Genomic DNA, 144,179 nt, shown 5'->3' on the forward strand with positions numbered 1-144,179 from the left:
TTTATTTTATACTGTCTCAATTCTCTTAAGAATTGTTGTTTTGTAGACTATGGATGACCTTAAGGCGCACTGGTGGACTATCCACTGGGAGTTGGAGAGAGCACATGGCACCACAACATGTGTCGTTAAACATTCTTCGTCTCCAGTATTCTGACACCAAGTGTCAACTGTGGTACTTCTTGGCCTAATATATGAATTCATAATTGTTTCTTTGTGTTGATGACTGGTACCCTTTCTGTTGATTTGATCTAAACGTAACGCATTGTTTTTACTCCACATGTGCAGTAATCATATATTCCAAAGCCACTGGACCACTTGAGTACATAAGTGCCACTGTTTATGAAATATGTATATTCAGGTCTTTAAACCAACAGTGTGACTTGGAGTGCTTCCTGCAAGATGATCCTGACTGTTGAGTATTTACATGGACCATGGTGATATCCAAAAGAAAAATGCTTTTATATTTATAGAATATTTCATTGAACTATATAAAATGGGTATCAATAAATGTATTTACTCCAAAATCAGTTTTTCATTTGCCTAAGATATGTAACAGTGGGATGATGGGACACTGGGCTGTCCCACTCTTATCATTTTGCCACTCATCGCCTTCTCTTTTGCTGGTTAACACACCAATGTGTGAGGCCTTCAGAGTCTGTTCGTATGTGTCTGTTTCCTCCCTTGTCTCCAGGTCCTCCCTTATCTCTTGTTTCACTCTGCCACATGCAGTGCTGGAGATCAAACTTGAAGAAACTTTATGTCTGGGAATCTAATACCTTATCTACAGCACACCACCTCCTGCATCACTTTTTTAAAATTACAAAGAGCTGAAGTCCAGAGGAGTAAAGAGCCTTGGTGATGGATAGAATGACGATATAAATCCCAAATCAGATTATAGTTGGGAGTGGAAAAGCCAGCCATCAGTGATGTCTGATCAAAAGGTGTAAACTGGCATTGTTAAAGCAAGGGTACCAGTCTACTCATATAACTGGTTAACTGTGAAGAAATAAAAGGCAGGAGCACACACTGCCAAGTGTTAAGGGGGTGGTCAGACAGGTTAATTAAATTTTGGAAACACTGATTTCTTCCCCCCCCCCCCCCTTGGAGATTTATTATGTAGAGTCAACTGTCAAAATCTCTGGAAAATCATTGAACCGAGAAACCTGTTTTCTTTGGTTTATACCCTTTATTCCTAAACTTATTTGATTCTTAAAGACATGTCTCTTCCACGTGGGGGTGGGCCACTGTATTCCAGAATTAGCCAGCCATTGGATAGAGTCTGTCCTGGAAAGAGTGTGCTCTTGAACAAAATGACACTTGTAAGATGAGAAAATGCCTAACAACCTTGCGGCTGCTGAGAAGTTCTGACAGATTGGGGCAGTGAGGCCCAGTCACACCGACAGACAGTATGTGTACACTCTCCTCCTCCCACTCCATCCCACTCAATAGTGCTGTCTTTTGTTTAAATTCCTCACTAGAGTCTTAAGTATTTTCCAAATTAAAAAAAAAGTGACATCCTACATTTAATAATTTTGTAAAAATTTACACCCAGTTTAAATACAGTAGAAAAATATATTTGCTTAAAAAGTCTATTCAAGCAGCAAATATTAAGTACACGGAAGAAAGAACTCTTTACTAAAACTTCATTAGGATTGGAGGTTTGATTTTTTTTTTTCTTTATATATCCAGAGGTTTACAGGACAGTTGTTGACACAGGTATAACCTCTCATCTTCCCATGATAGGTGTCTAGGTGGAAGATACTTACTTTCCCAACCTAGGTCCTTTTCCTCCATTTAAAAAAAATTATCTTTAATTTATTGAATAGAGACAGAAAGAAATTGAGAGGGAAGAGAGATATAGGGAGAGAGACAGAGAAACACCTGCAGCCCTGCTTCACTTGCAAAGCTTTCTCCCTGCACGTGGGACAGGGGGCTTGAACCTGGGTCCTTGTGCACTGTAACATGAGTGCTCAACCAGGTATAGCACCACTAGCAGGCTCCTCCATCATTTTTAATACCAGTTCCCCAGTGTCTTAATACACCTTTTTTTTTTATTTTAGAAAATGTGAATGGTACCTGCTTTGACAACATAAATCCTGTAAATCATCTCACCAATAAAGTGATACTGAAGTTGGAAAGAGTATTTCCTTTTCCTGCCTCTATCTTACCACCTCCACTTTGCTATAGGCAGGTCTGCTCTGTTTCTTGATAAAGTGCTTAGCATATCTTTCCCTTTTTTAAGTGATTGAACCAAGTTTTACAAAACGTAAGATTTCAGGGGTAATTTTTTTTTTTTTTTTTTTTTTTTGCCTCCAGGGTTATCACTGGGGCTTGGGGCCTGCACTGAATTTACTATGCCTGGTGGCCATCTTTTTCCCATTGTTATTGTTGGATAGGACAGAGAGAAATGAGAGAGGAGGGTAAGAAAGGGAGAAAGACATCTGCAGACCTGCTTCACCGCTTGTGAAGCGACCCCTCCCCCACAAGTGGGGAGTGGGGCCTCGAACAGGGACCCTTACTCCCGGCCCTTGTGCAACCCGCTGCGCTACCACCTGTCCCCCAGTATCTCATTTTTAAAAATAGAGGCAGAGAAGGAGTAAAAGACCACAGCACTGATGTTTCCTTCAATGTGATGGGGGCAGGGCTCTAACCTGAGTGGTGCACAGGACAATGCAGCACTTACTACCATCACGCTATCCAGATGAGCTGTTTCCTTAGTTTATCATCTTAATTTGCATTTCGTTAATAAGTGATGCAGAGCATTTTTTCTTTTTAAAATGAGTGATTTAACAGTGTTTTACAAAATCATAAGCCTTCAGGAGTATAATTTCACACCCACTCGTGTATGTGAGTCACCACACCCTCCATCAAAGTTGTGTGCCCTTCTTGTCTCCCTGACGCCTGTCAAACCATTAACTTTTAAATGGTCTCTCACTGGAGCCTTGATGTGAAAAGCCTGGCTTCCTTTATCAGGGCAGTGGCTAGTGCAGCTTTCCACTGACTTTTGGCTATGGGTGTCCAGTTACTGAATATTTGACCTCTAGGTGGCGGTGTTGTATTAAACATGACTTCAGCTTTTCTTCCAGCTCTTGAGCGTTTGCCTTATTCATAAAGTTTAAATTGCCTTGTATTATACAAGTGTATTCCTAGCTTAGAGATTCAAAGTATTGCTGAAGTTATGTCCCCTGAGATAATACTCAGGGCTGATTTGAGGTACTTTATTGCCAGTGGAGCAATTTGTGATTTTCACTTTGTTGTGGGTGTGTGTTTTATCAGCTTCTTAGCAATGATATTGGTCATGGTATTATTTGCTTCTTGGATTCTGGGTTACCTTAAGAAAACAGCTTTACCCCACCTGCAGGGGAGTTGCTTCACAGGCGGTGAAGCAGGTCTGCAGGTGTATATCTTTTTCTCCCCCTCTCTGTCTTCCCCTCCTCTCTCCATTTCTCTCTGTCCTATCTTACAACGACGATATCAGTAACAACAATAATAACTACAACAGTAATGCAAAACAACAAGGGCAACAAAAGGGAAAAAAATAAATAAATAAAAATAAGACAGCTTTATCTGTATTCCTTATCAGGCAGAACTGCTTGCTCCCTAAGCCATCTGTTGTAGATGTGTGTGTTCCTACAGACTCCCAAGGGAAGGAAATGCCACATATTTGAATGAAAATATCTGCTTTCATCATTTTCTTTTGCCTTTGTTGCAATTATTTCACACTTGAGAGCTAAAATACTGCAAAGAAAAGGACTGCAGCACATCATCCTCACCCTGGGCACTTGTTTTTCTTTCTTCTGAAGCCAATAGCATCTCTCTACAGTGTCTCCAGCTGTGACTTTGTTCTGCAAAGACACATTTTAATGTAAAAAGAACTAGTTACATCAATGCATCTTCAGAATTATTCAAAATATAATTGAGAAAATTGTAAAAGGACGATTATCACAAGGAAACTGAGTGGAAGGAAACTAGTTCCTCCACCCCCTAAAGTGCTGCTTCTATCAATGAGTTGCTTAAAAGTGCTGCAACTTTCACTTTAAGCTCAAAACTTGGGCTTGAAAAGCATATGTTGAGCTAACGTGATCCAGTGTGAGAAAGCATATGAAGGTCGATTACTTGGGCTTACTGCAACGTAACCTGCAGGACCAACAGAATTAGGTTATAAAATTGGGATATTAATTTTCTACAGTATTATTTTTTTAAGAGCTGTTGGTACACTCACTTTGTAGATTGTCAATATACCCTTTCCTTTACATATTGTCTCCTGTTTCTATTCAAATTGGCATGCAAGCTTCATGCTCCAGGTAATGAATCAGTTGAGAAGGGAATGTTAATGGATTTGAGCAGATTGAGCCCATCTTATTCTGAAAAGCAGTGTTGGAATTCTCTGTATTGGGGCAGAGACATTATAGCTTTGGAAAATGAACTGAGACAGGGGCCAGGTGGTGGCGCACCTGGTTTTGTGCACTCATTACAGTGCACAAGGACCTGGGTTCAAGCCCCTGTTCCCCCCATCCCTGGAGGGGGGAAGCTTTGTGAATGGTAAAACAGGGCTGCAGGTATCTCTCTGGTTCTCTCCTTCTCTCTCTTCCCTCATCCTCTCAATTTCTCTCTGTTTCTATCTCATAATAAATAAAATTTTTTAAAAAATGAAAAAATTAACTGAGAAATAAACTTGTAATATGACTAAACATTTCCTTAATACCTGCCTTACCTTTGGAAACAGCTGTTTGTTCTTTCCAAACTTGGAGGAGGATCTTTTGCTTCTCTTCCTGGTTAGATATCTAAGACTTAAGTTTCTTTGGACTGTTTCCTTATTTCACTCCCCCTCTGACAGTCTATTGATGGAAGTGAGGTCATTGAGAAAGATAGGCTATTAAAAAAATAGTAATAATTTAGGTGTCAGAGGTCACACGATCTCAGTGGAAATATTCTCTGAACACTAGAGGGATAAAACTGAGTAGGAAGAAGGCAGACTAAAGGTTGGACTATCATACAGTGGGGGTGGGAATTTGTGTAAAGTCAAATTCAGTCAGTTGAAGGAAGTGAAAGGAGACTGGGCTCAAACCTGGATTGTGTCAGTGACAAAGTAGGCATGTTCCCAAGTGAACTTCGTACTGGTCCAGATTCTTTTTTTCACTTTCAAAATCTGTACTAGCCTATGACAGTAATAAATATATTAACTTATATCTATATTTTACATTTACTACTAGCAGTAATATTGATAGAATGTCAGGGCAGTTCCAGTTTGTCAGTTTCATGCTAAGTGGATTGTTGTGCCTTCTCATGCAATCCACTGAGAATTTTGAGGTTGGAGCTATTATTGTGGTTAATTTTACAGAAGCTCAGGAATTTGCAAAAACACACTTCTGTGGCTAGGGAGATAGCATAATGGTTATTTAAAAGACTTTCATGCCTGAGGCTCCAAGGTCTCAGCTTCAATCTCAGAAGTCCCATAGCCAGAGTTCTGGAAAATGTTCTGGAAAACAAAACAACTGCTGGCCGTTGCAGAGCTCAGACCGTCCTTTGGAAAGCCAGAGCAGAAATCTGCCTCCTTGGCAGCAATGGAACTCTTTAGAGGCTGAGTCTAGAAGGAGAGCAAAGAAAGTGATCACATGGGAACTCTGCACAGCTTCCCCAGAACTCATTAAATTTAGTTACAGATACCCATTGTGGCAGAGGGAGGTTACTTGTTCACCAAACAAACTTTCTCTTCTTGGGCACAGTGCTACTGTTTTTAGCATCTCTTGCTATTAGGAATGACTATGTTTGAGTTCTAGCCCAGAAAGTCATCCCAAGCTTCCCAAGCCCCCATACTTTTTCTCTTGCCACAGATTTCTTCTTTAATAAGCATAGAAACACTGTTGAAAATGCAAAGTCCCGACATAGGAAGAAGCTGGTCTTTTACCACATCCTTTAAGGGGGTCCCCTCTCAAAAAGGAGAACCAATTATGAATATGAAAACAAACTACTTAGGCTTATTCAGAATAGACATAAAAATTCTGACTTGGCCGAAAATTTGGATTCCTGCCCACCCAAGGTTTCCAAGTCTCCCCTTTGTATATATAAAACCTATAAAGTCCCCTCACCCCAAGTCAAGGCCTTGTGCATTCACAAGTTTACTGCTCTCAGGTCAATTTTATATTTTCTTCAGTTAGTTAGACACACAGGGAAAGACCACAGTATTGGAGCTTCTGATACTCCCATGTGGTGCCAGGACTTGAACCTGGGCTGCGTGGGTGATAAGGCACACCGTTTATCTGGGGAGCTATCTCTCGAAGCCAGCACATTAGCATATAGTAAAAGTATCAGTGAGAAAGTAAAACCACCTGGGTGAGGAAAAAACATGATTATAAAATAGAATCATCAGGGAGTTGTGGTAGCACAGTGGGTTAAGTGCACGTGGCGCAAAGCGCAAGGACTTGGGTAAGGATCCCGGTTCAAGCACCCCGGCTCCCCACCTGCAGGGGAGTCGCTTCACAGGCAGTGAAGCAGGTCTGCAGGTGTCTATCTTTCTCTCCCCCTCTGTCTTCTCCTCCTCTCTCCTTTTCTCTCTGTCCTATCCAACAATGACGACATCAATAACAACAACAGTAACTATAACAATAAAACAAGGGCAACAAAAGGGAAAATAAAAACAAGACAAACAAAAAACTCCCAGAATCATCTTGTGGTCAAGTAGTGCTATAGGCCAATAGTCTCAGGAGTGAAAGGAGGCCTATGTGATAATGCGCCATCTGGCCTGCCAGCTTCCTCTTCTCTGAAGTTTCTTTCTCTTTCCAAACCCTTGGTAGGTGGCTCCTCTAACAAGATTTCCTACCCCTGCTTTTCCCATTTTCACCTCACTTCTCAGTAAGACTCCTGATTCACATTCTGGTGCTTTTTGTCTCCTGTTTTAATTTTTCTCTCTGTGCAATGAAGCCCTGTGAGGGCTTTTCATGGGATAAAGGCAGTGTCTGCCTGTGCGCTAGTCTTCATTTGTATCCACCAGAGTTGCTCAGAACAGGACTGGCTTATCCTGTACATCCAGGGCACACTTTACTGCAGACGAGCAGGAAAAATGTAAACAGCAGATTTGGGACAGATGATTTCTGACCTATTGAAAATATCTTAGCAACAGGGATGTTTGGGCTTGCTAAGAATGTTTGGACAGTATTTTATGGGCTGTCTGTTTTGGGCTAGGGTCTAAGCCAGATGCCTGTTTTATTCATTCAGTAAATATTTCCTATTGTGCCTATTTTGTTCAAGGCTCTGTTCTAGGTTCTGGAGATGGGTACGTGAGTGACTAAGATAGTGAAGGCTTGCTATTATAGTGGTGACTGAATTTTATCCTGATAAAAGCTAGGATGCAGACAAGGAAACATGCTACAGAGAAGCCAAGTGGTTCCCTTTAAATGACACAGCTGGCAAGTTGAGTGTTGTTCTTCTGGCTCTAAGTCCCAGGAACTTGTCAGTTCAAAAAAAGAAGATAGGGAAGAGGCATAGGAAATATATTAAAGACAAATTTAACATTTTTTACATAAGAATGACAAGCTTCCTTATGTCAGTGTGTGCTATGATCAAACAAGAAAAGCTAGGAAAAAATTCACTAATATGTAACAGACAAAATTAACATTCTTAATACCACTTAACAAATGAATAAGAAATACATTTCAAAGTGAAATGACACCAGAGAAATAGAATAATGGTTTATGCCTGACATAACAGAGGTCCCAACTTTGATGCCCAGCACCAACATAAGTCAGAGCTGAGCAGTGAACTTATCAAAAGAATAATAAAAACAATAAATAAACAAGGAAAAGACATGGTCATGTGACTTGTATAAAGTAGAAGAGACCAAAAAACCATGAAAACTGTACAGTTCCACTAGTAGTAAGAGAAATGTGAATTAAAATAACTATGAGATTCCCTTTCTCTTTAGCAGATGGGCATTTTTTCTTTCAAAGATCAATTCCAAGTGATAAGAGCACAAGAATAGGATATTTATTTGTTTTTTTTAATTGGGAGGTTAATGCTTTTCAGTATAGTTGTTGGCACATGGGTACAATTTTCACCATGATAGGTGTCTGCAAAGCATTTCCACCCCCAGTTGGTCCTTTCCATCGCCATGTACCAGGACCTGAAAGCCCCCTTTCCCCTCACCTGTCTCTCTCTTCTCCTTCCAGAGTCCTTTGCTTTGATACACCAAACCAGTCCAAGCTTTATTTTATGTTTCCCCTTTCTGTTCTTGTTTCTTAAGTTCTGCCCATGAGTAGTGAGATCATCCCCTATTCATCCTTCTCTTTAAGAACAGGATCTTTTATACATCTTAGCAACTGACTTTAGCGTATTTTAAAATTGATTGATTCTTGTACCTCTTTAATAGATCTGACAAGTGTCTTACTTTTTAAAACCTTATTTAAAATGCTTTTTTTTTTTTTTGGTAAAGAATATGTATTTTTCCCCACTCTCCCCCCTATTTTACATAGTGCCAGGAAATGAACCTAGGACTTCAAGCATGTGTGATACTGCTGAGCAGTCTCCTTGGCCTGCTTTAAAAATTCTATGTTGAGAGAGAGAGAGAGAGAGAGGAGGAGGAGGAGGAGGAGGAGAAAAGGATGCTAGAATACCTCTTTACCATACATGATATTTCTGTGTGTTTCCCCGGTTTCCAGGGTCTAAGGCCCTGTGAGGTAAGGCTATCTTACCCACTGAGCTATCTGCCAACCTCAGTATGTATCAATTTGACTAACCAACAATAATCATATGCACATGAAAATCCTATAAAGGTTGAAAGGAAGACAAGAATTTTTCTTTTTTTTTTTTGTCACCTGGAGCTCAGTGCCTGCGTGATCCCCCCCCCCTCCTGGCAGCCATTTCATTTTTGTTCTGATAGAGGGTAAGAAACAGCAAGAAAGGAGGAGAGGGAGAGGAGAGTCACCTGCAGCATTGAAACAGAGTTCGTGAGCCTCCTCCTTTCATGTGAGGACTGTGTGTTTGAACTCAGTTCCTTGTGCATAGTATGCGTGTACTCTACCAAGTGTTGCCACCACCTGACTCCATATATCAGTTTTTTTATGATAAAGTTATTTATTTATTTATTTATTTTCATTCGTGTGTGGAGTCCTGCATCGAGGAAACCACAAGTTCTCTGTCCTTGAGGGAGGAGGAGCATTGAAACAAAAGTATTCTGCTATGAAAATATTACGCTGTGCTGACAAACAGCTCAGATAGATCATGCACTGGCTTTGTCATGTCACAGCCCAAGTTTGAGTCTTACCTTACTGAGCTGGTGGAAACTTTGGTGCTATGATCCCCCCTTTTTATGCATGCATGTATGTATGCATGCATGTATGTATGCATGCATGTATGTATTGTCATGTAGTAGAGCATAGTCCTAGACTCTGAGCAGGGCACCACATTTTTGTCTACAGTTTCCACAGTGTTAAAGTTCTCTCAGTGTCCTCTTGCCTGACCAGCCCATGGCTCTCTCCCTTGCAACTTCTGGTCACAGCCTGATCATCAAGTCTTCCAATTCTCCGAGCATGGCTGCTGCAGTTTCTACAACTGCTGTATAGGATTCTCAAATTAGATACACTCAAGAGTCCCATGGGGTGATTTTTAAAAATAGTGACACTGGGTCTAATTCAAGCCAATTAACTAAAACTGTTCCCACATGACATAAAGCCAATACTGTTGAAAATCACTGGTCTGTATGTTGGCTCCAACTACAAAAAATTTACTTTATAGATTATTTTTGTGTGCCTGGGTTTAGGCCATGTGACATAATACAGGCCTATAGAACTTAGTTAAATAGGTTTGGTTTCCTAGTTCAATGAATCTGATTTTGGCCCCAAGACCTCTAATCCTTTGCTTTACTGCATAAAACTGCGTGCATGCATTGGAGTGTGAGAACACCAGCTATCCTGAGGGAAACTTTTGAGGGAAACAGCTACTATGATAATTCAGTTAGTCTTTTGCCCCTAAACCCAGGGCAGATCACCAATTTGCACGTCAGGACCGCTACAGAGTTTCTTCTGGCTTCGCCCTGCCCAGGCAGATTTCACCATCTTTTGGGTCCGTGATTTTGCTGCCTCCCTATTTTTTTTTTTAGGTGAATCCAAGGTGTTAAAGTATACAAAAGATGCTTGTTGTGTGTCTGTCTATTCATTAGCAAACCATTCTTTTTTCTTCTAAGTTCCTGGATTGTGATAGCTTAAAATATTTGCAGTTAGTATGAGGTTCATTGTGAAAAATTTAAAGCGAGATGAATTGTGACTCACTTGATTAAACAGAGCAGTGTGTTGCACTGCACTGTCTGACAGATGCAAGTAGCTACCACGGACTGCACTTAGCCACCTCTAGCACTTGGTATGTGTCCATGAATATCAGGTGAGTGAAGAGCTATGCCAATGGTAAAACCAGGGTGGGACAGTGTCTCTAACTTTACACTTCACTGTTAGAGGAGTGTGTGATCCCTTCAGCCACTACCTATCTACCTCTACACCTGTACTTGAAACTCCAGTTGAATGTCACTGTTTTGATGATATTTTACTCCAAACAGGTTGTGAGCACTAAATTATCCTCACGGTAATCAGCTTTGGCTCTAGGCCAATGTTCAGGAACATTTGCTCTTGAACTTGGTCACCTGCAGGCTGTCTGTCATCTTCTTCAGTGCAAACACTTGTTCTCATGCCACCACTCCCCCCCCCCTTCCTCTTTCCTCTGACTAAATGCTCTACAACACAGGTATGGGCCTCCCCAAACTTCTCTCATCGCATCTGCTCTGTCGGCAGGCATGATACTGTGAAAGCAAATGTCACTGCAGCAGCCATAATTTAAGACGTCCTTTTAAAAAATTCCAATTTCATCATTTCACAGAAGAATAGATCAATATTTCTACAGTTAAGAGTTTAGTTAAAACCCTGCTGTGCAATGAAATAATGCATCTGCTATTGGCGCAGAGCGACTGGGATGTTAATTCCCTGGTTTTGTGTCAGTTAAGGGCAAATTAGCCTTCCAGTACCAGTCATGACTCATTATGTCATTATGTAGAAGGCACTTACTGTACCTCCACTACTATGCAATTTAGATCCAATAAAAATTGTGACAGCGTTTTTATCCACTTCATTAAGCTACTAATTTCTTGTAAAAAAATGTACATTAATCTTTTTATAGCTTCATGCAGAGTGGCATATTTTTAGACTCTAACATTGATTAGGTCCTGGTTAAGAATAATTTTCACAGTACTTTTAAGAAATGTAAATAAAGTTACAATAATTTAATTTTTCAACATAGTTATGACAGTATTGATCTTAAAATGAACATGTTGGCTGAATTAAATGTGTAGCCCCAATGAAATACAGACTGAATATTTAAACATGCAACAAATTACAAAGCAGGGCTTAACAATACCCCGCAAACAGAATGAAGAGAGAGAGCATGAACCTCCATGGGAAATATTAATTGCTTGTATTTTAAAAGATGTAAATGGGGATTTTTTTTTCTTGACATCTGACTTTTCATACCAGAATTTTTTTAATACAGTAAAAAAAATTGTCTTCCTCCTTTGATTTTTCACTCCTTGTGAAGTATTAATGACTCTTCTGCTTGAGTGCATTAGGGAACAGTAGAAAGGTAAAACTTTCCTCTGCCAGGGTTGTGTTATTTGCAGACTGGTGTCAGAGAAGATATGTCTGAGGTCTGCAGAAGACCCTGCAGGTGGTGGAGGGCAGGGTGGTGGCAGGGTGATGCCTGGTGGAAGGAACTCTTCTACTCCAAACACTCACTCTCCCTAGGTCCTTTCTGAGCAGGGCTGACCTGGTCATAAAGGATGCTCTGGTTATAAAGTGAGTTCTGAATGCTGGCTAGTATTTGCAATAACCATGCAATGGCTTCCCATTCACTCCTGACCCGGGGTGGCTTTCTTTGCTCTGATTCTGAGCCTGCATTTTGGTTTTGTCCCCTGCAGGCAGGTGTGTCTTTTGCTTTTCCAGGCCAGGGAGCTCCAGCTGCTCCTGGTCTCGAAACCAACTCCATGCTAACCTCATGGTCAGTGTCCAACAGCTCAGTGTCAAGGACAAGCAGGTGGACAGATGCAGGATGACTGACTTTATCACACTAAAATCACAGTGTCGGGAGTTGAGCGGTAGCATAGCAGGTTAAGCGCAGGTGGTACAAAGCATGAGGACTGACTTAAGGATTCTGGTTCAAGCCCCCGACTCCCCCCCTGTAGGGGAGTCACTTCACAGGTGGTGAAACAGGTCTGCAGGTGTCTATCTTTCTCTCACCCTGTCTTCCCCTCCTCTCTCCATTTCTCTCTGTCCTATCCAACAACAATGATGGCAATAACAAAAATAATAACAATGATAAACAAGGACAACAAAGGGGAAAAAAATAGCCTCCAGGAGTACTGCATATCTTTTTTTTAAAAATATTTATTTATTCCCTTTTGTTGCCCTTGTTTTTTTATTGTTGTTGGACAGGACAGAGAAATGGAGAGAGGAGGGGAAGACAGAGAAGGGCAACAAAAGGGAATAAATAAATAAATAAATATTTTTTAAAACTCACAGAGTGTGAATAGTAGTGAGTTGAAGTTAAAGCTTCGACTGTTCCCCAGGGTAGCTGTGTCCCCTCTCTAAACCTGCATCTTCTGTCTCCTTTTAAGGTTTGTGTTGGGTGATCACAGGAGGCTGCTATAGGCTTCAGTATTCTAGGACTGAAGAGCTCTTTTGTAATGTAGGAATTCCTCTTTGGGAATCTCTTTGATGGGTTGTGTGTGAATACTTCCAATCTTAGCAACTAGTGCTATTTTACTGCCCCAGCCACCAGCCACCTATGTCTTCCACCTGAGTAGAGAGACAAAGAGGAGAGACACCCCAGCACCGGAGTTTCCTCTTGTGCACCAGCACCACCTTTGTTGTGGTGGTATTCAAGTCTGGGTCACATTCAGGATAAGGCATGCACCCTACCCACTGAACTATCTCTCTGGCTATTACTTATGTGTTTATTGTAGTTGAATCCTATGTTATTGTCCCCTCCCCCCACCAAAGAATTTGAAGTGGGAATAGAGAAAAATGTTCAGTGCTAAAACATTTTCTTTGCTTACTTAGGGTTAGGACAATTTCTACGCATGCTGCTACCAGCCAGCTCAGAATGAAATATGCTGCAAAAACTGTAGTTATGATTTTGCTACCACTGTCTAGTGTCCTGGATCCTGGAAGGGTGGTTGTCTCCAAGCAGGCTTGTGTAGGCCCCAAATTTTGTTCATAGCCCACGGCCTAAGCAATATCTCTCTAGCTCTTTGCTGTTCTCTGAAGAGCCCATAGATCCTGGAGATGACATCTGCTTTTTTGGCTGCCTCACATTCTGAGCTTGAACAGAATCTTCATCCCTGACATTTCCCTGAAGCCACTCCTGTTTGTAGTTGCTGCTGCCAATTAAAAAAAGATTTTTTTTTTTTATTGTCATCAGGGTTATCGCTGGAGTTTTGTGCTGGCACTATGAATCCTACCACTCCTGGAAGCCATGTTTTTCTTTAAAAAGACAGAGAGAACCTGCTAAGACAGAGAGAACATTTTTTTCTTTTATATTAGATAGGACAGAGAAACTGGGGGGGAGTAAGAGAAGGAGAGAAAGAGAGAGACTTGTAGACCTGCTTCACTGTGAAAAGGTGGGGAGCGGGAGCTTATACTTTATGACATGTGCGCTCAGCCAAATGTATCACGGACGGGCCTGCAGAACCTGATCTTTTTTATATTTTTTTAAAATTTCTTTATTGGGGAATTAAAGTTTTACATTCGACAGTGAATACAATAGTTTGTACATGGATAACATTTCCATGTCCAAGTTTTCCATGTAACAGTACAATCCCCACTAGGTCCTCTGCCATCCTTCTTGGACCTGTATTCTCCCCCCCCACCACCACCCACCCCAGAGTCTTTTTGGTGCAATATGCCAATTCCATTTCAAGAACCTGATATTTTAGCTTACGGCCCTGAGATCATTCTAGCAGAGCTTACACATTACTTGTGGCAGTCGGGCAGCATGATGGTCAAGAGCTGGAGTAGATTTGGACTCAAACTCCAGCTTATCCATTTACTATTTATTTAGCTTGGGTGCGCTACCTAACTCCTCTGAAACTTAAGTTTCATCTTGTATAAACTGGTGGGACTTTCTAAATTTTGGTCAGCAGAATTGTCTTCCTTAAGACAATATTCAAACAAAATATTCATCAATAACAACAACAACTACAACAATAAAACAAGGACAACAAAAGGGAATAAATTAATAAATAAATATTAAATATATATATTCAGATGGGGCCAGGAGATAGCTCCCCATGAACATGAGCACACACTTTACATACAAGAAGACTTGGTTCATGTTTCTGGCCACCTCATGGGGAGACAATGTAAAAGGGGAAAGTTCACTAATGGTGTAACAGTGCTGTGTATCTCTTCTCTCCCCCCCACTCTTTCTCTGCTTGTTATCCTCAATATAAGAAAGGGAGTCCACCAGGAGCAATGGAATTGTGCAGATGTGAAGCCCCAGCAAAAACCCAGGTGTCAAAAAAAGAGACACTATTCATGGAACTCCTGGTGTTGTTTATGGTGTTCCCATGTGGTGCCAGGGCTTGAACCTAATTATCGTAAAGTTTGTGCTTCATGGGGCAGGCTGTCTTCTGACCCCAACACACACGTTTAACTGCACATGGTCGCGGTGAGAGCTAAACGAGATGAAATATGAAACAGTCTAGTACCTGGCATGTATGAAGCTCAGCAAAATGGCAACATTTACTATTGTCATCATTATTGTCATTACTACTGCTTCATTCGAATCTCAGGATAACCCCATGTGGCATATTCATTTACACAACTATAGATATTTATAAGCATAATAGCAGAGATTGGCAGACGACAAAGGAGGCTCGGCATAGATTCTGAGGATCTCCTTCAAGCCCATTCCCGCATTCCTTTCTGCCTCTGCCAGCACCACTATGTCAGCCCCAGACCCACAGGCTCTGGCCTTCATACTTCCTTTCACATGTCTGGCTCAGGGCTGTGAGACCTCATCGCTGGTAGACCTCTGGCTCTCAGGCGGCCAGATGAGTGACATGGATGCAGTGGCTGGGGAAGCAGGATCCAGCCCAGAGGTGGAGCTGGGCTGTACCCCATGCACCCAGCATCCCTCTCCAGGAAGAACTAGTGTTCAGGGTCACATAATTACTCCCTGCAGAAAGCTCTTGCAACTTAAATATAGGGTTCTGAGTGTGATGCTGTCTGCAAGGGAACCTCGGGGACTGGCAGGAGGTTAAGTTCTGTTTCTCTTCAAAACAGTGATTCCTCTGAGGTTTATATAAATACTCAATCAGTTTCCTATTATGACAATGTGAAGGGGCAGTTGGTTGCATCTCCATAATTAAGACCTGGAAAAAAGTCAATGACAGTGAATAAATTAAACTTGGGTGTTTTTCGCCCTCTCTGTCCTTTCCCCTGTAAGTACACCATCACACCCTCTGGAGAGATCAGCCTGTGTGCCTGGCCCCAGGTTCCCAAGCAAGCCTGGCCCCTCATGTCCTGAGCATCAGGCTGAGGCAGGCAGAGGGGCCATCTACTCTCCTCCAGGTTGCAGAAGTCCCAGAGCAGGAGGGGCTTCGGTTTGCAGACTCCTTTGCCAGATGGCATTTGATACGGATATTGATGTTAATGGCGTTTGGATAATGACGCTGTCTGTGGCAGGGGCTTTATTACTATTATGAACAGTGCGGTCCTGGAGGGAACCATTCTGTTTCTTTACCTTTGTGTGTGTGTGTGTTGCAAATGTTTAACAGACAAATGTCAGGAGACAGTCTTCTAGTAGGTTTGGGTTTTTCCTGGATTCCTAGGCAGGTTCTGGAATCAGATGGGCTGCGGAGTTCAAGAGCCTTGGAAGAGTTGGTGGGGGCTGTGTGAGATCATTCACTTATCTGTACTGATTGGTCACCCCAAAATTTCCAGTTTGTCCTCTGACCAGGCTTTCCCACTCTCAGGGGTGAGGGGGGTGGCGGTGTTGGGGAAGGGGGTGTTTGCTTTGTTGCAACCTCTTCACACCAGATACATAAAAATCCTACCTTTTACACTTCCTGGGGGAGTTTGAGCTTCTTCCTATTAAAAAATGAATAATAAAATCCTCCGCTTTCATCCTAATGGGGTTAGTGGGAGGTGTTTAGCTTTTTATAGCTACCTAGATGATCGAAAGAGGCAGATGAAGCCATCACAAAATTAAGGGAGAGGTCATCCTTGCAAGGCCAGGGAGCGAAGTCTTTTAAAAGCATTTCTGGTCTTAATTCAAAGCACCTCTCTGGAGAGCTTCTGCAAGCAGAGGCAGAGTGGGTTGTCTCTGTTGGAACTGAATCTTTGGCAAGGTGGAGATGGGACAGCAGGCTTCTCTGCAAGTCATGTGAAAGGACAAGTCTCTTCAGAACAAATATGACACTTTCAAGATGGGCTGTATGGCAGATAGTTAGGCCTGTTTCCCTACATTAGGAAAAAAGCGTCCGATCCTCAGATCATCATGCACATGAATGAACACATGAGCTCAGGTGTTTTTTGACTTCTGGGAAATGGCTCCAGGTTGCTACAGACCAAATGCTCCTGGGACCTTAGGTCTTAGGCAAAATGGGAAATCAGGAGTCTGAGCTGAACTTCTGGAACCAGCGTCAGAATGGATTGTTGTGTGTGCTCCTAGTGTAGCTCTGAATCTGAATACAAAATAGAGAAGATGCTCTTTTGCTCCTTTCAGACTAATGATTTTGTCCTTTTTCCCTCTCCTCTTCATTTTATTTCTTCATCTATAACATCTGCAAGAGGGCAGCCAGACTAATAAAACTGCGCAGAGCTCGCCTAATGCCGGCCATTGATCCAAGGGTGGGACCTAATTAATCAATGGGATTTGAGCGGTGTCCACATCCCTGAGGGAGATGAGGCCCTAAGACAGCTCTTGCCTATGCAGAGAGGAGGAGTCTGAGAACTGATGGAGCTGTGAGTCTGTATGTGCATTCTGGGGGGTGATGAGAGGTGGGGTGTCCGTTCCCAGGATCAGTTTTTGTGGCAGTTTCAGACAGCCACCTTGGTGGTTGCTGGCATTGCTGCTGGGATGCTCACTTGCTTTGAATTCGGACATTCCTGCAGGATTTGCTGGGCTCAGGGTGGATTATGCAGAGACCTCTATACAGCCGGATGGGAAAGGAAGTCTGTGGGCCCCTAACCTTGCTAAAGAGGCCGCTGACTGACTGGGAACCTCCTGGTGGCAGGGACTGTTTCATCTGCTTTCTAATCTCTAGGCCTCGACTAGAATCAGTTTACAGCAGAACAATAAATACTTGTCCATAGAAAGAGAGAGTAAAGGATATTCGGCACAGTGCTCTGTGGAGCTACCAAATTTCCTGAATAACACCATTCTTCATTTACCAGTGAGAGAAGACTATTTCACTAGTGGTCTAATGGAGGTCCCACATAGGCAAAAAGACAGCTGATTGGTGAAATCTTACATTCAAAATGATTTTTTTTTCAATTTTTTTTTTTTTTTTTTTTTTTTTTTTTACCAGAGCACTGCTCAGCTCTGATTTATGGTGGTGCAGGGGATTGAACCTGGGACTTTGGAGCCTCAGGCATGAGAGTCTCTTTGCATAAGCATTATGCTGTCTACCCCTGCCCCAAAATGATTTTAGAAGGGTATTTATTTATTATTTTAGATAGAGGCAGAAGAACAAGGAGGAGGAGCAGGAGCAAGAGGAAGGGGAAAAGATGCAGAAGGAGAAGGAGAGTGAGAGAGTGAGAGAGCACACGGCACCAAAGCTCCCTTCCTTGCCGTGAGGGTCTGAACTCCAGCCTGGGTTACACATATGACAACACATCATACTATCCAAGTTAGCTATTTCACTGGCTCATATTTATTTATTTACCAGAGCATTGCTCAACTCTAATTTGAAGGCTGGGGATTGAACTTGGAAACTTGGAGCCTTAGGCATGTAAGTCTTTTTTTGCACAACCATTACACGATCGATCAAACCCCACCCCTCCTTTCCCATTCCGGAAAGGCCATTATTTACCAATGACTCAAAAGAATGTGTGAGGAAAAAGAAGTTCCTATTCCAAAATCTGTAACCTTCATTTGCAAGGAGCTGCTGGGGAGATGGGAGGGGCTGCTTCAGGTATTCTGCTTTCAGAGGCAGAGATGTGGCCAATTGAAGCCTTTTCAGGTGGCTCTGAGTCTGGGTCTTGGGCATTCCCTGCTTAGTGAGGGGAGGATGCTGAATGTGAGGACACCTCTGCTGCTCAGACAGATGGACAATGTCACCTCCACTTGCCAGGACTCTCACCCTCACCTTATTCAGCTAGTTCAGCCATCAGCATAGCTACCGTGGCCTCTACAGATGCAAATGACTACTGCTTGAATTATTAAAAAAAAAGATTAAAGCTCAGCCTTTGCAGAAATACCTTAATACACTTAGGACATTCCTATCCTGTTGCAAAAAGGAGGGCCAACCACCTTTGAGAGTCACTGCAGGCTCTCAGCACTGAAATTAAAAATCTATATATTTTAAAAAATATTTATTCCCTTTTGTTGCCCTTGTTTTATTGTTGTAGTTATTGATGTTGTTGTTGGATAGGACAGAGAGAAATGGATAGAGGAGGGGAAGACAGAGAGGGGGGAGAGAAAGACACCTGCAGACCTGCTTCACCGCTTGTGAAGCGACTCCCCTGCAGGTGGGGAGCGGGCTCGAACCGGGATCCTTACTCAGGTCCTTGGACTTTGCGCCACGTGCGCTTAACACGTTATGCTACCGCTCAACTCCCTATACTTTTTTTTTTTTTTAATTTAGGCACTCACTTTAATTTGTAAGTCTATTTACTTGTGGGGTTGTTCGTTAAATCAACCTCCCCCCCACAGAAGTGACCCCCACTTTTTGATCGCTAGGATTGGGCCAAAAGTTTAGTACGTGCTTGGCTAATGGTAAACATTAGTCGAATGACTAATGGGTGGAATGCTGACTTGACTGTTGGATTGAAGCTGCCCAGGTCGCCCCAACACCACCCAGGTGTCAGAGCAGGGAGCAGCTCAGAGCTCTCCACTTGGAATCTCCGCCTGGAAGCCCCCCAGAAGCCTTGGAAGGCGCCGCGGGAGGCCCGCCTTCCTGGAAAGTCATGTTTAGAATTATCTTAAAAAGCTGCGATGCAGCCCCCGGAGTTTGAGCACGAATAAATCATTAGCATTTTATTTACAATTCTGGGTTTACAATTCCTAGAAAAGGATCCTGCTGTTCAGTGCGGATTCGTGCTTTGCTGGCTTTCCTCAATGTCTCTCTCTCTCTTTTTGGGGGGACCCAGCTGGTTTAAGATCTGATTGGCCAAGAATGGGGTGTGGCGAGGACGAGCGAAGGTGTGACCTGGAGAAGGGTGCGCGCCACTCCCTGGGGCTTGCGGTCACCACCTGAGCAGATAAGTCGCGTCCTCTCGGGTTTTACCAGGTTTGATGCAGTGAGGGCCCGGGATTTGCCTCACAGCTCCGGCTGAAATTCGTACTTCCAAACCCAGCTGAGTTGTTTCAGATTCCGGAGCCCTGCCGGCCAGGCTCGGGTCACCAGCGACACTTGCTCGCCGTGCCCGCTAGATGGCAGCCTTGGTCTCCGCCGCGCAGCGCGGACAGCTCCAGCAGGACAGGGATTCAAGTGACCAAAGGAAGAGAGTTGCTGGAAGCAGCCCGTACGGCCCTGTGTGGAATGGGACGCGGGCCTACTCCAGGCTTCCTGGCACTGGGTCCGAGGACTTTAGGGGGTGGCGCCACCTTCTGCCCAGAGCAGTCCCGGGACCCGTGCACAGGGTTGGTGGCGGTGGTTTCGGCTGCCTGACTTGATCCAACCCCTTTGCACGTGACGTGTGGTTCAGTCCTCTTCCTCGTCCCCAGGCTGGGTCGCACTGACCCTCACACGTGGTGAGCCGGGTGAGTCTCGACCTGCCTCTGCCACTCAGGACCCACCTTGGCGGGCGGAGTCCTTTCCCCTGCCTACACTCATCATGGAGGTGAGCGGTGCCTCTTGAGATGGAGGACCTGGGTTAAGGGAAAGGTGTCTGTGGACAGAGGGAGTGAGCAATGGTGGGTGATGGACCCTGCCACTCCTTAAGTAGAAGGGTGCTGCTGCCAGTCCTGTTGTCTTTGGATGTGTGTATGCTGTGAATCCATGTCTTTCTTGGCCCTTTCTTTTGAGTGGTAAGGTCTACAAACACCTTCCTTCACCATCAAGTTCCTTTTCAGTTCTGGCTGCTATTACTTCTATGAGAAGAAGGGCTCAGAGGACCCTAGGGGGCCAAGGGATAGATTTGAATTGTTCAAGTTCTGAAAAACTGGACCTAGTGTGGTCCCTGCCTTGGTGGTGCAGATTGTAAAGGCTCAGAGGGAAAACACCTTTGCCACTCAGAGTCACTCAGGTCTCACAGTCTACCAAACCAGTACTCTTGCTTCTTCAGGGTCTGCTCAAAAGACGTTTCTGCTTCACATTTTAAAGTCTTTGCAAAGCTCTTGCAGTTCACATTGCTTTTGCGGTTGTCTGAGGCTTTCTCCTAGAGGCCCTGAACCATCAGCCCCACTGGGGCCAGGCATTGAGGGGCACTGTCCCTCCCTCACAGTGAGGCCCCAGGCCATGTCTCCCTTACCCCTTCCTGCAGGTAAGTCCATGAAGGCAGGTCTATGGATTTTCATGTTGGGGTGTGAACATTCACACACCTATCAATGCCCCCCATCCACCTGCCAGGATGTTGCAAGATGTGCTTAATTGGTACCCACCTCATGCCCCTCTGTTAAGATCACAATTTCCATGACAGAGCTGATCTCTAATGGAGCCTGTCAACTGGGCTTAGGCCGCAATGGCTCAGAGCACACTCGCCTTGGGAATGTGGGATCCCAGGCATTAACCGTGTCTCACGGAGGGCGACGGAATTCGATTTCCAAGAGGACTTGGACCTGGCACCTATCAGACCGGCCATCAGATTACCTGGTAATTATTTCGCACAGCGGTGCACCTGGTCGGCCACCAGGGAGCCAGCCCGCAGACCGAGGGAGTAGGTGAGTGTCCCGGGAGGCTCCAGGATAAGCCTCTCTGCAAGGGCGGGGAGCAGCCTTTATTGACAGGCCGAGGCTGTTTGGGGAAACGGGAAAACTTGTGTTGGCGGTGTCAGTCTTGCAAAGGGGTAGCCAAGCAGTTTGCAGCTTGCTCCGTTCCTAGCGCTGCCTCCCCCCCCCCCCCCCCCCCCCGCTCCTCTGAGCCTGCTGTGGAGGGGAGAGGGGGAGGAGGTGACTGAGTTCACGTCCCCACCGCTGCCTCTCCTGGAGTGATGGATGCCTGTCTACTCAGGCGGGGGAGCGCCAGCACAGCTCCCTCTGCAGGGAGCAGAGCTCAGCCTCCCACACCCGGAGCTTTGGCTTCAGCGAATTCTTTCCCCTAAGGCTCTGGTGATAAGAGCTCTAGGTCAATTAACCTGACCAGTTGTTTTGCGTTAATGAGACCCTCGCTTTTGGAGGTTCATCCAGATCTATGGCAGTCTTGCACACTGACCCGGTCTTTGCAACAAATCCAAGTGGTTAAGGAGGTGCAGAGGCGCACTTGCCTTTTCTTTGTGTGGTGCACTTGGCCTTTGGCTTAGGAACCAATTTACCCTGAGGAAGACAGATCAGTCAGAGCATGGAAATTTACTCATCTCTTCTTTAAAAGACAGTACACTAACAATCTAAAAAATATCGTAACCCACTATTAATTACACATTAAAAAAAGACAGTATACTAAAAAATTCTGTAAATCCAAGACTTGAGTTAATCAGTTAATTACAAGAATCAGATTCTGTTTTGTGTTTCTTCTCTCCCTGCTTCCCAAATATTCTTAGTAGATTTTCTGCAGATGGGAGTTAAGAAATCAAAACTAAAGTTGAGAGGTTTGGGGAAGGAGAATAAGGGCTAGGAAGGGGGCAACTTTGAGAGGAGACCCTCCGTTTGGGAGGGGCATTTATTTTGCAGTTTGCCTCTTATTAAGGAGGGGATCCTTGGGTCTAATTCACCAGGCAAAACTAAGTCCCAGCTGCCATTCAGAGAAGCCTGGGTGGATGCTATTATAACGTTGTCACGTTACTTTAAAATGACCCCCCCCCCCCCCGCCACGCACACACAGCCTGGGAGGAGGTGGTGTAATGGATAAAGCATTAGACTTTAAAGTATTGGGTCCTGAGTTCAATCCCACATATTGCATGTGCTGTGATGCTCTGGTTCTCTCTCTCTCTTTTACGTTTTTTTTCATGTTTTTATTTATTTATTGGATAGAGACAGAGAAAAATTAAAAGGGGAAAGGAAATAGAGAGGGAGAGAGACAGAGACACCCACAGCTCTGCTTCACCACCTGTGAAGCTTTTTTCCTGTAGGTGGGGATCAGGGTATTGAACCTGGGTCCTTGTGAACTGTAATGTGTGTGCTTAACCAGGTGCACCACTGCCTGGGCCCTGTTCCCTCTCTTTCATTAACAAATAAGTAAATTAAAAACAAACAAACAAAAAAACAACCCTTTCCCAATAATATCAATGAAAATAATAATATACTCACTGCTAATTCCCAAGCACCTAATATGTGTCAAGTACTGCACAGTTAATTTTCATGATTTTATTTAATCTTCAAAACAGTTCTATAAAGTGTGTGCTGTTGTTAATCCCATTTTTGCTGAGGAAGGAACTGAGACTCAGAGAGGTTAATTAAGATGACACAGCTGGAAAGGGGCAGAGGCAGAACTCAGCCTAAGTCCTTCTGATTTCCAAACCCTGGAAATAAATAAATAAACAAAACTCTGATTTATTGTTATAGAAATTTGTAGATATCTTATTGCAAAGCACATTTGTGTATTGGGAAATGCTCTTTAACACTGTTTTACAGTTTTCCAATAACTAGATGTTTGGTTTTACTTCTCTGTAAAACAGAACAAAAACAGACAAATGAACAACAACAAAAAAACCTTCTAAAAAGTCCAGTCTGCTGCCAAATGTTATTACTTTCTACTATGCCAGTCAGACTAGTGGAAGAAGAAGCTGATGAGTCTCATTGTTTGCTTATTATAAAAGAAATTTTGCCTTAGAAATGTTTTTTAAAGAACCATCAATGTAACATATTTTATTATTATTTTTTTTTATTAATGAGAAAGATAGGAGGAGAGAGAGAAAGAACCAGACGTCACTCTGGTACATGTGCTGACAGGCATTGAACTCAGGATCCCATGTGAAAGTCCAATGCTTTATCCACTGTGCCACCTGCCATTCACTGATAGCACAGAAGTATCTCCTTGTGCTAATGTGCTCACATGTCCCACTATGCCCCAGAGTCTAGTTGAAGCTGGACACTGTCCTTTGGTACCTCACTGCACTTGCCTCTTCCCATCAGGGAGAGTAGAAAGGTGCTCTCCAAACAGACTGCACACAGGCTGTGAGCTGGCTCACAGCCACTTAGAGTGAGAAACTTCCAAATTTCAGAACTGCCCTGGGCCAATTTAATAAACTTCTGCCATCTCCATTCTCTCCACAGTTTTGAATTCTCAAAAAATTCACTCCCATCTAAGATGCATACAATAGTGGAAGGATTTTGGAATGTTAATAATGCAGAGTTGTACAGCACAGCAAGGTGAATTCTCAAGGGGTAATGGTTAACATCTGCTTTCTCTTTTCCCAGGGTAACAATGGGGGAAGCCTGTGCCCTGCATACAGGCACACACACTCAGATAGGCTTGTGAGAGTTGAGTTCTTTACACTCTTTCTCTCTTTTCCTCTCTCTCAGCAAAGAGGCTATTTGTTCCCACATCCGGCACTGAGAACAATAACCCAGAAGGCTTGGATAAAGCAAGAGTGACAGTGATAGGAGGGAAAAAAATCAGTCTCTCAGGGGGTACTTTTTGGGCTGTGAACAAGACTCTTTATTCCAGAGGTCTGGAAGACACCAAGAAGCTCTTTGCTTGCTCCCAGCAGGGCAATTCTTAGCAATCAGCATCAGAGCTATGGTCCTGACATGTCCTCTGGGAAGTGGTTGGGTGCTTTGTACAGAAGGAGACAAACTGAGAGACCTCAGTCTCTGGTTCTAGACACAGGAGCATCTAGGGAGGTCTTGTGTCTCTCCCTTTAAGGACCTTTATGCTTCTGCCATCAGACTTGCCCTCCATAGTAATGGGTGATGGCTGCCAGTGACTTCTGGAAACAGAGAGAGACCTGTGTCTCAGACTCAGATCTGCCTGTGTGAACCCAAGCAACTGACTTCTCTAGGGGCCTCATGGGTTTTAGTCTACTTAGACCAAATAATAATAACATACTGACATTTGTGTGTGTGTGTGTGTGTGTGTGTGTGTGTGTGTGTGTGTGTGTGTGTAGCTGTGGTCTCACATGTGTGATTTTACTGCTCCTGAGTCAGTTTTCATTCTGACACCACAGGAGCTTCCCTTTGTACTGGGCCTCAAACTTGGACTATGTGTATGACAAGGCACATGCCTTAACTGTGCCTTACCTGTGAGCTATCTTTCTGGCTCTGAATATGTGGTAACTATTTAAACCAAGGGTGGAGAACTTCTGGCCAGATGTCTAAAAACTCATTTGGTCTGGCCCTGCCAAAGCAACCACAAATGGGACTTGAAATTGAGTAAGTGCTAATTTTTAAGTTGTTAATTTTGTATGGCTTTTGCATGATGTTGCAAATATCCAGATTGTCCTTGGCAGGAGAAAGGTTCCCCACTCCTATTTACACACACACACACACACACACACACACACACACACACACACACACACACACACACAGTAGCTATACTCCACACTTGTTTTCTAAGGTTCATTTCATAGTCATAGAGCTGTTTATTAAAGGGAATACGAGGTTCTGTAACTTGGAACCTATAGAGTCAGTTAAATAGTTCCAGGGAAATATCCGGTTTAAAATCCAGGAGCAGTGTAAACATCCTTTTAAAAGGAAAACTGTTTAGTTTTATTGGCTTAAAATGGGTCCATACTCCCAGAGGGATAAGGAATAGAAAAGCTGTCAAGGGAGGGAATGGGATACGACATTCTGGTGGTGGGAATTGTGTGGAAATGTACCCCTCTTATCCTATGGTCTTGTCAATATTTCCATTTTATAAATACAGATTCTATAAATAAAAAATGACCCAAAAGTTATTTTTAAAAAGCAAAAAAAAAAAAAAAACAACTTTGTGCTTGCAGCTACCTAGAGATTTTTATCATGGGATCTTTGGGCTGAAAGAAATGCTTTTATATATTATAGCAATATCTTGCAGCCCAGAGAAATGTGAAGAAATGTCTGGGCACTATTGTGTAGACGCCATCCTCACCGAAGAGCGGAAGCCCTGAACTGGTGCACTGGCTTCTCTTTTTCTTTTGCATAATGCAATTTAAATCCCTTGTTAATTTCCAGGTCGAGTTTCATTCATGAGGATAATCTTTAATTGATGTTAAATATAGGGATCAAGTTAAGTGCATTATTTCTTTTTTACAAAGTGCTAATTGTTCATGTTCTCATAAATTATTTTCTCTTCTCATGTAGCAGGTTTTATGAAAGAACTTTTCAGCCAGTGCTTTTAACCTCATTGTATGAATATTATCCTGTAATCAGCAGGTCGTTCAGATCCTTCCTGTGCTGATGATCTCTATGTCACCCTTCAGAACAGAAGGAAGAAAAATGAGCTCCTTTGGAGCATATGTACATATGGGTAGGCTCATACACATTAGAAATATATGTGTCTATTGAAACATTTCAGGCTTTAAGGGCATCTTTTCAGCCACTTTGTTCCTACTGAGATTCTTGATGCATTCAGCTTGAAACTCCGCCTCCCCCCATAAGATCCTGACAAAGTAATTATTTTATTAAACATTTTACCATTGTGGTAACATGTACATAACATAAAATGTACTATATTTTAGAAATGTGTCTTTGATTTTATGAGAGGGAGAGAGAAACAGAACAGAGTACTGATGAGATAAGCTTTGGCTTATCATGGTATCTGGCTTATCATGGGATTAAACCTGGAACCTCTAGGGCCTCAGACATGCAAGTTTAGTATTCTAATATACACTGAGCTAGCTCCCTAGCAAAATGTGTCCTCTTAATCATTTTTAAGTGCATAAACTTCAGTGGTGGTGAGCACATTCACAATGGCATGTGCTCAATCCCCTGTAATGATTTTCCTCTTGTAAAAATGAAACTCTATATTCCCATTAAATAATAGCTCCCCATCTCCCCCTCCCCACATTCCTTGGAAACCACAATTCTACTTTATCTCTTCAAAAAGATTTAAATCTTTTTTTATTTTTTGAGACAGACCCTCTATTAAGATGAGAAGCCAGAACTCTGCTTTAAGCATGTCACAAGTGATGCTGGGGATTAAACTTGGGACAGTATGCATGTGGGTTCATTGCTTCACCACTGAGCTATCTCCCTGACCCTCCACTTTCTATTTCTGTGAATTAGACTACTCTAGGTATTTCATATAAGTGGAATTACATAGTATTATTTTGTGACTGGCTTATTTCACTCAGCATGATTCCTCTAGGTTCATTCATCCTTACATTGGAATTTTTACTTTTTGAAGGCTGAATAATATTCTCCTTATGTATATGACACTTTTTTTTTTCTTTCATTTGCCCATGGACACTTGGGATGTTTTCACCTTTTGATTGGTGCAAATAATGCTCCTTTGGACATAGGTGTGCAACCTAAAGCTATTTATGATTTATTAATGTCTCATTTATTCTAAACATGTTTAGCCATATACATATGTGGTGCTCCTATAAAGAGATGAAAAAAAAAAAACATGTTTTCCCCCAGGAAGCACTGCTCAGCTCTGGCTTATGGGTGGTGCTGGAGATTGAACCTAGAACTTTAGAGATTCAAGCTTGAAAGTCTTTTGTATAGCTAATACGTTATCTTCCCATCCTCCAGTAAAAAGATTTATTAAACTTTGTGGTCTGGGAGGTGGCACAGTGGATAAAGTACTGGACTCTCAAGTATGAGGTCCCAAGTTCAATCCCTGACAGCACATGTAGCAGAGAGATGTCTGGTTCTTTCTTTCTTTCCTCCTATCTTTCTCATTAATGAATGAATAAAATCTTTAAGAAATTATTTACTGAGCTCTTATATTGTTTTATTTAATTGTCACCTCTGAATCTCTGAAGGTGATGTTATTTTATATGTGAGGAAAGTGAAGCTCTGAACTGTTAAATAACTTGCCCAAGACCATCACAGTCAAGGGGACTAGATTTTGCACCTTGATCTGTTTGTCTCAAAACTCATGTCCTTAACTCAAACAATATTATATCTCTTGCAAGGGCAAAAGACCCCCGAAGAAGAAGGTGCAGGTGATGTGTTCATTGGGAGAGCCACCGATACTGTGGTAAGAGAGTTTGATGGATGGTGGTTGGGGGTGGGAGTCGAGATGGGACAACTTTCAGGATGAGAATGGAGGGAAGAGGTGATGTTGGCTGGAACTGGGATTGTGAGAAGGATCTGGGTGGACAGACATGCAATGGAAGCTTTCACTGGAAGGGACCTTGTAAAAAGATCCAAGGAAAAGAAGTCATGCATGAGAAGAGACCAAGACAAGGAACATAGTGGGAGAGGAGGCAACAGAGGTAGTCAGAGTCAAGACCTCTGATCTGGAAGGACTGAGAGATGCAGACTCTAGTTATACAGAAAAGGAAACCAAGACACCAGGAGGAGAACAAAATCCAGATCTCTGGTCTCCAGGCGATAGCTTGTTTCACAGAAGGCTGTAAAGCAAGGGGGTTCAGGTGTGATGGGAAGGCACTAAAGAAGCTAGAGTGGAGGCATGGTGAGGTTTGGAAATCCTGGGCATTCTGACCTTTAATTCTCTGGGGGGGATGTTTCACAAGTGATGGAGTAATGTTGCACGTGTCTCTTCTTTCTGTCTCTCTTTATCACCCCATACCCTGTTTCTCAACCTCTATGAACAATTATTGGTAGAAATTACTAAAGTCATGGGCCCCTAGGAACATACCTAAAATAGACTTCCTAGCTTCTTACCACCCTAAGATCCCTAATCTCATTTACTTTATTTCTACATTTTTATTCCTGTTAATTAAAAATTATGTTTTGCTTGAAATCTTACTGCATTTCATCCACCAAGTTACAGATGCTATTATGATTCCATCCTGATTTCCCTGGGCAGATGACCTCACCAATGTGCCCCAGACCCTCACCTCTTCAGAGCCCTACCCTACCAGAGAAAGATAGAAACAGGCTAGGGTATGTCAACATCCATGTCCAGTTCTTCTTCTTCTAGCGTTTGCCCTTCTTCCATAGCCAGTCAACAGCGTCAGGTTGAGCCTGATGTCTGCTTGTTGCTGGCTTTGAAAGTGACTGGGATCCATGTGGATTCAGTCAGCTAGGAAGGATCATCAGTTTCCCCAATAAATGGGTACTCACGGGATGCACCACGAGAAGGTCCAGTAAGAAGTAATTACAGAAGCCAAAACTCCCACCTTCTGCATACCCAAAATAATTTTGGTCCATACTCCCAGAGAGGGAGAAATGATAGGGGAAGATGACTAGAGGGCTCTGAACCCCAATTCCATGAAGGCTCTGAGAGAGAAGAGGGAAAAAGGAAGGACACTTGGAAGTAGTAATAGGTGTAGGTGTGACTTAGAAAGGAAGAGTAGGCAGGCCCATAGACAAAAATGTGTGTATATATAATTATATATAATATATATAACTATCATATATATATGATAGTTAATTAATATTAATCCATATTTGTGATCTTGGGAGAACTACTGCAGTTTCCAGTGGAGGGAAATGGGAACACAGAATTATGGTGGTGGGAATAGTGTGGAATTGTATTCCTGTTATCTTATAACTTTGTAAATCAGGGCTGAGTGGTGGTGTACCTGGTTGAGTGCACATATGACAAAGAGCAAGAACCCACCTTCAGGCCCCTAGTTCCCACCCACAGGGGGGAACTTTGTGAGTGGTGAAGCAGTGTTGCAGGTGTCTCTTGGTCTCTCTTCCTCTCTATCACCTACTTCCTTCTGGCTGTCTCCATTCAATAAATAAAATAACAAAAAGAAAAATTATTTTAAAATAATTTTGTAAATTACTAATAAAAAATGATTACTAGGAATGATGGCATTGTAGTGCAGGTACTAGGTGCCAGCAATAACCCTGGTGGGAAAAATAAAAATAAATAAAGTAAGAATAAATTAAAAAGAATATAAATGTTCAACTCTGAAGATCTAGCCTGATAACTCATGGGAAATTCAACCAGTCTTTATTGGACCTCTTCCTGTCTCAGGGTTGCTCCAGGATCCAGGGGTCTTAGGCAGCACCAAGTGTCAAGATCTCTGGTCAGCAATGATCATCTGCCCTTGTGGTTTCTGAAGACTTGCCCAGGAATTCCAGCTTCATGGCCCTTCTGATAACATTTCAAGCTCCAGCCCATGTAGCCAACTTTCTGAGGCATGCTATGACTTATGAAAATGAGATTCTTTCCTTAGAGAAAGCCACTGCCTCACCCATTCAAGATCATCATCATCATCTCCTTCTCCTTCTCCTTCTCCTTCTCCTTCTTCTTCTTCTTCTTCTTCTTCTTCTTCTTCTTCTTCTTCTTCTTCTTCTTCTTCTTCTCCTTCTTCTCCTTCTTCTCCTTCTCCTCTGCCTCTTCCTCCTCCTTTTCAATCTGTTAGTTAGTTGGTTATAGAGAGAGAAAGAGAGAGAGAGAGAGAGCAGAGCATCATTCTAGTACATGTGATAACAGAGGTTGAACTTGGGGACTCACGCTTAAGAGTTCAATGTTTAATTTACTGCCCTACCTCCCAGGTTCCATCTTTCCAGATTCCTGAAGGATATCTCTCTCTCTCCCTCTCTCTCTCTGTATATATATATATATATATATATATATATATATATATATGGCAATGTCCATCCTCTGAGATACACATTATCATTTATTCAAGGCACTTTGGATTTCACAAAGCAAAAGAATATTTCCTCAATCAGCTCCTGCTTTGCTCCCTGCAAGAGTCACCAAGGCAGAGGTATTTGAAGAATCAGGCTATTGGCTTGGAGCATAGAGCCTGGGGAATAGAAAAAAGGAAGCATGCCAAAAATAGATCCTGTCAGAAGCTTGTATCAAAGAGGACTAATAAAACATGAAGTATTTTGCCTTGGGTAGGAGTTACAGTGTCAAGACCAGTCTGTACAGTGCTCCAGTTACCTCCATGTGTGGATATGAAAATGTCTTGTTGTTGTGGCGGTCTGGTGTCGGGCTGCACCCCGGAGAAGAGAGTGGACGTCCAGAGCAAAGGGGTACACAAATCATTATTATAGGATGGGGGGGTTTGGTTCAGACCACGTGGGGCCAGCCGGCAATGGCTGTCCCCACTACCTGAGGGGGGGGGGGGAGAGCAGGGGGCGAGATCTCAGAGAGGGAGCGCTGAGAGCCCAGAGAGGGGGGGAGGTGTGAGGGGGCTTTTTATTGGGCGACAACCAGGGGTGACGTGTAGGGCCAGGATTGGTTGAAGGGGGCACTGCTAGGATTTCGCGGGGCTTAGCAAAACCTGGGGGCGAAGACTGCATCAGAATAACTCCTCAGCAACAATGTCTGACATTGTGGGCTATTAATGAACAATCATTCATGGAATGGGTGAAAGGACAGAAAGGCCTGACTTCTTCAGGTACCTGACCTCTACTATTGATCTTTAGACCCTCTTTGATTTCCTTGTTGCTCTGGCTCAAGGGAAAAATCTGCAGCTGGGGTTCAAGTGCTAACTGCCCAGAAGGGCTGTTGCTTATGAGAAGCATCTTGGGTAGGAGTTGTGACAATTTATGACTGACTTCTTTTATTTAGCAAAATGCTTTCAAAGTTCATTCATGTTGTAACTTGGATCAACAACTCCCTTTTAATGACTGAGTAATGCTCCACTGCACAGTTGTCTACAGTTTATTTATTTGTGAGAGAGAATATCAGCGTATCACTCTGGCACTTATGATGTTAGGGATTGAATTTAAGATTAAAAAAAATTTTTATTCCCTTTTGTTGCCCTTGTAGTTTATTGTCGTAGTGGTTGTTGGATAGGACAGAGAGAAATGGAGAGAGGAGGGGAAGACCGAGCGTGGGAGAGAAAGATAGACACTTGCAGGCCTGTTTCACCCTTGTGAAGCAACTCCCCTGCAGATGGGGCCAGCTGGGGGCTCGAACCAGGATCCTTACGCTGGTCCTTGCGCTTTGCGCCACATGTGCTTAACCCGCTGCGCTACTGTGCCACCTCCTGGGCCACCAGTAGTCCACATTTTATTTAACCAGTCACCAGTTGATGAGATCTTGGCTGTTATGAATAATGCTGCCTTGAACGTTTACTTGAAAAAAAATTTTTTTTTGGGAGTTGGGCGGTAGCGCAGCGGGCTAAGCACACGTAGCACAAAGCACAAGGACCGGCATAAGGAGCCCGGTTTGAGCCCTGGCTCCCCACCTGCAGGGGAGTCGCTTCACAGGCGGTGAAGCAGGTCTGCAGGTGTCTTGTCTTTTCTCTCCCCCTCTCTGTCTTCCCCTCCTCTCTCCATTTCTCTCTGTCCTATCCAATGACAATGACATCAAGAATAATAACTACAACAACAATAAAAACAACAAGGGCAACAAAAAGGAAATAAATATTTAAATTTTGTTTGTGAGGACAGATATATATTTTTAGTTTCTCTTTTTAAAAATGTTTTTTTTTTTGTATTTTATGATAAACACAGAGAGAAGAGGGAAAGGAGAATTATAGCAGGAGGTATATATATGTGTATACATATCTTTCTATCTATCTATATATATAGAGAGAGAGAAAGGGAGAGAGAGACCTGCAGCATGACTTTACTGCTTGTGAAGGTTCCCCTCTGCAGGTGGGATCCAGTGGCTTGAACTGGGTCCTTGCACACTGTAATGTGTATACTTAACCAGGTGTGCCAGTGCGAGTCCAGACCTCCTCCGACTCCTCCCTTTCTAGGAGGAAAATTTCTGTCATTTCTAGGGCTTCACCATGCTGAGCTTTCTCAGTCAGAGGCAGGAACAAACACAGAGAGGAGGAAAGATAAAACAGCACCAAGTTTCCTTCAGTGCAGTGGGGAACAGGCTTGAAATGCATATGAAAAAGATGAGGCCCACTATTCAGGCTAGCTATTAAAATTAAACAATTTTAATGAGATAGATAGATAGATAGATAGAATGATCAAGTGAGTAAGCTACCAGAGCACTGCTCAGCTCTGGTTTATGGTGTTGCTGGGGAGTAGACCTGGGACCTCAGAGTCTCAGGCATGAAATTCTTTTGCATAACCACTCTGTTCTGTCTTAGGTGAGCTATCCTGATGACCTAATTTCATTTTTTTTTTCCTACCTGGGGTATCTGTTGAGCCCACTGGGGCTCATGATTGAGTTCACTATTGCTGGTAGCCATCTCCCCCTTTTCCTTTATTTTTAAATTTCTTTTATTTAATTTTTTATTTATAAAAAGAAAACTGACTAAACCATAGTATAAGAGGGGTATAACTCCACACAAATCCCGCCACCAGAACTCTGTATCCCATCCCCTCCCCTGATAGCTTTCCTGTTCTTTATCTCTCTGGGAGTATGGACCCAAGGTCATTGTGGGATACAGAAGGTGGAAGGTCTGGCTTCTATAATTGCTTCCCAGCTGAACATGGGCGTTGACAGGTCAATCCATACTCTCAGCCTGTCTTTCTCTTTTCCTAGTGGGGAAGGGCTCTGGGGAAGTGGAGCTCCAAGACATATTGGTGGGGTTGTCTGTCCAGGGAAGTCTGGTCGGCATCATGCTAGCATCTGGAACTTTGTACTCTGCGGCCCACGCACTGGGCGCCACCAGCAACAACAGAATGAGGGGCAGGGGCTGCGACCCCCACAGGTCCTGCAAGTGAGCCCATGGCTCCCTTCCTTTATTTTTCTAAGAGACACACAGAGAGAGATGCGGTGGGGGAAGAAGGGGAGAGAAAGACATCTGCAGCACTGCTTCACTGCCCCCCCCCAAAGGTGGGGATGAGGGGCTTGAACCCAGGGTTCTCACACATGGTAATGTTCTTGCTCTACATGACCACTGTCCAATCCCATATCTTGGCTATACACTTAGGAATAGGATTACTAATCCTATGGTAACTCTCTTCCCAACTTTCTGAGGGAATAAAATAGTTTTCCAATGGCTGCAGGATTGTATGTTCCCACCATCATTGGATAAAGGTTCTGATTTCTGTTTGGTTATAGCTATCTGGTGTGTATGCATTCTCTCTCTCAGGAGGGAGGGAAGGAAAGAAAGAGAACAGAACCAAAGCTTCCTTCAGTGCAGTGGAGTCTAGGCTGGAACCTGGTCATGTGCATGACAAAACAGCTCACTATCTGGAATGAGCTATTTTGTCAGCCACGAAGTGTCTCATTGTGGTCTAATTTTTATTTCCAAAATGACTAGTAATAATGGATATGTCATGTGCTTACTGGCCATTTACAGATCTCTTTTGATGAAATGTCATGTTTATTTCCAATTTTAAAATTTAGGCTTTTGTCTTTTTATTGCTGAGTTGTAAGAGTTCTTTATATAATCTAGATACAAGTCTCTTCCTAAGTATATGGTTTTGCAAATACTTTATCTCAGGGATTTCGTCTTTTTTTTTTTTTCTTTTTCTTTTTCCTCCTCCAGGGTTATTGCTGGGCTCGGTGCCTGCACCATGAATCCACCGCTCCTGGAGGCCATTTTTTTCCCCCCTTTTGTTGCCCTTGTTGTAGCTTTGTTGTGGTTATTATTATTGCCCTTGTTGACGCAATTCGTTGTTGGATAGGACAGAGAGAAATGGAGAGAGGAGGGGAAGACAGAGAAGGGGAGAGAAAGATAGACACCTGCAGACCTGCTTCAACGCCTGTGAAGCGACTCCCCTGCAGGTGGGGAGCCGGGGGCTCGAACCGGGATCCTTACGCCAGTCCCCGCGCTTTGCGCCACATGCGCTTAACCCACTGTGCCACCGCCCGACCCCCTTGGATTTCGTCTTTTTACTCTTGTCTAGCAGCGCACACATTTAAAATGTTGATGCAGTTAATCACTATTTTATCTGTTCCTGCTTTTGATATTCCGTCTAAGAAACTATTGTCTAACCCAAGCTACTTCTATGTTTACTTCTAAGAATTTTATTTTAAATTTTATTTATTTATTTATTATTGGAGACAAAGAAATTGAGAGGGGAGGGGAGCTAGAGAGGGAGAGAGACAGAGAGACACCAGCAGCCCTGCTTTAACTCTCCTGAAGCTTTCTTCCTTCAGGTGGGGGACCAGGGGCTTGAACTTGGATCTGTGCACACTATAATGTTAACGCTTAACCAGGTGCACCACTGCCCGGCCCCCTCTTCTAATAGTTTTATAGTTGTAGCTCTTTCTAACATCTAGGCCTATGATCCATTTTCAGTTACTTTTGGGGTATGATTTGGGCATTATTTGTTGAAGTCTAGACCACTGATCTGTGTACCTGAGTTTATCCTTATGGCCATATGGCCACATTGTCTTGATTACAGTAGGTTTGCATCTTTCACTCTGAGCCCCTACTGGCAGTCACAAGTATTCCGTATAGAACTTGGTGCTATGATGGTGGCAGTAAATGCCTTTGACTGATGCTGCAATAGAAGGTGCATACTCACAGACAACCGAACTTTCGGGCTTCTTAGCATCTCCTTAAAAGTTGCTACTCCGGGGAGTAGGGCTGTAGCTCAGCGGGTTAAGCGCAGGTGGCGCAAAGCACAAAGACCGGCATTAGGATCTCGGTTCGAACCCCGGCTCCCCATCTGCAGGGGAGTCGCTTCACAGGCGGTGAAGCAGGTATGCAGGTGTCTATCTTTCTCTCCTCCTCTCTGTCTTCCCCTCCTCTCTCCATTTCTCTCTGTCCTATCCAACAACGATGACAACAACAATAAAACAACAAGGGCAACAAAAGGGAAAAAAAAAAGTTGCTACTCCAAGCAAGCATAGGTTTCTTTTCCACATTCACGCAAAACATACGCTTTACCATTGAGTTCCATACCTGGCCCCTCCAACCTCCTCATTTGTTCCCGAGATCCTTCCAAGGGCAGAAAACTTTAATCACATACTAATGAGGGGCGTGGTGTGGTAGCATACATGGGGAAGATATGTGAATTTGTACCCATGAAACATACAGCCTTGTTAATCAGTTACAAACAAAACAAGCGGAAGAAACCTTAACCAAAACCAAGAAGACACCTCAGCCAACCCAAGAGACAAATCTTTCTGCTCCACCTCAGCAGCGCAGTAGCTTCTTAGCTGTCAAGACCTCTGTCACTCCTCACTCTAAGGTCCATTTCCTTTGACAATCATAATGCCCACCTCTCAGGATCGCTGAAGAATAAACGCAATTATGTGTCAGGCACCACGGTAAGTGCTTACTTTAAAGAGCACTTGCTCCTTGAGGTTAAATACTCGGCCTCATTTACAAAGGCTGGGAAACTGAGGCACACAGTAAACTACTGGACCCTACATTATCCTGTAGCAGAGCAGGGACTGAAGTGCAGACCCGAGGCTGGGGTAGTGGTGGTGGGGTGACTAGTGCCTGTGCGGTTTCAGACACAGGTGTCAGGGAGCCATTTGGGGGGAAGATCCCGCTCGGGACAAAATCCGCTGGGGGGGTGGGGGTGGGAGTCGGGTGCAGCCCCACTGTACCCTCCCAGCCTCTTCCCTAGCCAGCCGGTTCTACAGAAGGCTTGGATGGGCAGGACAGGGAGCAAGGGTACCCCCCACGCCACCCCACCCCACCCCACCCGAGGCAGCTGGGCAGCGGCCCCGCACGACTTCTAAAACCTGGGCAGCCGTGTTCTGCCTCGGTGGCCCCGCTGCTAAGGACGCCACGGCTCGGGATGCACCGAACATTCGGGCTGGAAAATGAGCACAAAAGAACAAACAGGAAGGCCTTGAAAATGCTAATGCAGCGCCCGCGCGGCTGGCGCGGCGCAGCCCCGGGCCGCGGTCACGGCGCTGTGCCTCATTATTGCTGCCGGGGGCCCGCGGCCGGGAGCAGCGGGGCGCGGGGCCGCACGCGGCGCGGCTGATGGCGGCGCTGATGGCGCGGCGGTGCGGCCCGCAGGCTCAGCGGGCGACCGGCCTGCCGGGCTGCGCACCCCGGGGCCCGCGCCCCGCCCCGGAGCGGGAGGGCCGGGGTCACCGAGCAGAGCCGGGAGAGGGCGCCTCGCCGGGCCGCTACGGAGGCCTGCAGCTACTGCTTCCTAGTCTCCCTTAATTTTCTAATTGCAAAGTACTTATTTTAAAATTTAAAAAAGTCATCAACGCCGGTGGTGAAAAGCTCAGGCACTACAGCAACGCAGAAAGTAAAACAACAAACCAAAACGGCCCACAAAGAAACAAAAAATCCTCAAAGTCCCTCCATCCGTGTCTTCCCCCAGACAATCTTTTCAGAAAGAACGACCCTTTCCAGATAGGTACGTAAGCTCGCGGTTTAATTTATAAACACGTTCAGAAACGATACATAAAATTGCTCTCCCTTTGGCCCCCTCTATTGCAAGCCTGTTCTACATTCTGGTGCATTTCTTTTCTTTTTTTTTTTTTCCTCCCATGTAAGAATTTGTCTCAAGATCTTTGTAGTTATAGCCCTGTCTAATTCTTTCCAAAAGCCATACAGTCATATTTCATAATACTAGGGTACAACACTTAATTTAACCTTTCTCCTGCTCCTACTAATTAAATGCTTGTTAAATGCAGACCTTTAACTAAGCACCTTACGCGTACTTTGTCATTTAATCATTGTAAAAGAAGGGAAGTATAACCATTCCTTTTTTTTTTTTTCTTCTTTTTAAATTAACAGACACCAGAGAGGTGAGGAAATTTGCCTGAGGACACACAGCTACTAAGAGGTGAAGGCAGGATCCAAGCCCAGGTGGACCTGACTCAGAAGTCTTGCTGTTCTCTCAGTGCTCACTGTGGTGAAGTCAATGTATCATTAAGATTACAGAGGATTCTCTCCGTACCCAACACAATCCTGGTCCCAGAAACAAGCTCTACATATGTGTCTCTGTGAGATTCTGTTGAGTTCATTCTGATGATCTTAACACACAGTGATTTTTGACTTAGGGATTCAAGAACTAAATTGTATTTACTTGGTTAAAACAAAATAAAGCAATACAAATACTAGTCGATATGAAATGAAAAGTGATTCTTCCACCCCAGACTACCTCATCTCTCTTCAGAGGAGCATCTGCTCTTACTTTCTTATGTGTCTTTTTAGACATTTCCAGTGCACACACCTCCCCATATTAACAGTAGCATATTACACAGGCTTCTGCACTTTGCTTTTTCCGATTAACATTATATTTGGAGATCATTTTGTGCTGGCATATACAGAGCAATTTTTATTCCTTTCTTGTTTTTTAAATTCAATTTTGTTTTTGGAATAGGTAATACATTCAACAGATTCAAAATCAAAATAGAAGAAGCAGGAATATATTGAGAACTCTTGCTCTTATTCCTATTTCTCACATTGATCTTTCATTCCTACCATGGAAGTCTACTTTTATTAGTGTCTTTTATTTTTTCAAGATCTGTCTATACAACATTCATTTGATTTCTTGTGTACTTAACTATTCTATTGATGAATGCTTAGGTTTCTCCAAAAGGTCTGTGTGTGTGTGTTCACATAAAAACATGTGGCAAACATTGTAATATATACTTTCTGTATGCATTTGAATACATTTCAAGGAAAAATTGTTGGAAGTAAAATTGCTGGGTCATAGAACATGCTGGTTGAAAATTTGCAACTGGTTGCCAGTTGTCATTCAAAGAAGTTCTGCCTGTTTTACTGCTACTGCAAGTATATGAGCATGCTGGTATTTCGCTATCTTCATCTATTCTAGGTATTAGCACATTTAATCTCTGCCCACCTAGTGGATTAAAAATAACAATTCATCATTAATGATGCTCATGACTGAATATCTTTTCAAATGTTCAAAGTTATTTGTATTCCTTTCTTTGGTCTGTCACCATTTTAAATTTTTTTTGTGGGTTGATGAATTTTTTCTTCTTGATTTCTCAAAATTCTTACACTTATGGAAATTAGCCTTTCCCCAGTTTACCATTGTCTTTTGATTTTGTTTTTGTTTTGTCTGGCAGAAATGTTCTAGCCTTTGGGTAGTTAAATTTGTTAATTTAAAAATAACTCCTGGGTTATGTATCTTAGAAAGATTTTAAAAATGTCAAAATTTCCAAAATTTGTTTTCATATAGTCTTTGTGTTTTTACAGTTTAATTTCTAAATGTTTAAATCATTCCTCTTTTCTGACTTTATTTTAGATAAGATGTCAGAAAAGATTTAGTTTTTCTTCCTGGATGCCTAGTCAGTTGGTTGTCCTGACACTGTTTAATAATAAAAAAAAATTCCTTTTTGTTTTGAAATGCCGTTTATATTACATACCAAATTCCAAATTAAGTTTGTGTTTATTTCTAGACCCTGTATTCTTTCCACTGATTGGTCTGTCTATTCATGTTTCAGAATCAAAACATTTGTCAATGTTTGATTCAGCTTTATGTTTTTTTTTTAAATTGTGTGTTTCTGAGAGAGGCCAGAGCACCACTCTATCATTTATAATGCTTTTTTTTTTTTTTTTTGTCTTTCCTTATTATGTGATGTCAAGTGGTCAAACTGAGGACCTGACATGCTGACATGCGCCATGCATTCACTCTACCACGGAGATACTTCCCTGGCTGCCAAACTATTTTAATTACTGGTGTTGAGGTGTTTCACTATGTACTAGGACTAGTCCCTCCGTTCTCCCTGAAATTTTTTTTACCGTACTTACATGTTTATTTTCACATAAAAACTTAAGTTTTGCTTATCTTAAAACAAGAGTTCCTCTGTTAGTACTTTAACTGGGATAATATTGCATTTCTAGCATGTTTTGGAAGGAGGAATTGATATCTTTCCTAAGTCCAATTAATCAAGACCACAAGATGACTTTCATTTCCTCTGGGACAGAAGCAGTGAATTTTCACTGTTTTATCTGTTCCCCTATGTTTTGTTGCTTCTTGCAGGTGGAAAGGTTTCCTAACTGGTTCTAGCCAGTGAAGGATGAATAGAAGTGACATGTGACACCTTGAGGAAAATGTATACCTGCTTCTTTAGATTCTCTTCCATTTAGTGATCATAGGAGGAGGGGGGAATGGTAGGATCAAAGCAAGCCTATTGCTAGGTCACCCAGGAAGGACAGCTGTCTTGAACTTGCTGAGATACACAACTGATTTCAGGTGAGAAGAATAAGCTGGTATTATGTTAAACCATTGAGAGTCTGCAACCTCGTTTATGCTGCACTGCCTGAAACATCCTCAGGAGTGTCTTAAAGTCTTACTTTCATAGATCCTGTACATTTCGTGTTAGGTTCATTTCTTTCTTTCTTTTTTTTTTTTTTTTCTTTTCTTTTTTGTTGCTACTACAAGCAGGGTCTTCTCCTTTGTGTATATTTTTTTAATGGCATGTGATTTATACATAGGAAAACTGCCAACATTTACATATCTGTAATTAATTGTTTTACTGGAACTTGTACGTTTTCTAATAGATTTTCAGCTGATTCTTTTGGGTTTACGCTTCCTTCCCCCCTCCCCCCTTTTTTCTTTCTTCTTACCTTTTTACCAGTGTCAAAGTTTAAAAGTAACTACTCAAGGGCCAGGTGTATGTTTTGTTATTATTACAAAAACAGTCTTACAAAACAATGTTTTACACTCTTGTCAAAGCTGGAATTCTAGCTTCATTTTGGTGACTAGGCAAGACTAAACTAGTAGACCTGCAGGAGAAAATGCAATCAAGCCCATGAGCGTCTGTCCTGAGATAGGGCAGACGCCTTCATGTGTCATCCAGATACTGCTCTCTGTTATTATTATATTATTATTATCATTATTAACATTGTTAATCATTATTATTTATTTATGTATTTATTTTACAACAGGGTTATTTCTGAGGCTTGGTGCCCATACCATGACTCCACTACTCCGAGTCTATCTTTTTCTTTCTTTTTTTAATTTCAGTCTGTATTTTTATTTCTTTGTTTCTTATTCCCTTTTTTTTAAAAAAAAAAATTCTTTTTTTCTTTTTTAATTTTTTAAAAAAGTATCTTTATTTATTGGATAGAGATAGCCAGAAATTAATAGGGAAGGGCATGATAGAGAGGAGAGAGACAGAGAGACACCTGCAGCCCTGTTTCACTGCTTGTGAAGCTTTCTTTCCCCCTGCAGGTGGGGAACAGTGACTTGAACCTGGGTCCTTGAGCACTGTAATGTGTGCTCTTAACCAAGTGTGCTGCCACTTGGCCCCCTCCTCTTCCTTCTCTTACCTACCTATCTACCTGCTTTCCTTTCCTTCTTCCTTCCTACCTTCTTCTTCTCTTTCTTTTTTAATAAATACAGAAATAGGGAATAGATAGATAGATAGATAGGGCACTGCTCCACTGCTTGTTAAGTCCCCCCTGCAGGTGGGGACTGGGGACTTGAACCTGATTCTTGCATGCATGGTAACATGTGCTTTCTGCCAGACTCGCCACTGCCTGACCCCTGGTCTCCATTTTAAAAAATCAAATACTCTTTACTTTTTAAACATATTTTGCCACTGGAATTATAACTGGGGCTCATTGCTTGCATGACTGTTCTTGGTGGCTTTTTTTTTTTTCTTTCTTCTCGATAAAGGATAGGAGATAGAGAGATAGAAAGGGAAAGAGAAAGGGAGACACCATCGTATTGTCCACCACTCATGAATCATCCCTGCTGCAGGCACGACCATCTGGAACTTGTACCTGGGTGCTTGTGCTTAGTACCATGTGTGCTGTACAGGGTGACTCAGCTGCTGGTCTCCTTCTTTACATTTTGGCATTACTTGTACGATACATGAAGGCATTTATGTTTACCACCTTGCCAGAACTTGTAGAAAGACTTTAAATAGTATTTGTAACTGTAGGTATCCTTGACTTATTTCTGAATTTAACGGAAATGCTTCTGCTATTTTACTGTTAAATATGAAATTGTCTTCCTCTCTGACATTTTATTATGAAAATGTTCAAACATATAGATAAGCTGAAAGGATACCTAGGAAGAATACATGCCCAGCACTTAGTTGTAACTTTGTACTGTACTTGTTCAATGATATATCTGCTCATCTGTCCTTCCTTTCAGTCATCATCAATTCATCTTATTTTTTGATGCAAATTCAAAAGTGAATTGAGGACATGAGTACACTTGACCTCCAAAATTTTTAGTATGCATTTCAATATTTGTTTATGATTCTTTTTTTCTTTTGAGTTAAAATTTTCATACAGTTCAATGCACAAATAAAAGATTTATTTATGAGAGAGACAAAGTAGCAGGGACAGAGACCTAGAACACAGCTAAGGATTGAACCCAGGTTTTTTTTTTTTTTACTTTATGTATTTATTTTTTTAATTTAAAAATTATCTTTATTTGATAGAGACACCCAGAAGTCGAGAGGGAAGGGAGTCATAGAGGGAGAGAGACACCGACAACACTGTTTCACGACCTGCAAACTTTCCCTCCTGCAGGTGGGGACCAGGTGCTTGAACCTGGGTCCTTGTGTGTTGTAACACATGTGCTCAACCAGGTGTGCTACCACCCAAACCCTTACAATATAGTTCTTAAAAGCGAGTATTCTGGGAGTTGGGCGGTAGTACAGCGGGTTAAGCGCATGTAGTACAAAGCGCAAGGACCCGGTCTAGGATCCCTGAACCCAGGGTTTAATGCATGCGAAGAATGCATTTTACCCTGGCCACTAATGCACAAATCTTAAGCATAACATTCTACTGTTTTTTGACAAGTTCATACATTAGACCAACTTGAACTCTTATCAGGATTATAAAATGCTACTCTTATTCTAGAAAGTCTGTTGTACTCTTTCCCGTTTTGATTTCCTTAAAGGTGAGGAGAAGCAGAATGGTTATGCAAAAGACTTTCATACCCAGGGGGCTGGACAGTGGCACACCCAGTTAAGTGCACATATTAATTACCATGTGCAAAGACTTGTGTTTGAGCCCCTGACCCCACCTGAAGAGGGGATGCTTCAGGAGCGGTGAAGCAGGTCTGCAGGTGTCTATCTCTTCCTCTCTGTCTTATCCAATAAAATAGAAAGAAAGGGAGAAAAAAAGAAGGGGGGGAGGAGAGATTGGCTACTGGGAGTGGTGGGTTCATAGTGTTGGCACCCAGTCCTAGTGATAACCCTGTTGGGAAAACAAAAACAAAAAAGAGAATTTCATACCTGAGGTTCTGAGCACCACCATCACCCAGAACTGAGTAGTACTCTGGTCTCTGTCTCTCATTAAATAAAATAATAATAATAAAAAAGAAGAGACAACAGTTATCTTGTTCTCTTCTATATGTGAAGACGCATGAAAAGTAGCCATCTACAACCCAGTGAGAGAGCTCTTGCTAGAACCTAATCATGACAGTACTTTCACAGACTTCCCAGCTTCCAGAATTCTGAGATAATAAATTTTGATTATTTAAGTCTGTAGTCTGTGGTATGTTGTCATAGCAGCCTGAGCTGACTAAGACATTCATAATATGAATATATCCATTTGTTTTACTGTAGCCCTGTTGATGGATATATAGACCCTTTCCAGTTTGGAACCAATATAAATAAAGTGGATATGGACTTTTGTGTATAAGTATTTTAGGAACACCTACCTTCATTCTCTTGGGAAAAGTCCTAGGAATAGAATTGCTGGGTTGCAGAGCTGGTTTGCCTTAGTAGGAAAGAATTAGCCTTTCTTTCTTGAAGTATTTTGTATGCCCACCAACAATGCATGAAAGTTCTGAATCCTTGTCAACACTCACTGTTGTCTGGATTTTATTATTTTATTTATTTATTTTATTTATTTATTATATATATATATTTATTTATTTATTTATTCCCTTTTGTTGCCCTTGTTGTTTTATTTTTGTAGTTATTATTGTTGTCGTAGTTGTTGGATAGGACAGATTTATTTTTTTTAACCAGAGCATTGTTCAGCTCTGGCTTATGGTGGATCGAGGGTCTAAACCTGGGACTTTGGAGCCTCAGGCAAGAGAATCTTTTTGCATAACCATTGTGCTATTTACCCTCCACCCTGGTTTTGTTTTTTTTTTTGCCTCCAGGGTCATTGCTGGGGCTTGGAGCCTGCACTAATCCACTGCTCCTGGAGGCTTTTGTTGCTCTTTTGTTTATCATTGTTGTAGTTATTATTGTCGTTGTTGTTATTGCTGTCATTGTTGTTGGATAGGACAGAGAGAAATGGAGAGAGGAGGGGAAGACAGAGAGGGGAGGTGGAGAGCCAGGGGCTCGAACCGGAATTTTTATGCAGGTCATACATGGCTTCACGCCATGTATGCTTAACCTGCTGTGCTACTTACTGCCTGGCCCCAACCCAGGAGTTTTAAAATTTAATTTTCCCTCCCTCCCTTCTACCAGAGTACTGCTTAATTTTGGTTTATGGTGGTGCTGGGGACTAAATTTGGGACCTCTAGTTCCCAAAATCTGCTGTTTAAATGCTGTGCTCTTTCTCCAGCTCTTGTTGTCTGGGTTTTGTTTTGATGCTTACTTTGTATAAATAATTATTGAATCATGTTAATGAAACATTGATCTATTAAATCACGGAGATTTGGTTCTGAGAGTGATATTATCTCCATCACCCACCCCTACCATTTAAAGAGTTGAAGTTGATGGGTGTTTCAGAGAGGGTGAGATATGCTAGTCTTCTTCTTTGTATATATTCTTTTTAAAAATTCCTTTATATTTATTTATTTATTATTGGACAGAGTCAGAGAGAAATTGAGAGGAGAGGGAGAGATAGAGAGGGGAAGAGACAGGGAGACACCTGCTTCTCTGCTTTACTACTTGTGAAGTTTTTTCCCAGCAGGTGGGGACCAGGGGCTTGAACCTGAATCCTTGTGTGCTGTAATGTATGTGCTTAGCCAGGTGCACCACCACCTGGCCCCATATGCTAGTCTTCTAATATGTGTTAGGATTCTGGTGGCTAATAATCCATGCAAATTATTATTTACTATTTATGAATAAGATGAGACACATTGCATTTTGTTTTTTATGACTATATTTCATGAAATGTTGCTGTCTTATTATTTTTGGAGGGGTATTGTTTTGAATGATTCCACTTTTATTTTGTTAAAATGACTGCTTTTAAAAAATTAAGGCAGAGGAGGTAGTATACTGGTTATGCAATCATACTCTCATGCCTGAGGCTCTGAGATCCCAGCTTCAATTCCCTGCACCACTACACACCAAAACTAAGCAGTGCTCTGGTAAAATGATGATGATGATGATGATGATAAAAATAATAATTGAATAGGGACAAAGAAATCAAGGGAGGGCAAGAGACATTTGTAGCACTGTTTTTACCACTTGTTAGGCTTTCCCCTGTGAAGGCTTCAATCCAGGTTAATGTACATTCTTTTTTAAAAAGTATTTTATTATTTAATGAGAGAGGTACAAATAGACAGTGAGTGAAGAAGATGAGAGTCCTGCTCAGCTGTGGTTTATGGTGGTGTTGGGGACTGAACCTGGGACCTCAGAGCCATAGGAAACTTTTTTTGCATAACAATTGTGCTATCACCCCAACTCTGTGTACATTCTAACAGGTGCACTCAACTAGGTACACCACCACCCAGGCCCTCTTTTTTTTTTTTTTTTTTTCCAGAAGCTTGTTCTGAGGCTTTCAAACTCTTATCATCCTACCTCAGAAGAGGTGCAAGAATTCTTCACGATGGAAAGGCAAGCAGTGGTGGTGTGCTGATGAGGAAAGTGACAAAGGATGCTTCACAAGGGACTGATCCCCTATTCCTGTAGGTGTTTGAACAGAAGTTGATGGTCACTAGACATGGTTGCTGCACTGGGATTCAGGCAATGGATGATAGGGGTCAGGTGTGGGGAGTGGGGTAGTGGTAGGTTGGACTATGAATAACTGTTAGGAAGAATTTTACAGGTAGACAGGCTTGAGTGTGAGTCCTCACCTCTTCAACTTCCCAATAGTGTGAGCTTTGGCAAGTATTTGCTTTTCTGAACCTCAGTCTCCCCACCTATGAAAGGGAGCATGATAATATCTTCCTCAGGGTAAGTTGTCAAGAGCAGATGGGATAAATGGCATGAAATATTGCTTCTTTGTACCCAGAGATTCTGTGAGGCAGGGAGGATTTTCCCCAAGGTTCAGTAAGACAAACATTGTGTTTAGCATATGTCTTTCTTTATAGTTCACCCCCACCTTTCCCACAAAGCACAGGGTATGCTTGGGCTTGAGGTTTCCACATTAGAGAGTTTGGGTTATGAGGTGGCTGTGGCTCTAGGACCAGGCACAGATGTCACTATGAATGAATATTGCCATGAACTTGAGTGGTTTATATTATATTTGGCCTCACTGATGTACTGAATTTTGTAAATTATTGGGTTGTCAGAAAAGTCATGACACATTTTTGCATAGAAAGACAGAAAAATATGTCATGGCTTTTCCGACAACCTAATAGCTACGTGGTCTGTCCAATTTGGCAAAATGAACTTCCTTGGATTGGAAACACAGCTTCCTGGGGCCTGAGGAAGTCAGGGTTGATCTGTTGTTTGACTGTTCTGCTAAAAAAAAAAAAAAAAAGAATAGTGCTCTTGAATATTGGGCAAACCATTGCATTTCTGGGTGATCATCTAGTAATTTATAATGCATAAATTTCTAGGAGAGAAAATATGTGGAGCCTGAAGTACAAGCCTATCTTGAGGTCTGATTGTTAAGCATTACATTCTAGAACTACAAGATGTAATAATAAAAAAAAAATTGGGAAAATTTCCCTATAATAGCAGATGGAGATTAAAATGCATTTGGGGACATTTCCAACATACATGAACATAGTGGATGAAAGCAAGTCCTAAATGAGCTAACCTGCAGGAGCCAAGCTCTGCCCTCACACTTCCAACTGATGGAGGGGAGGATGTTCAAGAGAACAATGGATCTTTAGCTAATTGGATGTCAAGGGTAGGGGTCAGTGAAACAGCTACAGTAGCAGGCTGTTGAAATAAAGCATTCCTGAAACAAAAGTAGTTTTGATTGGGAATTTCAGATTATAAAAGTTGCTGGCACCAGTAAGAGTTAACGAGTGCCAATATGGACATAGAATCACGCCCATTCTTTAATGGGTATAAACTGAGACTTGGAACCACAGATATTTTTCTAGTGCCTACCCAAAGAGTACCCATAGTTAAGAGAATAATGCACATCTCTGTGTCCTGGCCCTCCACGTGGATTCTCTCCATTTGAATCTAAACGCCCTGTTGTTTAGGCTGAGCTGGCATGGACACCACTGTGATTATAGATTCCTTTTCTGCAGGTGTTAGTTAGCAGTGTGGAGAAGAGTGAGGTACAAATACCAGCCAAAGACTATCCCAGGAACTGAATATGAGGGAGATCTGATTGCATCATTTGCCATAATCTCTGCAGTTGGTCTTCGCAGGAGGGTGACTCAGAGGACTTTTTTTGCAGAAATAATTCAAATACATGGGTGCTGAGTAGAAAGAAGAAGTAGAGGAAGTGGGATGATGGACTGAAGGAGGGGACAGCAACAGGCTCTGTATCATCTGATATGGGCTTTTCCTCTTTCTTTTCTCTCCAGGTCACTCCAAAGCTTCATTAATTCTGCTAGAACTCATCAGATGTTCACTATGAGTGACTTTCCAGTTGGTATTGTTCAAGAGGCTGAACCTTGCACCTTGGGTGATGTAGGGGCAGAACAGTGGCATCTTGGAGGAACAGACTCTAGACCACAGGTCTATCAGTCTAGCTCTTCAATTCACATCTTAGAAATGCTTGAAAAGTCCCTATGTGGGGACTTAGGTGGGGTTACATCTGGGTTACAATGTTAAATAACCCATTTACAGTGGAGGAATCTAAACCATCAGAGGTTGTTGGTTCTCTTCCCATTTGATGTTTTTTAGATCCTAATGATCACAGTGTTAGCTGGCTTCTCCTGAAATCCTTCATTTTTGCAGAGTCTGCTAATGGGGCCAAGTGGAGACTCACTGAAAGATCATCAGTGAAAGCAGGGAACAAAGCAACCCAGGAAGTAGAACTTCACTATGGGCCAAATACTTTTAATCCATAGCCTATGAGGATTTTTGTCACTGCTTTCTAGAAGCTTGAAACACTCAGTCCATCACCTATTTATTCCTGGGTGACCAAAGACCAAACTATTTCTTCAGTAACTCTTGGCTTCTCTACTGGTTTGTAGTCTGGTTCCCTGGCCTGGGGTGGGTGTTCCATGCCAGCATTCTTGCCAACCTGCTGTGCATGCATTTCAAACAAAAGCAAGAGACAAAAGGTGATTCTTTCCTCCAGAGCATTTATTATTAGGGGCCAGTGGTACCTGGAGAGAAAAACTCCACTGAATTCCAAATTCAGCTCTGGAAACCAAACCTAATTTAGGGAAGTACAATGTGCTGAAGAAAGATTGCCTCTTAATTTTAGATTCATGCGGAATGCAGGCAGGAAGGCAGAATCCCTTAACATAACACAGGCTTTTTGGTGGTATAACAGAATAATAAATCCTTGAGGAATTCCCCAAGCAAGGTAAAGTAGGATAATATACATTTCTTAATATTGCAGAAGTTTCCTTAATCTTATTGTTTAAACTTTTCAATAAACTGTAATGTTTATTAGTAGTTTTTCATTTCCAACTGTCAGATAATTCCTTTTGCTAAGTTGGGATAAACAGTCCTCCCCCCAATGCCTCTGGTTTCAGTTCCATGTGATATATATCTGACCAGACACTTGATGTAATAGAGAAGTATTGTGTTTTCTCCTGTGTTGAACTTAGAGGTTCAAATGTGTTAATGCAATTGAATTGATGGTAATATTTTCTAAAAGTTTATCCAGTGGAGATATTGTTAGCAATTCGAGTTGTCAGAGGTTATGATAGCACATCTAGAGCTAGCCATGCTGGAAGCTTCTGGCTATGGAGTAAGGTAGGGATAGGTGGGAGGCTTGGTGTCAGAGAATTCATGTCCCTATTTTCTAGGAAGAAATTCATCAGAAGGAAGAAGATCCAGGCTTTTCCCAGAAAGGTCTGTATGAGGAACAAAATGCCTTTGTACTATATAAAGGGCATGTGCTGTCTCCAATGAACATGGCATAGATGGTTTCACTTATGACCTCCTTCACTCAACACCCCAAATTCGAGTCAACTGTGGAGCAGAGGAGGCCTCACCAAGCTAGAGACTGAAGAATTGCAGGAAAGGAGTTGGAGATGGCAGCCTTAATCACCATGGAGAGAGAACCATTTTCTTTTATCAAATGCCCTGGAAGTATTGTTAGTCTCTGCAGTATCCCCATAGGGGGGAAAAGTCTATCTTAAATGATCAGCACAAATGATGAAGAAATTCATTTGAACCTTCTCCCACTTTTTTTTTAAATTGATGTTTTCTCTTTCTCAGAAATGGCAAAAATAATTTAACATCGTTAAAAAAAAAAATCCCTTCTGTTCAATAGTAGAGAGGGGAAAAACCACAATCACTGGGAGGAAAAGGCTAAAATCCCGCCCGGCTAATGAGGTCTATAACTGAGCCATTAGTTCTGCTTGAAGTCCCTGTCAGCCCCAGATTAAGCTGATGGCCGTCAGGTGTTTGAGATTCCTTCTGTAGAAAACTCCCCCATCCCCCACTCACCCCTTTTACTGCCTGCAGGGTAACTCTGGCATTCAGGGCTCTCAGAATTAAACTGCAAACATTTGGCCCAGGATGTTTTGTGCTTTCTGAGCAGGTGCCAGGGTGATGAGAGGATGCTCAGGGCAGAAGCCTGTTAGTTTTGTGATGCTGGATTCCAGCTTCCTGCCTTCTAATATTTAGCAAAAGAAGCAGCCTGAATATAATTTTTCAGAAAAGACTGACTTGAATGGAGCAATCTGAGTTCTGAGCTCACCTTTTGCCATTTCTTCTTTCCTCTCCTTAAGGGATACCCCCAGCTAGTCAGGACCCATAGCGGCTGCAGGCACAGAAATGAGCCTGACTTCCAGAGGGCTGTCCTTGAACCTCTATTTGCTTTTCTACCTTAGGACTTAGAATCACTCTGAGGCCTGAGAATGGAATTTGTGCTGTCCAAGATGGTAGCAACTAAACCACATGTGGCTATTTAAATTTAAGTTCAAGTTAATTAAATAAAATTAAAATTTAGTCCCTTAGTTGTACTAATCATATTTTAATTGCTTGATAACCATGTGGGGCTAATAGCTACTCATCTGGATAGAGCATTCCCATCACCACAGAAAGTTCTACTGGATAGTTGCTGCATGTGGCCCTGGGTCTGGTTACCAGGACTGCAAGGTATTAATGTATTTGGGGCATAAAGCTGGAGTCTTCAGAACTTTAGGTTGTTTAGCTGCCAGATCTTCTTGTGTGTTGGCAGAGAGCAGGAAGGAACCTATCAAAAACCCAAAGAGGAAAGAATATATAAACCTGGGCTCTTCTAGAGCAAGGCTGCTGTCAGTCCCAGCCTGGCGTGAAGTGGAACCCTGCCACGTGATCATAACACAATGGTCCTGAGGACTCTTGAAACAGGGAATGGTATATGCCAAGGCCCAGAGACAGGAGGAGAATGGTATGCTCCTGGCATTCAAGGGCATCACTCATCCTAAGGAACTGGCAGAGTCAAGGTTAGATGAAGACAATGCCTATAATTGAGCCCACCGTGTGGAGGCTGAGCATGTTGTCAAGGTAAGAGCTGCAAGACCACTTCCCACTCAGTTTCAAAGTGATCTCTGTGTGACTTTCAGTGTGTGACCTCGAGACCCCATCTTGCTCATGCTTTCTCAGAGCTGGAGCTGTGAGTTTTCCCTGGAGATGGTGTCAGCCTGGTTCTGGACTCCAGGAGTATGTTGGTGGAGGGTGCTGGATGGTCATTCCCACAAATGAGCTCACTGATAAACCCTCTACTCACATTCTTTTTACAGGGCAAGTTTGCAACTGGATGAACCTTCCTAATGGCACTGACCTTTGTCAAAGCTGCATAACTTTGGTGGTTAGGTCATAGAAGGTGATGGGTGGCCCATTCCTTTGCCTCTCTACTTCTTTTTTGCTTGCCTCTCCCCTCCATCTCTACTCCATGTCCCTATCAGAGCCCTGGACTGGTAAATAAGCAACCTCACTACCTTGAGCTCCTGTGAAGAGACCACCTGGAAAAACAAAAGGGCAGGGATGCCTGAGGAACTCTAACAAGTCCAGAATCTTGGTGGGGATCCAACGATGATGAAAAACAAGAAGCCATCTCTGCAATATTCTCTGAATTTCTGACCCACAGAACCCAGTGAGCACAATAGATGAATGCTTTATGCCAGTCAGTTTTGGGATAGCTTGCTTTCCTTATAATTGGTACAGTGGGTTTGTAGGGATCTGTGGAGTTTGGGGAAAGTAACAGCATTTTATCTTGGTTGGTATCTCTGTAGTATCTCTGGCTGGTGCTGGAAGCAGTTGGGGGCCTTTGCAAATGCAGTCAGATCTTGTAATTTTAGAATTTTGAATCTGATTTTGTTTCTAATCAAGATCGGACTGGAACTCCCCAGAGCACCTCACATCAAGAAAGGGTTTGCAAGAAACAAACAGGAATGGCAACACACGTGACAGGGAATACTTTAGTTACCTAAGAGGACAGCTGGTTTTAAAGAGATCCAGCAAGTATATTACTATCTACACACAAACGATTGATATTGATATGCTTACCACAAGTCCTTGTTAATCCACCAAAGTGAGCCCCTAAGGACCTAGTTATGGGAGATAGAACTGAGTTTGTTAGACTCATATCTCGGCTAAAGCCAGTCTTATCACTTGCATTTAAAAAATAATAATTGATGAGAATTCCCAATGGTTGTTAAAACCCAGTTTTTTACTTTTTGAGATAAGACCAACCCCCCTGCACTGGTCTAGTATGGACGGTGGTTGCCATTGTTTTTATTGAGTGCTTCAAATGTTCCAGGTAGGTGTTGTGCTAGGTGTTTTATCGTGGAACATTCTCATTTCACTCTTGCAGCATGACTTTGAGGAAGGTGCAGAATTACCCTTGTTTTGCATTCGAGGAGATCATGGATCAAAGTGGTAAACTGATGTATGCAAGGTCACCAAACAGTGTCATTCCAGAGCACAAATCATGTGCACAGTCACCACCAAGCTGATTAGGATGGCAGTTGGCATAGCATCCAGGAGCTCCCAACCTCCTGTGAAAGATCTGGTGTGTGTGTGTGGGGGGGGGGGCGGGGGGGTGCCAGAGCAGTGGGCTATGTGACCTTGGGCATGTCATGTTCCACTTTGAGGGTAAGTTGGCCTTGAAGATTTCCAAGCCTGCTTGCCAGCCTTGTCAGGAAGAGGCTCTCTGAGCCCAGGGTAGCAAACATCCCCTTAGGTTGCAGCTCCTGTTTGCAAAACCTGCTACAAATGCCTTAATCACTTATTCAGGCTGACATCTCCAGTTCCAAAATCAGAGGGTTGAGAAAAGATCATAGAAATATAATCAATGTGAACTTGACTGATAATCGCTGGTCCCAAGGTGGTATGAAGAGTAGAAAACCCTCCAAATTGGTCTTCTCTTATACTTTGTCCCTGGTTCTGCCAACGGCCAAGATAAAACTGTCCTTCCTCAATAATTAATGAGGAGAGACTCCCCGACCTGAGCTCCTGGAGGAGACCCCTCTCGGTGGCTGCACCTTGGGAAGCAAGCTGGCCGCCGGCACACCCACGTGTACGAGGCAGCAAGTGTGAGTGTGTGTGGGGGGCGGTGGGGGTGGGCGGGGTGCGCCTACACTGAGTCACCGCAGCTGACCCAGCAAAGTGTTGGGAGTGTGACCAGAATGGAGGGCTGCTCTGTCTGTCTCCGAGGTGGCGTGGCAGATCAAATCACAACGGATCAGGCGCCGAGATGTTGCCTTGCTCTGAGTGACAGAAGTTAATAATTAGTGACAATGATTGACAGATACACTCCATCTGCTGCTCCGACGCCTAGGAGCAGTTATTCCACAACTGTCTGCGGGCACAATGAACTCCCCTGGGAGCGTGTGCTGGCCTGTGATTGACAGCTGCCTCCAAGAGAGACAGGCCACTGACGGGAAAGTCGCTGTCAGCAGAAGCGCTCAGGTCCCCCCATGTTCCCGGGGAGACTCACTCACTGTATACATTTATTCTGTTTCATTTATCATGTAAGCCGTGGTTTTAAATAGATTACTAGCTAGCCTGTTTTTTAACTGGAGAGTTTTCTTTCCGTAAATTAGAAATACCCACGTATGTCGACTACTTCCTGAGACTCGGGTCTTCGAGTTTCTTCTCTGGGCAGAGCAGGAAAGGAAGTAGGAGCTTGTCAGGGTTGTAGATTTAACTTATCTTTCCATTAAAATCAAAATGCAGTCTTTAACCAGAAGCCCTGTGAAATGGTGCCGAGAATTACTTGGTAAACTTGGACTCAAAAAAGTCCAAACTGAAGCACAATCACCCCCCTTTTTTCCCTAAAGAAATCAACATGTTCTTGAGACTGCCTTTAGATGACACTTAGAACAGGAGCTCCTTCAACCAAATTTGCATCTTTAGACCTTGAGAAGAATTCCTTGACAATACAGAATAGCAACTCTCAGGATGAACTGTTTGTTCCCTGGTGGTTTCCTGGTTAAAATTTCTAACTAGCTGCATAGTCTTAAGTGTGGGTTACAGTTCTATCTAGACCAAGGATTTACTCCTTTTTTTTTTTTTCTGAGTATTTTTATCCTAAATTAAAGTTCAGTTTCAAACCAGCCCACATGGAACCAGAGAACTCTGACAACTTGTAGCTCCAACATAAATAGGAAAACAGAGACCGTAAATAAACACACACACACACACACACACACACACACACACACGGCAGAGGAATTGTCATCACCTAATTGTTTCTACTTATAATTTATTTGGCTTTCTAAAAAAAAAAAAACATTAAGATTTGCCTCATTGAGGATCCTGCAGATAGGTTTTTGGGCCGTCACTTGCTCCTTTTCTTTTGTCCCCCTGATGCTTCTGCATAATGTAAAGGACTGTCCATCGCTGTTATGAATAAAAGCCTACTTAAATCTTGCTATTTAAAATACAATGAACCCTGTTTATATTGATCCTATTCAGAATGTTTTCCCGCATATGATGTCTATCTCTTAAAGTATTGGTCATGTTTCCTCTTAAGATGTTTTCTTATCTTATTCCCCTAAAATGATATAAACAGTTTCAGTATTCTTGATAATTAGGTATGTGGGCAAAGAGAAGACATCCTGTTCTTTTTCAAGGTTTTAAATGATCAGGCTACCAGAAAAATGAAGTCATAGGGTATACAAATGTCTGCTTTTCTACCAGGGACCTGTTTCCCTCCCTACTTCTACAAAATGGAAATTTAGCACAAGAGATAGTCGAGTGTGTGGCTTAGTCTACCCTCAGGGTGCATGAACTCTGTGCAGTGCTCCCCCAAATGGTCCCAGTCACCCTGCCCCAAAGGCACAGATGGAAGTCAGGTGGGTGGGGGCTTGATCTCAGAGAAGAAAACTGTTAATGGATAAATGTTCCTGAAACACTTCCCACCCTACTCCTGAGTTAAATATGTACTTGTGTCTCTTTTAGGACATAAGGGTACATGACATCTCTGTGAATTTGTGTGCTTGGTGTCTCTCATCATTTTTAGTGCTACTTAGAAACTGTGTAGAAGCTTGTTTACTGATTTTTAGTCCATTCACTGAAAGATAAGCACTCTCATTTTCCCTTCATAGAACCTGCCCTGGTTAGAGCTACCAAGGCTTAATTAAGCAGTCAGGCACCATGCCAGTTCCAGAATACAGTAGGGAGCAGAGAAACTTCCTTGATAACCTGCCATTCATTATTGTGGTTATCCCAGCAAACAGGAATGATACCATTTCATGAATGCTGCTGTGAGGAGATAGAACAAGAGCTGAGGCTGCTCATGGGACTGACTTGCCTGGATCTCTGGTGGTGAAAAGAATTCTTTCTAGGAAGAAGCTTGATGAAGAAGAAAGGGTATAGGTAAGGAGGATGGCATTTCAAATCACAAAGAATGGCATGAGGAGAAGAGTTAACATTTTTCTTCTTTTTTTTCTTCTTCCTCCTCCTCTTTTACTTTTTTTTTTTTTTTACTTATTATTTATTATTATTGAGGGGCTAAAGGCTTACAGTATAGTCTTTTTTTTTCTCATCTGTCTCATCACCAAATGTCTGTGTCCCCATCCCCACCCCCACCCCCATAGATAACCACTATAGTTCTCCCACAGTCTTAGATATAGGTTGACTTTTTGTTTTTCACATTTGTATTTTCAGTTCTCAATATTCTGCATATGAGTGAAACCATTCTGTAGTTGTCCTTCACCTCTTTACTTGCTTCACTAAGCATAATTTTCTCCAGTTCTATCCACTTTATCCCAAAGGACACACTATCACCTTTTTTATTGCTGAGTAATACTTCATTGAATACGTGTCCCATGCCTTTTTTTTTTTTTTTTTAATCTAGTCATTTGTCAAAGGGCATTTTGGTTGTTTCCAAGTTTTTGCTATTGTGAATAAAGCTGCCATGAACATTGGAGTGCATATATCCCTTCGAATCAGTGTTGTATCTTTTATTTTTATTTTTTATTTAAGAAAGGAGACATTAACAAAACCATAGGATAGTAAGGGTACAACTCCACACAATTCCTACCACCCAATCTCCATATCCCATCTCCTCCCCAATAGCTTTCCCATTCTCTGTCGCTCTGGGAGCATGGACCCAGGGTCGTTGTGGGTTGCAGGAGGTGGAAGGTCTGGCTTCTGTAATTGCTTCCCCGCTGAACATGGACGTTGACTGGTCAGTCCATACTCCCAGTCTGCCTCTCTCTTTCCCTAGTAGGGTGGGTCTCTGGGGAAGCTGAGATCCAGGACACATTGGTGGGGTCTTCAGTCCAGGGAAGCCTGGCCAGCATCCTGGTGGCATCTGGAACCTAGTGGCTGAAAAGAGAGTTAACATACAAAGCCAAACAAATTGTAGAACAATCATGGACCTAAAGGTTGGAATAGTGGAGAGGAAGTGTTGGGGGGGGTACTCACTGCAAACTGTGGTGTACTTCTGCTTTCAGGTATATATTTTGCACTAGTTTATGGATACGTGTGAACATATGTTCTATCTCACGGAACCTGGTCTATATCTAGGTTTTGGGACTTTGTTAGGAAGTGAACCACCTGGGATGGAATTAGAAAATACTATGAAAGGAAAGGTCTCACCTGAATAATGAAGCTGAAGGGTTGTCGTTCCACACCTGAAGTCTCTGGACACACTCTGAGCTGAAGCATGTTGAGGTGGCAGTCGTTGCATTGATCAGTGTTATATCTTTTGGGTAAATGCCTAGGAGTGGAATTGCTGGATCATCAGATATTTTCATTTGTATTTGCTTCAGCATTCTCCGTATTGTTCTCCATAATGGCTGCACCAACTTGCATTCCAATCAGCAGTGTAGTAGAGTTCCTCTCCCTCCACATTCTCTCTAACACTTACAGAGCAGAGTTAACATTTTGCAGGGGATTGCCATATAAGACTGGAGAAGAAAGCAGAAGCTGCATCACTGGGGCTTCATCTAACATACTAAAGAATTTGAACTTAATATTAAGAATAATCAATAGAATAACTTGGAGTGAGGTAGGTGGCTGAGTATGGTTAGGAGGCTGAAGCAGGAAGGACCTTCACCTGGGTTAGGCTAAAGGAAAAGATGCAGATAGGTAGCAAAGGCACCTGGGATGTAGAATTAATTGGCTTCTATGATGAAGATGGGATCAAGTGTTGCCCTCTAGTTTGAGTGACTTGGTGGACAAAGGAATGATAATTTGCAATAAACTTAGAAGGAGGGGCATGCTGTAATGGGAGAATGATGATCAGTTAAAACTTGGGTGTTCTGTGTCTGTAGTCAAGTCTGGCTTTGTGAGTGGGGGCCCTTGGCAGTTGCCTACTTTTACCTGAGTTCTTTGCTTGGCTTAATGCTCTTCTGTTAGTGACTTGAAATTCACGATGAAGTTTTGAACAAGGGACCCCATATTTTTGCTTTGCATTGTTCATCTGGCTCTACAAGTCAGAGTTAGAGAAATGAATCTGGGATATTTTTGCACAGAGAAAGGTACTAGGACCCTGGGGGAGGGTTCATAGAGGGAGATCATGAGGAATGAGAACAGAGTCAAGGATAGGAGCCTGCCAGGCTGTGTGACGGCAGAACCTCCAAATGCAAAGATCCTGCTCCCTGTGGCCATATTTTGCTTTTTAAAAAAATTATATTTGATTTCCCTTTTGTTGCCCTTGTTTTTATTGTTGTTATTGATGTCATTGTTGTTGGATAGGACAGAGAGAAATGGAGAGAGGAGGGGAAGACAGAGAGGGGAAGAGAAAGAGTGACACCTACAGACCTGCTTCACCGCTTGTGAAGCGACCCCCCTGCAGGTGGGGAGTCGAGGGCTCAAACCAAGATCCTTACACCGGTCCTTGTGCTTTGTGCCAAGTGTCCTTAACCGCTGTGCTACTGCCTGACTCCCCATGTTTTGCTTTTTAAACTCAGAAATGAAGATAAATTATTGTCCTGAAAACAAGGGAGTATTTGACTCTGTCTCAGGTTTAGCTGCATGGCAGATCCAATCAGCAAATTTAAAAAAGAAGAAGGAGAAGGAGAAGGAGAAGAAGAAGAATCTTATGAGTAATTATCTGTAGTTATTATTATAGACCTTTGATAATATTCTATAGATTTCAAAGTATTTCCAGTCATTCATTCAGCAGATATTTATTGAGTATCTACTATGTGCCAAGCTAATTGCAGGGAATATATCAGTGGACAAAAATGACAAAAATGTTACCTCATGGAGGCTACATTCTAGTGAGAGAGGAGAGATGATAAAGCAATAAGTGTAGTAAAAGGGTAGATCATATTTTAGGTAGTAAGTGCTTTGAGAAAAAAAAAAATCTCACTTATTATTTCTCCTTTAAACAAAAAATGGCATTTTGCCTCATAAAGAAACATCATGGGTGGGCATTGAGATCCCAGTACCAATGTCAGGGTCTATTTCTCTCATCTCTTCCTCGATGCTGACTTTACTAGCAAGTGGGCCAGTATTTTGGGTGGTTAGAGGTGTTGCCCAACAAATACTCAAGGAGAAAAAACCAGCAGAAAACAGTATCTGCTCCTACACTGCAGATAAGACCCCTCAGAGAGAAAGATGGAGGGAGAGAGCAGCGATATTTTTAGCATGAATTGCCGGGACCCTTTGCTGGGAGTTGTTGGGACTCTTTTCTCTCCTCCAAATCATCCCATACCCTCTTAAACTTTTTTTTAAAAAATATTTGTTTATTTTTTCAGAGCACTGCTCAGCTCTGGTTTATGGTGGTATAGGGGATTGAACCTGGAACCTGGGAGCTTCAGGCATGAGAGTCTGTTTGCATGACCATTATGCTTTCTATCTTGGCCACCCTTAACCTTTTCAGTGGTCTTTATTCTCATTTTATCACTGAAGGAAAGTCAGAACAAGGACCTTCCTGGGACCCCATACTCAGAAATTGGCACACTTGAGGGCTCTGGCCCTAAAGTTTTGTCCCAAGGTAGAATATAAATAAAATTGAAAACATCCTCTTCCTCCACATTTATTACAAGGCTCAAAGGTGGCAAAATTAAAGAACCATGAACAACTTAATTAGGGACATGATTAGACAACCAGATGAATGTGCAAATGACAATTGCTTAGCAATTCAGCACAATCCTTAGGTGATAGGGATTTAGACATTTAAAGACCCTCTAGTCTGGTCTTCACCTCTGGTAAGCAAGAAAGTTGACATCCAGAGAAAGGAAAAATCTTGCCTTGTCATCCAGTAAATAGAGAAAGGGCATGGCTGGTGGGTGGGTGGGTGAGGGAGAGGCTAGGCTCTATGTATCTGGACCACTGAAAATGACTGGGTAGCGCCTCTGAAGCATGTTTGAGTTTTCTATAGCTACTTAGCTTGTCTGTGCTTGACTAGTGTCAATCATATGTCTAATCTCCCTCACTGGTGTGCTTACCTGATGAGTATTCATAGTGTCTTAACTGTGTAGGTGCTCATTTAACTCCCTGTGAGAGTCTCTTGGTAGCAACAACAACACACTCTTATTTAGTACTTATGCATGCTAGTTATTATGCTAGGGGCTTCATCTGTATCATCATCCTTAATCCCACCAGCTACCTTGAGAGACAGGTACTAATTCTAATTCTGCTTTTATAGATGAGATACCTGAACCTTAGAGGGATGAAATAACTTGCTCTCGGCCATGGCCAGTGAGTGATAGAGTGCCCAGATTGAAATCCACGTCTATCTGATTCTCCAGTCCAGGTTTTTTTTGTTTTTTTTTTTAACCATAAGGCAGAGCAAAGGTTTTTCTTTTTCCTTTTCAAAAAGAGCTTTAAAAAGTAGTAATGCACATCAGACAAGAGGCTAATAACCAGAATATATAAAGAACTTGCAAATCTCAACAACAAGAAAACAAATAACCCCATCCAAAAACGGGGGGAGGACATGGACAGAATATTCACATAGAAGAGATCCAAAAGGCTAAGAAACACATGAAAAAATGCTCCAAATCTTTGATTGTCAGAGAAATGCAAATAAAGACAACAATGAGATACCACTTCACTTCTGTGAAAATGTCATACATCAGAAAAGGTAACAGCAGCAAATGCTGGAGAGGTTGTGGGGTCAAAGTAACCCTCCTGCACTGTTAGTGGAAATGTAAATTGGTCCAACCTCTGTGGAGAACAGTCTGGAGAACTCTCAAAAAGCTAGAAATGGACCTACCCTATGATCCTGCAATTCCTCTCCTGGGGTTATATCCTGAGGAACCCAACACACTCATCCAAAAAGATCTGTATATACATATGTTCTTAGCAGCACAATTTATAATAGCCAAAACCTGGAAGCAACCCAGGTGTCCAACAACAGATGAGTGGCTGAGCAAGTTGTGCTATATATACTCAATGGAATACTACTCAGCTATAAAAAATGGTGACTTCACCGTTTTCAGCCAATCTTGGATGGACCTTGAAAAATTCATGTTAAGTGAAATAAGTCAGAAACAGAAGGATGAATATGGGATGATCTCACTTTCAGGCAGAAGTTGAAAAACAAGATCAGAAGAGAAAACACAAGTAGAACCTGAACTGGAATTGGCATATTGCACCAAAGTAAGTCTGGGGTGTGTGTGTGGGGGAAATATAGATCCAAGAAGGATGACAGAGGACCTAGTGGGGGTTGTATTGTTATATGGAAAACTGGGAAGTGTTATGCATGTACAAACTATTGTATTTACTGTTGAATGTAAAACATTAATTCCCCAATAAAGAAATAAAAAAAAAAGTAGTAATGCAAGGCTGGGTGGTGGTGCACCTGATGGAGCGCACATATTACAGCTCTAGTCCCCTGCAAGGGGAAGGCTTTGCAAGTGGTGAAGCAGTGCTGCAGATGTCTCTCTGTTTCTTTCCCTCTTTCTTTTCTTTTTATTTATTTATTATTGAATAGAGACAGAGAAAAATTGAGTGGGGAAGGGGAAGTAGAGAGGGACAAAGACAGAGAGATACCTGCAGCCCTATTTCCCCGCTCACGAAGCTTTCCCCCTTTAGTAGGGGACCAGGGACTTGAGAGCCTGGGTCCTTGTGCACCATAATGTGTGTGTTCAACTAGGTGCATCACTGCCTGACCTCATTTCTCTCCCTCTCTATCTCTGTCTTCCCTCTCAATATCTGACTGTCTCTATCCAATAAATAAGTAAAGATAATTTTAAAAAATTAAAAAAGCATTTCTAAAAACTAGAGTATGTTTTATTAGTTTCCTCAACCTTACTTTTTTTTCTTCCCTTTTTTGAGGTGGAGTCTTTCCCTGCTGGGCTAGAAACCATCAGCTGAGCAGCAAAGTATGCCCAACCTCAATGTGACTGAAGCTCAGAGGCCAAGATAAGGTGTTTACTGGTTCAAAAGGACTTTGATCCTGAATAAAGCAGGGAGCTATAAAACCCTGGGACAAAGCTCTTCACTGTCCTCTGTACTGTGACATCCCCCCATCTCCACCCCCTTTTGGGGAGGGGATTATGCATCTCTGTTACATGCGTGGTCTGTGTGAGATTTCTCCAGGTTTCACTGTCATCAAAAGCACCACGAGAAGTACTGACTTGAAATCATCATGCTAGCTTTCACTTTTTGAGTGCTTGTGTGCCAGGGCTGATTAAGCTTGATATAATTGCCTCCTTTAATCCACATGAAAGCTGCTGAGAGAACAGAGTTAGATAGGTCCTGTGAAGTAGGTACTATGGTAATCCCCAATTCACTTAACACAAACTCAAGACTTGTTTATCACAGTTTGATGACCTGCTGAGGGCTATAGTTCCTAAGTGGCAGAACTGGAACTCAAACCTAGTAAAGCTTGCCATCCTAGCCACCATGTTGTAAGAACTGCCTCAGAACTCAGGGGCACTTTTGATGCCACTAAGGCTAATAGAGGATGGAGTAGGGAAGGGGTATGTTCAAAATTGGGAAGAAAGATGCTGGCAGAACTGGGACAAGACTTGAGCCAGGGAGAAGTGCAGCAGTAGTGTCCAGGATTTACATATACAAGATTTCAGATTCAGTCTCATGCACCAAGCCTCTGGTCAAAAATTCAAAACAATTAAAAAAAAAAGTCCCTAAAACCTAGATCCCAAAACCCACCAACCAGCCAATGAGCTAACCAACCAACCAACCAACGAACTCTAAACCAGAATTGGGATGAGAATCTAAGTGTTCCACCTTCTTGTCCAGCATCCTTTCTGATTTTCTGATGAGAAACTAAGTCTGTAGGCATTCCTAAAACTGTCCTAGAGGAAAAATTGATGAAAGTTCTACTCCTAAAACACTTCCCCAACTCAATATACAATTAGCCACTATTACTCAGAGAGCTTGGCTTCCACCCTGCCCACTACCCTGCATTTTTCAGTGACTGTCAATGACCTCATCTCCATCTTCATGAGTTTATCTTTGTTGAGAGGCAGTAGTGAGGCCTGGCCAATGAACCTCCCACCCTTAGCCCTTCATGCCACCCCCAACAGTGAGTTTCTCTGAGGCTGCAGAGACTAAGGCTAGAAACATGGTTATAAGTCACCATCTCTACACTGCTTTGTCACTGTGACACATCCAAGAGGAGTCAACATTCACAGGGAATTTAGTATGTGCCTTGCACTCTTTGTAACTTGTCTTACTTAATCTTTGCAACCACCTTTTGGAGAAAGTATTGCTTTTTTCTTTCTTTTAAATTTTTTTTTAATATTTATTTTCCCTTTTGTTGCCCTTGTTGTTTAATTGTTATAGTTATTATTGTTGTTGTAGTTACTGTTGTTGTCATTGTTAGATAGGACAGAGAGAAATGGAGAGAGGAGGGGAAGACAGAGGGGGAGAGAAAGACAGACACCTGCGGACTTGCTTCACCGTCTGTGAAGCGACTCCCCTGCAAGTGGGGAGCCGGCGGCTTGAACTGGAATCCTTCCACTGGTCCTTGTGCTTTGCGCCACATGCGCTTAACCCGCTGCGCTACCGCCTGATTCCCGAAAGTATTGCTTTTAACATCATTTTGGAGATGAGAAAACTAAGGCCTAGAGAGATGATGAGATTTACCCAAGAGAATGGGCAGAAAGTGGCAGTCATCACTGAGTCTTGGTTTGTGTGACTCAAGATTCTGCATTTTGCCCCATGACTCTTGACTGCATTTTACTCCACATGGTGGAGAACAACCCAAGGAGACAGATATTTTTCTTTTTCCTTCCTTCTCTTCTTCCTTCCTTCCCTCCTTTCTTCCTTTCCTCTAGGGTTATTGCTGGGGCTTGGTACTGGCACTACAAATCCGCTGTTCCTGGCAGCTATTTTTTTCCATTTTATTCGACAGGACAGAGAGACATTGAGAGAGGAGGTGAGATAGAGAGGGAGAGAGAAAGACATCTGCAGACCTGTTTCACTGCTTGTGAAGTTACTCCCCCTTGCAGGTGAGGAGCTGAGGTCTAGAACCCAGATCCTTGTGTAGATCTTTGCACTTTGTACTATGTGGACTTAACTGTGTGTGCCACCACCCTGTCCCTTAGGAGTTATTTTTCTTGAAGATGACTCATCATGTTCTTAGGACGTCGTTTCCCCCTCTCTACCTCCAGCATCATACAAAGACTTGCTGATATGCTTGAGCACACTGTTTAGTTCAAAGTCTGAAGATGAGGTAACTGAGCTGCCAACTGTCTGCTATACAATTGCAGTTAACTGACCTTCATCTTCTGTTTGAACATCTATCATATAGATGTATTTATTTATTATCTATCATATAGATGTATTTATTTATGTATGTATTTTTGGCAGATATATATATTTTAAATGTATTTAAGAAAGGAGACATTAACAAAATCATAGGATGGGGGGGGTACAACTCTACACAATTCCCGCCACCCAATCTCCATATCCCATCTCCTCCCCAATAGCTTTCCCATTCTCTATCCCTCTGGGAGCATGGACCCAGGGTTGTTGTGGGTTGCAGAAGGTGGGAGGTCTGGCTTCTGTAATTGCTTCCCCCCTGAACATGGACGTTGACTGGCCAGTCCATACTCCCAGTCTGCCTCTCTCTTTCCCTAGTAGGGTGGGTCTCTGGGGAAGCAGAGCTCCAGGACACATTGGTAGGGTCTTCAGTCCAGGGAAGCCTGGCCGGCATCCTGATGGCATCTGAAACCTGGTGGCCGAGTGATGAAGCTGAAGGGTTTTTGTTCCACACCTGAAGTCTCTGGACACAGACTGAAGTGAAGCATGCTGGAGTGGCACTTGTTGTGTTGATTAGGTTGCAATCAGCGGATGCAATATTATTTGATAAGAATTGGGAGAAGCATATGGGAAAGTGGGCCCTAACCTAGGGTTCCAGGACTGGGGGAAGTTTAGGCTCTATAGTGGAGATGTGAGGTTCCTGCTGTCTTAGAGTTCAAGAAGACAATGGATAGTTACTGTTATTATCACATTATTTGGTAATTGGGTTAACTTTGAAAAGTCCCTTTTTTAGACATACAATCAATTTTTCCCCCTCTCATATTAATTAGTGATTTATATGGCTACAATTTAATAGGTGTGTATCCGGCAGATATTTTAAGTCTCTTGTATATGTTGGGTACTGTAGAAATTACTGGGACAGTGATGGGATTCACACTTTCTATCTTCTCTTAGCTTACAGAGCAGTATGAAAGATGGATAATGAAGTAAGTAGTTACAGTATTGCAGGAGTGAGTACAACAGTGAAATTCAGAAGCACAAAACAAGGCAATGAACAGTGGGGAGGGGTGTCATGAGAGAGGGCTTCCTGGAAGAAATGAGGTTGAAGTTCATTCCTGAAGAAATAATAGGTGGGAGTCGGGCGGTAGCCCAGCAGGTTAAGCGCATGTAGTGCGAAGCACAAGGGCCAGCTTAAGGATCCCGGTTTGAGTCCCCGGCTACCCATCTGCAGGGGAGTCGCTTCACAAGCGGTAAAGCAGGTCTGCAGGTGTCTATCTTTCTCTCCTCCTCTTGCCTTCCCCTCCTCTCTCCATTTCTCTCTGTCCTATCCAACAATGATAACATCAACAATAATAATAACTACAACAATCTTCTAGCATTTGCCCTTCTTCCGTAGCCAGTCAACAATAAAAAAGGGCAACAAAAAAGGGAAAATAAATAAAAAATATTTTTAAAAAAGAAATAATAGGTATGGGTCCTGAGATGAGTGCAGCCTAGAATGTTCCCAGCTATCACTATGGAACATAAGCTCAGAATTATAGAGATGCAGAGGTTACATAGGCTTCTATGCTGAATATGGGCCCCAGATCAGATCACTGGGGTTTATAGTTGATGGTGTTTATATACTTTCCCCATATTTGGGGGCTACTCTCTGCCCAGATCTAGCTTTCTAGTCTTATTTCCAACTCTGACACCATCTCCCCAGACAATACCTTTAGCTCACCTGCATGCTAGCTGTCAGTCTCAGGCAAAGATTAGTAAAGTCATGGGCCCCTTGGAATATATCTCAAACAAACTTCCTAGCTTTTTCCAAAACAGAGAGCCCAATCTTATCTGCTATATCTTCCCTTTAGGTTCCTTATTTTTAAACAATTTGCTTTGCTTTATATTTTTATGCTTTTAAGCCACCAAGTTGCTGATGTTACCATGATGCCAACCTAATTTCCCTGGGCAGATGACCTCACCAATGTGTCCTGGAACCCCACATCTCTAGAGCCCTGCCCCATTAGGGAAAGACAGAAACAGGCTGGGGTCATGGATCAACCTGCCAACAACATGTCCTATAGAGAAGCAGCTACAGATGCCAGAACCTTCCACCTTCTGTACCCCATAATGATCCTGGGTCCATGCTCCCAGAGGGGTAAAGAATAGGAAAGATTCCAATGGAGAGGATGGGATACAGAATTCTGGTAGTGGGAATTATGTGGTACCCCTCTTATCCGATGTTCTTTTCAATCATTATTAAATCAATGAATAATTTATCAATTATCACAATAATTTATTAATCATAATAAATTTATATCAATATTTTATTAATTATAATAATTTATTATCAATAATATTATAATAAATAATAAATAATTTATTATACTAACAATAAAAAGGGAGGATTCTGAGGAAAAAAAAGAAACAATAGGTATGTGTTATGTAACGAAGAGGTGAAGGAATGTTGGAGATACAAATTCAAGGTGAGAGCTAGGGAGACAGCATAAAGGTTCTACCAAAAGACTTTCATTCTTGAGGCACCAAAGGTCCCAGATTCAATCCCAAGCACCAGCATAAACCAAAGCTGAATGGTGTTCTAGTTAAAAAAAAAAATTAAGGTGAGAGGCTGAAGTGATAGCTCCCAGGTAGATTATGTGTCTTGACATTTATGTGCTCAGAATTGAGTCTTGGCAGCATGTGGGACATGCAGTGCCACCAGAAGATGCTCTGTTCTGTGGCACCTCTCCCTCCTTGTTTCTCTCTCTCTGAATGGAAAAGTGACTTGGAAGAGTGAAATCTCACACGTGTGAGGCCTCATCAGTGTAAACACACACATACACACATACACACACACACACACACACACACACTCTTGCACACAAACACAATCTTAAAAAAATTCAAGGTGAGGGAGTCGGTAGGGCAGTCAGTTAAGCGCAGGTGGCGCAAAGCGCAATGACAATCTAGGTTTGAGCCCCCGACTCCCCACCTGCAGGGGGATCACTTCACAAGCTGTAAAGCAGGTCTGCAAGTGTCTCTTTCTCTCCCCTTATTTGTCTCCCCTCCTCTCTCCATTTCTCTGTCCTATCCAACAATGATGACATCAAGAACAACAACTACAACAATAAAACAACAAGGGCAACAAAAGGGAATAAATAAATAAATATTAAAAAAATAAAAAAAAAATCAAGGTGAAAGAGAAGATGGAGAGGGAACCTTTTTCAAGACAACTCATTCCTCTTTGTTATATCTTTGATTACTCCTAACTTATTTATGGTCAGACTGATGTCAAATCTGAGTTTCAGACTGCTTACTGTTCTGAGGCTAATAATTTCAAGACAAGGGTTGGTTTAAGGGAAGGACATTCATTCAGGTGCAAGCAACCTGAGAAAATGAAAGACTCATATAGAAAAAAAAAATCTTAATCTCAGGCTGGAATGTGTGGTTTAGAAAGGGCAGTGAATCAGTGGTGGAGAAGAGTTTTTATGTTGCTGTCCATATGACTGGCATTTATGATGTTCTATTGAATCTCGAGGGTCTGGAGATCTTTCCTTTGTGAAACTTTGAGCTTACTTCACTTTTTCCTGGAGATCTTCACCTTTTCCTCCTTTCAGATACCTGCTTATTTCCTCTTTTAATTGTCCTTAGTGTTAAGAGACAGGCAAAGGGGAGTGATGAAATATCAGATATGTGGAGAACACTATGGAGTCTCTAATGCTTGTTCACTTGTAATAGACATTGGAAGTGAAGTAATTTGCCTGTACAGATAGTGCTGTTAGCCTTCTGAACATGCTCCTTTTCTTCCTCTGGACACTGTTGCCTTTGAATGTGTTGCCTGGGATTGTTGCTGCTGTCTTGACACTAAGAGGGGAATTAGCCTAAAGACAGAACTGATTCACTGACGATGCACACACAGTGCAATGATAAAGAACCCAGTCCTTGATAACAGGGCACAGCTTCTGAATCAGCCAGCCCTGGAGTTGGGTTTAACTCTGCTGTTCCTAAGTGGGAAAATAGTTTTTGAGAGCATAAGGGTTGAATCTCTGTTCTGCTGCACATCAGCGATGTGATTTTGGGCAAGGCAACTTTCCCGAATCATTGCTTTTTCATCTATAAAATCCCAATTTTATAGATGGGCTAATAATAATTGATAATAATAGTACTTAGCCAGCAAGCTAGGGTGTGAGGAGTACATGTGTTAATGCATGTCACGAGCTTACAATAATGCCTGGCCTTAGGAAGTGCCAACAGATGGAAGCTATTAGTATTGCCAACACACATTTCCGGAGTCGGCTCACACTCCCAGCCTTTTGGAAGCTCTCAATTAATAACAGAGAGACTCAGGCTAATCTTAATGCAGGTCGAGCTGTACTATAATAGAGTCCAGAACAGGGAGCAGTTAACTTTTGCAGGAAAGAACAGATGAAGGTCCATAGAGGCCATGTGTATGAGCCAGGGCTCCAAATATGAATAGAAGATTGAAAGTGAGGAGGAGGACTAGCATTCCTTCCAGTGAGAGGAGCTGGGAAGGCAGGAAAGAGTTTTATGTTCTTTGCAAAGGAGTAGCTGGTGTGGATATAAGAAAAGATATGGGCAGGGAGAGAGATAAGATTGGAGATAAGGACTGTGGGTGGATTTGGAAAGCTTTGTGTGCTGGGCTAAGTGGTTGACTTTATGTCCTAAATGTGCCTCATGGAGCCATTGTCCTGAGGGATATGCTACCTAGAGCAAGGACTGCATGGTGGTTGAGTCAGTCGTGGGATTATGACACACATTACAGTCCAGGGGATTGATACTGAATGCACATTAACATAAAGGCTCTGACAAGTCCTGCAGGAGCAAGACCTGTTTAATTTGGTTAAATTAATTTGGTATTAATATTTTATTTATTTATTGGATAGAGACAAATAGAAATCTATAGAGGGGGAGATAGAGAGAAAGAGAGACACCTGTAGTACTGATTCACCACTCATGAAGCTTTCCTTCTGGAGGTGGGGACTGGGGGCTTGAACTCTGACCCTTGCACATTGTAATATGTGTGCTTTACCAGGTATGCTACTGCCCAGCCCCTAACCCAGTTTTACAAATCACTATAAGGAACCCTTCATTCAGCTAATATTGCATTCACATTTGTACTATACAGTTCCAGCCATTGGGGAAATGTCCAAAAGTTTGAAGAATGTGAGTGAGGGGTCAATTCTATGCTTTCAAAAGATATGCTTTCCTCCTCTTCCTTCTTTTTTTTTTTTTCTCTGTCAACTATTTATTTATTTATTTGCCTCCAGGGTTATTGCTGTGGCACAGTACCTGCACTATGAATCCACTGCTTCTGGAGGTCATTTCCCCCCCTTGTTGTTGTTATTGTTGTTGTTGTTGGATAGGACAGAGAGAAATAGAGAGTGGTGGGGAAGACAGAGAGGGAGGATAGAAAGACACCTGCAGACCTACTTTACTGCTTGTGAAGCGACCCACCTGGAGTTGGGGGCTCGAACCCAGATCCTAATGCCAGTCCTTGCGCTTTGCGACATGTGCGCTTAACCCGGTGGCTACTGCCCAGCCCCCAAGATTACTTCTAATTATCTAAAAATGATTAGGGATGCACACGTAAGCTGTTTCCAAGGCTTGACTTGCTCAGCTGAGGTTCCTTTATTTTATTTTTTTGCTTCTAGGGTTAACACTGGGGCTAATGCCTGCACTACGAATCCACTGTTCCTGGAGGCCATATTTTCTTTTGTTGTTGTTGTTGCTGTTGGATAGGACAGAAAGAAATTAAGAGGGCAGGGGAAGACAAAGATAGACACCTGCCGACCTCCTCCATTGCTTGTGAAGTGACACCCCCCCCCCCCCCCCCCCCCCGCGCAGGTGGGGAACTAGGGGCTGGAACAGGGATCCTTGCACTGGTCCCTAGGCTTCACACTATGTGCATTTAACCCAATGTGCCACCGCCTGGCCCCCAGGTTCTTTTATTTTATACGGTGACTTCTCTTAACTGTGCCCCTCTGTACATCTTCCACCCTTTAAGTATCCGAAGCAGAGAAATGTCCTATAAGCTACTGTAGTTTTCCTCTTGACCTTTTTGCTTTGGCTTTTTAAAGCTGAAGGTTAGATAATTCAGGCGCAGCACTTGGATTGACACTTGAAAGCTATGATAGGGCTTTTGGAGGGTTAAAGGCTATAGTTACTGGAGCTGCAGTTTAACTTGAAAAAAATTTTTTTTGAAGATTTTACTTTTCACTCCATCTCTTTCTCCCCCCTTCTTCCTTCTTTCTTCCCATTCTTCTTCTCCTCCTCCTCCTCCTCCTCCTCCTCCTCCTCCTTCTTCTTCTTCTTCTTCTTCTTCTTTTCATTTTGTTTTTAACAGATAGATCATTTAAAAATTAATGTGTTCCAACCTGGCATGCCCTGCTGAAAGTGGGATAGGTGATAAGCAAGGCTATTTGGAAGATTTTGGCAAAGGGTGGGAATTTTCTTATCATCGGGGAGGTGGATGAGACTTATGAAAACAGAAACTTCAGAGAATCTGCTGATTGGGTGATATGGATGAATTGTGGCGATGCACTCAGATTTTACACCTACAATGTAGATGTCCCTTGTAGAGGGGAACCCCTCCTCCTTGTCCATCTTCCCTCAGCTCCAGGGAGCTTCCCTGAGGATTCAGAGCAAGTCCTCTTCCTGACTAGCCCTTCCACCTGGCTCTCTACCTCCTTCCCCTGCTATGATTTCCCTGCTATAGCCAGTGTTGCTTACTGTGGGGGTCGTGAAGAATAGGGTATAGGTGAAGGGAGCAAGGACTTGGGGGCAACAGAGATGGTCACCTGGGCTGGACTGCCCGCCCTCTGCTATGATGTTCTCACATTATGAATTTCTTGCTTCTATATGGCTCCTGCTATAGATTTGGCTGGAGGGAAAGTCATTCTGGTTGGGATCTCAGGGGCTCTCTCTTTTCTCTTCCTTCTGGTTCAATGTCTTCATCACTGACACAGTGCCTTTGTTCTCCATACTATGACAGATCACCTCCTGGGGCTAAGTCACATTGGTGATAACAAATTCCACCACTTTTCTTTTCTTTTTTTTAAAAAATTTATTTATTTATTTTCCCTTTGTTTTTGCCCTTGTTGTTTTATTGTTGTAGTCATTATTGTTGTTGTTATTGATGCTTTGTTGTTGGATAGGACAGAGAGAAATGGAGAGAGGAGGGGGAGACAGGGAGAGAGAAAGATAGACACCTGCAGACCTGCTTCACCGCTTATGAAGCGACTCCCCTGCAGGTGGGGAGCTGGGGGCTTGAACCGAGACCCTTATGCCGGTCCTTGTGCTTTGCGCCACCTGCGCTTAACCGCTGCGCTACCGCCCGACTCCCACCACTTTTCTTTTCAACCCACCCCTAATTCTGCACCTAAAGCCTATATCCCATTTTTAAAAAAGAATAATTTATTTCCCCTTTTATTGCCCTTGTTGTTTTTTATTGTTGTTGTAGTTATTATTGTTGTTGTCGTTGTTAGATAGGGTAGAGAGAAATCGGGTGGTAGCACAGCGGGTTAAGCGCACATAGCGCAAAGTGCAAGGATGGGCAGAAGGATAGAGAAATGGAGAGATGAGGGGAAGACAGAGAGGGGGAAGAAAGATAGACACTTGCAGACCTGCTTCACCATTTGTGAAGCGACTCCTCTGCAGATGGGGAGCCGGGGACTCGAACCGGGATCCTTAAGCTAGTCCTTGCGCTTTGTGCCATGTGTGCTATAGCAGTTCTTTTAAGGTTGCAGATATAGGTTAACTATTATTTCTACAACCACCTGTCTATGTTTGTATAGGTCCCCCCCCCTTTCTTCCTGTGGTCCCATCTTTTCTTCCTTTCCAAGTCACACATACACTTATTACTACATCCAAATGTTTCTCTTTTTTCTCTTCTTTCTCTGTGTCCGGATAGAGTTGGAGTTCAGAGCCCTCTGGTCATCTTCTCCCTATCATTTCCCCCCCATTAGAGTATGGATAAAAATTAACTTTGGGGTACAGAAGGTGAGAGTTCTGGCTTCTTTAATTGCTTCTCTGCTGAACATGGGCATAACGGCTACCTTCTCATAAGATCTTTGACCACCCAGCCAAAGGTGCTCCCCAAGCACAGTCTGTATATCACTGTCTTACTGCCCTTGTAGCACATAGTGTGATCTGAAATGCTCTAATTTGTGGTTTACTTGGAATGGCTGGCTCTTGTTACAAGATCAAGGTTCACTGCTCTGTTCCCGCTGTCTAGGACACTGGTACACAATCATTCGAAAGCTACTGGCTCTTGGTGAATGATCACTAATGATATTGCTTGAGTGCCTTGCAAGCCCAAGGTCACACTTAAAGTCAAGCTTCTGTGTGTGTGTGTGGGGGGGGGGGGGCACGGTGGAGGTGGTGGTGGATGGCATCAGTTTACACACTTTAATTTTTAATTTTAAAATTTATTTAATCTTTAAAATTTTTATTTCCATCAGGGTTATCAGTGGGGCTCAGTGCCACCACTACGAATCCACTGTTCCTGGAGGCCATTTTTCCCCCGATTTTATTGGATAGAACAGAGAGAAATTGAGAGGGAGGTGGAGATAAAGAGGGAGAAAGATAGATAGATACCTGCAGGCCTGTTTTATCTGCTTGTGAAATGGAACCCCTGCAGGTGGGGAGCAGGGGCTGAAACCCAGGTCCTTGTTCATGGTACAGTGTGCACCTAGCTGGGTGTGCCATTGTCAGCCCACTCAGTTTACACACCTAAGCAACATATCCAACAATGTCATCTAGATTCTGTCCCCTCTGTTGCTCCCAAGGCAGCAAATGGCCCTGGGGTCTCCAAGTTTGTCCCAGCCTGAAGATTAGGTATAAATTTTATAACTTTTCTTTTGATTTTCAAATTCTCCTCACCCAGTCAATTATCAAGCCCTGTAAGTCAATAAGAAGAAAGACTAACAACCAGAAAATCAGATCAACTTTGTGAACAGGTAGCTCACAGAAGAGGAACACAAATGACTATTAACTTATGTGAACAGATGCTCAGTTTCACAAGAGAGTGGAAAAATGTATAGTAAAATGAGTTTTATTTCACCCTAAAGACTAATAGAAATGTATAAATATGGATAAAACATTGAGTGTTGGGAAGGATGAGGAAACGAGTGCTCTTATGCACTGTGTGTGGTAATGCAAGTTGGGAGAGCCTCTTTGGAGAACCACTTAGCAGCGTCCATCAAAAATCAAAATGCACAGACCCTATAGCCCACTCATGCCACTTGTCAGTAACTATCCTAGAGAAAAACTCATTGGAGTAATCAGAGAATAAGGATGATCATTATGATATGGCTTATAAAAGCAGAAAATCAGGAACAACCCAGCTTTTCACCAGTTGGGGATAGTTAAATGAGCTGGGTCTGCTTTCTTATGATTCAGTGCAGTAAGCCAGTGGTGCATGATTTCAAACAAGCAGGGCATGATTTTATGTAACTATAAGAACATACTTCCAAGAAATGCAAAGCACATTGTTAAATAAAACCAGAAGTTGCAGAATATTGACAATAGGATCTTATTTTTGTTAATGTCCTTCCCATTTTCCTCTACTGTCTCTGGGTCCTTATACAAATAGTAGCTAATATTCATTTAATAAATAATAAAATAAGGGGCCAGGCGGTAGCACAGTGGGTTACATGCATGTGGCACAAAAGCAAGGACCAACATAAGGATTCTGGTTCAAGTCCTCAGCTCCCCACATGCTGGGGTGTCACTTCACAAGCTGTGAAGCAGGTCTGTAGGTGTCTTTCTCTCTCCCTCTCTGTCTCCCCTCCTCTCTTGATTTCTCTCTGTCCTAGCCAACAACAATATCAATGGCAACAACAACAACAAGGACAACAAAATGGGAAAAAATGGCCTCCAGGAGCAGTGGATTCATAGTGCAGCCAAAGAGCCCCAGCAATGACCCTGGAGACAAATAAAATAAAATAAAATAAAATGAAATAAAATAAAATAGTTAATATCGTCTCAGTATCTGCCTATACTAGCACTATTCAAAGTGAAAATAATAACTCATTTAATTCCTGGTCTATCTCTATGAGGTAGATATAATTATGCTCATGAACCCCTTTGCCAGATGAGAAAATTGAGGTACAGAAATGTCTGACAGCTTACCTAAGCCTTCACTACTAATACATAGCGGGCCTGGGATTCAAAACCAGATTAGGAGCTAGGTGGTGGTACAACTGGTAAAGTGTACAAGTTACGTATGAGGACCTGGGATAGATCCCCTGGTCCCCACCAGCAGGGGAAGCTTTGGGAGCAATGGAGCAGGCTGCAGGCATCTCCCTCCCCCTTTCTTCTCTTTTCCAACGAGCCCTAGTGAAAACGCTGCTGACAAAAAATAAGAAGACAAAAACTAGATTAATAGTGTCTTTTAGTTACTGGACTGATATAATAATTAGAGATTGTGCTAAGCACTCATTGTACTTTTAATGCTAATGTACTATTTTTACAGATGAGAAGCCTGAACTGCAGAGGGATAAAAGAATCTTCTAGCGTCACTTGGTTTGTAAATAGTGGGGACAGATTGGAATCTTGATGTATTTTTTTATATTTTGCCTCCAGGGCTATCACTGGGGCTCAGTGCCTGCACTATGAATTCACTGCTCCTGGAGGCCATTTCCCCCATTTTGTTGCCCTTGTTGTTATTGCTGTTGGATAAGACAGAGAGAAATTGAGAGGGGGGGAAAGACAGAGGAGGCTTGAACCAATTCTTATGCCAGTCCTTGTACTTTGCACCATGTGTGCTTAGCCTGCTGCGCTGCCTCCCAGCCCTGGGAATCTTGATATCTTATGCTCAGTTCTACAGTGGGGCTGGGGATTGAATCTGGGAATTTGGAGCCTCAGGCATGAGTCTATTTGCATAACCATGATGTATCTACCCTCCTCTAAGTATCTGTGTTCTTAGCAACTATACTATTTCTCAGAATTTATAATTTTATGGTAAAGGTAACACACCCAGCATTTGAGACTAACATAGAGGAAGAGAAATGGTTTTCTTTTCTTCCACTCATTTCTCACTTGTTGTCTTAGAATTATGGGAGTTTCACCAGATAGGACAGCCCTCTGCTAGCTCAGCTTGGCAGAGCAATGAAGCAGTACTATAGGCATCTCTGTCTCTCTCTTTCTCTCTCTCTCTCCCTGCTTTCCTTCTCTATTTCTGCCTTTATCCAATCAGTCAATCATCTATTTAAAGAAATACCAAATGTATGTGAAGACACTTGATTGCTCAGCACAAGAACTCTGTGACCACATTACCTGCGACTGAATAAGTAACAGCACTGTGACTTATGTTGGGGAAGCCATTTTATCTGCAGAAACTCAGCTTCCTCATGCTTGGAATGCAGACAGTGATACCAACATTCACTTTCCACTGGGCTGTTGGGCAGGTGAAGAGACCAACAAACCCGTGTTATTTAAAGCCACTGAAGTTTGTGGTTACTTGTCTCAGCAGTCATATAAGATGAACATACCACCCTCTTTTAGGCATTTCTTCAATTTCTTCTCTTTTCTTCTCACCTTTGCTATCCTTTATCATCTCTTGTCTGCATCTCTTCCTAACTCTTACTATGTCCTGTAATAACCTAAAAACAACACAGGTAGATGGTATCTTACCTTACTTAGAACTAAACTCAGCCCCTGACGTGATGTTCTAGGGTCACTGTGGCCTGTCCTCCCACTCTATGGCTCCAGCTTCATTTGCTGCTTCTTCCATTAATCACTCTTTATGCTTCAAACAGCTGTTTGAAAAGTATTTAGTTTTTGTAGGACAGGGTTAGAGCCTGTAAATTATTTTCCTTTCCTTTTCCTTCCCCTTCCCTCCTTCTTCCCTTCCTTCCTTCCTTCCCTCCACCCCCATTTATTTCATTTTATTTTTCCAGAGTACTACTTAGCAGCTCTGGCTTGCAGTAATGTGTTAGACTGAACCTGGGACCTTTGGTGCCTCAAGGCACTAAAGTCTTTTTGTGGGGGCCAGATGGTGGCACAGTGGTTGAATATAGTGTACAAGGACGCAGCTTCAAGTCCCCAGTTCTCCCTGTAGGTGGAAAGCTTCACATGCAGTGAAGCCGTGCTGTAGGTGTCTCTCTGTCTCTCGCTCTCTATCTTCCCTTCTCTCCTGACTTCTCTCTGTCTCTACCCAATAAATAACAAGTAAAAAAAAATTTTACAAGAGAAAATGTGTGAAATGTTACTTTTTAAAAAAGAAAGTCTTTTGCCAAAACCCATGCCCAGTGGAGAAGTAATTACAGAAACCAGAACTCCCACCTTCTGCACTCCCAAAACAATTTTGACCCATACTCCCAGTGGGGGAGAAATGTTAGGGGGAAGATGACCAGGGGGCTCTGAACTCTAACTCCATCAGGAGCTGGAGAGAGAGGAGGGGAAAGGGAGGGACACTTGGATATAATAATAGGTGTATGTGTGACTTGGAAAGGAAGTGAGGATGGGACCCCCCCAAAAAAAATGAGGCCAAATATAGACAGATTGTTGTTGTAGAAATAATAGTTAATCCATATCTGCAACATTAAAAGAACTGCCGTAGCTTCCAATGGAGGGATTGGGGATCCAGAACTCTGGTGGTGGGAACGATGCAAAGTTGTACCCCTGTTATCTTGTATTATTATTATTTTTTATTTTTATTTTTGCCTGCAGGGTTATTGCTGGGGCTCAGTGCAGACACTAAGAATTCACTGCTCCTGGTGGCCATCTTTTTTCCATTTTACTGGATAGAACAGAGAGAAATTGAAAGGGGGGGGAGAGAAAGATAGATACCTGAAGACCTGTTTTACCATACAGGTGGGGAACTAGGGGCTTGAACCTGAATCCTTGTGAGGGTCCTTGCACTTTGTACTGTGTGCGTTTAACTAGGTGTGCACTACCCAGCCCCTTTATCTTGTAATTTTGTAAATCAACATTAAATCACTAATAAAATATGTAGTAAACAGAAACATCTTTTGGCATAGTCATTGCATATGATACCTCTCTAGTCTGAGCCTGTAGTTTAATTAATTAATGTATTAAGATTTTTTTTTTGTCCAAGGAAAAACAGAAAAGAAATTTAATGTATCTCAATATTTATTGTTGTTTGATCCCAAAATAATTAACATAGTTTCGGAAGCTGGAAGGCTGGAGCCAGTGCTGTGGAAGCTGTGCTTTTGCTACCTGCTGCTCCATCAGTGGACCGTGCCAGCCACTCTTCACCTCCAGCAAGAGAGAAATGCTGAGACTCTGTGGCGGCAGGATGGGAAAAGGGAGATCCTGAACACTCCCACTCACTGTGACCTCAATTCAATTTACCTTTCTCCCCTTTCTGAGGTTAGATTAGGTCACAGAAACCCATGTCTGTTGCTTGAGTATGAATTATTTCAATCCAGGTAGGTCCATGATGATCTTTGCCAGAATGAATTTTTCCATTGCTAAACCATTTACCAAAGAGCAGGAACATTGTTTTAGTGGTGTTTGGAGTTTCAAGAAAATTTAAGGGTGAGGCACCTTTTAAAATTTTTTTTAATTAAGAAAACTTATTGATATATATATGTATATTTGATATATGACTTATATATCAGGTGTATAACACAATGGTTTGATATGATTATCTATTAGGGAAATGATCACTGCAATAAGTTTGATAGTTTTCTTAACTGAGCAGAAACTTTTGAGCTTGATGTATTTATTTTATTTTATTATTCTTTTCTGCTGTGATTGTCTTTGCTTCTGATGTTAATACAATCATTCTCAATCTGGGGTTCATTCATTCTCAATCTGCTGTCTCCTTCCATGATTTTTATGGTTAGACTTTAGAATGTTTGAGAACTTTCTGAAAATCAAGGTAAGATTCGTGCACCCATGAACTCTGTGTCTTCCTGGAGACAGTAGCCACAGGTGGCCCTAAGCAACCCCCTAGGCCCTTGGGAAAATGACATGCTAGTGACTAGTTCTGTTTTTTTTGTTTTGTTTTGTTTTGTTTTTGGTACATGTCATGTTGTCTCAGCCCAGAGTACTCTCATTCCTGTGTTCTATCTGCCTGAAATATCCTCCTCCTACAATTCCCACATTCACAGTCTCTGTTGTGGTCCATCTCTTCAGAGAGAGTTCAAGAGAGAGATAGTACCTAGAAGATGAGAGCCCTTCTCTCCAGGAACCAGTGAACCCCCATGAAGGAACCTGGGATAGAGTTCAAGGTATTTTCCTAAAGGACAACATTCTCCTCCGAAAGAGGTCAGTGGTGCCAGTTGTTAGATCATAATTTCTCCACCTCATTACCTAGATCATGATCCTAGAAGAAATAGATGTTAGAATGCTGGTGTTAGAGCTATGCTTTGGACACCGAAGTGGGTGATTAATTCCAGTCTGGAGGATGATGACATCCTCACCAAAGAATCGTCATCTGAGCTGCCTCATGAAAGAGTGGGGAGGATTTTCATAAGGGGAAAGTGGAAGAAATGGGGAAGGAATGACCTGGAGGCAGGAGAGTGCTTGTTGCAGAGGATGGTGATTTGTTCTGTGCTATTTGCACTTTGGAGTCTTTTTTAAAATAATTTATTTGTTTTCCCTTTTGTTGCCCTTGTTTTTTATTGTTGTTGTAGTTATTGTTGTTATTGATGTTGTCGTTAGATAGGACACAGAGAAATGGAGAGAGGAGGGGAAGACAAGATGAGAGGGGGAGAGAAAGATAGACACCTGCAGACCTTATTCACCACCTGTGAAGCGACCCTCTTGCAGGTGGGGATCTGGGGGCTCGAACTGAGATCCTTACGCCTGTCCTTGGGCTTCGCGCCACATCTGCTTAACCCGCTGTGCTACCTCCCAACTCCCTGCACTTTGGAGTTTTTTACAGGGAGTTGTTGCCAAAGAGGTCAGTTGGAAACCTCATCACAGAAGGCCTCAGTGAGCAGCTAATAAGAATGGACTTTGTTGTGTAAGCAGTGGAGAACCGTAAACAGAAGAATGATAGAATCGGCCCAGTGTCTTTTTACTATTATTTTGTATTCATAAAGGATGTGACATGTAACGGCTGCTCAAAAGGTGTTTTCCTACAAAGAATGAATGTGTGCATGCAACAAGGGAGACTTGGGGGAAGGAGTTGAGCAGGGAAGAAGTGAAAGTGTGTGTGAGGGTGTGGGAGGTAGGTGTGCTGTGAGGCGCTTCAATAGTTCTTATTGGAATGACGAGGCTGATCCTGCACAGGCCATGGGGTCAGAGAGCAAAGAACATTTGGAAAGTTATTTACAAGGAAGCAAGCTATTTACATGGCTTTTTGCTCAGGAGATGATAAAGGGCCAGGTGAAAAAAAGAGGAGTGAGGGTAGGGGAAGTGGCTCAGCATTAGAGCTCAGAACTTCCAGGCATAAGGTCCTGAGTTCAAGTCTCCATCCCTGCGTGTGTCAGAGTGATGCTCTTCTTTTCTCACAAACAAATGTGTTTGTTTGTTTGTTTTTGATGCCACCAGGGTTTCACTGCTCTGAAATGACTTTTTGAGTGAGAGCAAGAGAGCATGACAGATAGATAGATAGATAGATAGATAGATAGATAGAGAAACCTTCTTTATAGCAGTGGGGCTCTGAGCTCAAACTTGAGTCTTGCAGATGGCAAAGCAGGCACTCTTTCAGGTGAGCTATCTTGCTAGCCCAATAAATACTTTTGTTTATTATTATTATTATTACTGATGACATGCCATTTTCATATGGTAAGAACATTAAATTTTTTTAAAAAAGTAATTAGGGTAGGAGAGAGAACTAGAAAATCACTGATTATGATGCTGGGGACTGAACTCAGGATTTCATGCTTGAGAGTTCAGTGCTTTGTCCACTTTGTCCTCAGTCACTAAATTATTATTTTTTAAAAGGAGGGGGTGGGGGACGATAGCATAATGGTTATGCAAAAAGACTCCCATGCTTGAGACTCTGAGGTCGCAGGTTCAATCACAGCACCACCATAAGCCACAGCCGAACAGTGCTCTGGTCAGGGGAAAAAAAGAAAAGACGGGGGAAAGAGGTTTGGAAGATGGATATTTGTGACCTATGAGGGGTGGTGGTGGCGGCGGCATCATTCCCCACATGGGGACCCCAGGAAGAGACTTGGGATAAAAGGGGAAAGGCTGCAGAGGAATATGGAGTAGTAAGGAGGTAGGTTTTATGAGATCTCTCAGGTGCCAGATTCACAGTGTAGGATGAGAGTAAGGAAACTGGGGGTTGGGGGTCACGGGAGGTTGTGTAAGTTTCACAGCTCATCCAGGTTATGTTCTGTCTTCCTTCTTTCCCCAGAGAGAAAACTGAATGGTGCTTCCCTCCAGGGCAGGAGCTTTAGTTGTTTTGTCTTAGAGCAAACCAGCCAGAAGCAGCCATTTTTCATCCCTGCCCTGAGCACCAGCTCCTCCCGAGAGCCCTCATCCTGTTATCTCTCAACTTGGCATGACCATCAGTTTGGGCTGGGACAAGGCTCAGTATCTCAGGGAGATTTCCCCGATATGTTATCAGCAATGGACCTTCACTTCTAGTCACAATACTTCTAATTGTTCACAAGAGGACCAGGTCAGCCTGATGGAATGCTAAGTATTTGGAAAACTTGAAGGGGCTTTTTGATTATAGTTCAACTATGGACTGCCCCCAACCCCTTCTCCTGAAGGTGCCCCAGGAGCCCTGGAGGAGGTGGTGCATAGGGATTCATCATGGTTGTCTTGGGGTACAGAAAAAATATCTTGGTAGTGGGGCCTAAACAGTGTCTCTAGGGTAAATCTGGGCTTAAACTACTTCTTTCTCTTTTTTTCTTTCTCTCTTTCCCACTTTCTTTTTCTTATTCTTTTTTTTCTTTCTCTTTCTCTCTTTCTGAGAGAGAGAGAGAGAGGAAAAGATGTCATCACCAAAGTCCGTTTCAATGTGGTGGGGCTGGGCTCTAACCTTGCTTGTGCCCATGGCTAAGCAGCACACTATCCAAGTGAGCTATTTTGCCGACCCTCGTGACTTGTTTGTATATCCATCCATCCATCCATGACCCTTCATTTCACACACAAAAAAATCATAACAGGACTATACAAGATACTGGAAATACTAAAGCAAGTAAAACAGACATGTCTATTTTATTGCTCAGGAAGTACACAACACTAATGTAAGTCTGAGGGTGGTCTTTGTATAAGATGAAGCGGTCCCACACCTATGGACATCTAATCTTTGATAAGGAGGCCCAAAGGATTAAATGGAAAAAGGAGGCTCTCTTCAATAAATGGTGCTGGGAAAACTGGGTTGTAACATGCAGAAGAATGAAATTGAACCATTTTATCTCACCAGAAACAAAAATCAACTCCAAATGGATCAAAGATGTCAGACCAGAAACAATCAAATACTTCGAGGAAAACATTGGTAAAACACTTTCCCACCTACACCTCAAGGACATCTTTGATGAATCAAACCCAATTGCAAGGAAGACTAAAGCAGAAACAAACCAATGGGACTACATCAAATTGAAAAGCTTTTGCACATCCAAAGAAACTATTAAACAAACAAAGAGACCCCTCACAGAATGGGAGAAGATCTTCACATGCCATACATCAGACAAGAAACTAATCACTAAAATATATAAAGAGCTCAGCAAACTTAGCACCAAAAAAGCAAATGACCCCATCCAAATATGGGCAGAGGATATGAACAAAACATTCACTACAGAGGAGATCCAAAAGGCTAACAAACATATGAAAAACTGCTCTAAGTCACTGATTGTCAGAGAAATGCAAATTAAGACAACACTAAGATACCACCTCACTCCTGTAAGAATGGCATACATCAAAAAGGACAACAGCAACAAATGCTGGAGAGGTTGTGGGGACAGAGGAACCCTTTTACATTGCTGGTGGGAATGTAAATTGGTACAGCCTCTGTGAGAGCAGTCTGAAAAACTCTCAGAAGGCTAGACATGGACCTTACATATGATCCAGTAATTCTTCTCCTGGGGATATACCCCAAGGACTCCATAACACCCAACCAAAAAGAGGTGTGTACTCCTATGTTCATAGCAGCACAATTCATAATAGCTAAAACCTGGAAGCAACCCAGGTGCCCAACAACAGATGAGTGGCTGAGAAAGCTGTGGTATATATACACAATGGAATACTAGGCAGCTAGTAAGAACAATGAACCCACCTTCTCTGACCCATCTTGGACAGAGCTAGAAGGAATTATGTTAAGTGAGCTAAGTCAGAAAGATAAAGATGAGTATGGGATGATCCCACTCATCAACAGAAGTTGACTAAGAAGATCTGAAAGGGAAACTAAAAGCAGACCTGACCAAATTGTAAGTAGGGCACCAAAGTAAAAACCCAGTGGTGAGGGGTAGACATGCAGCTTCCTGGGCCAGTGGGGGGTGGGAGTGGGTGGGAGGGATGGGTCACAGTCTTTGGGTGGTGGGAATGGTGTTTATGTACACTCCTAGCAAAATGTAGACATATAAATCACTAGTTAATTAATATGAGAGGGGGAAAATCAATTGTATGTCTCAAAGTTTTTCAAAACACAAACTGAATCTTTTTAATATATAGGCTGTGTATTTGATATGCGGACTCTCTCAAAAGCCTAGACCAAGTATATCAGAAGCATCCAATAGCACAGCTATATACAAGATACTGGGTACTGTACAGCAAACCCTAACAAAAGGACTTTTCAAAGTTAACCCAATTACCAAATAATGTGATGATAACATTAACTATCGATTGTCTTTTTGAACCCTAAGACAGCAGGAACCTCACATCTCCACTGTAGAGCCCCTACTTCCCCCAGTCCTGGAACCCTTGGATAGGGCCCACTTTCCCGTATGCCTCTCCCAATCCATATCAAATAATATTGCATCCGCCGATCACAACCTAACCAACGCAATGATTGCCACCTCAACATGCTTCACTTCAGACTGTGTCCAGAGACTTCACGTGTGGAATGACAACCCTTCAGCTTCATTACTCGGGTGAGACCTTTCCTTTCATAGTATACTCTAATTTCATCTCAGGTGGTTCACTTTCTAACAAAGTCCCAAAACCTAGATATACACCAGTTTCTGTGAGAGAGAGCATATGTTCACACGTATCCATAAACTACTGCAAATATATACCTGAAAGCAGAAGTACACTAGAGTTTGCAGTGAGTACCTCCCTAACACTTCCTCTCCACTATTCCAAGCTTTGGGTCCATGATTGCTCAACAATTTGTTTGGCTTTGTATGTTAACTCTCTTTTCAGTCACCAGGTTCCAGATGCCATCAGGATGCTGGCCAGGCTTCCCTGGATTGAAGACCCCACCAATGTGTCCTGGAGCTCAGCTTCCCCAGAGACCCACCCTACTAGGGAAAGAGAGAGGCAGACTGGGAGTATGGACCAACCAGTCAATGCCCATGTTCAGTGGTGAAGCAATTACAGAAGCCAGACCTTCTACCTTCTGCAACCCACAATGACCCTGGGTCCATGCTCCCAGAGGGATAGAGAATGGGAAAGCTATCAGGGGAGGGGGTGGGATATGGAGATTGGGTGGTGGGAATTGTGTGGAGTTGTACCCCTCCTACCCTACGGTTTTGTTAATTAATCCTTTCTTAAATAAAAAAAAAAGATGAAGTGGTAACTAGGTAAATAAAACAGGGTGAAGTAAAGTTTGTTTCAGAAAACGGATGAGGAGGTAAAAAGTCTTCAGTGTGAGAGGAGAGAGCACACAGATACTCACTCAAGCAGTGTAGTATGCCAGAGTGCACTGTGAAGTACATATGAGTACCTGTGTGTGCACAATGTTCACATGCACGGTCGTGTCACACAGCTCTGCACACTAGCATGGAATACGTACAAACGCACCTGTCTCTGTGTATGTAAGTGTGTGGCTGTCTGCATGTGCGGGGTGTGCATGTGCATACATCTGAGTGTGTCTGTGAAACACAAGAGGCTGGGTGATTATTTTTTGGGGGGGGGAGGATTATAGGCTCTCTGCCAAGAGCTCAGGGTTGAAAAACAAGCAACAACAATAAAAAAAACCAAAAATAGAGTCTAGTGTAGTAGACCACCTCTGCCTCGTCTCTGTCCTCCCTCCCCCAGGAAAGGGGGCTCTGAAGGGGGGTTGTGTACGGTATGAGTAGGATAGAAGCACAGAAAAATACCCACAACGTGACCTATTAGTCTGCAGAAGGAAAGGGTTAAAATTTCCCAAGTTGCTAATTTCTGCCCTTGCTCATGGGGCGTGTGAAGATGCACTGAAGTAGAGCTCAGTGTGCAAAGGTGTGTCAGGCCTCTGCCCTGGGCTAGTTCTCCCAACAGATGAAAGTGATGTTGCTAAATGGAAATTTTCCAGGCCAGTGGCTGACAACCTCATCATGCGTTTGGGCAAAAAACAAATGCTGTCTAAGCTACTCCAACTGCTGCTTCTGTGCACATAGGTTAATTGTTTGTGCTGAACATTTCTTCCAGAAGATTGGCATCTTAATGAGGAGCAGGAGCGGAGGTCACTCTGACTAGCCATCCCAACCCAAGCCATGAGTTGATAGTGGTTAATCTCAGATCACCAGCCAAGGCTGGACAGCGGCTCCCAATTTCCTCTGGGAGTCAGAGCCCTGGGATCCACCTCCAGCATTATGCCACTTCTCTGAGAGAGCTATGAGGCTGGCTCTTGCTCAGTCTTTCCTGGAACATTCCCTGGGAGTCCACTTTATGCCAGGCCATGTGTGAGACCCATATGACTCCGTTTTCTAGAGCTTCTTTTGAAGAGATGGAGGAAAAGACTTGTAAACAATGAAGTACAATGTAGTGTAACAAAGCCCATGCTAGAGAACTACTAAGGCGTAGTGATAAAACAGTAGCAATACAATGTAATTTTTTTTTAGGGGAGATAAAGAGAGTGTTAGAAAGAGAGGGAGAGAAAGAGAGAGAGAGAGAGGGAGAGAGAGAGAGGGAGAGAAGAAGAGGGCGGGGAAGAGGGAGGGGAAAAGGGAGAGAGAGGGAGAGAGGGAGAGAGATCTGCAACACTGCTTCACCACTAGAGAAGCCTCCCCTTTGCACTTGGGGACTGAGGGCTTGAGCTCAGGTCCCAGTGCACTGGGACGTGTGCTCAATCATGTGTACCACAGTCCAGCCCCTATGTATGTATTTATATAAAAGAGAATGAAAGAGACCAGTGCACTTTTCAACTGACACATGGAGACCTAAGGATCAAGTTTAAGAACCCATATAGAGGATCAACAACGGTAGAGAATGTTCCATCCTCTGAAGGGAGGATGGACAATATATACTCTATGCTACACCTGAGGGAGATGGGTCCTGATATTGGGGCAGTTTGGAATGTTCCTACTTATGACCACAGAATGTGAGCTCAGACCTACAGGGATGCAGAGGTCACAGAGGTTCCTAAGCGGAATATGGACCCCAGATCACATCAAATCTATGGGGTTTACAGTCAACAATATTTATACACCTTTCCCATATTAGGGAGCTACTCTCTGCCCTAATCCAGCTTTCTGTTCCTTTTTCCAGCCATGACATCATCTCCCCAGACAATAACTTGGATCCACCTGTATATTAGATTTCAGGCTCAGGGGAAAGAAAAACAAACAAACAACAACAACAACACAAACTAGTATAGCCACAAGCCCTTTGGAATGTAACCAAAATATGCTTATTAGCTATCTACAAAACAGAGGCTCACCCCCACCCCCAGCTCTTTATCTGTACTATTCCAGTCTTTAGTTTCATGATTAGCCAATAATTTGTTTGGCTTTATATGGTAAGTCTATTTTCAGCCACTAGGTTCCAGATACTAAGATAATACCAACCAGACTTCCCTGGACAGACAATCCCACTGTGTTCTAGAGCTCCACTTCCCCAGAGCCCTTCCCCACTAGGGAAAGAGAGAGACAGGCTGGGAGTATGGATCAACCTGTCAATGCCCATGTTCAGCAGGGAAGCAATTACAGAAGCCAGACCTTCCACCTTCTGCAACCCATGATGACCTTGGGTCTATACTCCCAGAGGGTTAAAGAATAGGAAAGCTATCAGGGGAGGGGATGGGATACAGAGTTCTGGTGGTGGGAATTGTGTGGAGTTATACCCCTCTTATCCTATGGTTTTGTCAGTGTTTTCTTTTTATTAAAAAAAAAAAAAAGGACCCATATAGGGGAGTCGGGTGGTAGCACAGCAGGTTAAGTGCACATGGCAAAAAGCAAGCACAAGGACCTGCGTAAGGATCCCGGTTGGAGCCCCTGGCTTCCACCTGCAGAGGGGCCGCTTCATAAGCAACGAAGCAGGTCTTCAGGTGTCTGTCTTTCTCTCCCCCTCTGTCTCTCCTCCTCTCTTTATTTCTCTCTGTCCTATCCAACAATAACAAAAACAGCAATGACAACAACAATAGTAATGACAACAACAAGTGCAACAAAATGGGAAAAATGAGCAGTGGATTTGTAGTGCAGGCACCGAGCTCCAGCAATAGAGGCAGAAAAAAAAAACAACCCATATACATATATTTTTGTCTCTATCTTTGAGCTGTCTCCCAGAAATCTTTACTGACTTTTTTTTTTTCTCTTTATGCTAGGTTCTGGGCTTAGGAAGTTAAGACATGTGCATCTAATACAAGATAGAATGGACTTAAGTGTTCAGGAGCTCGTTATCTTCTCAGACCATGGTGGAACTAAACTAGTAATCCACAAAAAGAGAGTTGGAAAACAACATGCATCTAAACAACTTTCAGGTCATGGGGGAAATAAAAAAGATTTTTTTTTAAGTTCTGGGGATATTGGTGATGGCAACTGTTGTAATTATAAATTAAAGCCGTGGCTTTTGTGTGGCTGAGAGTGGGTTTAAACAATCAAAGCTTTATTAGGGTGGTACATTAGTACAGGATATATATAATTGAAAGGACTTCATGGTAGGTTTAAATAGTCAAAGCTATACATAGGTTTAAATAGTCAAAGATTTATTACAGCAGCAAGATAAGCAATTATTGTCAGGGGTAAGAACTTAACCTAGGCCCATAAGTCCATGAGTTAGTTACCAAAAGTTCAGCCCTATGAGATAAGCAATTATTAGCAGGGTTATAGGTTACTCATTATGGCTGTTGAGGAGAGTCTTGAGAGTCTTAAGAGTCTACTGGCTAGCTGAGTTACACGTGTTCAGTTCCCAGGAGAGGCAGCCATGGCAGGCATCTTGAGCATGCAGGAAAGTTGGAAGCCGGGAGCAAGCAGTACCAAACCAAGAGCAGGCGGTTGCAGCAACACAGAGCTCTGCCTCTTCCTCCTGGAGCATGCTTCAGTTCCATCCTGACCTCAACCTGATGTCAGCCCCCGTATAAATTACGTCCGTTCGTCAGCTATATGCTAATTACATCACAACAGGCACCCAAGCTGAGGCACAAATTACTGTGTGCAAGGAGCCAAATTCAAGTCCCTAGTCCTCACCTACAGGGGGAAAGCTTCATGAATGGTGAAGCAGCACTGGAGGCATCCCTCTCTATCTCTCTTGAATACTATCTAATTTTTACTGAGTACTTATTTGCAGTAGGTACTATGGATGGGGAAGAGAATAGCTGTAATACCTAATGTTTATTGTGTACTTGGTAAAGCTGGGGTTAAGATTCATACCTTTTATCTAATCCTTAGACGCAATGCCATGAAGTTTCTGTAAGGTGTAGAATGGTGGCCCCTACAGATGTTACAGAACCTGTAACTATGTTACCTGACATGACAAAGGGGGTGGGTATATGTGTGACAGATTTTCTTGAAGAGATCAGTATGGATTATTTGAAGAACCCACTGTAATTATGAGTCTTTCTTTTTTTAAAAAAAAATATTTTATCTATTTTATTTTTGAGAGAAATGCAGAGAGAGAGACACACACATAGAAACACCAGAGCACTGCTCAGCTCTAGCTTATGGTGGTGTGGGGGATTGAACCTGGGATTTAGGAGCCTCAGGCATGGCAGTCTGTTTGCATAACCGTTATGCTGTCTCCCCCGCCCAATTATGAGTCCTTCTAAGTGGCATATGGAGACAGGGAATCCATGTGGCAAAGACATAGACATCATAACTGACTCAAGGAGGAGGAAAGGGCCATTGTTGGCCTCTGGACACTGGGAAAGGCAGAGAAACAAATCCTCCTCTTGACTGTTGTCCTGCCCATTCTTTGAATTTAGCCCAGTCAGATCCACTTCAGATGTCTGTAGTATAAAACATCTGTATTGTTTTTAGCCGCAAAGTCATTATGTCAGCTATATTAAATGAACACAGTAGGTATTTTTCTCCTCATTTACCAGTCAGGAAGCTTGTTGTTAATGTTCTGGGCTCCAGCAGGCCAGGCTAGCTTCACGAAGGTGAACAGAGACTCAGGGACACACGGCTGGGCAGTGAAGCTGTATTTCTTTATTCACGAACAACAATTCATAAACTAACCCAAACCAATCACCACACAGATCTGTCCTGCATCCTTCTCCTCTCATGGCTGCGGGGAGAACTCTGGCAGTACTTAGCATAGGGGGTGGGGAGAAAAAGAGGCGCGAAACTAGCAAGGGCCAAACCAATTCTCCTTGCGGGGGGGAGAGCGAGACCAAACCAATGTGAAGCATACAACAGAAGCTGAGAAGCACAGAAAGGCAAGAGAAGGCTGAAGATCACACATGGATATTAGGCAGTGACCTCAGAGAGCAGGCTCCACACCACTACATACCAATGGTGGGAGAGACCATGGAGGCTAGCACAGGGCAGGTGGCACTAGGGTGGCTGGGGAACATTGAGAGAAGAAGGAAATATATTGATTCAGAGTGTGGACACCAGGATCTCTGTTCACAGGCTCCTCCCTGAACTCCTCCACTCTCTGAGTCAGCTCATTGCTGGATTATCTAGATCTATGTAGGAATCTCATTCAGAGCCCAGAGTTCCACACCTAGTTTGCTTTTCTGAGCTCTGAATCTTGTTTTCCTTAATCTTGGAGGAAATTTGACTTGGCAAATAGTTTCATAATTAGTCTGCAGTGCTTGCTTGGGACACTATGTTGAGAAAGGCTGTGTTGGGAGGAAAGATGTGGTGCTCTATTAGTGACGTCACTGCTTATGAAGCTTGCCCCCTGTAGGTGGGCAGGAGGCTCGAACTGGTGTCCCTGTGCACTGTAAATGTGTGCTCAAGTGGGTGTGCCACTACCAGGTTCTGCAAGGATACTTCTAAGGAATCCACAAATGGCTTTTGAGAGAATACCTGATCAGGAGATGGGTACTTCTCAGACCCCAAATGTAGCAAGTCTAGTGAGAAATCTCCAGAGACAGAGAGGGACAGGAACCCAGCAATTCTCCATCTCCCTCCTGTTGTCTCTTGTGTTGTTCTCTTTGGGGGTAACTCTGTGTTTGCTCATCATTGCAGATTGCTTCAAAATGTCCCTCACTCATAGACTCAAGACCATCTAGTCTACTAATTACCCTTTGTATCACTAAATTCAAAGTGTCAAGAGTAATCTGATTGGCTAATGTTTAGCCAATAGACTGGTTTATCTGGATTCGATGCTCCCTTCCCTAGTGTCAATAAATTGGAACTTGGAGGAGGCTGCTCTGCTAAGGCATGATATTTGGGGCATTTCCTTTCTAGAGCTCTGTGTGGAGCAGATTAATCAAGGAGTGCAAGTTAAGTGTGGCAGAAAGATTAGCAATGGCAACCAAAGGGCTAGAGAGGCTGCAGCTTGCAAAACATGGAGGGTTATATCAAAAGATGAGATAGATCATGGAGTGTCTTAAATGTTCTGTTAAGGAGTTTGAACTTGTGTGACCAGGATCTGTGGAGTAACATTAATCAGTAGCCTCATCCCTTTAGGTCACTACCAAGTGGCTCATTTACTTGGCTAAGTAGTATGATTGTAAAGGTAACAGATAGCTGGAATGCTCTGAAGACTATGCCTTTTTTTTTTTTTTTTTTTTTTTGATGGACACTTGAAATGATGCTCAGTCTTTGGAATGATTCACTTCAAGGACTCTTGGCTTTTGTATGTCTCAACTCTCAATTGCAACACTACACTAATGTGGTTTTTTGCATTGAATTAAAATTAATCTAATACTTGACAACTCTGGCTGGATGCCTGCCAAATATGGAGACTGAAGATGTTTCCTGTAAATTCTGCCACAGAGGATTCTTACGATTCAGGGAACATCTCATTTATCTCACTGCTATACACTCCTGACCCTAGTTCTCCAGAGAGTCCTTCCATAAGATCCTCTTGCATAAACGTGAGATTCTTCCATGGCAGTTGCTTTTTCAAATCTGTTTAATCTCTGGGGACCAGGATCATCTGAGGTGCAGGGACAGGGTCATTTAGATCAACCAACTCTGCTCAAAGTCAGTCTTGGATTTTTTCCAGTAATAACCTCTTTCGTCATTAATGGCCTGCTGGGTGAATCTTATTATATCTCCTTAAAATAATTTAGATGCTAATATCTCCCAGTGACCATTATGTAGGGAACACAGGGCTGGAGGTGGTGGTGAGGACTGAAAGCTGTCTTAATTCTACTCTCCTTTTCACAGCTGGAGACCCTCATCTGATGGACTTGGAAAAGCTGCCCTGGCAATCAGAAGTTTTATGCTTTTGCCCTCAAAATGTCTTTGACTGATATTCCAAAAGTTCTGCTTTCTGAGATTTAGAGTCAGGACTAACAAACCACTGTGGATCCTTGGTGAATTTTCAAGAGAATTCTAGGTAAATCATGAAAGATATATATATAATTTGTCACCAGGGGGTTGTTACTGGGTTTGTGGTACCTGCACTATAATTTTACTGATCTCAGAAGTATTTCTTTTCTTTTCTTTTCTTTTCTCTTTTTGATATAGAAAATAGGAGGGAAGTAGGAGATAAGGAAAGAGGAAGATATCTGAAACACTACTCCACTGCTTGTGAAGCTTCCTCCCTGTAAGTGGGGACTGTGGGCTTGAACCTAGGTCCCTGGGCACTGTAATATGTATACTCTACTGGGTGAGCAACCACCTGCCTCATTTTTTATAGAGGGTGAGAGACAGAGGGAGATAGAGTGATAGATAGAGAGAGGGAGGGAGGGAGGGAGAGAGAGAGAGAGAGAGAGAGAGACATCTGCAGCATTGCTCCACCATTTTTGAAGCTTCCTTTCTGTGGGTGGGGACCTGGAGCTCGAATCTGGGTCTTTGCACATGTGTGTACTCTACTGGGTGAGCCACAAGCCAACACTGGAAATTGTATTTTTCATCAGAAGGAATCTTGAGGGTAGACTGGGGAAGACATAGGGGCAGGAGAAGGACCTGGCAGTCAGACAATTTGATGTCGAATTCTAAGTTTGTCATGGCTAACTAAATTCATCCAGCTCTTCATTCACTCGTTTGTACAACAGTTATCGATCCCTCCACTGTCTCAGATTCCCAACCTGTTCTCAGAAAATAGGTAAACGTGCCATCATCCCTATGTTAAGGAATTTGTAGCTTGTGTGTGCTTTTCTTTCATGTGTTTCCTTATCTCCATGGGGAGAAAGCTGGAGAGCTTCACTAGGAGCAGTTTCTAGGGCTATAAGGCCTTGATACCAAGCACCTTTTCTTTTATCTCATTCACTAATTTCTTACCAAACACTGACTTGAGTTCTAGGGATGCTGCCTTGCTGCGAGCATCTTGCTCTCAAGGAGCTCAGGGCTGGTTATATAAATCCATGTTATAGGTGAATGAGGTACCGTAATACTGCATGCTTGTCCAGAACCCTATGGAAAGGTGAGACTACCCAGGGATCCCAGCCTAAATCCAGCTGACTCTTTCACTCAGTTCTCTGGACAAAGGACTATATGGCTCTTTCCTAACTCTTGGTAACTCAGTTTATGATTCAATCTCTGGGAATTGTGTAATAAAATAGGTTAGATCTGTACTGAGCGTCTCAGTTTTGAATATGCCACCACTTAAAAACAAAGTGATAATGTTGTTGACATTTTAACAGAAATATTTCTTGTTGGATGCTAGAGAGTACGCCAATGTTGTTTTCTTAGAACAGGAGGAAGCGTGAGGTGTGAGTATAAAGCTGGATGTGTAGCATATGGACCTCACCAGCAAGGGGGGAGGGGTCAAGATGACATTCTAATTATTGCCCTAAGGATGCTGTCTGTGTCCTTAGCTCTGTCTCAGTTTACCTATGGGAACTCCAGTTCTAGTGGATTCATCTCAGTAAGTTCTAGTAATTCCTGCAAGGAGAAACTGAGACAACGTGTATTGGTGAGGACTCAGAGAAGTGCAAAAGCCACCAGGAAGAAACAAAATCAGAGTAGATAGACTGACCAATACACTTAGTCTTTGATTTTTCTTCTGGGAGGGTACATATCCACATTAAAGAGAATTATCACAAGGATTAGAATTTATGTGCTGTGCAATTTGTAATAGCCACAACCTGGAAGCATTCCAGGTGTCCAACAACAGATGAGTGGCTGAGCAAGACACAATGGAATACTACTCAGCTATTAAAAATAGTGATTTCACCATTTTCAAAACAAAAGAAAGAAAAACAAAAGTGGTGAGCGGGAATGGCCACTAGGAGTGATGAATTTGTCGTGTAGGCACCGAATAAAATAATAAATAAAAATAAAATAAATACATATAAATGACATATAAATACATATAAATGACAATAAAATAAATACATAAATCAATAAGCTCATGTATATAGAACTCTCAGCTTAATAATTATTCAGTAATAGTAGTGTTGATGGAGATAGCACTGCTGCTACTGCTGATGTCAGCCCTGTTTGCTTTCCACATAGAGAGATCATATCACACTACCTGTGTAAGTCTGTATAATTCAGGGGTTCAGTTTTAGGTAGTGCATTGTTGCTGCAAATCTAAATCCCCTTCTAACCCTTCTGTCTCAGTAATAACAGAGCTGCTTTGATCTCTGTCTTCCTCTTTTGTATTCTCTTCAGTTAGTGCTGAGCCTGGATGGGGAAAACAAGGATGTTTACTGAGGCTGCTCAAACTTTAACAATGCTCAATATGAATATTTGTGAAAATTCAGAGATGAATTTTATTTAATATTTGTGAAAATTCAGAGATGAATAAAAATTACCCAGTTATGTCACCCAGAAATAATCCATCTTAAGCTTTTTCAATATGAATATATGTTACTTTAAAAAATATATATTTATTTATTCCCTTTTGTTGCCCTTGTTCTTTTTTTTCCTCCAGGGTTATTGCTGGGCTCGGTGCCTGCACCATGAGTCTATCGCTCCTGGAGGCCATTTCCCCCCCTTTTGTTGCCCTTGTTGTTGTAGCCTCGTTGTGGTTATTATTATTACCATTGTTGATGTTGTTCGTTGTTGGAGAGGACAGAGAGAGATGGAGAGAGGAGGGGAAGACAGAAAGGGGGAGAGAAAGAGAGACACCTGCAGACCTGCTTCACCGCCTGTGAAGCGACTCCCCTGCAGGTGGGGAACCAGGGGCTCGAACCGGGATCCTTAAGCCAGTCCTTGCGCTTTGCGCCATGTGCGCTTAACCCACTGCGCCACCGTCGGACCCCTTTGTTGCCCTTGTTTTATTGTTGTAGTTATTATTGTTGTTGATGTCGGAAAGGACAGAGAGAAATGGAGAGAGGAGGGGAAGACAGAGAGGGGGAGAGAAAGATAGACACTTGTAGACCTGCTTCACTGCTTGTGAAGCGACTCCCTTGCAGGTGGGGAGCCAAGGTCCTTGTGCTTTGTGCCACGTGCACTTAACCTGCTCTGCTACTGCCCGACTCTCATCTATTACTTTTTTAACCAATGTGCTATGTCATATGCTTTATATATACTATTCCATTGAATGAATAAATGCCTTTTCTATTTTTCTCAGCAAGCTTTTTAATGGCTGAGTATCCTGTGATTTATTGAGCCCATCTCCTGCTGGTGCCATGCCAGATAGCTGGTTTGCCTCCAATCCACTCTTCACTTTGCACCCTTTCTTGCCTTCCCTGAGGGTTCCCATGCCCCAGAGCACTAAGAGTCCCCAGTGTGGCAGAGAGCAGAGCAGAACCTGTGTGCTGTGCTGGACCTGCAGCTACTCCTGAGGAAGGAAGGGACTGATTGGCCATGTAAGGCTGTTCCTCTCCTAAACTCAGCCATCAGGGCCAGGGGAGAAAAGGGCCTGGCAAAACAACAACAACATGCATTTAAACAAAGATCTTCCTAGTTGAATCAAAAGAAGTGAGGAGAGGGAAAAAAGTCACCCCCAAAAGTAAAAATATGAGAGTATTTATTTATTTATTGGAACTAGAACCTTGCATTTCTCAGTTTTACCACCTCTGAACCACCTACCCATTCAGATAGAGACAGAGAGGGATCGACACTGCAACACTGGAGCTTCCTTGATGCCATAATACCTTCCTGTGGTGTTGGGACTCGAACCTGGGCAGCACACATGGCAAGATACTTGCTCTCCCTAGTGAGGTATCTCTCCAGCCTTATACACCACATATTATTTATTCTTCACAGCTAACCTGTGAGATAGTTACTGCTATTAAAGTGCTCTTTTACAGGTAAGACTGAAGCTCAGACAAGCTAAGTCATCTGCCCTAAATCATGCCTAAGTCACAATGCCTGAGCCAGAAGTCATTGCTCTTGACGCCAAGTCTCTCTCTTCATAGAACAGGAAGGAATTTATTTTATTTTATTTTGTATTTTACTATTTGAAGTAATGTTGTTAGAGGACCAAGGGTCAGGCTGCCTAAGAAGCCCAGGTGAGAGGTGAGAGTGATGGCCACAAAAAGGACTTTTTTTCCCTTAGAATGCGTGCGGTTTCCTTTGGAGCTTCACTGTAGTCACTGGGCTCATGACAAGCCCCAGCACTTCCCCTCCCAGTTTCACACAGTCACGTGCCGTGTGGGCACCTGCTCTGTGCCTTTGCACATGCTGTCCCCTCTCTCAGAATGCTCTTGATGCCAGTTACCTTCCCTTGTGGAAACTGTTTTTATATTTCTTTATTTTTCCAAGCCATTTTTTCATTTGTGATTAAGAGTGGTTTACAAGATTGTTAAGATTCCAGGGTATAGTTCTACACTGCTCCTACCACCAAAGTTCTGTGTCCCCAACCTCTCAACAATAACCACCACCGTAGTTCTTGTAGAATCTTAAAGATAGTCGGTCTCTTTCCCCTCCACCTTCTCCTCCCCCTCTTTTCTCCCTCCCCCTCCTTCTCCTCTTTCTCTTTTTTCTTTTTGTTGTGTGTTTATGTGTTTCATTTCTCTAGATCCCACATTATAAGTGAAACCACTTGGTAGTTGTTCACCACTGATTTGATAAGCATAATCACCTCCAGGAACTGTTTTTAAAGGAACAATTAAAGTGCTCTACTCCCCTACAAAGCCTATCTTGACTCCTCTGGCTGAATGTACTCTCTTCTTTGCTGGAATGCCTTTTATTTCAATGTGGAACAGCACCATGACCTCTGCGAGAGCCTCCGGCAGAGCCCTTACCCCTGGCTGCCACAGCAGTTTACACTGAGAGGTGTGCAGCTGTTTGTCAGATCGCATCAGAAGCAAGGGATTTTGCCTTGAGACATGGTTCTTTGAAGGAAGGAGACAGAAGCTCAGGTTCTGCTCTGGGTTTGCAGGAATCACTCTAGACCCATTCCAAGAGTCGTTAGCTATAGGTCTGGCACTGTGAATACTGTTCTAATATTGATGGTGATTTTCCTTCTGACCCTTTGAATGTTCAGTCTCTTTTCTCCTCTAGCAGAACCTCCCTATCCCTCCAGGTATCAGCCAGCTCATTATTGTGAACAAAACACACTAAACCTAGGGTTTAAAATGACCAGGCTTTGGTCCTCCTGATTCTGTGTGTTGACTGAGTTTGGCTGAAAGGTTCTGCTCCTCATCCTGTCACACAAGTTACTCCTGCAGCTGCAGCCCAGTACCCAAGATGATCAGTGGTCTCACTGACCACTTCTTTCCATGGCAACTGGTTTCCAGAGGGGAAAAGAGAAGTTACCAGTTCTCTTAAAGCCTGAATTTTGTAATTAAAGCAAATCACAGGTCCATCCAGATTTGGGAAGGGGGCGGTGACTAGTGTCCATCTAGTGACAGGAAGAGCAGCATGTATACAGAAAGATAAAGGGATTGCTGGTGGCCATATTTGGAGATTGGCTACCCTCCTCTTCTTCCCTCAGGTCTAGCTGCACCATGCACCAGCATTTTAACAGTGAACATATACTAGGATTTTGAGATTGAACTTTCTCTCTTTCAATGGAATTCCCTTTGGAGAGGAAGTATCACTCTTACTGTAGTTAATAATAAACTTGGTTTTCCACACAAAGGATTCTGATGATCACTGTGGTCATTTTGCACCCCTCTGAGCATCAGTGTGTTGTATTGGTTAGAATTCTAGTCTCTGGACTCAAACTGGATTTAAATTTAGTGCCTTTCACTTGTTGTGTGACCTTGGACAAACTGTTTTAGCTCTCTGATCTTCAGGTTCCTCAAATGGGGCCAGTGATGGCCCTAACTTCTTAGAGGATGAGAAGCCTCACTTTAACGTGTCTGGCATGTGTAAGTGCTTTGGGATGCTCTTTCTTCTTAATGCCACTGAAGGTAGTTGGCTGCCTCCTTCACCAGCTGGTTCAACAGAGAGAGAGAAGGCAGCTCCCTCCCTTCTCACCTTCCTTTCCCTGTTTTAAATAAAATATTTATTGACTTCATATGAATAACCAACTGTTCTTGGGATTAGGACTACAATACAGTGAAGAATAAGACAGGCATAGTCTCTCTCCTCCTGGGGTTTACAGTCTAGCAAAGAGGACAGACAGGGTGGTAAGGGTACCACAAGGGAAATGTAGGCATTAAAGAAGGTAAAATGGGGGAGTTCATCTGGGACACAGGGAGGGTGAATAATGGTGAGGAAAGACCTCTTATAAATAGTTTAAGCTATGGAGCCTTGGAGGGTTACAGCAGTTATAGAACATTGACATCAGTGTTCTGGGCAAAGGGAACAGCATGTACAAAGGAAAGTCTTTGCGTTGAGCCTTTCTGTGTAGATATGACTGTGTTGTGCCAAAGACCACTGCTTGCAGGAAAGTAAGAATGTGGCCTCCACAGGAACCCTAGCAGATTTCAGGGTACTGCATCTCCATATCTCCCTCGGACTACAGGGCAGTGGCAGTGCAGTGGTGGTACCTTCCATCTGGATGGACCATGGAAGCTCTGGGGTTCAGTGCTTCAGGGGTGCTGCTCTAAGCTGCATACACTCTTATTCTTCACTGGCGACTTCTGTCTGTGCCCCCTCAAGATTATACCCTCATTCTGCTGCAAAGTCTGTGTGGCATTCTGTCCCTTTTGTTGTATCATGCTTTTTGAAAGGGACTTGGATGCGGGGCTGCTTTGCTACAACCTGTTTAGTGTTTTGTTTTGTTTGTTTTTGCCACCAGGGCTATTGCTGAGGCTTGGTGCCTGCTGGCTGAATCCACAACTCTAGCAGCTATGCTTTCCTCTTTATTTATTTGATAGGCCAGAGAGACATTGAGAGGGGAGAGGGAGAGAGAAAGAGAGATACCTGCAGCCCTGCTTCACCTCTCTGCAGGCATGGGCAGGGAATTGGGCTTGAGTCCTTGCATATGGTAACTGGGTGCACCACTGCTGAGTCCCTAACCCTATCTTGTCTTATGTTACACAGTGTTTTCCTTTACTCAGGAAGGCTGGATGGGAAGACTGGAGACGCAGCCTGCAGAAACATCACTCTTCCTATCCTCAGGCCCTGGGGTCAGACTCTTCCTTTGATGGATCACCTCCCAGGGCCCACAGGCCCTCTTTGGTTTTTGACTTCTGCAGGACTGCAGGCTCCTGACATGCTTGCACACAGCCTGCAAATAGTAGGTCCAGGTGCTGACCTTCTTTGAGCTCTTTTTCCAGAAATCCTTAGCTGTCATGTAAATCAGTTGATTGAAAGGTGTGTGTGTGTGTGTGTGTGTGTGTGTGTGTGTGTGTGTGTTAGGGAGAGAGAGAGAGAGAGAGGAGGAGAGAGAGAGAGAGAGAGAGAGAGAGAGAGAGAGATCCCTGGAACATACCCCCAAGCTCTGCTTAGGATCTGCTGAAATATTCTGTTATTGTTGAGTGAATGAACACATCAGTTCCTGTCCTGGCTTCTGAGTGAACAGCTGATCTGAGAGTGTGCGGCTTGAGACCTGGGGAGGGGAGGTGATGGGGATAGTTTTAACTGACTTTTAAGGCAGGCTCCCCCTCTGCCCTCCCGCCCCCCACCCCCACACATTCTTTCTGGCATTTGTTATCTGGGCAAACTTGAGCCAGCTGCACAACTTCTCTGAATCTTGGTTTCCTCCTGCATCAAGAAAATTAACAAATAGCATGGTGGGTGCAGTTTCTGTGCAATGTATGATAGCCTGTCTAGTTTGTAGGGTGGGGTGGGAGACCTTGTAGGTGGAGACTTCCCCAATAAAATACACATCTTACATAGAAAGGACTAACTTTGGGACAATGTCAGGAATGTGGCAGTAGGAAAAGAGAGGGTGATATCAGCATGAAGGACCCAAGGGGAGAGGTGTTGGGAGGATAGCCTGGACAGTCTAGGGGTGACCTCACCCACTCCCACTCACTAGCCCTGCAGTCCAAGCAGATGGAGGTAGAAGCACTCAAACAAGGTGTGACAACTCCTTGATGAAGGGGGGGAGGGGCAGGAAGTCCCAGGCTGTTCCAGGAACCTCCACTTCTCTCTCCAGAGGCATCCGGGGCTCCTGCCTCTCCTCACCTCTTTCGCCTCCTCCTATTCTGCAGTCCTCAGCTGACCCTCCAGTTCTGCAGAAGGAACGGCAGGATTTGCAAAGAGTTGGGGGGAACAGCACAGGTTATTTTTAGGAGTTTGGTCTAACTCTGCTCATTGATCAAAACTAATTTTTCCTAATTTAGTCAGATGATTTCCTTAAGAACATTCGGATTTCTACAAATGAATATATTTGCATAATCTATTCCATTGTGACATCCCGCCTCCCCACACCTGCCCCACCCGCACCCACCCCTCTCCGCCTCCAGGAAGCCACACAGCTTCCGGGCTAATTTGATCTAGATGAGTAAAAAGCAAAACCATCTGGTTTATTTCGACAGCTGATTCCAGAATGCTATTGTGAAAGACCTGTCTTCCAGGTGAGGGTGCTGGGGGTTGGATGGGGGAGGTTTGGGCTCGGGGAGTGCCTTCCTTTGCTGAGATGAAAGGGCTCAGCCTGCTACAGAATGCCTCCATGCCAGCATCAAGCTTCCAGTGAATCACATCAAAGGCCTCCCTGCCATTGCTGGCCTCTTCTAACTGGGGGGAAATGGGCTCATTAGAAGCAGAAAGAGTTTATTGTTTACATTAGGCACCACTGATTTACAAGCTTGGAGCTGCCATTTTCCCCTCAACTTGAGCTCCTGGCTCTGGAGAGCCCTCCACTTGCTCGGAATGGCTCCTTTGAAGGTATGCGCAGCCTCCTGAAAAGGAGCTCTGTGACTGCCTTGCTTCCTCCCTGCCTCCTTCATCCTCTAATTAGGTTGTTACCAATTGAGCAATATCTGGGGTTTGGGTAGAGACTAGCTGGGGGACTGTCGGCAAAGGCCTCTGCATAATTGTGTTGATTAAGAGGTACAAGACTAGAAATGCTGTCTTCCTTCAAGATCAAGTCCCAGCTCTTGTGGGAGCCCTGATTTTCTGGGCCAATTTGTTTGTGTTGGCCTAATTGCTTAGGAAGGGCATTTTTCACTGCCTGGGTGATTTGGTGGGGAGCTGCAGCACCACCTCCAGGACTCCAGGAAGCGCTGTGGGAGGAGGCTACAGACCAGGCTGTCTCTTCTGGGGCAGTGGCCGTGCAGCCTTGGCCTGGGTCTCAGTGTGGGACAATTTTGGGGAATAGCTATAGTTTGAATGGATATAGGCCCTTTGGGGGGGATATTTCCTTAGGGCTGGATGATCAAAATGCCAGTCTTATGGGTTCTCCCCTCTAAAAACCATTGCACTTTGGTGTTTGTGTGTGTGTGTGTGGGGGGGGGGGGGTGGCTAGAGAAGAGTCAAAGAAAGGAAGAGCTCAAACAATATTTGGAAATTAAAAAAAATCATTCATTCATTTATGATGAGAGAAAACGGGGAGGGAGAGGGAGAGAAATACCAGAGCACTGCTTAGCTCTGGTTTATGGTGGTGCTAGGGGTTAAACTAGGAACCTTTGGGACTGCAGGAACGCAAACCCTATGCTCTAATATGTTGAGTTACATCCCCTTCCCTGGATAATTTCAAATTTCATGTGGATAAAGCAGTTAGTGCTAGGGTACCGAGTGATGCACACCCTGTTGAGTGAACATGTTAAAATATACAAGGACTTAGCTCAAGTCCTGATAGTACCTACCTGACGGGGGTGGGGGGTGTTAGACAGGTACAACCTCTTCTAGGAGCTGGAATCAAGTTAGGGTTCCCAGCCCTGGTGCTAGTGGCTCATCCATGAGCACTAGACTCTATTGCATTTCAGAACTCCAGGAGCATGGGGTCCTGGATCCCAGACCACCTTCCAGCTCACCCACACTCCTATATGGCCCAATCCTGAGAGACCTAATTACTGCCTGACCTAGAAATTCAGAGTTCCCTACCACCAACACGGTGACTCCTTCCCTAATAATCCGAGCCTCGTCCCTGTTTAAATCCTTTCTGATTGGGGCCAAGTGGTGGCACACCTAGTAGAGCACATGCTTCAACAAGAGCAAGGATCTGGGTTCAAGCCCCTCTATCCCACCTATGGGAGGAAACTTATTAAGTGGTGAATCAGTGCTCTCTCTCTCTCTCTCTTTCCATCAACAGAAACTGAAAATGACCACGTAGAGCTGTGGATTCTTGGTGCTGACACTAAACCCCAATGATAATAATAATAATAATCCTGTTGGCAAAAAAAGAAGTTAAAATGAAAATGAATCCTTTTGTATTGAGGGAAGGAAAGGCCGGCATTTGTTCCCCCAATATTAAAGTTTCGTCACACATTATCTCAACAAAGAATTGAGGAGAGAACATGATTTTCAGGTACTTTAAACTTTTATTCAGGAAAAGAGAGAGAGACTGAGACAGATAAACAGAGCTGATACTCACATAATGATAGCTGGACAGAGAGAGTGCCTGAGCTCCCACAGATTCTAGGTTTTAAAGCCCAAGCCCCATCTCCACCATTCCAAGCCACACCTGTAACTACTCCTATTTTGGGGGTGGTACCTTGTCCCTCAACACTTTCTGACTGCCTCCTTCCCTGGGAAGACAGACTTGCCAATGGACAGACTGAAGCTCCCATGAATTTGAAAGGACCTCAGCAGGCAGTATACAAAGACACATGTGAACAGAAACTAGGTTGTAGAAAAAGAGAAAGAAAATATGCAGAGATGAGAGGGCATGAGATCCCCCTCCCTGAATAAGCTAGACAGAACAGATGTATTACCCCATTACAAAAGCATTAGGGAATGCCCCATACTCATCCCCATTCCCAGAATCCACAGAGACCATGGCCATGCCTAAGCTCTGCAAGACATAACACAACAAATGTTTATTTTTCACAAAAATTCAGATGGGAGTGACCAAGGATTGTAGCAGAGACATAAAATGAAATGGAGAAGGCACACCAGCTACTATTATTATTATTATTGATTTAATAATGATTAAAAATTGTAAGATAACAGGGATATAATTCCATACAGTTCCTACCACCAGAGTTCCCATCCTTTTCATTGGGAACTTTCCTGTTCTTTATCTCTCTGGGAGTATGGACCCAGGATCATTATGGGGTGCAGAAGGTGGAAGGTCTGGCTTCTGCAATTGTTTCTCCACTGGACATTGGGATTGACAGGTCAATCCATACTCCCAGCCTGTCTCTATCTTTCTCTACTGGGGTAGGACTCTGGGGAGGTGAGGTTCCAGGACACATTGATGAGATTGTCTGCCCAGGGAAGCCAGGTTGGTCATGGTAGTAATTTTTTCAACTTCTGTCTGTGAGTGAGATCATCCCATGTCTTTTTTTTTTTTTTTAAGTTACCTAATGAGACAGAGAACCAGAGCATCATTCTAACATATGTAGTGCTGGGGAACAAACATACAACTTCATGTTTACAAGTCCTATGTTCTACCACTGAACCACCTCCCTAGGTGCATATATTGAATCTTGACATTGACCTTGAAACATAGGAAGGGGATTTCCCTGTCCCCCTCAGCATTTATGGAAAGATAGGCTTAGAGAGGTAAAGCCACTCACTGATCACAAGTCTAGTAGCTAGTGGAGTCAGGAGTTGAACCAATGTATAGCTGAATTGAAAGCAATGGCTCTTGACCTTGGCTCCCTGCTGCCTCTCTGGCCCCAGGAGTCCCCTTCTGAACTATTTTCACTTTTGCCTGCAGTTCTGTACTCATGCTGCTTTCCTTTCCTCTCCCTGATTCTTTTAAGGGTGCTGCTGTTTGGTGTTATTATGTATTTTTTTAATTCAGGACCTTACACATAATGATTATTTATTAGTAGTAGTATTATTGAAAGAGAGAAAGAATTAGAAACAGACAAGATGCCTTAGCAGCGCTCTATGATCTATGGAATGCCCCTGTTATCATGCATGGTACTCCCATGCCCTGGACCCTGCCCTGCATGTGGCATTCATTCCTCTTACCTCCAACACACTCTCTCCTCCTTATCCTGTAGGTTCCGTGCTGCTGTCACTTCCCTCCCTCTTGTCTGAATCATATCCCCTGGCTTTGTCTTCCAGAACAACTCTTTTCCATCAGAACTGTTTCCCTATCCCTTATTGGTGTTAATCAGTGTCAAAATACTCATTCTTTTGGACAGGATGGGGGTTTAGTCATAGTTGAACTTCCAATACCTGAGGCAGGAGACCCACATGTACTTGCTCTATCATTTACTTTCTTTACTGACTCTGGCAGTTTCTCCATTGTGTTAACAACTTAGTTTCTTACCCACAGTCTGGACTCTGGAGGCCCAGGCACCAAACCTGCACACACACCTTCCCGGTCTTCCTCTTCCTCCTCCTCCTCCTGCTTTTTTTTTTTTTTTTTTAACCATAGGAGGGTGGAGCAGACTCCTGGTTTACTTAAACCGTGGTCTTTCCCTTGACTTTTTCACTGGGGACCTGGAGCTTACATCTAGGGCCTGACACACCTGTAAGCCATCACCCATCTCCTATGACCCTAGCACTGCCCACCCTCATATACACACTGACTTGCAGACAAAGATTCCTTGGTCCAGGAGAGAGAAATTGCATTGCTGACATTTTGCACCTCGAAGGTCTCTGCCGAGCTTAGGCAGGAGACACTAATGTTATTAAGTCAGGCTTTAAACTGGACAACATTCTTGACATTTCAGCCGAGATGCCTGTGCGTGAACAGCCTCTCCCTTCCTGTTGTGCATCTCCAAACAGTAACTCTGGAGCAATATGACTTGACTTAAAAGCCTGGGGCAGTTTGCTCATAATTCTAATAACCATCCAGAATTAGATCACTTCACATTCACCTTATTTCTTCCCTCATTTATCTTCTAGTCAGGTCATTAGGAACTCCCTGATTCTTCCCCCAACCTCAGCATTCTATTATTTATATATTATACACAATTCTCTATAGAGCTCCTGGGAAGTGCTGAAATGGCCACAGAGCATGGGCTTCTTTCCCTGATATCAATTCAGGAAGTGCTTCTCCTTCTTCTCCTTCTCCTTCTCCTTCTCCTTCTCCTTCTCCTTCTCCTTCTCCTTCTTCTTCTTCTTCTTCTTCTTCTTCTTCTTCTTCTTCTTCTTCTTCTTCTTCTTCTTCATACATAGATCCATTTTAAATGCTTGGAATCTCTCTCTCTCTCTCTTAGATAGAGACAGAGAGGCAGAGGCAGAGATAAGGGAGGAGGGGAAGAATAGTTAGTGGGATGGAGGGGAGAGAAGGACCGCAGCACCAAAGCTTTCTATTAGGGGATGGGCTCAAACCTGGATCCTGCACACGCCACAGCAGCACACTAGCTAGGTGAGCTATTTTGCCAGGCCAAGACATTAGAATTCAAAACAAACAAAAATTTTCCAAGTGAAAATATTTACCAGAGGCTTCTTCTAGGGTCCCAGTGTTGTCACAGGTCGGGGAAAAGTCAGTGGTCACAGCTTGGCAGGAGGGTGGGGAGCAGAATGTTACTGAGCTCTTTCTGTGACTCTAAGCAGGTCTTGGGGATGCTGCCATGTTTTTATGGTCAGATTGGCAGAAGGTTTTTTTTTTTTTGTTTGCCTCTAGGGTTACTGCTGGGGCTCAGTGCCTGCACTTTGAATCCGCTGCTCACAGAAGCCATTCCTCTCTCCCCCCATTTTATTCAATAGAACAGAGAACAATTGAGAAGGGAGGAGTAAGTAGAGAAGGGAAGAGAAAGATAGACACCTGCAGACCTACTTCACCACTTGTGAAGTGTCTCCGCTGCAGGTGGGGAGTGGGGCTCGAACCCAGGTTCTTTTGAGGGTCCTTGCACATAGTACTCTGTGCACTTAACCAGATGGCCACCGCCAGACTCCAAAATATGTTTTAATGCACTTGTATTGACTCTGTTAGAAATGGTGGAGTGCCACTGAAGTGTCTTACTAGAAGAACCGAAGGGAAAACACAAAGCAGAACTTGGCTTGGAGTTAGTGTATTTCACTAAAGTAAGACTGGGGTAGGGGAGAATGTTCAGCTCCTGGAACATGATGGCAGAGGAGGACCTAGCGAGCATTAAGATTGTTATGTGGAAAACTGAGAAATGTTATCTATGTATAAACTACTGTATTTTAATGTTGACTATAAACCATTAATACCCCCAATAAAAAAATAGGGTGTCTTACCTCCCTGCTTCTAATTCTTTCCTCTCTCAAACAAACAAACAAACAAACAAACACTCATGCAAGTGAAGGTCCCAAGTTTGTTTTCTGGCACCACCACCGCCACCAAAGCAGCTCAAACAACAGCAACAACAAAATACCCCAAGATAACAGCAGCAACAACACAATATTTATTTATTTACTTAGCCAACAGAGTTGCCTATCCTGGTGGTCATTTTTTCCCCTTTCTCTGTAATAGAGGGTGAGAGATAGAGAGGGAGACAGTGATACCTGCAACACTGGCCTAGTACTTGTGCAGTTTCCCTCCTGCATTAGGGCTTGAGCCCAGGTCTGTTTGCATCGTAATATGTAGGCTCTACTGAGTGGGCCACCACCCTCCCCCCATTATTCTGTTATGAAAACTGTATACCACAGACATCCTGGATCCACACTGCACTTCAGATTCCTCAAGTTCACTAAACTCTTGGGGCTGAGGGATCAGTTGGGGGAAGGGTGCCCATCACTCACTATGCTGGTAATCATTTTTAAAAGGATGGAAAAAAAGGATGAAACAGTGATGGCTTCTGTTAGATGTCCTTTTGTTTAGAGAGCACATCAGAACTGTGTCTCCTGCTGCCTCCTTTTGTCTCTTGTGGGCAACGACCTCACTTCATGCTTTTTTTTTTTTTTTCTCCTTCTGGTCTCATGTAGCTTCCAATCTCAAAGACCACCAATCTCATTTGTGCTCTCTTCCAGAGAAGTGTCTGCATCTCTCCCTGCTAGCCTGCTTCTGAAGTTCTGGGGGGAAAAAAAAAAGCACAGTAGAGCAAGGAGCCTCTGAGATTTAGCACAGCTCTACAATTTCATGTCTTCCAATTTTTCTCACTGCAATTTAATCCTCTGCTATGGTCTGGATTATTTGTGTCCCAACTCTTCCAAAGTCACATGTTGGGACCCAAAGTAGTTGGGGGCCTTTGTGTGTGTGTGGTTAGATGAGATTGAGATTTTCATCATAGATGGGACTGGTGACCCATAAAAGAAGCCTAGTGCGAGCTGGGCAGTAGCGCAGTGGGTTAAGCGCAGGTGGCACAAAGTGCAAAGACTGGTGCAAGGATTCGGGTTTGAGCTCCTGGCTCCCCATCTGCAGGGGAGTCGCTTCACAAACGGTGAAGCAGGTCTGCAGGTGTCTATCTTTCTCTCCCCCTCTCTGTCTTCCCCTCCTCTCTCCATTTCTCTCTGTCCTATCCAACAGTGATGACACTGATAACAACAACAATAATAACTACAACAATAAAACAACAAAGGCAACAAAAGTGAATAAATAAATTAAAAAAAAAACCTAGGAAAACTGCCTCATCCCTCACTCCACATGAGGACATGGTGAAAAAGAACTGACTTTCAGTCTGAAAGAGAACCTTCCTCAGAACATGATCATGTAGGTACCTTCATCTTGAACTTTCAGCCTCCAGATCTTAAGAGACCAAATTCTGTGTGTATTTATCACTGGATATGTGGTGTTTTGTAATGATAGCCCAAGTGAACTAAGTATACTCTCTAAACAATGGAATAAACATCTCTATTTCCAATGAATTTCAAAGTTCATTTTAAAACAGTCCTCCTAATAGGTATTGTTAAGATAAATGATATTTGGTTTTGGCTGCAAGGGCCAGATTTTTCACCTCTTAGTCATAGTCCAAGCATTGAGGTGTTAATTTAATATACTGAGTGGCAGAACAGATGAGTTCACTGTGCTGAATGTTTTCTCCAAGGAGTGAAAAGTATTAATGACAACAAGAAAGACAAATGATGTGTAGATCAGTGTGTTTATGAAGTACAGTATCTGATGATTGTGATAGTTGATCCTCTCCCAGTAACTCACTGCTCAAATGAGAGATATTCATTCACTGTCAGTGTTTCATGGCACCGCACCACAACAGGTCCTTCTGATGAGCAGAAAGAGCTTGTCTCTACCCCTGAGTCTGGCAAGTCAGTTATTCTCTCTGAGTGTCAGTTTCTTGGTCAGGAAGAGGAGGGGTAAGTTCTGCTTTGCACCTTTTCATGGTTCTTGGGAAAATCACATAAAGTCATAAAGGTGAAGGGAGTATAGAGTAGCTAGCTATCTGTCCTCTGGGGTTTCCTAATATCTCAATACTCATCCTATTGGGGGTGGGAATTGGGGGAAAGGAAGCCCAGCATCTCAGTAAAAAAGGGAAGAAGGGAAGGGACTGGGGCAGGATATGCAGGGGCACATGATTTGTGCTTAGCCAGATCTAGGGTGTTCTTACAGAGACTTCTGATTTCTTTTTTCTTCCTTTGCTTTTTTTTTTTTCTTCTTTCTTTTCTTTCTTTCTTTGCCACCAGGATTATTGCTGAGGCCTTGTGCCTGCATGATGAATCCATCACACCTGTTGGCTACTCACCCTTTTCTTATTTGATAGAGACAGAGAGAACTAGAGAAGAAGGGAGAGAGAGAGAGAAAGACACAGAGAGAGAAAGACAGAGAGAGAGAGATGTCTGCAACACTGTTCCAATTTTTGTGAAACTTCTGGCTCCTATAAGTCAGGACTGAGGGCTTGAACTCTGGTCCTCACTCATGGTAATATGTGCACTTTATTGGGTACAGCACTGTGTTGGTTTTTACCTGCTTCTCCCCACTAGTGCTATGAGCTTCTAAATAATCTCCCCTTGCTGCTTAAGTTACCAAGAACTAATTTACCTGACCTCTGTAGATTGTAGGTTGGGAATGTGGCACAATTATCCCCCCCTCCCACGCCGGGATAGCCTGGTGCTTCTTCCCCAGCATGTGCTCTCTGAACTGGAGGCAACCTAGGCTGCTGGGTGGGAGAGGGATCAGGAACTTGTGTTGGGCTAGCATTGCAGGAGAGAGACTCTGGGACTCGCGGAGCTGGAAGGCAATCCAATGTGTGTTTAATCAGAAAAGAAGATTCTTTTATACGTCCCAAGAAGGAAGTGGTAGGGTGTGACTAGGAGAGAGGGTGGAGTGAAAAGAAAGTACAAACCAGTGGGGATTAAACGGTGGAAAACAGGGTGTGACTAGGAGAGGGGCAGAGCGAAAAGAGAGTTCGAACCAGTGGGATTAAACCAGTGCTCTGCAGATAGGGCAGGTCTCAGATAAAACAGTGATTATGTAAATAGACTACAGCAATGGAGCAGGGGGGAGCTGGCATACTTCCTGACACCCCCCCCCGCAGCTGAAAAATGCAGTTGTCTGGGTCTGGAGATTCTGGAGTAGCCAATTATGAGGGATTTTGGCTTAAGGGGTTCTTTAAACTGAGAGGGACTCAGAGGTCATAGTCTTACTCCTGTCTCATAATCTGTCCAGGACACAGGGTGACTATTTCACCTTTTAGAAAATATGCATAAATGTGTCAGTTATTTAACTCAATTGCTTGTCCCAGAATTCCAGCGTATTAGTTAAGCTGATGTATGGCATCATCTTTAGGCACAGGGTAGTCATCACAGAGTTGTTTGTGCTTGAACAATATGAAGACTGGCCTAATGGCCCCAAGTGAAGCTTATAGTTAAGCAAATTATGTCCAGCTATTAAAGAATACCATGCATCTGCTAATAGTGATATTTAAGTGAGGTTTTCAGAGCCAGGCAGAAATATGTCTGTTATGTCAAATTCCTGTACCCACAGAAGATATATGAAAAGTGGCCAAAAGCTGTCGTTTCTTTTTTTAGTAAAGTCAACTCTCTTAGCTTATCACGTTTCTTCTTATAATGCTCAATTTAGTTAAACTGATTTGTGTGCCAGGAAAAACTCCATCAATGTAAAAATGGAGAAGTATTGAGTAGTAGGACAGTGACCATTTAAAGAGCATCAATAATACTACACATGAGTGAAGTACTTCCCTCTGGCCTTTCTGTCTTCTGTTGGGGCAGCTCCTACTCCTGAATGTGAAGGTAAAAGTATAGTTTGGTGCAGGTTAGAAGCTCACTTTTGTCATGAGTATAAACAATATTAGTCTATAGGTCAGAAAGAAAAGAGAGGGGGAAAGGTAAAAAAAACAGACTGTTAGGAGTGGTGAATACGTTATACAGCTACCACCACCACCCCCCAGAGATAATCCTGCTGACAATAAGCAAAATAAAAATAAAGTACTGGGCCTGAAACTACAAAATACATAGAAGAAACTGTAGATGAAACACTTCAAGATCGTTACATAAGTGAAACACTTAACATAGGTAATCACTTCAGAACACTCAAACCTATTGGTAGGAGAAAGAAAATCAAGAATATGCATGGGGCTACAGTTAATTAATAAGCCTTCACACACTGACATGCTGAGAAAACTTCCACAAGGATAAAACGACAATCTAGCATTTGGAAGAAGATATTTGCATATCACACATCTGACAATAGACTGATAATGAAAATATCTAAAGAGATCATACATCTTAACAATATAAACAAACTCCTCCCAAGAAACCCAGTAAAATTGGGCAAATTATTTGAATAGATCGCCAAAGAAGACATACAAATGTCTCACAGACATGAACAAATGCACCACAGTGAGCTTGAAGGAATCGTGTTGAGACAAGCCAAAAAGAGAACGATGAATATCACTCATAAGTGAAACTTAAGAAAAAAGGACAGAAAGGGAAGCACACAGTAAAACTTGGACTGGGTGTGGTGTATTTCACCAAAGCAAAGGATTCTGGGGAAGGAGGCTGAGGGAAGGGCTTTGAGGGCAGTATGTGTTTGGGTGTCGGGGTTCATGATGGGAGAAAAGGACCTAAGTTGGAGGTAAGAATGTTTTTACAGACACCTATTATGGGGAGATGAGAAATTGTACATGCCAACAGTTATACTATAATTCATTCATTCCCCAATACAGTAGAGAAACAAAAACAAACAAACAACAACAAACCCCCCCCTCCATATCACTTGTTATCAGAGAAATGAAAACTAGAACCACTATGAGATATCACCTTATACAAGTAAAAGGGGTCTACATCAAAAAGATTAGAACTAGCATAAATTGACATAGATGTGAAGAACTTTGACACACTGTTGGTAAGAATGTAAACTATTGCAGCCTCTGTGGAAAACAAGATGGGGAGTCCTTAAACAGTAGAAAAGAATATGCCTTGTAATCCTAGGCACATATACAAAGGATGTGAAAGCACGGATTCAAAAGGATATATGCACTCCATGTTCATAATTATCCTATTCACAATAGCCAAAATATGGAAGCAACCTAAATGCCCAACTATAGATGACTGGATAGAGAGGTTCTGGCATATATACTCAATGGCATACTACTCTGCAATGAAAAATGATGATACTGTATCACTCAAGACTAAACGGGTAAAATTGGTGGTGACTATACTAAGTGAAGTAAAGAGGTGAAAGGATAGCTAACAGATGGTTTTGCTCATATGTGGAATACAGATAAATAAAGCAAATGAACTTGCAAAACATATGTAACTGAACTGTCAGACTCTATGAATGGCTACTGCGGAGATGGTGTGGAGAGCACAGGACCTCTTGTGGTTGGTGGGGTGAGTTGCGTGTGCATGTGCGCACACACACACATGCACACATGATTCTGCATTCAATAACTAATGATAAAAAGTTAAATATTTTTAGTGTATTACACCAAAGTAAAAGAGTTCAGGTCCTGAAACAGGATGGCAGAGGACCTAGTGAGGGTTGTATTGTTATGTGGAAAACTGAGAAGTGTTATGCATATAGAAACTATTGTATTTATTGTATTGTCAAATGCAAAACATTAATTCTCCAATTAATTCCCCAATTTTTTAAAATAAATTTTTAAAAAGTTAAATATTTCCAGCCTTAATTATTTTAAAAATTGCCACATATAGATAGAAAACATTTACTTGCCAATTGGCATTCATTCACCATCTACCATATATTTACTGATAACAGAATTGAAAACAATTTCCATTTGAATTATTTCCTAAGGTCATAAGCCTCTTGTATTTGTCCAGGCTCAGTCTACCTCTTAGTAGCCTTTGGATTTTGGTTTTTGTCCAGGTATTTGATCTGTTGGAGGGTTTTTTGCCCCTCTTCTACTGGCACTTAGCTGAGAGGGATAGTTCAGTTAGGTACAATTACTCTCCCAGAAGCCTTAGAAAGACTTCTGCTGTATCTACCCTTGGTCTTTTCAAGGGCAAGCTCTACTAGCCACTCCCTCTCTATCAGATGTACATATCAGGGAGTTTCTAAAGGACTAGGATATCTGTCCTATCCCATTTTAGTCTATTCCTTGTCAGTTCATTGAACAAGAATGTATTAATTTTTTTTATTGGAGAGATTTGCAGTTTGAGAGTAAATACACTTGTTGATACATGCATAAAATTTCCCAATTTTCTGCGAAATACTCTAACCTGCCATCTAGGTTCTCCTCCACCATCTTGCAGCATGATCTGAAAGGCCCCTCCACCTCCAGCCAACCCCCAGACTCCTTTACTATGGTGCAATACCCCAAGCCCAGTCCAAGTCCTGCTTTGTTTCCCCTTCTGCTCTTATTTCTCAATTTCTGTCTATGAGTGAGCTCATTTCTTATACTTTTTCTCTTTCTAGCTTATCTCACTTAATATGGCCCCTTCAAGACCCATCCAAGAGGAAAAGAAGAAGGTAAATTCAGGGGGGCAGGTGGTGGTGCACCTGGTTAAGTAGCTCACATTACAGTGTGCAGGGACCTGGGTTCATGCTGCTGGTCCCCACCTGTAGGGGGAAAGCTACATGAGTGGTAAAGCCGGGTTGCAGGTGTCTCTTTGTCTCTTTCCTTCTCTGTCTCCCCCTCCCTTCTCAATTTCTTGAGATTTTTCTATGTATATTATATCATCTGCAAGTAGTGACAGTTTGACTTATTCTTTTCCAATTTGTACCAGTTTAATTCCTTATTCTTGCCTGATTGCTATGGCAAGAACATCCAACACTGTTGAACAATAATGGTGATAGTGGGCAGCCCTGTCTAGTACCTGATTTGAGGGGGAGATGCTACCAGCTTTTCATCATTGAGTATGATGTTGCCTCTATGTCTGCTGTATATGGACTCCACTATCTTAAGGGATTTTCTATCTATTTCTATTTTTTCTAGTGTTTTGATCATGAAAGGATGCTGGACTTTGTCAAAAGCTTTATCTGTATCTACTTAGACAATCACATTGTTTTATTGATGTGGTGGATCACATTTATTGATTTATATATACTGAACCAGCCTTGCATCCCTGGGATAAATCCCACTTGGTCATAATGTACAATATTTTTAATATACTTCTGTATTCAGTTGGCTAGAATATTGTTCAATATTTTAGCATCTATGTTCATCAGAGACATTGGTCTGTTGTTTTCTTTTTTTTGTTGTGTCCCTGTCTGCTTTTAATATCATGGTGATATTTAGTGTAGAAATAAATAACAAAAAATATAAGAGAAACTTACAAAAGATCAAGGAAGCTAAATCTTGGTTCTTCAAAAAGGTAAACAAAATCGACAAACCTTTGGCCAGACACACACACACACACACACACACACACACACACACACACACACAGACTCAAATAGGATTGTAAATGAAATTGAGGCTTCTATGAATATGCCAAAAAGCTAGAGAACCTGGAAGAAATGGAAGAGTTTCTAGAAACATATAACCTTCCAAAATTGAACTATGAAGACCTAGAAAACATGAACAGGCCAATCAAAGACAAAACAACTGAAATAGTTATCAAGGACTTTCCCAACAATGAAAGTCTAGGATCAGAAGGTTTTACAAATGAATTCTACAAAACCTTCAAGGAAGAGTTTACACCTATGCTTTTTAAGCTTTCCAAAATATTGAAGACACAGAAATACTCCTTCCATCTTCTATGGACAAGAATGTTAACAAAGAAAAAATAAGGAAACCATGTCATTTTCTACATAATGGATGGAATGTTAATGTATAAAGCTAAGCCAGACAAAGATGTCTTCCTCTTTGATCCACTTACATGTGAAATCTGAATAACAAATAACACAAAACCAAACCAAATTCATGGAAAAGTAGATCAAGTTTGTGGAGCTGAGATTCGAGGAATTATAGGAAGAGAATAAAAAAGGTGAAACTTTCCATTATAAAAGAAACATATTAGGGATATTTATTTATTTATTTAAAAAAGGAGACATTAACAAAACCATAGGATAGGAGGGGTACAACTCCACACAATTCCATCTCTATATTTCATCCCCTCCCCTGATAGCTTTCCCATTCTCTATCCCTCTGGGAGTATAGACCCAAGGTCATTGGGGGTTGCAGAAGGTGGAAGGCCTGGCTTCTGTAATTGCTTCCCCGCTGAACATGGGTGTTGATCCATACTCCCAGTCTGCCTCTCTCTTTCCCTAGTGGGGAAGGGCTCTGGGGAAGTGGAGCTTCAGGACACATTGGTGGGGTCATCTGTCCAGGGAATTCTGGTCAGCATCATGCTGGCATCTGGAACCTGGTGGCTGAAAAGAGAGTCAGCATACAAAACCAAACAAATTGTTGAACCATTATGGACCTGAAGGCTGGAATAGTGCAGATGAAGTGTTGGGGGGTACTCACTGCAGACTATTGTGTACTTCTGCTTTCAGGTATATATTTTGCCCTAGTTTATGGATACATGTGAACATATGCTCTATATCTAGGTTTTGGGACTTTGTTAGAAAGTGAACCACCTGGGATGGAATTAGAGAATACTATGAAAGGAAAGGTCTCAACCGAGTAATGAAGCTGAAGGGTTGTCTTTCCACACCTAAAGTCTCTGGACACAGTCTGAAGTGAAGCATTCTGGGGTGGCACTCATTGCGTTGATTAGGTTACAATCGGCGGATGCAATATTATTTGATATGAATTGAGAGAAGCATGCAGGAAAGTGCGCCTCACCCTAAGGTTCCAGGACTGGGGGAAATATCGGCTCTATAGTGGAGATGTGAGGTTCCTGTTGTCTTAGGGTTTAAGAAGACAATGGATAGTTATTGTTATCATCACATTATTTGGTAATTGGGTAATCTTTGAAAGGTCCCTTTGTTAGGGTTTGCTGTATAATACCCAGCATCTTATATATAGCTGTGTCACCAGTTGCTTCTGTTCTACCTGGTCTAGGCTTTTGAGAGAGTCAACATATCAAAGACTGAGCCTATGTATTAAAAAGACTCAGTCTGTGTTTGAAAAGGTTCAAGACATGCAATCAATTTTTCCCCTTTCATATTAATTAACTAGTGATTTATATGACTGCACTTTACTAGGAGTGTACGTAAATACCATTCCCACCACCAAAAGACTGTGTCCCATCCCACCCCCCCTCAACCTCCCACCCCGCCCCGGGAAGCTGAATGTCCACCCTCCCCCTCACCACAGGGTTTTTACTTTGGTGCCCTACTCTCAATTTAGTCAGATCCTGCTTTTAGTTTCCCTTTCTGTTCTTCTTTCTCAACTTCTGCTGATGAGTGGGATCATCCCATACTCATCTTTATCTTTCTGACTTAGCTCACTTAACATAATTCCTTCTAGCTCCCCTGACTCCATCCAAGATGAGTCAGAGAAGGTGGGTTCATTGTTCTTACTAGCTGCCTAGTATTCCATTGTGTATATATACCACAACTTTCTGAGCCACTCATTTGTTGTTGGGCACCTGGGCTGCTTCCAGGTTTTAGCTATTATGAATTGTGCTGCTATGAATATAGGTTTACACATATCTTTTTGATTGGGCATTATGGAATCCTTGGGGTATATCCCCAGGAGAGGAATTACTGGATCATATGGAAGGTCCATGTCTAGCCTTGTGAGAGTTCTCCAGACTGCTCTCCACAGAGGCTGGACCAATTTACATTCTCACCAGCAATGCAAAAGGGTTCTTCTGTCCCCACAGCTTCTCCAGCATTTGTTGCTGCTGTCCTTTTTGATGTATGCCATTCTTACAGGAGTGAGGTGGTATCTCAATGTTGTCTTACTTTGCATTTCTCTGACAATCAGTAACCTGGAACCGTTTTTCATATGTTTGTTAGCCTTTTGGATCTCCTCTGAGGTGAATGTTTTGTTCATCTCCTCTGCCCATTTTTGGATGGGGTCATTTGCTTTTTTGGTGCTAAATTTGCTGAGTTCTTTGTATGTTTTGGTGATTAGTTTCTTGTCTGATATATGGCATGTGAAGATCTTCTCCCATTCTGTGAGGGGTCTCTTTGTTTGTGTGATAGTTTCTTTGGCTGTGCAGAAGCTTTTCAATTTGATGTAGTCCCATTGGTTTGTTTCTGCTTTAGTCTTTCTTGCAATTGGGTTTGTTTCATCAAAGATGTCCTTGAGGTGTAGGTGGGAAAGTATTCCACCTATGTTTTCCTCTAAGTATTTGATAATTTCTGGTCTAGCATCCAGGTCCTTGATCCATTTGGAGTTAATTTTTGTTTCTGGTGAGATAAGGTGGTTCAATTTCATTCTTCTGCATGTTTCAACCCAGTTTTCACAGCACCATTTATTGAAGTTAGGCTCCTTCCATTTAATACTTTGGGCCCCCTTATCAAAGATTAGATGTCCATAGGTGTGGGGGTTTAGTTCTGGGCTTTCCATTCTGTTCCACTGGTCTGTGTGCCTATTTTTGTTCCAGTACCAGGCTGTTTTGATGATGATGGCCTTGTAATATAGCTTGAGATCTGGGAGTGTTATGCCTCCATTTCTGTTTCTTTTCCTCAAGATGGTTTTGGCAATTCTAGGTGTTTTCTGGTTCCAGATAAATGATTGTAGTTTTTGTTCTATTCTCTTAAAGAAGCTTGGTGGAACTTTGATGGGTATTGCATTATATTTGTATATGGCTCTGGGGAGAATATTCATTTTGATGATATTTATTCTTCTAGTCCTTGAGTATGGGATGTTTTTCCATTTCTTGGTATCAGACTCTCCTTTCTCTATTTCTCTCTGTCCTATCTAACAATGACTACATCAACAACAACAACAATAATAAGTACAACAAGGCAACAAAATGGAAAATAAGTAAATACAAAGACCTTAAAAAAAAGAGAGAGAGAAAGAAATTAGATCCTAATAGTTCTCATCATGAGGAAGAAAACATTTTTTCCCCTTATTATTGTATCAATGTGAGATGGTGGATATTGTCTAAACTTACTGTGGTAATCACTTCAGAGTATATGCAAGTCAAATCATTGTGCTCTATAGCTTAAAGTTACACAGTGATACATGGCATTATAGTTCAATAAAATTGGGGTGGTGGATAAACAAGAAGATAACCCTGAACTCTCGTCTGTGTTAGGACTGATATCTTTATATCTATAAAAGATATAAAATAGAGGGACAGGGGGTGGCTGAGTGCACATGCTACAAAGCACAAGGACCCAGGTTCAGTCCCCTGGCCTCCCACCTGCAGGGGGAAAGCTTCACAGGTGGTGAGTCAAGGTTGCAGGTGTTTCTCTGTCTCTCTCCCTCTCTATCTCCCCACTCCCGTCTCAATGTCTTTCTTTCTCTACCCAAATAAATAAATAAAATATTAAAAAATAAATGGTATAAAATATATTAATGTGGGGGGGGGAGTTGGGCAGTAATGCAGTGGGTTAAGCGCACATGGTGCAAAGCCAAGGACAGGTGTAAGGATCCTGGTGTGAGCCCACGGCTCCCCACCTGCAGGGAGTCACATCACAGGTGGTGCAGTAGGTCTGCAGATGTCTAACTTTCTCTTCCACTCTCTGTCTTCCCCTCCTCTCTCCATTTCTCTCTGTCCTATCTAACAATGGAAAAAAATATACATTAATGTGGTTAAGAGCCCTGAGCAATTTTGGAAGCAATATATACATATAAGCAGCAAATTTCTATGAAACCCTTCAGTGACACTGCTTGGTATCCCATCTGAGCATTCTGCTGTCACTCTTGTTGAGAGGCCATCATTCAGTCATTCCTTAGTTAGCTTTTTTCCACAGCCCAAGTGTGCTGGGAAGGCACTATGCAAACCCCAGCATCCCCGGGAATGAAAAAAACAGAGCCAAAGCTCATAGTCCTGCAGGGAGGGTGAGATGTGCATAAATAACTACATAACAAGACAAAGAAAATTATGTTTCCCTCAGTATCTGCTGATTCTACTTCCTTCATATGTTATTATTATTTTTTTTAATTTATTGCCACCAGGATTATCGCTGTGGCTTGGTGCCGGCAGCATGAATCCACCGCTCCCAACGGCCATGTTTTTCCTTCCCCTCCACATCCTAATGTTATTTGCTAGGACAAAGAGAAATTGAGAAGGCAGGGGAAGATAGGGAGACAGAAAGAGAGACACCTGCAGACCTGTTTCACCACTTGTGGAGTGTCTCCACTGCAGGTGGGGATCGGGTCTCGAACCCAGGTCCTTGCCTGGGTCTTTGCGCATAGTACCACTATGTGCGCTTAACTGGGTGCACCCCCCTCTACTTCCTTAGTAGTTCTAAAAATGTTTATCCTTTGTATTCCTTCTGCCATTTCTTTTCTCACTTAGTTGACTACATAGATCTTCCAATTCACCTTCCCACTTCCAGCCCAGCTCCTGTGTGCCCTTCAGATGGATTTTCGTACAGCCTAGAGCTATACTTCTTAATTCCAGACCCCCCTCCAGCCACTGAACAAGAATGCTCACCAGAAAGCCTTCACCTCCCCTTCCTGGCAAGGTCTCTGCCATAGTAGCCTTCTTAGCACCTGTGATACTTACTGTACTATGTGCCACTATACTTGGTACCTACCATTATTCCCTCTTCCAGGAACACTCTGTTTTCTTAAAAGATCTGTTTGTCTTTCAAGACTCAGCCTGTATTATAAGCCAATTTTACCTCAATTTTTCTAATTAAGAAGAATCAAGAATATACCAGATTATCTGGAAAACTTCTTTGACCTCTTTCACTCAACAGATTTTTTAGTGAGTAGTCATTAGATGCCAGGGCATAATGCCAGGACTATGAAGGTAAGAAAAACCCACATGGCCTCTGGCATTACAGCGTTTTAAGTGGAGTGATAGAGTGATGCTCATCCACCAAGCCTGTGGATAAATACAGAATTACAAATTGCCATCAGCCATGTGATGAAGGTGAATGCAAAGCATCTTCAGAGGGAAGGAACAGGGATCCTCTTCCAGAAAGTTGTAAGACTTTAGGGTATCAGCCCCTTCTGGGTGCTAGCCTCTTACCCTAAGGAAACTATGTGATCATAGGTGCAGTGAGATTCCTTTGACTTGGTCCTGGGTCTGTGTGGTAGGTTAGCTTAGTTGTCTTTTCTTTAGGGAAAAAAAAATATATATATATTTTTATAAAGTATATATATGTATATTTTTATATTTATATTTATATATATTTTTTTACCAGAGCACTGCTCAGTTCTGACCTATGGTGATGCAAGGGATTGAGCCTGGGACTTTGGAGCTTCAGGCTTGAAAGTCTCTTTGCATAACCATTATGTTATCTACCCCCACTTGACAATCTAATCATTTACTAGATACCTTCTGGCAGTTTCTGCTCAACTCATGTGGATCTTTCTGAACTGCCTCCTGCATCCTTGATGGCAAATCCTTGTAGCTTTGTCTGTATCACATGATCTACTCCAGCTCGACCTGAATGTATCAGAACAGGCATTTGACCCAAATTGCTAATTTTGATCCTTTCTTCTTTGAATTTGAGACCCGATAATTCAAGCACAGGTTGAGATGTTGTTTAGGATAGACCAGATAGGAGCTTGGAAGTATGAGGTGGCCATTTCCTTCTGCCTTGTGAACTGAGAATCATTTCTTCCAAGGAGTGTTGTAATTTAACTTAAAAAGGGGTTAGTTGGGGCTGCTGCACATAAAAAGATTCACAGCAGGGAGCTGGGAACTGGTTTAAACAATACAAGGTTTATTAGGGTGAAACAGGTAAAAGGCAAAATAAATACTGATTATCAAGGGTTAAGAGTACTCTAGGTCCATAAAGTTTGAATATAGTTATCAAAAGTTTAGTCCCATAAGATAAACAATTATCAGCTCTGGTAAAGTTTGCTCATGGCTGTAGACAGGTCTAAAGGTTTACCGGCTAGCAGAGTCACACGTGTTCAGTTCCCAGGAGAAGTAGCCATGGCAGAGACCTGGTGCATCTCCACCTAGATGCTTCTGACCAGGAGAAGAAGCAGTAGCCAAAGAGAGCCTGACTTCTGGCTGGCTGTACTTTTAAGTCTGTTCAGCCCACCCACAGTGCTTTGTACACCAGCACAGACTGGATCCATCCACAGTCCACCATGCATCTGCTCAGATCACTGTATATGTTGCCAAGGCTGACGTCAGCACTGTGCTGGGACTTCCAACCATGGTTGCCCGGTATACTGTGTCACCACAGAGGAGAACATAAATGAGGCATGGAATGAAACCTTTCTTGAGATCTGGTGGTGTTTGTGCTGTTGTGTACTAGGATGCAGTCCTACATCCTTTTTAATGAATTTACCTTTGCTGTTTTAGCTTGGCTTAGGTTGGTTTCTATTTATTTAAATTTAAGGTTTCTAGCCATACAGATCCAAAACAGCAAAACATTAATGCAAGCAAGTTGAAGGAGAATCAGTCATCTCAGCAAAGACTTGGATGGAGCTACATGAGGCACATCAGTCAATGGAGCCAAGTGAACAAGATGGGCAGCTTTTTGGCCGACCTTGACGAGTAGCATGGGTAGTTTTAGCATCTCAAGCACAAAAGTAAAATGGCCCAAATTCATTAGCACCTGCTAACAAACTCACTACTAACTGGCCTGTCCAATTCTAATGATTGGTTGACACTAGCATGTTTACCTTCACCCTTGTGTTTACATAGATAGTGCCTTTATTATTTTGGGAGGCAAGGTTAATTCTGCAGAGTTCACAATCTTGTTCTAGTTCCTGCAGAGATATTGACATTCTATAGATGTGGTGTTCGCCAGGTCAAATTTGTCTTTCTTGTTTTTCTGTTTCTTTTTGCAAACCCAAAAATCTTCCCTTCTTATGACACAGCTAAAAATTATTCTTTTTTTATTGCTGTAGTTATTATTGTTGTCATCATTGTTAGATAGGACAGAGAGAAATGGAGAGAGGAGGGGAAGACAGAGAGGGGAAGAGAAAGACACTTGTAGACCTGCTTCACCACCTGTGAAGCGACTCCCCTGCAGGTGGGGAGCCAGAGGCTTGAACCGGGAGCCTTAAGCAAGTTCTTGTGCTTTGCACCATGTGCGCTTAACCCACTACGCTACAGCCCAATTCCCAATTTTTTTTTCTTCTGATTAGATTTTTAATAGATCTTTATGAGTAAAATGAACTGCTTTTGACTTCTGGAATCTACTCTCCACTTGGGCCAATTTTAACTAATCAGTGGCAAAATAAGTCTCCTAGAAATCATATTTCCTTTCATGGTCTTATAAAAATAAATGAAAAAGAGGCCCTATTTAAGTATTTAAGAGGCCTTGTCACTTCTTCTTGATTTGCACAGCCTTAGTTTTCAGCTTTTGCCCATTTAAGCCGTAACATAAAGGTCACAAAAATTCTTTGACTTATTTAAATGTAGTAATAGTGTCATTGATGCAAACACGGGTTAACCCAAATATTTCATAGTTTGGAGATTTTCACCTAATAAGTGGAATCAAGCACTGTACTTAGGGTGTGATTAAGGTCACTGGCCCTCATTTGAGTTGATTGGTCTAGTGAAATGAGATGCTAATTGTGAAATTGATGGGCAGATTTCTATTTTATTTGACCCCCAATCATTTGTTTATAATTAAAATGATAAAAATGGAAGCTGTCCAGTTCAATCAGCATAATCTCCCATCTATTCTCAGGCAACATAACTGAAGTGAGATGCATTTGTGCGTGTTAAAGTCACAAATTTCTTTTGGTTTGCCTTTGGTGACTGCAGGGAAGGGGAGGAATAAATTGCTTAGAATCTAGATATATTGACATCTCTTTATAAACTAGAAAAGACCAATCACAACATTAGAATAAAAGGAAAAAAGTAGTTAAGACTACTTTAATATAAATAACAGAAGATTCCTGCTTGCAATGAAGTTATATTACTTCATTCATTCATTCATTCATGCCAGTGCTTGCAGGGTACAAGCTGTTCAAGGCACTGCTGTAGGCACTGGTAATACATAGATAAATATTGAAGTGGGACCCAGATCTCATGGTAGAATTCTAAGCAGGAGAGTGGCATGATCTGACGCTATTTCTCATGACTGGTCACTTTGACTACCTTGTGAAAATGTATTAAAACATGCAAAAGTAGAAACAAGAAGTACAGTAGTCTGGGGAGGAGGTGCCAATAACTCTGGTAGCAGCAATGGTAAAGGCAGTAAGTGATGGATCTAGTATATATATTGAAAGTTGAGAGACATGGAGTTACAGAATAGAGGCATACACATTCCCTTACTACTCCAGTGGATTTATTTTGGTGTCATAAGCAACTTGGAAGATTTGAGGAAGGAACAGAAGTTCCATGTTAGAGATCTTGACCATATTGGAGATGTGACCAATTTGATTGACCAGCTGCTGGTTACCTAGTTTCTAGGAGGTGCTGTGGAACTCAGTCCTTGATAGAATCTTTTCCCTCAATGATTAGGGAGGCAGCCATATGTGGGAAACACTAGAACATGATTTGCAGACAAGTTCGAATGGGAAAAAAATCTTGGCCAGTTGGTAGATTTGGGTAGTATCTTAAAAATGGAGTTCTAAACCCAAAGACAGGAGGAAAGTGAGAACTGGGAGGGAAACAGGGGTATATTGCATTATAAAAGGAAAGTTTCGGGGAGAGTAAACTCTATAGGAATCAAATATGAAAAGTATGACAAAATGTGGCCTCATAGACTGTTTCCATAGTGGAAAAAGTCCTGCTTTAAGATTCAGATAGATCTCTGTTCTAATCTAAACACCTTCACTTACAAACTCTGTTCTTGGACCAGTTACTGAACCTCTCTCCACACATCCTTTAAACAATGTCTGTCTCCCCCAGATATTGAAGTAATTAAGTTAAAAAAAAAAAAAGTCCAATTTCTCTTCTGGGGTTGAGTAGTGCTTTATAAAACTGAAGCTTGAAATGTCAGGTCAGTTTGAGAGTGTGACCACAGGAATTGAAATAATTGTAGCCAAAAGCAAAGGCAGTTTTCTTTAGGCTTTGGTCTTATCTTACATGAATGGGTCATTTCAGCTGTGATTTTTAACACCTTGAGACAAGCTTTTGTACCCTGGAGGTTATCTTCTTGGGTTCCAGAGTAGGGAACTAGGGAACTTTTCCCAAGAGTATCTGAGGTGGTAAACTCAGGGGTGTCTAGTACCCTTGACTTATTCTATTAGAGAGAGGTGATCAAAGGAAATGGAGATGTTTATATAAAATTCTTGTGATTTATTCAAAGAATCAAAAGTTTGTCACTGAAAAGGAGAGAACAGGAAGAATAAATAAGTGGTAAGATAATAAATTTAAGAAGTTTTTTTTTGTACATCAAAGAAAGCAATCAACAATTTGAAGGTAGCCTACAGAATGGGAGAAAATACATACAAATCATACATCTGATAGGAGGTTAAGGTCCAAAATATATACAACATACTAACAGAATATAACTAAATATATATAACATACTAAAAGAATGAAATAACAAAACAGCCAAACCATCCATCTGTCCATTGATGGACAGAAGTAATAAATAGACACTTTTCCAAAGAAGATATACCAATGACTAAAAGGTGATCAACATCACCTATCATTAGGGAACTACAAGTCAAAACCATAGTGATCTATCACCTCACAGCTGTTAGAATAATTTATCTATCAAAAAAAATATATATAACAAGCAAGAACATGAAGAAAAGGGGACTCTTGGGCATTGTTGATGGGAAAGTGAACTAGTGTAGCCACACAGAAAATATTGGCCCCTAAATTAAAAATAGAAAAACTATGTGATTCATCAATTTTACCTGTATATATTCAGAGGAAATGAAAACAGGGTATTAAAGAAATATCTGTCATCCCATGTTAATTGCAGCAGTATTCACAATAGCCCAGATATAGAGAAAACTTAATGTCTATCTGTGGCTGAAATTTTCTTGGAGAGAAGACTTACGCATTCTCATTAAAAAGCAAAACTAACCAAATGGAGAGAATTCTTTCACAGTGAATATGTATATCAAATCATTCTGATGCAGACTTTAAATATCTTACAATTGTATATGTCAATAATACCTTAGTAATGCTGAAGTACTATAAAAAAAGATCTTCACATTTTAGAAAGAGGCAAGTATACAATGCTTTCCATGCCTGCCTTCTAGGAATGTATTCATCAGAGTATTGATCATCTTTCCATCTCCATCAATATTCATATCCCATTAGGAATGAGGAAAATTTTTTCCACTATAGGAACCGTCTTGGATTACATTGGGATGATGTTACAGCAGCTTGCCTTAATTTCAGATCTAGTTGTTTGATTCCCATGATGCCAAATAATGCTTGATACTTCTTTCACCGCTGGATTTTATGGCTTGCTGGCTCCTGCATAGACACAGACCAAGATGAATAAACCATAGTTTCCTATATGTATGCCATAGTTAGAGCTCAAACTGTACTATGCACATGAACTAACTGGGCATTTTGTTATTGCAGACTCTGATTTAGCAAGTCTAGATGGGGTCTAAAGCTAATTTTTTTCCCTTCTCTCCCTGAGTGTGTGTGTGTGTGTGTGTCACTGGGACTTCACTGCTCTGAGATGACTTTTTCAGATAGGTAGTTCAATAGATACCATAGCAATGGAGCTTACACCAGTGCAGTGGAGATTGGGCTCAAGCCTGGGTTAGATGACAAAACAAGTGCACTATCCAGTAGAGGTATTTTGCAGGCCCATAAGAGCCTACATTGTCCCCACACCTATGGACATCTAATCTTTGATAAGGGGGCCCAAAGTATTAAATGGAAGAAGGAGGCTCTCTTCAATAAATGGTGCTGGGAAAACTGGGTTGTAACATGCAGAAGAATGAAATTGAACCACTTTATCACGCCAGAAACAAAAATCAACTCCAAATGGATCAAAGACCTGGATGTTAGACCAGAAACAATCAAGTACTTAGAGGAAAACATTGGTAAAACACTTTCCCACCTACACCTCAAGGACATCTTTGATGAAACAAACCCAATTGCAAGAAAGACTAAAGCAGAAACAAACCAATGGGACTACATCAAATTGAAAAGCTTCTGCACAGCCAAAGAAACTATCACACAAACAAAGAGACCCCTCACAGAATGGGAGAAAATCTTCACATGCCATACATCAGACAAGAGACTAATCACTAAATATATAAAGAGCTCATCAAACTTAGCACCAAAAAAGCAAATGACCCCATCCAAAAATGGCCAGAAGATATAAACAAAACATTCACTACAGAGGAGATCCAAAAGGCTAACAAACATATGAAAAACGGTTCTAGGTTACTGATTGTCAGAGAAATGCAAAGTAAGACAACATTGAGATACCACCTCACTCCTGTAAGAATGGCATACATCAAAAAGGACAGCAGCAACAAATGCTGGAGAAGCTGTGGGGACAGAAGAACCCTTTTGCATTGCTGGTGAGAATGTAAATTGGTCCAGCCTCTGTGGAGAGCAGTCTGGAGAACTCTCACAAGGCTAGACATGGACCTTCCATATGATCCAGTAATTCCTCTCCTGGGGATATACCCCAAGGATTCCATAATGCCCAATCAAAAAGATATGTGTAAACCTATATTCATAGCAGCACAATTATAATAGCTAAAATATGGAAGCAACCCAGGTGCCCAACAACAGATGAGTGGCTGCGAAAGCTGTGGTATATATACACAATGGAATACTATACAACTATCAAGAACAATGAACCCACCTTCTCTGACTCATCTTGGACAGAGCTAGAAGGAATTATGTTAAGTGAGCTAAGTCAGAAAGATAAAGATGAGTATGGGATGATCCCACTCATCAGCAGAAGTTGAGAAAGAAGAACAGAAAGGGAAACTAAAAGCAGGATCTGACTAAATTGAGAGTAGGGCACCAAAGTAAAAACCCTGTGGTGAGGGGGAGGGTGAACATTCAGCTTCCCGGGGCGGGTGGGGGGGTGGGGTTGGGTGGGTGGGATGGGACACAGTCTTTTGGTGGTGGGAATGGTGTTTACGTACACTCCTAGTAAAGTGTAGTCATATAAATCACTAGTTAATTAATATGAGAAGGGGAAAATTAATTGTATGTCTCGAAGTTTTTAAAACACAGACTGAATCTTTTTAATATATAGGCTGTGTATTTGATATGTGGACTCTCTCAAAAGCCTAGACCAAGTATATCAGAGGCAACCAGTGGCACAGCTATATACAAGATACTGGGTACTATACAGCAAACCCTAACAAAAGGACTTTTCAAAGTTAACCCAATTACCAAATAATGTGATGATAACATTAACTATCCATTGTCTTTTTTAACCTTAAGACAGCAGGAACCTCACATCTCCACTATAGAGCCTATATTTCTCCCAGTCCTGGAACCTTGCAACCTGGAATGTTCCTTGCAACATACAATGGCCGAAACCATGTTTGTTACCACAACTGTGTGTTGTGTCACTTGATTTCTGATAAATGGTCTACCTGAGGGGAAATGGTCTGCCCGGGGGGAAATGAAAACTTGTCTCGAGGGCTTCCATTGTTTCAAAGCTTATCAAGCAGAGAAATGGCTCCTGGCATCTCCTCCTCTCGTTATAATTTAACTGAGGCAGGAATTGGGGGTGAGGGGTAGAGACCTTAACAGCAGTTTTGGTGGGCATTAACCAGAGGGAGTAAGTACTGACCCGATTCCTCCCACGGGGTGAATGTAAAACCAGTCTTCCCACATCTTATAAGGCTCTTGGTGTCTTTTTGGGGAGGGGAGGCAGAGCCACAGTTTCCAGGCAAACAATTTTTATTGCTGACACCAACCTCAATGCAAATCAGGTTTGCTTCACGGGGGAACTCAGAGGCGGACTATAGGGTCCTCCCCCTGCAGTGCTTTGCCTTGCACCCTTACTGGTGTCCTTGCCCTGCCAAGGTTGGATGTCTCAAAGCATAATTCTGAGTTTTATGACATCCGAAAGGGAGGTCTGTCACCCTCAGGTTCAGCCAGGCCTCTGTCAGCCAAATCAAGCCTATGATAATGTATTTGTAAGGGTTTTGATGCCAAGGAGTCAATCTGCCTTTTTATAAAATCAGTAATCTTATTAAAAATAAAGGGTCCTAAGGTAATCATTAACAAAAGACTAATCAAGGGTCCCATAAGGGGCTCTGTAGTGACTCAAGACTATTTGTGGTGGAGTCTATAACCTCTTGTAATTTGTCAGAAAATTCATGCGAGGAATATATAGAGTGTCCTAGCGTGCCACCAGCAAGTCTAAGGGAAGCAGTCAGTGGATGTTATGTCCAGGGGAAGAAACACAGCACGTCTGGTCCTCTGGTGGTTGTCAGCGCCAATTGATGAAATTTTTCTTCTTTATAGAGGGTCAGCTGTGGAACAAGCAAAACTAGGAGGCAAGAACCAGGTAGAGAAGAATTGACATGAAAATATAGGAAGGTGTTGTACCAAAACACAGAGGAGGTACATACACATTAGGTGAGGTTCCTTCTTCTTCTTCTAGCGTTTGCCCTTCTTCCGTAGCCAGTCAACAGCATCAGGTTGAGCCTGATGTAAAGTTTAGAGACCTCCTTTGAATCTGGAAAGGTGGCAGTCGTTGACTATGTGGGTCATTGTCTGTAGCCGCAGGGGCAGTTCAGGTCGTCTCTGGCTCCCCAGCGATGGAACATAGCAGCTCACTGGCCATGGCCTGTTCGATAGCGATTGAGGATAGCCCAATCATAACGTGCTAGATCAAAGCCGGGTTGACGCTTGCAGGGGTCTGTGATGAGGTGTTTGTTCTTTACCTCAGCTGACTGCCAGCTCTGTTTCCAAGAGACTGGAACAGAGAAGTTCAGTGTAGGCATAGGGGACCAGATTGGGTGACAAGACGTCAAGCGTTGAACAGGGTGGGCGAAGATATCTGCATATATTGGCAGGTCCGGTCGAGCGTAGACGTGGGAAATGAACTTAGATGATGCCACATCCCAACGAATATCTGGCGGGGCGATGTTGCTAAGAACTGGCAGCCATGGAACCGGGGTGGAACGGATGGTTCCAGAAATGATCCTCATGGAGGAATATAATTTGGAATCGACCAAGTGGACATGGGGGCTACGGAACCATACTGGGGCACAGTATTCTGCAGTGGAATAGCATAATAATGCCAGAGATGATGATCGTAGTGTGGAAGCGCTCGCGCCCCATGAGGAGCTGGCCAGTCTTTCAATGATGTTATTCCTCGCGCCCACCTTTGCTGCAGTTTTTATGAGATGTTTGTGAAATGACAGAGTGTGATCAAGAGTAACGCCAAGATAGACTGGCTGGGCTTCATGCCGGATTCTCGTATCGCCAAGCTGCACATTAAGCTCATGTGAGGCCGAGGCATGGTGTAGATGGAAAACAGATGATACCATTTTTGCAGTGCTAGGAATTAGTCGCCATTGAGGTTCCTTGAACATGAGGAATATTTTGAGAAAAGTGAGCAGTCAATAAACATGCAAAGATGAAGTCAGCAGTGGTAGGTCAGCAGAAAGAGAAGACTTGGATAGGCTGGTGCAGTTAGCTGGAGTATATACTGCCATGGCGTCCTTTGTGGTAAGGAGTTGCCAACAGGGACTGTGGATTTTGCAAGAGCAATAATGTCATCCACCATAATAAAAGGAAAACAAACATGGACATCCAGTGTTGAAAAGGAAAAAGAATATGTCTCTATGGCTGGAAGGGTGGGCGGCTTTGCCAATGAGATATAATGGAAAATTCGAATTTTTGTAAATATTAAGAAGGTTTAGCATAGTTACTTCATTGACACTTTAGCCAACTGAATACTGGGGGGTGCATTCCCCTTCTTTTTTTATTAATTAAGCTTAAGGGTTTTAGTTTTTCTTGTTTGAGCTGTAGCCCACATAAATTTTGAAAAAATACCAACTGAGAAAAAAAATGTTTTTGTTTACTAAACATGGGCAGGTGAATTACATCAATCTGCCAGAGAGCATTGGCTTTTATCAATGGAGATTAATCTTAAAAGTCTGAATAGCAGGATCTTAATTAAACAATACAGGAGCCAGTAAAGTGCTCTCACTATGGCAGGTCAAACGTTAAAATTTTAAGAGGCTTGAAAAATGAGAAAAATTTTAGGATATGAGTGACTTTAGGAGTCATCACACACCCATAAATAAAAAATGAAAAATGTTTAGTTTTAAATCTTACCATATGAGCAGTCAGTTCTTCATGTGCAGATGTACCTATAATTATTTACTTAGGGAGAGAACTTGTACCAACTTAATTGATGATCTAATGGTTAGAATTGGCTTGAGTTCTTTCATATGATTTTAGAAGGCTCTTTATTAAAATATGTCAATATGTTATAGAAAGTCAATACCTAATGTGTTGACATGATAAAATGTTTACTATTTTTCAGCATTATTTTAAACTGATTAGACAGTTTAAGCACACTACTATAACTTAGTTTACTAAGATCTTTACTCATCACAAGGCTATCATGAGTAAGCATAGATATAAAACTCTTAATAGATTTTGCTCTTTAGAACTCTAATATGGCAACTTAAAAGGCTAAAATAAAACCTCATAGCTTAAATGTTCAAAATAATAATTTTGTTAAATCAGGATTTGCCAAAACAAATCTTCTATCAGACCAAAAACACCATTTGCCAAGAATAAATCTCTGACAGTGTCTTAAAACAAACCAGATAATTTTTAAAAGCAGAAAGATATAAAGAGGAAAACCAGAGCAAAAGCCTCTGGCATGTAAATAATTAACATAACCATTGTGTTATCTTTTACTAACCCAAGCCAGTTTTGCCTGTTTAGTTGAGAAAGTATTTTAAAACCTTTTTTTTTTTTTTTTTTGAATCACTTAAACAATTTTAAGTAAAATGTTAAACTTTGTTTGTTAGGATCTTTGCTTATCACAAAGCTATCACACCCTTAGGGCAGCTATGAACTAGGGTGGGCACACAACTTAATTGATCTTTCACTTTGATTTGGATAGGTAACTTAAAAACCTAAAATAAACCTTATAGCTGAAATGTTTAAAATAAATTTTTACTGTTAACATTTCTTTTAGATGACCATTTTACACTAAATAATTTTGTTGAATCACATCTGTTGAATAAAAATTTTTTATCAGGCCAGGAATACCACATTTAACCCTTTTTTCTTGGCAAGGCCACTGCTTTACCTGGACTGGGTTATTAGAAAACCAGTCAAACATGGAATTTGTTACAAACAGTGGCAGTTGGTATTGGGGTGCTGGTAAGATTTACAATTCTCACAAGAGTGAGAGAGACTGTAGAGGCATTTTACCATGCCTAGATATCTTAGAAAATCTTTTAACTAATGAATTGATGCTGATATTAGCTATCAGAAGGACAAAACTGTCCTATATTTTACTCTGGTAAAGGTGTGCCAACTTTATGAGTCGTGATCTTTAAAACCACATTTAGCTTAACTAAATCTTATTTAAAACTTTAAACAAACTTTAGTTACTTAGGGGTTAACACACATTAATGAAATCAAGGTTAGCACATAGACTTAAAACAGACATTCTTGGTGAAAAGAAAAATTTTCCCTTTGAAAAGCGGCTTTTGGATTTTTAACTCACAGCCTCCCAGGAGGGGCGTTTGTGGCTAAGAATGATTGACTGAAGTGTTTGCCAATCTGTGGAGCAGGAGCTCTGTGCCATGATTGGCTGCGCGGACAGAACAGGTGGGCTTAGTTTACCGCCACGCATGGAGAAGCTCGGAGAAAAATCTTTGAAAGTTCTTTTTCTGAGCTAAGGTACATTTTACAGTTTTAAAGAAACAAATCACTAAATTTCAAAAGTGTGTACTGGTTCTCTGATTAATAGCTTTTAAGATAAAGAGAACGTCTTGTTTGATTGATTTCATTCTTTTTCTAAAGAATAACTTGCTAGCCAGATAAGATCTCACTCAGAATTGGTTTAACGCTTTCTGAGAGTAGAGGGAAAAAAGCTGCATCTTTTTGGCTGGCTAGTTTTAAGATAATGCCAAATCCAGAGTCCACAGTTCTTTAACTAATTGTAAATGCTCTCTCTCTCTTTTTTTTTCGATTAATTTTCTAAGGGAAGCTGATTTTTGTGCTAGTTGCGGGGGGTCTTAAGGTTGTCAAAGAGGGGTAAATCTTCACTGGAGGGCACTTAGCAGGCGCCTCAGGGGCGGGGCCTCCTGAATCAGGCATGGGAATAGAGACAGACTCACAAATAGAAGGTGGCCGGGCGTGTCCCTGTAAGACTTTTTCTCCCCCTCTCATGACTCACTGTACATCAGGACAATGTTTATAGATTTTGAGTATATCATTTACTAAGTTCCAATAAGAAAAAGCCTGGACTGGAATCTTTTCTGGACCAAAGGTCTCATAAAAATCTCTTAAACAGTTTCCTACTCTAGCCTATCTTTTTTCATCAATAGTCCCCTCTAAGGGAAAACATGGACAAACATCACTCACAAAATAAAAAAAAAAAACTTCTTGAGATCTTTTTTCTTAACCCTTACTCCTCGTGTCTTGAGGGACTCCCTGAGTCCTTTAATAAACAAATCTTGTTTACTAAATTCATGTCCCATGGTAGTGCTTACCTCGCCGCTGTGACACTCTTCCAGATGCGACTCACGGCCGGGCAGTTCCGTGGCGATCTATGCGAGCCTTTGCATTACCCCCTTGGCCGCGGTGGCTCAGTGAATTCGGATAGGCCTATCCTCTCGATCAGCGGTGTTCCTAGGTCCAGAACGCTTCTTCACCCCACGTTGGGCGCCAGATGCCCCGGCTAGTGGGGCGGTGAACAGGGGCTAGGAACCTTGGGACCTGGAATGACAGGGACAAGAGACATGAAAGAATGACAGCAAGACAGGATGCTGATCAAGCTGCAAAATTTTATTGTGTTCACAGGCATTATAAGGCTTTGGGGAAGGGGGAAGTGCTGGAGGAGGAGGGGGAGCAATCATCAAAGTGGAATGTTCTTTGCAACATACAATGGCCGAAACCATGTTTGTTACCACAACTATGTGTTGTGTCACTTGATTTCCCCTGAGGGGAAATGGTCTGCCTGGGGGGAAATGAAAACTTGTCTCGAGGGCTTCTATTGTTTCAAAGCTTATCAAGTAGAGAAATGGCTCCTGGCAGGGTATGGAGATTGAGTGGTGGGAATTGTGTGGAGCTGTACCCCTCCTACCCTATGGTTTTGTTAATTTATCCTTTCTTAAATAAAAAATTAATTAAAAAAAAGAAAATAATTCCTCCAAGAGATTATTTTCAAACAATTTTAAATTTGAAGGAGAGATTTTTTTTTTTTTTTAAGAAAAACATTAACTAAAAGATATATGAAGGTATCTGTTCTGTACACAATGTTATGCCCGCATTGGTCTATTTAATAAACTATATTATCAAAATTAAAAAAAAAAAGAGTCTACATTTCTAATGAGCTTCCTGATGATGCCTGTTCTTGCTGGTCTGGAGATCACTATTTGTAGCCAAGTTGTAGAACCCTAACTGCCGCAACTTCTCAAAAAAATAAAAAAATAGGGGGAGGGTTATGGACTAATAGGTCGAGGAGAAATTGTATACTTTACCCACTCCTGTAGATTTAAAATGTACCTTATCTCTGTGAATCTGGGAAGTTCTACAGTTAAAAATATATAAATCCTTTTTGTTTTCAATGTAAAACTCATTTGATAATATAAACTTTTACTTTTCAAGGAAAATCATTTACATCCAGATGAATTGGTATTCCTGGATCAAATTTTAGAAAATAATTTGAGGTACCAAAGACACAGACTGTCCTACAATTATATTTATTATGAACAGTAACTAGGCTGTCATTCAAGAAGATGCTAGTGTGTGATCCTTAAGACTATGGGGCACCAGTACAATAGCCCAGGAAGTGGTGCAGTGGCTAGAGCAAAGGACAACAAACAAACAAACAAACAAAGAAACAAAAACATGTAATCTTAAATTTGACTCCTGGTATTGTGTGTGCCATAATGATGCTCTGCTTCAATCAGTCTCTCTCTCTCTCTCTTATGTCGATGATTAAATAAATCTAGGAATAAAGCAAGCAAGCAAGCAAGGAAGAAAGGAAGGAAGGGAGAAAGAAAGAAAGAAAGGAAGAAAGAAAGAAAGGGAAAGGAAGAAAGAAATAAAGAAGAGATAAAAGAGAGAGAAAGGGAGATTATAGGCTCTGAAGTTGAGTCTAAACCTGAAGTTGAATCTTGGCTCTTCACTGCAGTTCATGCAGTCACGTAGTCAGCTCCACTGAACCTCAATATTCTAATGAAAAGGGAATAATAGAAGATCCTATAAATGGAAGCTGATATTATAGTTGCCTGGGATGGCAAGACATAAGATGTTGAGCTAGAATGGGAAGTGCTCAGCCCAGAGGAAACCTTGGAAGGAGTTTAAGTTTGATTATCAAGGAAAAACAAAACAACCTTACCAACACCCCAATAACATAATATTAACAGAAGAGCAAGCTTACAATGTTCTTTCACATCCCTTTTCTTGTTTCTTTCTTTTATGATGGCCCCATGAGTGGACAGGGTAGGGTTCATTATTCTTTTGACAGATGAAGGGATTTAGGGTAAGAGCGGGCATGAATAATCAAATTCGCAGAAGCTTGGAACCTAGATAGAACCTCTCCCTTAAAAGACTTGTGTAGTAGCACCATTATTCTCAGAACTACCCTGGTAGAAAAAAACTAAAGAAAAAGAAAAAAGAAAAGAAAGAAAGGGAAAAAAAAGTGAACTTGATGAATCACGCTTTTGCAGCCCAAGACTCAATCTGACCTACAGTCAGAGTCATTAAGGTGTGTGTGTTTGTGTGTGTGTGTGTGTGTGTGTGTTACATGTGAGTGAGGAAGGGAGGGCAGAAAGACCCTGGGCTCAGTGCCCAGTCCCAGCAATTTCCCATGAAGGAGGCCAGCCTGCAGGCAGAAAGCCAGGAGTCTTCCTCACTGCTCCAACAAATGGGTCCTGAAGGAGGCATCCCATGCTCCTGCTGATGATGGTAGCACGGGGGTGAAGAGCAAGGGCACAGCAGTGGCCCCCTTGTGTCAGCCCCCCAATTCCCCAGGTCTCCCTTGAAGAAACCCTCATATTTATCTTATTTCCTGTGCACCATTTTGACTTATTTTCCTCGTCCAAAGAAAAAAGCTACTGAGTGAACTAAGATTCCGTTCTAGGGGGCCTGTTGGCTCCTTGGAGCCTGTAATTGGGGCACTGAAAGGATACCAAAAAAAAAAAAAAAAAAAAACCCCACAGAGGAGTGGATGATCTTTTATACTTAAAGTTCCCCCCTCTATAAAAGCGACATATTACAAACCTCTTTCTCCTCTCGAACATTTCTTGCTAAGTGCATTCTGATGCCACATTGAAACGCAAAATAGCTGGAATCAAGCAGGCACCAAAGGCTATTTATATGCTAATCTCTATTTCCCAAGCTGAAGCAGGAACCTGGAGCTGGGTGCTGCTTCTAATGATGGCTCAGCTTTAACCTCTCTGGAAGAAAGAAAAGTATTTTCCTTAAGAAAACAACTCAGTTTCTTTAAGATGAAATGTAATTATCTATTATCAGATGTCCCTTAAAATGCAAGGCCTATTAAAGCTGCTAAAAATATTGAAGCCCTAATTTCACCATAATAGCATTTTAATTTCAGCAAATCACGGCTCTATTGTTACAGGACATTTTGCGGTAGGGATGTGGTAAGAGGTCCATCTTAGCTTTTTTCTTAACATTTTCCTTTCTTTGAGAAGTACAATTTAATCATTGCAATCATCTAACCTTGCTCGACACAAAATTTTACTTATCAAGTGCGAAAACAATGGTCATTAGCATTTAAAAGAATTTGTTTTAAAAGTAGCTAAAGTTTAATTGCTTTAAATATTCTTGTTGGAATGTGCAGCCGCTGTTGGTTCAACGTTCATATTAAAGAGAGACGGTGTTTAATTGATCACTGAATTTCATTGAAAAATATTTACTTTCTGGGCAAAGTACAAAAAGACGTTTTGATGGACTCTTGAGGAAGAAGGGCTTTCCAGGGGAAGGACAGCCTATGGTGAATTGCTGTAAAATGACCCTGTTATGGGCTCCTCTCTGTGTTGGGTACCTTTTTGAGAAACTTTTTGTGTACAAATTTCTACAACAGTCTCCCCTCCTCTTGCCTTTATCTTGTTTTTAAAGGGCCACTGGGGAGATAGTATAGTGTAGTTTGCATAATAGGCTTTCTTTCATGCCTGAGGCTCTAAGGTCTCAGGTTCAAATCCCAGAACAATCATAAGCCAAAACCAGCAGTGCTCTGGTCACACACACACACACACACACACACACACACACACACACACACACACACACACACACACACACACTCCTTAGCAAAATTATGGTACTTGTAGCCTTTTTTTTCAAGGACCTTGGACGGGGGTGTGAGGTGAGAACACTCTCCAATGGGCATACCTGTTAATGAAAGCAAATACATTCACAAGGAAGATCACACTGTATCTCTCTTACTTAAGATGGCATTTTTAAGCTGTTTGAGTGGAGCTGAGTCACCACCGAGTCTCACCAATTTTACGAAAATTTCAGTTCTTGGGAGACTCTGACAGGCAGGAAGAGGGAAGGATTGGGCAAGAAAAGAACAGGCTCAACAGATTATTGGGAGAGGAGGGCTTAGGACTTTGGCAGCTGGTAAGTGGTTTTGAGTACTTACTATGTGCCAGGCACTATACTGAGTTCTTTATTTGCTTTATTTTCCTTAGTCTTCATAATAGCATCAAAGTCCATTATCTCTATTTTCCGAAAGTAGAAACTGAGGCTCAGATAGACTGATTTGTTTAAGCTTATTTAGCCAGTGGGAGGTAGAACCTTAAATCTCTATCAAGCCAAGTAGCAGCAGCTGCGGTATGCTCTCCCCATCAACTAGGAATAGCAAAGAGGATCACTCGAGAAAGCAACAAGACTGGGATTACTTCGTGAACCCATTAAGCCACAGGTGAATTCAAACACGTATGGCTCATAGACAGAGAGGGGCTTAAAGGAGATTCCTTGAGGTAAAAGCCCATGTGTACTAGGGAACAGCTGGTGCTATACTGGTAGTTTGCCAGTTGACTCACCACCACCAGTCAGTTTCATCAACAAAAAGGCTGCTGAGGGGCTGGATGGTGGTGCACCTGGTTGAGCGCATGTTATAATACACAAGGACATAGGTTCGAGCCCCCAGTCCTCACCTGCAGGGAGAAAGCTTTCTAAGTGGTAAAGCAGTGTTGTAGGTGTCTTTCTGCCTCTCTCTCTCACTATCTCCCCCTTCCCTCTCAATTTATGACTGTCTCTATCCAATAAATAAATAAAATTAATAATAATAATAATAATAAAGACTATTGATGGGAAAAGAGAATCACTTAAAACTCACCAATTTACAACTGTGAGTCAACTGAGGTGCAACAACTGAGGTGCAATTTACAACTGCACCTCAGAGGTTGAAGCAGCAACAGGGAAACCATATACTATCATCTGGGGGGGGGGCAGATAACTGGCAGGAGAAAATCTACACTCCCAGTGGTTTGGAGGTGTAGTTATATAGTGGGAGTCTTTCCACATTGTTCTGATAAATTAGGAAACATCATGAATAATTTCCTCAGGACCCACCAAATACAAAGAGGATTTATTCAGAAACTCATGGGCCAAAAAACATTACCTGGCTCTGCTCTGGCTGGTGCTGGAAGGAGGATTAGGGGCTGGTACTTTGGAACCTTGGGATCTGGTGTCTCATTGCATAGCCACTGTGCTATCTATCCTCCACCCTGTTTTATACCTTAGTCATGAGTGAGTGATTAAGCTAAAAAAATCTACTTACAGTTAAAAATCCCTCTGACTCCCATAGCCTGCAGGGAAGATAAATACCATAAAATAAGAAAGTTTCACCTCAGGGATTAGGATAACATTGAAGTGACTGTTAAGACTTGCAACTGTGAGCTCTTAAGTACTTTATTTAGACAGAAGTCAATCCGAGCAAGTGTGACCAGTGGATTGAAAAGCAGTGAGGGAGGGACATCATAACACATCAAATATAATGATTAAACTGAAAAGAAACATTGGAGAAGTGAATGAGGACAAAAGTCCAGATAGAATTCCCAATAAGGTAAACAAACACAAGAATGAGGACAACATCAAACATTTATTGATGCAATAATTACAGGAATGAGAAAAGCTATTGAAAGTAATATCATCAGAAGTGGGGAAACAACTAATGAAACTAGGAAAGAAAACACTAATCATCTTGAGGTAATTAAAGAGCTGAAAGCTGAAATAGCTGAGCTAATAGCACAACTACCTAAATAAGCTAATATAGTATCTGAACAGGGTAACAAAATAGTTGAACTACAGAAAACAGCAGAGGGGAGAGAGAACAGAATAACAGAGGCAGAAAATAGAATTAGCAAGATCAAGGATGAATTAGAGAAAACTAAGAAAGAAGTAAAAGAACTAAAAAAAAAATTAGAGATACTGAAAACAGAGACATATGGGATGACTTCAAAAGAAGTAATATATATGGATTATTGGCTTACCAAAGAAAGAAAAAAAAAGGAAGGAGAAGAAAGCATTCTACAGGAAATAGTAGCTGAGAAATTCCCTACTCTGCACAACATAAAGGGTGTAAAGGCTCAAGAATCCCAGAGGATCCAAAACAGAATTTACCCAGACCTTAAGACAGCATATTTGGAATAAGGATCCTGAAGACTGCAAGAGAAAAACAAAGAGTCATCTACAGAGGAAAACCCATAAGATAAGCAGCAGATTTCTCCATACAAACTCTAAAGTCTGGAAGAGAATGGCAAGACATATATCGAGCTCTCAGTGAGAAAGGCTTTCAACCAAGACTATTGTATCCTGCTAGACTGTCATTCAGACTAGATGGAGGTATAAAAACCTTCTCAGACAAGCAACTGTTAAAGGAATCAACTATCACCAAGCCTTCCCTGAAAGAAGTTCTGAAAGTTTTCCTATAAACAATCACATCACCATAAATATGCCATATATCAGAACACTCTAAAAGTTTAGAATAATAGTGTTAAAATATCTTAAATCTATCATATCAATAAATCTTCATGGACTGAATTCACCCATTAAAAGTCACAGAGTAGGAAGATAGATCAGAAAACACAACCCAACCATATATTGTCTTCATGAATCCCACCTAACTCAATAAGACAAATACAGACTCAAAGTGAAAGGATGGAAAACTATCATATAAGCTAATGGGAAAAATAAGAGGCAGGAGCAGCTATTCTTATATCTGATATAATAGATATTAAAATAAATAAAGTAATAAAAGGGATGGACACTACTTAATGCTCAGAGGACCAGTCAATCAAGATGACTTAACAATTATTAACACCTATGCACCCAATGAGAAGCCATCTAAATATATCAAACATCTACTGAAAGAGCTACAGCAATATATTAACAGCAACACAATCATAGTAGGGGACTTTAGCACCCCACTTTCTCAACTTGACAGATCATCTAGGACAAGAATTAACAAAGAAATGAGGAAATTAAATGAAGAGATATATAAACTAGAACTATTGGACATTTTCAGAGTTATTCACCCCAAGAAACTGGAATACACATTCTATTCAAGTCCATATGAGTCATTCTCAAGGACAAACCATATGTTAGGCCACAAAGGCAGTGTCAGCAAATTCAAGAGCATTGAAATCATCCCAAGCAACTTCTCAGATCACAGTGGAATTAAATTAACACTTAACAACTAACAAAAAGTAGTTAAAAATCCCCAAATGTGGAACTCAACAGTACACTACTTAACAACTACTGTGTCAAAGAGGAAATTAAGGAAGAAATCAAAATATTTTGAGAATTCAATGAAAATGAAGACACAAGCTAACAAAATATTTGGGACACAGCTAAGGCAGTACTGAGAGGGAAGTTCACAGCCATACAAGCACACATTAGGAAACAAGAAAAAGCTCAACTAAACAACCTGACTGCCCACTTCAAAGAAGAGGACTAAAGGAACCCAAAAGCAACCAGAAGGACTGAACTAACTAAAATTAGGGCAGAAATAAATAACAGAAAATAAGAGAACCAGACAAAAGATCAACAAAGGTAAATGTTGGTTCTTCAAAAGAGTTAACAAAATTGATAAAAGGAATAAGACTCAAATAAATAGGATTGCAAATGAAAGAGGAGATATCACAGTTCCTAGTCCCTACCTACAAGGGGCAGTGTGGGCCAAGCTTCATGAGCAGTAAAGCCGTACTGTAGGAGTCTTTCACTTGCTATCTCCTCATTTTCTATTTATTTCTCTCTGTCTCTATCTAATAAATACATAAAATACTAAAAATAATGAGGACTTTGGTTGACACTATCTTCAAGAATTTTCCTAGTCCAAGTTTATATGAACTCAGTTCAAGTACATAAACATATACTAAGAACCTTTTCTGGCCCAGGTCTGTGTGGGCCTTGGGAGTGTGGAAGGGGTAATCTTTACCCTCTAGTTAAATGCTACCAACAGTCAACCAATGTCCTGGTCTGTTATGCAGATGCCAACACAGCATAGGGTGGGTCATTCAGGGTCTCAGGGCAACCTGAGATTTTACTTGGTGTTCCTCTTTGGTTGCTGGATTCCTGCTGAAACTATAACTTTTTTTTCAACATCCAGATCAAGGATCTTTTGCAAGGACTTTTTGTCCTCTCTGGTCATGTAAGCAACAATCAAGATATGTATAAAACTGTTAGAACTCTATAGTAATTAAAAAATAAAAGGCTTCAGTGCAGGCTTTGTCTTGTGTCCCAACAGAACTTTATTGTGCACAGTACATGTAAACACTTGATGAGATTACTAATTACTAATACAATAAAGACACAATAAGCCCTCACTTTACTTCATGGATAGCTTCACAGAAAAATCTTCTTGGGGTAGGGGAAATAGCATAATGGTTATACAAAATAGACTTTCATGCCTGGGGCTCCAAAGTCCCACGTTCAATCCCCCACACCACCATAATCCAGAGCTGAGCAGTGTTCTGGTATATCTCTCTGTATCCTTTTCTCTTTATTTCTCTCTCTCCTTTACTCTCTCTCTCTCTCTTTCTCTCTTCCTCTACCTTTCTTCCTCATTAAAATACAACAAATAAAATACATATTAAACAAAGAAATCTTCCAGTGAGACAACATATAGTGAAAGCAGGTCCTTGAACGATAGTTTCATTCAAAGCCAGGGTTACTTCTCATCTATGAAATAAGCAAAGCTATGTTCAAGTTGACCACATTATTCTTGTGCCTGTTGTGCTCAAAGATGTGTGACAGCCAGGTTGCAGACTCTGCCAGGTTCAATACCACAGAATTGTCACTTTAATATCGCTGTGGTTAGCACACAGACTGTTGCAGAGCAAAAGCGTTGTATAGTGGTCAAAAGCAGGTGTTCAAATTCATGTCATGCATATTACCAGCTGTGAGACCTTGGGCAGCTCCTACAATTTCTCTGACCTTCAGATTCTTCATTTCTGAGTGGAGATGCTTACAGTGACCTCTCAGTAAGATTATTTGGAGGATTTAATGGGACCAAGCTGGTAAAGGTCACTCTTGTCCGATGCTGTTATAAGAGCCTAACCCATGGTATCTTGTCGGTCAACTGATTCTCATTAATAAGTAATGTCTGCTTTCACCTTCACTTTCTTATTTAATCATCACAACAGTTCTGGGAGGGGGGGTCTCCATTATCATCTGGTTCACCAAGATCTTACAGATGGTAAGAGGTCCTCAGTTTCTTCTCTCACTGGCCATCTAAGATGCCTCTTTATATCATGAAGTCTGATGGATAAAGGAATCATTCTCAAGTAGGCCAGATAATCTTTCATGAAAGTAAGGTGGGGTTCAGACTTGTGACCTGTTAGGAAATCTAGCTAAATTGACTTCATAATGATGGGTCCTGAAATGACATCTCTGATGGAAAGCTGCACTTGGCCTTGTATACTCTTCAGGAGCTGTTATAAATTTGATTATATCTCAAACAGCAGATTTCAAGTTGAAGTCCCCTTTGTCCACTCTGAAATTCAGATTTATTTCTAAGAGACCAGTGCAATTTTCTTATCTTTGTTACAAATTACTACAGTCTGGGTTAATCTCACACAGCAATAAAGCTGTTTGCCTAGGAAGCTTCCTGCAGTGTCAGAGCTGATGAATTGCTCCCTCTGGCTATAATAATTCAGTCTAGAACATGGAAAAGAACTAGGTTCTTTTGCAGGAAACTCCATCAATGTGTTTGGCTGCTCAGATTGTTAGAGTGCAAAGACTGTCATCTGGGTTGGAGCATCAGAACCTTTGAATCTGTGAGATTGCAGGTACTTAACGATGGAAGAGTAGATCACATTGTTCTTATATCTTGTAAAGAGGGTGTTCATGTCTGGAGATTTCTGAAAGTGGCTGTAGATTCGGTGGCTTCAGTAGAAGACAGACTAGAGGAAGGGTGGCTTCAAGAGACAAGGGCATGAGTAGGATCAGAAACAGTGATGATGGACTCTAGAGGAAGGGCCAGAGGGTTGTGTTTCGTTCATTTGACAATAAATACAGGTTTCATCATTTATTTATTTATTTTTTAATTTATTGCCTCCAGGGTTATCACTGGGCTTTGGTCCCTACACTATGACTCCACTGTTCCTCGAGATTGTTTTTTCCATTTTATTGGCTAGGATAGAGAGAAATTGAGAGAGGAGGGGGAGGTAGAGAGGGAGAGAGATAAATACCTGCAGCCCTGCTTCACTGCTCGTGAAGTGACCCCTCTGCAGGTGGGGAGTAGGGGCTAGACCTGGATCCTTGCTCAGGTCCTTATGCTTAATGCACTATGTGCACTTAACTCATTTATTTTTGGTGCTGTGTTTATTTAATGAAGGAGAGAGTGAGCCAGAGCAACTCTTCGGCATATGTTGTGCTGAAGATCAAACCCAGGACCTTACACATGGAAATCCTGTACTCTACCTCTGAGTCACCTCCTTAGTCAGAACAATCACTGCAGATTTTCAAATCTAACACCATTAACTAGAAAAAGCACTACTGGGGGTCTGGCGGTAGCGCAGAAGGTTAAGCGCACGTGGTGCGAAGTGCAAGGACCAATGTAAGGATCCCGGTTTGAGCTCTGACCCCACCTGCAGGGGAGTCGCTTCACAAGCGGTAAAGCAGGTCTGCAGGTGTCTATATTTCTCTCCCCGTCTCTGTCTTCCCTTCCTCTCTCCATTTCTCTCTGTCCTATCCAGCAACAATGACATCAATAACAACAATAACTACAACAATAAAACAACAAGGGCAACAAAAGGGAATAAATAAATATTTTAAAAATATTAACAGAAAAAGAAAATGCACTACTGATTTGTTAAGAGCAATTTGTGAAGGTGGAGGGAAACAAAACACATTCACTTTCAATGTGCACACTGTTTTTAAGATCCAGTGTTGAAGGCACTTTAGGGAGTGTGGAATCTGAAGTATAGTGAAAGGTGGCAGTTTTGAATGCATGTGTGTGTGTAGACATGGCTAGCAGGTATGTTTGGAACAAAGAGCATTTAGGCAGAGAGGATAACAATCCTGAAGTTCTTGAGGCAAAGGGCGTGCTCAAGAAACAGAAAGAATGCCAGTGTGACTTTGGGCAAATTTTCTGTGGGAAAATGAAGTTTGGGGTCATCTGGGAACACCTCATAAAGGACCTTGCAACTAGAGTTTAGGGGCAATTCTGAGAACAATGAGAAATGTGGAAGGTTTGTTTGAAAAGATCTTCTTTTCAAAAAAGACCGTAACACTACTGTAGTATGTATGGTGCTGGGGCTGGAACTCAGGGCCTCATACTTACAAGTTCAGTGTTCTAACCACTGTTGGGTCACTTGAAGGGTTTTAAGGAGGATCAGTATAGCTTTTTTTAGAGTCATGGTCAGTAAAGTAACACCAGCCTGAGAAAACAGCTAGATCATGGAAGAATTGATGCTGGAAAAAAGGATTCCCACAGCTTATCACACCTGAGGACAAGCACAGATCCTTGGTCATAGTAACATGTGCACTCAAGTGATTGTGGCCCTCAGTATCTCCGTATTTAAAAATAAAAAAATAAGAGTCAATGACAACATTAACAAAATGAGAGCTGTGATTGAGGGTTGGGAACATTTAGTAACCTGTCCAATTTGTTGGGCCTTGCTCTGTGGTTTTTGGTGGCCTTTAGGGTGGGATTAGACTGTTTTGTTCCTATCAGCCATTGTCAATTTCTCCTCAGTTCAAGTTACACTGGAGCTGAAGGAAATAGGCTCCTTAAAACTGCCTGGGATTCTCACCTGCTTTGGGATGCATTGGATCGACCTTCCCGTGGTGCATCCCGTGAGTCCCCATTCATTGGGGAAACTGACGATCCTTCCTAGCCGACTGAATCCACATGGATCCCAGTCACTTTCAAAGCCAGCAACAAGCAGCTCCTGACAGCTTTCAACCTGACGCTGTTGACTGGCTACGGAAGAAGGGCAAACGCTAGAAGAAGAAGGCAGTGTAGGTTTTCCTCAGAAATAGGACTGGGGTCAGGGTATGCTTCCCTCTGAGCAGAAATGCAGGTGTTAGGAGGGCAGGCTTTGGAGTCAGACACATCCACATTGGAATCCTGGCTTAGCTATGTACTAATTGTAGCAACATTATTTGGGTAAATTCCTCTATCTCTTTGAAGCCCCATTTCCTTATCTGAAGGTTAAAGAGTAAAGATTTGCCTCACAGGGTTTTGGGGGCATTGAATTGAAATATATCAAGTACCATGACTATAATATTTATGATTATTGATATTTAATGAACATTGGTTCTTGTTTCTTCTTTTGAGCCAGATGGCCATTAATAAATAACACTTTTTAAAGGAGAAAGAAAAGGCAATGGTAGCAGAAGCCACAAAAAATAACCCCACACTCTATAAGTTCCTGAGCTTCAGACACTACATTTGCAGGAATTCTCTTTCCCAAACATTACTGTCTTTCACTTTGGTTTATCTTTCTGCTGACACCCTCTTGGTCCGTCTTTGTATTGAACAATACAAACGGGGGTGGGGTGGGGTGGGTGGGTTGGTTGGTGGGCTAGGCTATAGTGCATTCCACTGTTCATGTTACTACACAAAAAGGACCTGGGTTCAACTCCTCAGTCTCCACCTGCAGGAGGGAAGCTGCAGAAGTGATGAAACAGTGCTACAGGTGTTCTCTGTCCTATCTGATGATAGGAGAAAAAAAAAAAAGAAAGAAAAATACAAATAGTTGATTTTCTGGGTGTTGTCCCCTTACAGCTAAGGACTCAAGGCCATCTGGAGTTTTTTGTTTGTTTGTTTCTTTTCATACACAAGACACTGTGCTGAGTGCTGTGCATACAATTTCAAATTTAATCTTTGGGGTAGGGCTGTTATTATTATCATCCTTTTATAGTCAAGTAAGTGGAGACTCAGAGAGGATGAATAACTTGCCCAAGGTTGCACTGTTGGTCAGAGGCAGAGCAAAGATTCTAACCCAGACTCATCTGATGACGAGCCCCGATTCTTAACCACTGCAACTATGGATGGTGCCATTAATACCTGCTGTCCAGGAGCTGGTGGTGGGGATTATTAATGAATGTGAACACTGTATTGTAACCTCCAGTGTGCTAGGCAATTACTATAGTGTAATAATATAAGACATCACAGAGAGGTCAAAGTCCAGCATTGTGGTCTTATATAAGCTTGTGCTCAAATTCTGCTTCGTTATTTATTGACCTTTTATTTCTTCAGTGACTTTGAGTCTATCATTGAGTGTTCCCAAGCTTTGGTCTCTTTCTCTGTAAAACAGGAGAAAACAGCAGAGGCTTGTGGTGACAAATGTGGTTGTGTGGGTGAAGCCTTTAAAGCAATGTCTGGCATGTAATTGACAATACGTAAACAAAACTCTATCATGTGAATTCCTCAGTGGCAGAGAATGCTGTATGTTTTGCTCATGAGTGCATGCATAGAACCTGGCACACCCTCTGTGCTTGGTGAATTTCTGCTGCATGAATGAATGGTAGTGGGCGATTGGGGATGTCATTCTCTTTTCAGAGCCCCCAGCTGTTCTAGATCCTTATGAAGAGCTGGTACTGGTTCTGTCACATTGACAGAATTTGATGGATGAAGCTGGGCAGCCCACAGACATATGGCCCAAGTGGTCGAATCCAAGGGTAAGACTTTGGGACAGTCACATGACACCCTAAAGGCTGCTTCAGCCTCAGATTTTATCACTTTCCCTGTGAGTTGAGTACACCTTAGGAAGTCCTCTTTGGCCTAATTATAGTTGCTTGTCAAAATTTATTGTCTGGAGTCAAAGGGAAGACCCTTATCAAATTAGGATTACAGAGGGCTGAAGAGACCACCGGGTCCTGGGCCACCCCATTGCATTGTGTGGGGACTCCTACCCTAACCCTCCCTAATAGGAGGCCGGGAGTAGTTAGAATTCAATTAAGCCCTGGTGAAGGGAATCGTCCAGGCAGAGTTGGGGCAGGCCCGTGTCTGGGCTGAACAGAACAACCGATTTAAGCTAAATCAACGCCTACTTAAGTGAGCAGTAATAAGCATTCTGGGGGCAACGCCAGCCTGGGGGCGTCATTTATCACGGAGTAATAGAAAACCGTAATGAATAATAACTTGGGCCCAGCAGTCGGAGCGCGCATACATTATGGGGTTCGAGCTGCCGCTGTCCACCGAGCTGGGAGGGTGGGGTCTGAGGCTTGGGTGGTGGGGCTTGCATATTGAATTCTGCTGCTTTGCAGGAAGGCCTTTGTTGTAAAGGGAAAGCCATTAATCTCTCCCCCTCTTGCTGTTAGTGTGGGGAACGCAGGGTTTACTCGCTAGTATTGCTCCAAGACGCCCCAGAGGAGGACAAAACCTGCTCTTGAGAGATGATGGTTTGGGTTCTGCCTTGGTGATCAGTTCCCTTTTGCGTTCTGATCTAGTGTTCTAAATGCCTCCTAAGAACTTGTTAGGTAATACAAATACGTCGCTGGTTTGAGTACCTGCAGAGATCACAGTTCTGTGCTGAGCAACTGCGGGGTCTGTGAAAAGTCACAATACCTTTTCATTTAATCTTCCCTGTTGCTATTTATTTATATTTAGTGGGGGTGGGGGTGGGGGGGGGAGGAGACACAGAAAAAAACCCAAAAGATCTATTTCTTGAGAGCCTTTACACCTGGAGCCTCCTGGGGGCAAGGAATGTGCTTTAGGGCTGGGGAGAGAGCATAATGGTTAAAGGGTTATGCCAAAAGCCTTTCATGCCCCAGGCACCAAAGGTCCCAGACAGAATCCCCAGCACCACCACAAACCAGAGCTGAGCCTGCTTTGGTTAGGGAAAAAAAAAAAAAAAGAGCAATGTGGTTGACTCACTGAACCACCTCATCTGTACTTCACTGCAGCTTCTGAATCAGACGTTCTGTGTGTGCCCCATCTTTCAGACAAGGAAGCTGAGATTCAGAGGGATTAAATGCTTTACACACATAGCAAGAAGTGGGAAATTTGAATCCCATATAGGAGTTCTAAGTCATTTATTATTACCTTTCTTCCCAGGGAAAACAGGTTCTCAGGCCTGCATCTTTGTTATTCTAACACCATGCCTTTGGGCCTTTGACATTTAGTTATGACCCCTACCCCACTGTGACACAACAGACCGGTATCCTTTTGGAAGTTCTTCTTGTGCCTCCAATATTTTATCTTCTGCTGGTTCACTCAGCCTCCTCAGTGGTATAATAAATAAGTTTCCTAGGGGCTAGGTGGTGGCACACCCAGTAAAGTACACATGTTACTATGCACAAGGACCTAGGTTCAAGCTCCAGTCCCCACCTGCATGGGGAAAAGTTTATAAGCAGTGAAGCAGTGCTGCAGGTGT

Source organism: Erinaceus europaeus, chromosome 13, assembly GCF_950295315.1.
Source record: "Erinaceus europaeus chromosome 13, mEriEur2.1, whole genome shotgun sequence".
Taxonomy (NCBI): Eukaryota; Metazoa; Chordata; class Mammalia; order Eulipotyphla; family Erinaceidae; genus Erinaceus; species Erinaceus europaeus.